Consider the following 144,179-nt stretch of genomic DNA (forward strand, 5'->3'; position numbering starts at 1 on the left):
GTGCACAGGAGCACATTTCTAGTTTATTGTTGCAAAGTTAATAACCATTCTCATGCCATGTACTGCGGGCATGATGGTTGTACTTTATAGTATGGATAGTGGAGGCACACCCAGCTTGGAAGCCTGTCTTGTGCCTCTATAGTGGCAGTTCAGTAGTTTGAACCTCTGGAAATTCCTTTTCCATTGGGCTGTATGGATTTTCCACAAACCGCTTTGCTTAATAAATAAGTCTGACTCTGTCACATACTTAGGCACTGGAGTACTATGGAGCTTCTCATGTCAGACCTGTAGGAGGAGAAGAGCGGAAACAGGTTGCAGTTTTCTGGTGAGTTAAATCAAATGAACTTGTGCTCCAGCACAGGACTTATACTAGTACAACGTCTCCTCTATATTTCAGATTACAAGCTTAATCACTGGGAAATCCCATTCCGTAGTCAGGCACGCAACAGATCTGTGAGTGCTATTTTGTGAATTTAAACGGACAACGTACCATGACTTCTAGCTCTTGGAAAAACTGAAGAATTTTAACCCATTGACACATCCCCCTCTGCTGATTCATTGATCTAAATTGCTTTAAATAGAGGGAGGGGTACAAGCTTTTCCTTAGTCTGTACAGCTGCAGAACACAGAAACAGCTCCAGCATCACTTGAGGATCATATTCAACTACTGGGGTAGGTGGCATCTGGATTTTTTATGATTTTTCTTGCCATGCATTGATATTTAAATCTTCATAGTTAATGATTTTCTCAGTACATAATTGTGTGGATCCTGAAATAGAATCAGATTCAAGTAAAGCAGAATTTGTGAATCAATTGCACACATTACTTAACTTTATTTAACTTATTTACTAGAAGTTTAAAGTAATGGATAACAGCTGTTGCAATCATAGATCAGAATGGTTAGTAACCCAAACATGTGCTTTGCTAAGACTTGTCAATAATAACAATACAATTACATTGTTAAAACGAAATCCCTAGTTATACAGTTTGTGTGTCACATTAATCTGTGTAATTCAGAAAATAGATTTTTCTTCCTACTAATTTCTATCATAATGATTATACCATTCACAGAAATATTACATTTAGAGGCATACGTTTTCCTTTGCCATTTTTTTTTTTTACTACATCTGATGTTCTCCAGAATTGTATTGAACACTAATTATAGTGCAACAAGTCCAAATGTGTATACACAGAAACCAGAACAATCTAATACCGCAAACTGCTGATTTGCAGAAATATCAGCCCTGAAAGAGCAGTGCTGGACTGTCTCCAGTCAAAATGACGTTATTTTTGGAAGGATGCAATGCATGTAAAATACAATATTGGGACCACATGAAATTATTTGTCAGGAAATCCTTCTACAACATGAAGACAATATTTTGGCTGCTTATTTAGCTGCCTCCAAGACAAAATGCAGCTTGTTCATGGCTAAAGTGCTACGTTAAAGAACAGTGACTTATTATAGAAAACTATTTACCATTTTTTTTCTACAAATTAAACTGACGTGCGTGTTTTTTTTTTTTTTTTTACAAAAGTAAAAATATACTGTAAAGTGCAGCACTGAATTGTGGCTCATAATTCAGATTGCGCAGCAGTGAACATTGTAGACAACTGCAAGTTGCTCAAAGTTGTACTCACTATTTGCTACTCCTCTTAGTAAATTATCCTGTGATAGTACAGGCTCCTTCAAATTCTTCGAACGCCAGGTATCTACCATTGCTACAATAATTGATTTTTTGGGGGTATTTATCCTAAAGTTGTGATAAGTAGGAGTAGAATTACTAAATTTGGTTTATAGTGATAATTTGTTTATAACTAATACATTTAACGTATGTTGTTAAAGGGCACTGGTAGGGTGTATATATAAAGCTCCTAGATATATAGGGCAGTAGGATGGACTATGGTCATGTTAGTCCAGCAGCATTTCAGCTTTGCATCCTCTGCTTCATAGCATAGGTATGCACAGTCTATTGTATTGGGGTATGCACCCCAAAGCTCAAACACCTGGTACCAATCACTGTGTTCATTCACAAAGGTAAGGGGCCGGTAAATGATATTACCACTTCCCCCACTGAAACATCATCTGTGTGTGCTCGCAGCAGCAGCCGGAGGCAGAGGAGGGAAGCTGGCAGCCCTGCAGTAAGGGTTTCTGGGGCCACATAGGGCGATTAGGGTGTGCCTGGGCACACCTGGCACACCCTGTGCGCATGCCTATGCTCTGCTTGGCTACTGGGCTAGTAACCTGGAATAGGCTGCCCAGACATCCCCAATTTCCAGAAACAATCACCGCTTTCACGAGGCTGTCCCCAGAATAAAGCGTTCCTGGATGTGTCCTCGTTTTTTAAAATGTAGTCACCAACTTTACTGCAGCATGATGGTAAAGTGGCAGTGACAATTGGATCCACCACACAGCGAACCAACATCACTAGTTGTAGGGATTCAGGTGGCCGGGCTGCACATCATCCAGTGTTTCCATGGCAGCAGCATTTTTATCCTCCCACTGACACAGCAGCATTTTTTCCTTCCACTGACACTAAGGCGTCGGCTTGTTTTCATTCCATTGACACAGATGCAGCAGGATTTTTTCCTTTCATTGACACCACCGACATATGGGCATTTTTTTCTATTCCCTGATGCCCCAACACCATTTCGTCCTTTGCCACTGTTAGCCTCATATTTTGCAACACTATTAAACTCTTCACCATGCTGCAGTCTACCACAATCATATTGCATGCAGCGACCAGTAAATCCATTTTTCTTCTTGATAGCTTCAAGGTGTCCCTACTAACTATGCATGCATTTCTTTGCGCCACTTAGTGAAATCTATTTATTTTGTCTTTATACTTTAAATGTCTGCCTCTTGTTCTAAAAGTCTGTGACTAACTGAGGGCATTTTTAAAGTGGTAGCTTGATTTTGTGGGTGTGGCTAAAAATGGGGGCATGGTTTTGTAAAGGGTGTGGTTACAAATGGGCATGGTCAGTAGTGTTTACCTAGATTTCATTTTAAATATGTGCTCACCTTAACTCGGCAAGACAAAAATCAACAAAGGAAAAGTAATATGTTTTTAAATGAAGTAATATGCAAATTATAGTAGCCAACAACAGGCCATCAACAAGTTCATTTCACAGTTTTGATAGCCCTAAGCTTGTTTATTTGTTCTATTTATTGTCAGCCATAAAAAAAATTTTCAGAGACATGTTTAGCAAATTCTTACTACCATTAACTTGTATCTTGGTCTCAACATATAATTCATTTATAGGCATTTATATAGCACTGAAGCGCTTTACATATTGTACATACACATTAGTCTCTGACCTTACAATCTAAAGTCAGATATACATGGATCGAAATTGGGCCAGTTCAACAGAAAACGGTGGAAATTCAATTCATGTATGGGCACTGTGGTTGTACAGAGATCTATCTACCGATCACCTTCTGTACAACTGCTCTGTTAGATTTTACTGCTCAATTCTCTGCCTACAGCGCTGATCACTGTATTCTGACGTCGGGGAAGCCTCCCCGCTGTCAGAAGACATTAGCTCAGTGGGGAGGATTCCCCCATCCACATTGAGTGTGTGAATTGGTAAACTGAGCTGGTTTAATGAAGAAAAACTGACTCATCTATGGGCTGGGTCTCTATCTTACATGCATACATATACAGTGTGCCTTGAAAAAATATTCATACCCTTTGAAATTTTTCAATGTATTTTATGGGGATTTTATATGATAGATAAACACAAAGTGGCACATAATTGTGAAGTGGAAGGAAAATGATAAATGGTTTTCAATTTTTTTTACATATGTATGGCAAGTATTTGTATTTAGCCTCCTTTACTCTGATACCCCGAACTAAAATCTAGTGGAACCAATTGCCTTCAGAAGTCACATAATTAGTAAATAGAGTCCAAGAGTGTAATTTAATCTCAGTATAAATACAGCTGTTCTGTAAAGCCCTCACAGGTTTGTTAGACAACCTTAGTGAACAAACAGCATTATAAAGGCCAAGGAACACACCAGACAGGTCAGGGATAAAGTTGTGGAGAAGTTTAAAGCAGGGTTAAGTTATAAAAAAAAATATGCCAAGCTTTGAACATCTCAAGGAGCACTGTTCAATCCATTATCTGAAAACTTTTATGGAAAGAGTATGGCACAACTGAAAACCCACCGAGACATGGTCATCCACCTAAACTGACAGGCCGAGCAAGGTGAGCTGTAATCAGAGAAGCAGCCAAGAAACCCATGGTAACTCTGGAGGAGCTGCAGAGATTCACAGATCAGATGGGAGAATCTGTCCACAGGACAACTAATAGTTGTGCACTCCACAAATCTGGCCTTTATAGAAGAGTGGCAAGAAGAAAGCCATTGTTGAAAGCCATAAGAAGTCCTATTTGAAGTTTGCGAGAAGCCATGTAGGGAACAACAAACATGTGGAAGAAGGTGCTCTGATCAGAGGAGACCAAAATTTAACTTTTTGGCCTAAAAGCAAAACGCTATGTGTGGGGGGAAAACCTACACTGCACTTCACCCTGAACACACCATCCCCACCGTGAGACATGGCAGTTGCAGCATCATGTTGTGGTGATGCTTTTCTTCCGCAGGGATAGGGAAGCTGGTCAGAGTTTATGGGAAGATGGATGGAACCAAATGCAGGACAATCTTAGAGTAGAGTCTGCAAAAGACTTGAGACTGGGATGGAGGTTCACCTTCCAGCAAGACAACGAACCCAAACATGCATACAGCCAAAGCTACAATGGAATGTGTTAGAATGGCCTAGTCAAAGTCCAGGCCTAAATCCAATTGAGAATCTGTGGCAAGACTTGAAAATTGCTGTTCACAGACGCTCTCCATCCAATCTGACAGAGCTTGAGCTATTTTGCAAAGAAGAATGGGCAAAAATGTCACTCTCTAGATGTGCAAAGCTGGTAGAGACATACCCAAAAAGACCTGCAGCTGTATTTGCAGAGAAAGGTTGTTCTACAAAATATTAACTCAGGAGGACTGAATACAAATGCAAGCCAGACTTTTCACATATTTATTTGTAAAAAAAAATAAAACCATTTATTTCCTTCCACTTCACAATTATGTGCCACTTTGTGTTGGTCTATCACATGAAATCCCAATAAAATACATTTACATTTTTGGTTGTAACGTGACAAAATATGGAAAATTTCAAGGGGAATGAATACTTTTTCAAGGTACTGTACATAGGAGGGCAAACTTAGACAGATATCACTTAACTTAGTACAAAACAGGCCAGTATCCACGCTACTTAATAATGTTAGAGATAGTTTATAGCTGCCAGCACAATTTGTTGATCAGCAAAACATAAGAATATAAAAAGTCCACATGCAGCACTAAATGAGAAGTAAATCCAAGAAGGGAGAGTTGATAAACCCGTCATCAGCTTCAGTGTGTATAAGAAAGCACACCGCACCATGTGGAAATCCAATGTGCTTACCAGACAGCTGAAAAAAGCAGGTATGTAATAGACAGACCAAAACCACAGCTGGTCTGGTCTGGAGGGCCTCTGATGAAATCCTGTTGGATGAAATATGTCAGGGGGGCTGACACTAGCACGCTGAGAACCACGGCCATTTGAACATCATGATGTACTTGTTACTGTGCTAAACTGTAAGTTACATCTACTTTACGGGCTTCACTATTGGCTGCATTATCTTTTCATTGGGTATCACTGGCCACCTGGGTGAATGTTATCACATCCCATATGAGAGCTCTAAGAAGTTTTTGCTGTATGAAAATGTCTGACGATTAGCCGCAATCCTGGTTTTGATCCCACTTAAAGTTTAAAAACTGAGCTCTGTGGTCTTGGTCTGTCTATTACATGCCTGCTTTTTTTCAGCTGTCTGGTAAGCAGATTGGATTTCCACGTGGTGCGGTGTGCTTTCTTATACACGTTGATGCTGGTGACGGGTTTATAAACTCTCTCTTCTTGGATTTACTTCTCATTTAGTGCCACATGTGGACATTTTTTACCAATTAACCTACACTTTTTGAAGTGTAGGAGGAAGCAGGAGTACCCAGAAGAAACCCACGCAAACACTAGGAAAGTTATATAGTGTACTGACCGGGATTCGCACTGGGGACCCCAAGATAAATACTTGTATCTATTGTTTACCTTTTTTTTATTTAGTAAAACACATCACTCACTAGTTTGGTGAAGTACTTGCAACCACAGACTATATAAAATCACTTAAGGGTTTAAGTATGCACTTCATTAAACATTCATAGTCAGGACTGGTGTGGGTTTCACTGGTGGCTTGATAGGGAGTGATGGCATCCCACCAATATGGAACAGTGGATGTATAACAAAATTTCATTAGAATAACCTTCCATTTTTTCAAATTTTTACATTGTTATAATATTTATGTGTACCTATAAACAAAAAATAAATAAACAAAATCTATATTTGTTATTATGTAGAGATATCCCAATCTTCAGTCTCCTTTATTAAATAGCAGGACTATTATACCATATAGGACTCTACATTTGCCTGGAGTTCTGCTTTAAAAACAAAACCTTTTCATTACTTATCTACTGACCACAGAACAATATCTATCCTTGACCAACACTTCCTATCAGCTTAGTTTGCTGGAAGCAGTAGCCAGTGCAGTGTTGATTAATGAAAGCTAAACCCATGGCCTTCCCATGTCCTCTTCTCTTCTGTTTTCTCAGCAGTATTGTGGGAATGTATGTGTTTTTATGTCTTTGTGCAAACAAACTCTGTACAGCTAATATGTAATTTCCCATGTACTCAGTAAATGTTCATACTAATAAACAGAGATCAGCAAACCATGATTTAGATGCATTGCACCACTTTACTTTATGTTATTTGAACTTTAGTGAGTTTTGCTTTGCTGCCCACCCATCATTTTACTATAGCCAGCTTGGCAGCATTCTATTAACATGAGACACAATTCTCTATATATACAATAAAAGCATTGCAGGAAGAAAGTAATCACCATTTCCCGGATACAGTAGATATTTCCTCAGTGGTACTGAGTGCCATGATCAGTCACTATATCTTGGGGGTTTCCATAATATCATCATCATCAAGGATAAAAACAGTGCACTTGCTGTCACAAATAGCTGTCAGCAGGTCTTACTTATATATAGCTCATTGTGTTGTCAACATGCATAACATTGCTGTTACATGACTTCACACACAGAGAAACAGCCAGGAGTTGAGTATTGTGAAGTTCAGAGTTTGTTAATGACTGAAGGTAAAACCGAAGAAGTAATTATGACAGTGTTTGTGGACTTACTCTCCCATACCTCCCAACATTTTGAGATGGGAATGAGGGACACCTACTAGCAAACGTATGTAGGCATAGGACACTGCCCCTGCCACAACCCCTTAAAGGAGAATTAACCATAACATTTTAATTAAATGCAAAAGTGCTTTTTTTTACCACTATTATTTTTTTATATTGGCTTTTCAAACTAGAAATGCAGCAATTTAGAATTTGGATAAAGGTTTAGCACTGGGAAACACTCTTTGATAAATAAACAGTGCAACTATAAAGATCAGACCAAAATGAGGGACAAATGGGGGGGCAAATTTCTATATTTAGGCTACAAACAAGTACAATAAGCAGTTAAAAAATGTCATTTAAGGCAAAAAAAAAAATTCTTATTTTATTTTTGATATAGTAAATAAGTAGGTAAGGGACAGGACTCAGGAGGGCAAGCAATTAGAATGGGCAGGCACACACACATTAAATTGACTCTCAGAGACACTGACAGTAGCACAGATGATGATCACACCTAACCGACACATCATGTCCCCTCCTGAGTCACAGTCTCTCTCCATGCCAGGTGGTCCCTTCAGTCCACTCCAGTCCAAACAGCACTGACAGTCCTGCTCCTGGCTTGCCTTGCTCCCGTCCCGCAGACCCGCACATCTTCCTCCGGCCGCCCCCCTTGGTTCAACACACTCAGGCACTGCCTCTGCCACATCCACCCCCGAACACACAGTAGCAGGCACTTGGATGATCATTGCCATCTTCAGACCAAAGCTGTGCATGCGCAGTTTCAAGCCAAGCATCACAGCCATATTTTTTACTGGCAATCTTTTCCTGTCACTGGCATTTACTGGCAGGAAGAAAGTGCCTGTTTTTTAATGGCTGCCAGAAACACTGATTTGTAGTAAAACTAAATTCTACATAAATATCACATATTTTTTTTGTACTGTTGAAATTATACAACAAATCTCGACCTTGCATTGTTCTCGTTCCACTGACTTAATATTAGCATTATCAGCCTGATTGATCCATTTATGGTTTGTGCCGGACAGCAGTGATGTATAGCTTCAAACTTACAGGTTTTAATGACGTATTAGTTGGGCAATAAATCTAAAGACGGACCATAGATGGAAATCGGCAAGTCCCACCTGACGTTTGATTCATGTATAGCCACCCTGGTTGTACAGAAGTCAATCTACCAAATGATGTCTGTACACCACCCTGTCGGATAAATGCTGCTCGACTAACGCCGTTGGTTAAAGCTCCCAGTGCTGATTAGTTCTGATGACGAGGAAGTCTCTCCACTGTCCAAATACGATAGCTCAGCGGAAGGATTTCCGCATCCATCTTGAATGTGTGGATGGGGAAATTGGTCAGTTTTTTTTTGTTCAACCCACTGGTTGAACAAAATAAAACTGACCCATAGGGCCTATCAAATAAAACTGACCCATAGGGCCAATAAAATAAACTTATGCTGGCCCTATGAGTCAGTTTTATCAGTCTTCTACATGTTTCTACGTGCTGTCAAGTAAATTTTGTTTGTGTGTGCACAGTTATTGGTTGACTGTGTTGTGTTTTTACTTGTGCACATCCAGGTATAATTCCTTATGAATTAGAAATTGCTTGATCAAATTGAAGCGCCTACTTGTGAGGGTCTGAACAAATTTATGAACATTTTCGTATCCTTCAAGAAAATAATACATAGTTGTGCCATGTTTGGGGAAAATAATAATGTTCTGGTGCATAACAAATCATAGCATAGACCAGCAGTTACATTAAATACAGCAATGTCAAAAAGAACGAAGACTCAAATTACAGCATGGTGTGTGGCCGCCATCACTTTCCTAGCATACCCTTTAAAGTTTATATACGCCTAACTTGCTTGCTTCCAGACATTCCTTGTTTATACTAATTCAATCCTATTGGTAAACACAGACTTCTTTTACAGTATGCATATATGTTTATATGCACATACAGGTTTACATCTATAACGTACAGTATACATGCGCAGCTTCATAAGATTGTTTCAAAAGTAATATGGTTGATTTACCTATATGATACAAATTTCTATATAAATGAATGTGCGTACTTCTTCCACAAACTCCCAGATTTAGTACTATCTCCTTTGACTAAAAAAAAGTCATCTATATCATGGTGCCCCCTGGCCAAATGAATAGTGGATATATACTGGTTTGAGGGGACATCATGCTTTCAAATCTAAATTGTTATTATTTATATTATTATACAGGATGTACAGTGCATCCGGAAAGTATTCACAGCACTTCACTTTTTCCACATTTTGTAATGTCACAGCCTTATTCCAAAATGGATTCAATTCAATATTTTCCTCAAAACTCTACAAACAATACACCATAATGACATCCTGAAATTTATTAAAAATTAAAAAGGAAAAAAAAAATCACATGTACACAGCCTTTGCTCAATACATTGTTGAAGAACCTTTTGCACTAATTACAGCCTCAAGACTTTTTGAATATGATGATAAACGTTTGGCACACCTATTTTTGGGCAGTTTCTCCCATTCTTCTTTGTAGGACTTCTCAAGCTCCATCAGGTTTTATGGGGAACGTCGGTCCAAAGACATTCCCTCAATCCTGACTAGTCTCCCAGTTTCTGTCACTGAAAAACATTCCACAGCATGATGCTCCCAACATCATGCTTCACTGTAGGGATGGTATTGGTCAGGTAATGAGCAGCGCCTGGTTTCCTCCAGATATGACGTTTGCCTTTCAGGCCAAAGAGTTCAATCTTTTTTTTATCAGACCAGATAATTTTGTTTCTCATGGTCAGAGTCCTTCAGGTGCCTTTTGGCAAACCCCAGATGGGCTGTCATGTGCCTTTTACTGAGGAATGGCTTCTGTCTAGCCGCTCTACCACATAGGCCTGATTTGTGGAGTGCTACAGAGATGGTTGTTCTTCTGGAAGGTTCTCCTCTCTCCACAGAGAACTGCTGGAGCTCTGGCTTGGTTTGTGCTCTGACATGCACTGTTAACTGTGGGACCTTATATAGGCAGGTGTGTGCCTTTCCAAATCATGTCCAATCAACTGAAGTTATTACATATAGACTCCAATCAAGTTGTAGAAACATCTCAAATATGATCAGTTGAAGCAGGATGCACTTGAGCTCAATTTTGAGTGTCATGGCAAAGGTTGTGAATACTTATGTACATGTGGTTTTTCTTTTTCCATTTTATTATTTTTTTATTTGTAATAAATTCGCAAAGATTTCAGACAAATTTCTTTCACATTGCCATTACAGGGTATTGTTTGTAGAATTTTGAGGAAAATAATTAATTAATTCCATTTTTAAATAAGGCTGTAACATAACAAAATGTGGAAAAAGTGAAGCGCTGTGAATACTTTCACTGATGCATTGGGCAAATGAAAGCCAGTGAGTCTGGCAGCAGCATCCATGATAGATGGAAGAGGAGGTATAGACTGTGTAGAGGTAGGCCAACTAGGAGGGAGCTGCAATAGTTGAGGCAAGAGGTAACAATTAATAATTTGGTGCTGTAGTTAATTAGGAAGGGGCAGATTCTGGAAATGCTACTGGGGGGAGGTTCCAACATCCTTTGTCATCTTGGTGATGTTGTTGTAAAAAATCTATCATCACCACCATATCTGGTGATTTTCAGTCTATAGCCCCACTCTGAGATGCCAAAACTTTTGTCTTAAATTGGCCATTTCATACTGTGTATGTGCACCATGGCCTTTAGGTGCACCTTAAAGTTTTTTTTAATAATAATAAAAAAAAATTGGTATACCTACCTACTCTGTGCAATGGTTTTGCACAGAGCAGCCCTGATCTTCCTTTTCTGGGGTCGCCGCCGGTGCTGGACAGCCACTTTCCATGAAGGTACTGTTGGCTCGATCCCAGGCTGCCCTGTCTGTCTATTAACACAGAATGGGAAACACTGCCCTCCAAAATCCCCCCGCCCCCCAGGTCCCTCGTCTCAGCATTTTATTGACATTTGCTATCAATCTGCCTAATGAGGAGGGAAACAGCAGCGAGAGCCACTGCTTTCGTGCATGTTGTTGGATCAGATCGGGCACAGGTAGGAATAAGGGGAGCTTGGGAAATCCCGGGCAGCTGCGGGTGTGCACTGTAAAGTAAACAGTACCAATGCTCAGATTACATTGCATTACAACATCTACCCTTTTAATATATTTTTTTTGAAATGTCATAATGACATTTTATTCACCATTCTGCACTGCGATATGTTGTAGTGCATTGCAACATACTGAAGTGAAAGTAGTACATGTCCTACTTTTTTCAATGTACACCACAGCAGCATGGTGGTGGTGTGCCTTTTCTAAGCAGTGGGCTGCATTGGGTAAGGATGCCCAGTGTAGAGAAATGGGCCTGTTCACATCAAATGCATAACACTGACACATGCTGTAAGCCACTCTGTTGCTAAAATAAAAATGCGCAAAAATGTCTCCCTGCAAAGAAGACACTTTAAGTAAAAATGAAATGGCAGTTACTAACTACTAACTAAGTTTTATAACCCCTGTCAGTTTTTTGTGCCATCTGTGTCCCATTGGGTAGAATTCCATTCACTTACTGTACCATAGCCAAAACAAGAAGTGATAGGAAATCCCTCCAAAGTTAGGGGTTCCCTGGCTGTCCCCATTGGAAGATTTCCATTCTACTCCTGTTTTGGTGACAACCCAAAATTTGAGATTTTCTTTGACTTTCGGTGATAACAAAAAATTTGACAATGAGAGAGAGTGAAATTCCCCAATGAGGGCACAGATGACAAAACCCTGAAAGATATTCTAATCCCTATCCACTCTACCCAAAACTAAAAAAGTTTTGCCTTTAGTTATACTTTAATAGTCACCCATACTGCTGCCTGTGCCACTAATCTCTTGACGAGAAACCTTTTGCTAATGTTGTGCGAAGAACAATGTATATGGCAGGTTTTATTACTTCACTGCATCTTATTTATATTAAGCACTGGGCCCCTTTATTTGGATTTCAGTAGTAGCGTAGTATTTGAGCAGAACATGTAGTATAAAGGATTTTAATTGTGGCTGATGAGGCTCAACGTAACTGTAATACTTCCCTGGAAAGTGCAGTATGTGTGTAATTAAAGCAAATCACATCTGAACAAATCCCAAAAGTTGTTGCAAAACTCCTCTTTGAGAGGGTTGAAGAGAATAGTTAGTTATAGCATGTCTTGCGTCACCTGCATGCCAGAAAAACTCAGAACTATATGTACTTGTTCATGTATAAGTGCTGCTCTATTCTGTGAAAAAGGAGTAACTATTAGAATCTTTCTCTTGCAAGCAGCTTCACGAAGCCTTATGAAACTGGACCGTTAGGATGTGAGGGCAGACGAGGATAAGAGGCTGCAGGCTGGATTCTTCTACTCAGCTGTACTTTTGATAAGCACTCATGTTTATAGCTTTGACCAAGAAAAGCACACTGCGGGATTATGAATATGACAGATCAGGGAAAGTGTAAACTGTGAACATTTGTCAGTTCAAAGGACAATTGCATATCAATGTCTACTCTGTGAGAAATGCATGCAAACATGCCTGCCTAAAATAATTAGAACTACATCTGACAAGGAAAAGTATATCCCAGTTAGAGCTTGGCCAATTTCTATCACACTTGGACTTTTGGTTCCTCAGCAGGTGGTGGTCTACATGTTTTTATTTCCTGTGGACTGTTAACAATAGCTACGACCAAAGAAAGTTTAGCTTTATTTCCTAGGACTGAACCACCAATTGTATTTCATCTGGCTGAGCACAGATTATTGCTCAAAAAAAATAAAGGCAGATATTGGGGGTTATTTACTAAAGGCAAATTCACTTTGCACTACAAGTGTACTTGAAATTGCACTGAAAGTGCACTTGGAAGTAAAGTCGCTGTAGATCCGAGGGGCATATGCAAGGAAACAAAAAAAAAAACAGCATTTTAGCTTGCATGTGATTGGATAATAAAATCAGCAGAGCTTCCACTCCTTTCAGATCTATCCCTCAGATTTACAGCGACTGCCCTTACAGTGCAATTTCAACTGCACTTTGCACTTTTAGTTTGCACTTGTAGTGCAAAGTGGATTTGCCTTTCGTAAATAACCCCCTCTGTTTTTACATTCTGTCACTAGCAAATAACGTAGAAAAGGTCTCCAATCTTTTCAGTATCAGGGCAACGTTATATATTTTGCAAATATTCAGGGGCTGAAAAAAACAACTGTTTTCTAAATGAATGATTACATTTTAATGGATGATAAACATGCTACAAGAAATAATAAAAACAAATATCCCTGTGCCAACTAAATTAATAAAGTGGGCCGGGTACTGCTGCGAACACTGAGGGAAATGTCAGAACCCGGGTAAGCAAAGAAAAAATAGAATAGTGCTGCGCTGTACAAATAAAGTGCAAGAGGCTTCTTATTGCCTCTTGTTAGTGTGGTTTAGTATCCTCTCCACGAAAGCACTCTTGCACTTTATTTGTACAGCGCAGCACTATTCTATTTTTTCTATGCTACAAGAAATACCTTCACATCAGTACCCCCTTTCCCATCCAAAGTCCCCCCATCACATCAGGAGCTTTCCCAACATATCAGAGCCCCCTTTTAAATCAGATGCCCCCCATTATATCAGGCGTCCCTCATTTTAAACCAGAAGTCCCTCACTTTTACATCAGAGGCCCCTTTCACATCAGAAGCCCCGCATTACATCAGAGCCCCCCTTCCGTCAGAGTCCCCCTTTCATATCAGATCTTCCTTTCAAACCAGAATCAACCCATCACATTAGAGTCAGCCCTTTTGAATAAAAAGTCCACCCTCACATCAGAGCCCCCATTTCACATGAAAGTCCCCTTTTTTTGTATCAGAAGTCCTGCATCACCTTAGTGCTTCCCTTTTATTAGAGTCACCATTTTACATCAGAGTTGCAGTGGGCTGGGTAAAATCTTGTAGTGGGCTGGATGAGGTCCTTGGGAGATGAGACCCATGACTTACAGACACCATACATGTATTTGCATAGTTTGAATAGATTATGGAATGATTAAAACCCTATCAAGTTATTTTAGTGTCTGTATTCCACTGGGGAGGGTTTCCTACACTTTCTGTCCCAGGGATGCAACAGGAAATGAGAGGAAATGTCCTTAAAGTGAAAGGAATTCCCTTATTAGCCAGCTGTTATCAAAACATTTGTCCCCATTGAATAATATACTATCACATCCTACTCTGATGTCAACTCTAAAATTTTGAATTTCTCCTCACATCCTGTCTTGGCAACAATGTGACCAGGACATATAGTGAGTTTCCCCAATAAGAATACAGACAGCCGTAACATCTCTGCAGAGGGTCTGACCTTTCCTTGCTCTATTCAAAGAAAAAATAATAATAAGATTTTGCCTTTAGATACACGTTAACCACTTCAGCCCCAGAAGATTCTATCCCCTTCCTGACCAGAGCACTTTTTGCGATTCGGCATGGCGTTGCTTTAACTGAAAATTGCGCAGTGGTGCAATGTTTCACCCAAACAAAATTGACGTCCTTCTTTTCCCACAAATAGAGCTTTCTTTTGGTGGTATTTGATCACCTCTGCAGCTTATATTTCTTGCACTATAAACAAAAGAAAAGAGCGACAATTTTGAAAAAAAAAACACATTATTTTTTACTTTTTGTTATAATAAATATCCCCAAAAATATATATAAAAAATATTTTTTTCCTCAGTTTAGGCCGATACTTATTCTTCTACATGTTTTTGGTAAAAAAAATCGCAATAAGCGTATATTAATTGTTTTGCACAAAAGTTATAGCGTCTACAAAACAGTGTGTATTTTTATTGCATTTTTATTATTATTATTTTTTTTTTACTAGTAATGGCAGCGATCTGAGATTTTTTTTTTTTATCGGGAATGTGACATTATGGGGGACACATTGGACAATTTTGACACCTTTTGGGACCATTGGCATTTACGCAGCGATCAGTGCTATAAAAATGCATTGATTACTGTAAAAATGTCACTGGCAGGGAAAGGGTTAACACTAGGGGGCGATAAAGGGGTTAATGTGTTCTAACTGAAGGGGGGAGTGGACTGTGTAGAGAAACAGATAGATCGCTGTTCATTCTCTGTATGAACAGACGATCTGTCACTTCTCCCCTCGGTTAACCGAAAACGAGCGATCGCAGGAGCCTGTCGGTGATCGCGATTGTCAGGCACTTGCATCAGCTCCGTAGGCGAGCAGGGGGCTCGTGCACCCCCCTAGTGGACAAAAAGCGTACCAACGTAACATGACGGCGGTGCGCGCTCCTGAGTCATGTTGCTGCAGTGGCTGGTCAGCAAGTGGTTAAAGTGAGCCTTCAAAAAACAGAAGTAGTTGACCTGCCATTGCTGACTTGTTCTTAAAAGTGCAGGATGTGTGGCTGTTACCCAGATCCTCAATTCACTATTTAATAAGTCAATCAGCTGGAACAAACATACAGCCAGTGCTGGAGTCTGAATTCCTATTCTGTATATCTGTTCCATGGTAGTGGTATACAAAGTATTGGGGTCTTGAAGCTTGCAAAAGCAATTGAGCAACAAAAGCTTCTTTATTTAATCCTCATAAGTATAGCACTACTCCCGCAATGGCTGCTGGTGACTGCCTCCCCTACTCCTGCACAGCCAGGCAACACCTATTCTCAGCTTTCATCCAGACACAAGAAGTCAGTCCCTTGGCTTTGTTTTTGATGTTTATTAGGGGTAACAACTTGGATGGGGTGAAGGGATTTATGGGATGCCCAACTTTTAAGCTTAGAACAACAAAAGGGGACAACTTTCCTCTTCTGTACAAAAAGATCCTGAACTGCTTCCTTTCTTTCCTCATACAGTCCTTAGTAGATTAATAGCAAAAGTCCATTACAGACTAGGAGCTCTCAGCCCCTCTTGGAAATGGCACAAAAAGATGAGGCAAACTACACGAAGGAGTGTATCCTCTCCTTGTGTAGAACTTCTCCCAGCTACACTTTCTTGCAGGCGCTACAAGCCCCCCTGGCTGCCCTGAAGATTTCCCAGGGCAAGGATTAAATGCTATCCTTTAGAAAGTTTGCTACATGTGACAGTCTCTCTCCTGGGTGTGCTGATGTACTCTGTTCTCTTTGCTCCCGCTGCTCTCAGGCAAGAATCCAAATCAAACCGCACAGCTGAATGGTTCCTCCTGAGCAAGACTGAGCCCAGCCTGGAGCTGGGGTCCCCCCTAGACCTAGGAGACCCCTCCTAGGCCACGACAGCCTCCTCAGCACTCCATCTTCCACCCGACTCCCCTGCTAGCACAGCTCATCCATATTTTAAGGGATGCCATGCCAGGACAGAACCCTAAGGATTGGCCAAGTTCCCGTAAGTATGCAGATCAACCCTGCTGGCCTCTGCCCACTAACTTCTATAAATTTCTCCAAACTTCCAGAACCAGGAGAAAGCACCAGAGAGCTGCCTGTATGAGCCATCCAGCCTGTCCTGCAATAAACCCTGACCCAGATTCCAGACTCACACTTACCATGAGTAAAATAAGTTTGCCTGTACTTCACTACTAGCACACTATAGGGTGCTACATAGGTTCCCAGGAATTTATGAATTGCTATTTGCTCTACAACAGGAGGTTACTAATTGAAATGTTAAAGCAGAAGTCCATCTATTTTTCTGCAGTTTCTGTATATACATATGGCACTATACTGTACATTTCTAAATGTCTACACTTTCAAATTGTGCAAAACCTGTGCTGAGTAATAGTTTATTATTAGTATTACTGCTTTTTTTTATAAGGTTGGTCTATAGTGGTAATAAAGTTAATACATTTCATAGAACTTGGCTGCTTATTGGACATTCACAAAATGGTCTCTCTCTCTCTCTCTATCTATCTCTATCTATATCTCTCTCTCTCATAAAACAGTTATTCATATTAAATATTGAAATATCACATTTTAACAACCCTTTTAAAAATTCAGATCACACTCTCGAATCCACCCCCCCTCTTCACCTCTCCCACCCCCCTTCACCTCTCCCATCCCCCCTTCACCTCTCCCATCACCCCTTCCCCACCCCAAATAGACTGATAATTCTAGGGGACTGTGGTGGGTCCAATTATACATTAGATTCTTATATTCTCATTCCCACATTCAATTTTAGCATAATATCTCCCAGCTGGAGTTCCTGGCTCTGCATCTTCTCACAATGCAGACAGTCCTCTTTTTTTTCATTGCTCCATATCAGAGAATAAGCACAAATTCCAAGCAATTTTCTTCCTCACTTTCCCCTCTCATCAAAAATCTACTCTTTATACCCTAAAAAAATCCAGCACCAATCTTCAAGCTAAGTCTCCAAACACAGATTCCTTTTGCAAGCAAAATTTCTCCCCAGATAAAAATGCAAAAATTCCCTTCTACTACCAGTACAAATCTTTACGCCTCAAATCCCCCCCCCCCCCCCCCAGAGCTTCCATCCTCTGTTGAAATCCCCCTCCCAGCACAATTTTTGTCCCCCCACACATCCTCCATGTTCCTTCCCAGCACAAACCTTCTGCCCTCCTCCCAGCACAAGTCCTCTCTCAATCCTACCAAATCCCCTCTTTCAGTACAAATCAGTCCCACCAACTCCCCCCACCCCGGCAAACCCCAATGAATTTGGGGCAAGCACCAACATTTGTTGTGTGGAGGTATGACAGAATTCTAAAAAAAATGTTTTAGACACACTGGGGTTGATTTACTAAAGGCAAATAGACTGTGCACTTTGCAAAGTTCGGTTGAACTCTGCATGAGCAGTTGCTCCAGAGCTCAGTGAATGAGCCGAAGCTCTGCTGACTTCCATCATCCAATCAAGCAAAAATGCATTTTTTTAAATAATTTTCCTTGTACGTGATTGGGTATTCTTTACAGAGTGCAACTGCACTTTACAAAGTGCACAGGCTATTTTCCTTTAGTAAATCAATCCATCTGTATGAATTCCCCAGAATGGATTTTTTTTCTTACTGATCTCTCCCTTTTATGCTTGCACAAATTTGTTTAAAATGTACTTGTCAAAAATGTTTATATTACTTACAGTCCACCCTGTTAATGGATGAGTGTCTTATTTAAAAGCACTGTAATAATGGAAAAGTAATAATTTTGCTGATATCAACTAGTCATATGTTTGTCAATTTTCTCTCTCCAGACACATGATGGAATTTGGTTGCTGTAAAGAAAAATATGCAGTTGTGTCAATAAACCAGAACGTTAGAGACTAGCTAGGAGACTAGGTTAAAGGAGAAGTCCAGTCTGAGCTTGTTTGGCTGGGCTTCTGTGGATCATAGGAGTGCAATTTGTTTTGCGCTCCTGTGACCCGTTTTCAGCAGAGAGTGGTCTGAAGTACGCTCTCCGCTGACGTCACAGGAATCAGTCCAGGCTCATCGTCATCACAACAAAAAAAAGTCTGGATCCGCCAAGTGCCTGGACTGATAGGCGTCTCAGCCTCTCAGCGAGCCGCTGAGATCCTGAGCCGGTCGCTCCCTGCCCCTCCACAGATCAGCACACCAGTGAGTGCGGGGGAGAGCAGAGAGGAGAGCTGCTGATTGACAGGCAGAAGCTCTCCACTTGGGGAGCTGTGAGAACAGAGTGATTTGTGGTGTTTGATCGCTCGTTTCTCAGTGTTAGAGTTGGCAGGAGACAGATGCAGCATTGAACCGATGCTGCCTCTACCTAGGTAAGTATGATTCTGCAAAAACACCAAACCCATGCTTCTCTTTTAAAGCAAAACTCCAGTCTCAAATTCTGTCTTTCACAGTTGTACGTTCCTATACTAAAAATGTTTACTTTGATTTCACTGCACATTGTATGCTTCTCACATTGTGTATTAGAAGCTTCAGCAAGTCAGGCAGAGCCCACCTTATTTGCTGGCTGGAGGACACCCAGCATTATACAATGTCTATCCTCCCCAGCCATACTGTTCCTGGCCTTACCCCCTTCATTCATTGGACTTCAGTTCTTTCAATCGTTAGCATGTTGCTGAAGGGGGAAAGGTGGGACCAAGGAGGGCAAAATATAATCAGATTAAACTTCAGCTTTAAATGAAACCAGAACACACCACTGAAATGCAGCCATTTTCCTCCTTCAGACAACCTAGCACATACTGTACCTTGGAATGCAGAGGTGAAGTTTCCAACCTTGGTCACAGACTGGGCAACATTTGCTCGCTATTGAATAGAGGAGCTGAATTTATGCCTAGGGCTTGGCAGTTAGAAACTCTTGAGTCTAACCACTGATCTGGCTAATTCAGAGACAGCTCATGAATGGAAATCTTACTCTGATGTGGAAACTCTCTCGTGGGTTCCTGTGCCAGTATATGTTTAAATGTTGGTTTAACTGTTTCATCATTTCTCTGGTAGGTAGACACAAACATTGTGTTGGCACTCCTTCTAGAAATTAATAACGTGCCCTTACTAGTTGGACAAATAAATGGTCTAAAATGAAATAGATATACACTCACAACTAGATATTTGAATTCACATCTCAGCCTCCTCCCAGAAGAAAAGATGACACTCTTCTGTAACTAATTATTACTCTGCAGTAGTAAAGTCAAAGTAACGTTTTGTGTTTATAAAATGCTGGTATGCCGATTTTTTTTTTATGATAGAAGAGCATAGGTGTGCGCAGGCTACTGAATTGGGGTGTGCATTCCAAAACGAAAACATACATGCATTAGCTAGCTTTATCATGTATGTATATATATATACAGCATCTCACAAAAGTGAGTACACCCCTCACATTTTTGTAAATTTTTGTAAATTATATTATATTATATTATTATTATATTTTATTATATCTTTTCACTTAGGAGTGTACTCACTTTTGTTGCCAGTGGTATACACATTAATGGCTGTGTGAGTTATTTTGAGGGGACAGCAAATTTACACTGCTGTACACATTTACAAGCTGTACTTTACATTGTAGCAAAGTGTCATATCTTCAGTGTTGTCACATGAAAAGATATAATAAAATATTTACAAAAATGTGAGGGGTGTACTCACTTTTGTGAGATGCTGTGTGTGTTTGTGTGTGTGTGTGTATATGTGTGTATATATATATATATATGTCTGTGTGTGTATATATATATATATATATACACACACACTGTAAACAAACATTTTAACATGTATTGAAACATGTAAACATGGATGGTCAGTAGGGCAGGGGGAATCTGCACCACACGGGGTGATTAGGGGGTGCCCAGGCACATCTGGCACACCCTGTGTGCACGCCGATGCTGAACAGATTGTGTAAGGGTGGCCAGAGACCGTTCATTTGTTTTTTTTTTGTTTGTTTTCTTTCATTGCAATTGGCCAATGGGCTGGTGGAAAATGGATTCCCCCGTCAACACAGGCAATCCTCCTCATTGTGCCATTGTATTGGCTGAAAGCCGCAAGATTTCCAACAGTCCTGCTCAACAGAAGTCAATCATTAGACCGACCTCTGTCGAGCAGGAATGGCCATAGATGGATGGAAAAAAATTTCAGTGGGCAGCTTTAGTTCCTTTGGCCCTAGAAGCTTCTAAAGCTTTGAGGTCAGCACTTTTTTTTTCTAAAAGTGTACACTGAGCTGTGCATGCGTAGCTGAGTGTACAGTCTTGGTATGATTGTGTGCCAAGATGAAGTAACTCCTGTGCGCATGCGAAAAAGTTACATCATCTGGACCAAGCCAATAAAAAGGATGAAGATTCTAAACCTGGAAAAAGACACGGAGAAAATGGAAGGATAACTTTGACATTACATTTAGTATTGCTTTCTTAGATGAGCCTGCCAACAGATGTGAATACTTTCACATTATGGCAACAACCTCCGAGGGGCCCAAAATTTAGCTGTTTACTCCCAATTTAAATGACACCATTATTAGCTTTATAATGACTACAATATTAGGGAAAACTGGGAATATTGCACCAATAAAGTCTCTAATATAAAAAGTCTACATATAGTTTAACGATGACAATCCCACTCTGCGCTTCACTTAAAATACTAAAACAAAATATAGTATATACATAAAACCTGATGCAAAAATAACAAAGATAAAATCCCCAGTGTGCAGTCATATTAACACCCCTCAATAATGTATACCAAAAGAGTCATCCAAAAAGAATGCACTCAATACAAGTATACAGTATACATCAGTAATAAAGTGACCAAAACATCTTCACAGATGCAGCGAAATCCAACAACACCCCCCCCCCCCCCCCCAAAAAAAAACTATATCTTAATCCAGACAGCATGGACCTGTTAAGAACAACCTTGTTTGAACCAACTGTTACAGCTGGATTAGCATCTGAGGTCATTTTTGATTCCAGCAATGCATAAAACCAAAACAATGCGTAAGTGCAGATTTGTATCAAGGATGTATACATGATGCTCCACATAACGAACGACTAATCCTCACATGTTACACAATGGCTGCTCTCTGGGCTATTTATATCATGAAAGAATAAGGATGCCTGTGTTCCATAAATCTGGAAGCTAACACTAGACAAGCATGTGTTTTGAATTAATGTAGTTTTCAACTTCTCCACCTACTTCTGGCTTGTCTGACATGATAGAGACAACATAACGGTCTCCCAGAGGAAGCCAAATGTATCGATGGCAGGAGATAAAGCCCAGATTGAAAAGATTTTTGTATGGAATTTTATCCCACAGACCATTTTAAATGTTCTCTATCTATTTTTATCTTTAATTTTTAATACCAAAAATATAAAATCCGTAAAATGATAGAAGATTTACGTCAGAGGAGTTTAATAGCTCAGGAGCTTAGGGTACGTGGCAATTAGCTCTTCTGTGCATGCATATGGACACCAGATCACCTCAACCATCAAGTACAGAAAAGTCTATTGGCAGGAGATATGATGCAGCTGGCTGCACATAAACCACCAGGGATCTGGAGTACAGCAGCAATGTATGACAAGCACAGGTGAATGGGATTGTGTGATGTATGCATGAGTGTAGGACCCTGGATGTTGGGGCAAAAAGGTTACTACAGTTGGAAAAAGTAATGTAAACCAATGATAAAGGCTGCTTACAGATGTAGCACCCCCTAGCTAGAGTGCTAGAGTTTTGTGTAGTGTAGGTACATTTCCAGGCTTGGCTGGCAGCCACGCATGTGTGTTTTTTTGGGTCAGAGTTTGAGTGACGCAGGTAGGCTGGATGACTCATCAGCAGTTTCTCTGGTGAACTCCTCCCTGCTAGATGGAACTTGTAAGAAAGTTCCAGAAGCATGAAGAGGAGTCAAGGAGGAGCTAGCTGGAGTGTTCTGAGGGACCTGACAATCCCCAACTTGCGTTGGCAGTGGGCAGGCCTCCTCAAATACTTGGGGTTAGCCCAGCTGGGGAGGAGTTGTTTGGGTGGAAGCTGGAGTGTCCTTTGAGGGAGCTCCCCAGTCTGGGAGAGTGGTAACCTTGGGCCTGAGCTCGTGTGCGGACGGGGCCTTCCTAAGACCACGTAGGTGTCCAGGCCAGGAGGCACTGGGAGCAAAGAGGACAGCGGGAGAACTCTACCAGGCAATTCTCCACGAGGAACAAGGTACATCCAAAAGGCTGGTGAGTGACTCCCAGTCAGGAGGACTGGGAGGCACGCCTGAGAATACTGGGATGGAACAGTCTGGGATGGGTGCAGAACCAGTAAGAAGGACTGTGGTTTCACAGGCAGAGGAAAGAGGCAGTCAGGAGGGCTAGCAGGGCCTGAAGAGGCAGTACTGGAATCAGTAGCCAGGTGGAACAGCTAGCACTACCATATTTTGCCACACCATAGGGGCCCATGGTCCCTACCTGCAAAGGACGTTGGACCTGGCTGGGCCAGTGTCATGCCTTTATTTCAGTGCTAGCTGGTCCTGGGAGTTGTAGTTCTACAAGCAAGTCTGTGCTGAAGGTAGACGAGGAGAAGTGTGTGTATATACCAGATGTATAGATGTAGTGTCCCTGAAGAATTCCTATTGATTAAGTGGGCATCCCATATGTACCCTATCCCCAACCAAGTTATATTCCCATCAATATAAACAACAAAAACAAGTACAAGGACTATTGGGCTGTGCAGGGTGAAAGACGGACTACAATCACCAGCAGCCCCTACGGGGGTACAACTACACAGATATAGAGGGATCATGGAGGGATAAAAAAGATAAGTAGAAAGCTAAAGAAAACACTATAAGCCCTGTCCAGAATGTTGTAAAAATAGGGAGAGGACCAGATCACCAACAAGAAAACCAGGGAAAAAGGAAGGTAGAGCAATTGAAGTGGGAGTGATGCTTTGATACAGAGAGGGATCCCAAGAAAGGAGAAAAGTATGGAGGAAAACCCTGAGCAACAGGCATAGAAGGATTCAATAAAAGCTGCAAGACGCTGAGGGCTTGAGAGAATTGCCATCAAAACATGAACCAAACTGTTACTAGGGAATCCCCTAGGGGGATGTGGATGTGTCAGAGAGATCAAGCCTGGTGGATGGGTTGTCCTTGACTAGTGTCATTCTTATGCCAAGTGGAATGGTATGACCTCTAAAGGCAATGTGATTTCTAAATAAAGATAGCTTTTTCCCATGAGATGTGTTTTGAATCAGTTGAATGCTGTGTGTTATAGTGTAAGCCCCTCCCAGTGTTACTTTTTTTGTGCAAAATGCCCAGCTTACCATACATCCCATATATTAAAAAAAAGAGCAGCTACCATGTTGCTGTGTAGGTCTCCCCTTGTTGGTTTCTTTGCCACCCTGTGGGCTACAGGGTGTGACATTGCTGTTTTGTTCTTTCAGATGTTATCCAACTACTGCTAAGTTAAAAATGATCAGTTGAAAGTAAAATGTGGTTAATTGGCCCTAGTTTGGGTATGTATGAATGTGAGTTAGGGACCTTAGATTGTAAGCTCCTTGTGGGCAGGGGCAGATGTGAATGTATAATAAAAAAAAAAAAATGTAAAGCACCGTGTACATTGACAGTGCTATATAATTATCTGTAATAAGAGATTATCTTTATATGTTTGGCACATGCTGCTCTACCTCCATCTGAATCCAAACCTTACTAAAGTTTTATACGGGGGCCTGCTTCTTCCCCACTTGTGAACTTTTGGCTTTTTTAGCGGTAATGTAACATATGGAAGCACTATTACAGGGAATATGGAAAGTTACGCTACAGTTACAAAATGTTATTAATGTACACTGCCTTTCTACCTGCAAATCATCTGATGGCAACCAGTGACAAAATATACAAATCAAAGAATAATTCTGTGATCACTTCTGTAACAGAGTATTCATGTGTAATGTGTCAAGAGATATTGTTTATTAGTTTGTATTCCGCTTTAAAGCCTATTATTTGTTTTACAATTTTTTTTTTCAAACTGAAAAAGTGAAATCAAAGTATTCTTAAAAATAGTAGTAATATGACTGTCGTAATGGCTATATAATGTCGTATTTCCACTATCCAAGCATGTAAACATAGTGGTGTCTATATAATCTGCTACATCAGCTTTATCCTGAAAGTAGAGCATTACTCTTACTGATGTGAAAATGTTAACATTTGTAAAAAGCCAACCTATAAGCCATTTCCATTTCTACCCTCTCCCACCCTGGCCACTGATGTATGCAAACAGCAATGACCTGTGACTGTCACAGAAGAGGCTCAGAGGTCTTTTGAAGGGAGGGCTGTGATTGACAGCCTAGCTTCAACTTCTGTGTTCTGCAAGAGTTAGGATGGTGGAGCTGAAGGAGAAAATAACTGGGTCCTGGGGATATACTAAAGCAGAAACTTTGTACCCTGGCTATGCACTGCTTTGTTCATAAGCTTAATAGATCATATATAAAAATGATCACTGATTGGTGGAGGGTGGCTTCATGTCTGTTTAAACCTTTTGGAGTTCCATCAAGGAGAGCTCTTAGCCCCATCCACTGACAAAAGTCATGAAACCTTTCATGGTGTTATAGGGAAATCTAATGCCTTGTTTCCACTGAGCGGATCGGTTTGGGTCGGTGCAGTTTGGAAGGGTTAGAATGGTCCGGTCTATTCAGGTGAACATTTCCACTGCAAGTTGGACCACCAGGGGCAATACGGGGTTTAGAAAAAAAGTCTAGTGTGGCATCACACTGATTGGCAGACGTTTTTCTGTCTGCCAATCAGTGGAACGTATCGTAGCTCCGCCCTAACCGTACCGTACCATTTTCTATGGCCCCATATCTGAAGCAGGATCCTGAATGGTGCGGTATGGTTTGGTTGTATGGGCCGCTTTCATAATGGAAACACTCAAAATAGCATACCGTACCGAACCGATCCACTCAGTGGAAACAAGGCATAAAATAACCTGTGTAATCATCCCATTGCTAGATACTCTAAAAAAATAGTCTTTACAATTAGTCTTTACAATGCTTTTTAAATTATCTTACAGAAGAGATCAGCTTATTGATCATATGGACACGTTCAGGTTTTGTAAAATATCGTCCTACGCATCATATGTAATTATGCATGTGCATGGGTGAGACAGTTTTGCTCATTGCAGGTTGTATCTTAGAAACTGGTTGTGCTTTATTGCACATTCCCATTAAGCAAATCTTCTAACTGACTCATTAAAGCAGTGTGGCTAAAATCTTATCTTAAGGGCTCATGCACACTGGATCTCAAAGATGCTACTCCTATAGGCTTTTAAACTTTTTTGAACTTTTTTCTGCCTGGAAACTCCCCTCCGCGTTAGCCAATGTATTGTCTATGTACTATGGCCTTTTCAGGAGTTTACAGGCATATGAGCTTACAGGCAGAAAAAAAAACCCTTCCAAACTCGCATTTTTGAGAGGAGTTTTCAAGCAGAAAAGATGCCTAAGCACCCAAAAATGTGTGGAAAGCTTGAAAAAAAATGAAAAATTAGCTGAGGGGAGGGTTTGTGAAAAAAAAAATATGCATGAGCCCTAAAGGTGTCACTCTTTCCTATTTCAGAATGTTGGGACATATGTGTATAATAACAGTTATTAAGAGAGAGGTAAAATCATTGCACTAATCCAGTGAGAGCTCCCTCCAGCTACTATTCAACAAATCATTACATACTGTATAACAAAAATAAGGAAGAGCACATGCAAAGGACATAAAGCCACACAAAAGCAGATTACTATTTTTTATCGACTAATGTTTTATGTTGATACAGAATGAGCAAATTAAAAAATAAACTTTATCCTTTTCCCTTTTTCCCCCCCAGATATCATGAGGTCGAATTGGCACATCAGTGGAATTTTGTTCTTTATTATCATCCATCTCACTTGTGGCCAATGTCCTAAAGAATGTAAATGTCTTAAAGCGGGACAAATAGATTGTTCAGGAAGTGATATTGTAGAGATACCACGCTCTATTCCTCAGAACATTAGGAGCCTTCAGATTATAAACACGGAAGTGACAGAACTACAAGATGGTGTTTTGGAAAATATGACAGCACTACTGGCCCTAAGAATTGAGAAAGGCGAACTGTCCACTATAGGTCCCAATGCATTGAACAACCTCATGTCCCTTCGATTTCTTAGCTTGTTTAACAATAAATTGCAAGATTTGCCAGCTGGGTTGTTTAAAGACCTGGGGAGGCTGGAAACCCTTATTCTCTCAAACAACATGTTAGCTCAGATTCACCCTTTACTATTTTTTCCACTAATGAATGTGAAAGAGCTGTCCCTTTTGGGAAACAATCTCCGTTCTATACCAAAAGGTGCTTTTGATCAAATGAGTGCTCTCACCAAACTGAATATTGCCAAAAACAATCTCACTCGTTTGCATCCCAGAGCTTTGGAAAAAGTCACTAAACTTCAGACTCTTCGACTTTACGAAAATCAGCTCAAGGAAATTCCAGAAGGACTTCTGAATTCAGTCAATAGTTTGCAAGAAATTGCAATGCAAAACAATCAGCTTAGTCAAATATCTACTGATTTATTCTTAAATAACCCCGATTTACAAAAAGTGTACCTATCCAATAACAAGATCACTTCATTGCCACAGGGTTTATTTACACACACACCACAGTTGTCTAAACTTACATTATTTGAAAATGCAATAAAACATATTGACATCGGAGTGTTTGGGCCAATGCCAAAACTAAAGGAGCTCTGGTTGTATGAGAACAAAATTGAAGAGTTAGTAGATGATATCTTCTTCAATCTCACCCAACTACAACTACTTATTGTATCAAAAAATCAGATTCACACCATCTCTTCTGCAGCTTTTAGAGGATTAGATGCGCTCCTGGAACTTTCGCTGCATACCAATGTACTTACAACTTTACATGAAGATGTCCTTCAGAATTTGCACAAGCTAGAGAACATATCTCTTCACACCAACAAGATTGAACATCTTCCTGCAGGTGTCTTTAGAAATATGGACACTCTGAAGACCATACAGCTACATAATAATTCATTGCAGAGGCTTCCAGAGGCAATTTTTGATACTGTTGTGCATTTAGATGAGGTAAAACTTCAAAATAATCCATGGAAATGTGACCTTCACATTCTTCCTTTGAAGACCTGGATAGCCCATAACCTAAAAAAACTTGGGAACTACAGCCGGGTTGTGTGTGCTAATCCACCCTTTACAGGCATGCCTGTAGCTGAACTAAGTGACCAGCAATTAATATCTTTGGTGTCTACAACTTCCCCAGACATGGACCATTCCACATCGGTGCTCGAAACCAGCACAGCTCATGAGCCTGCCAAATATACTGAACCACCAAATCAAGAAAGGACAACTCTGAGATTTGTAACAACACCACAGCCAGAATTCTCTGAAAGTAACCACACAATGGAAACACTAGATGAGGATTCAGACAATGGCTCTGGTTTTGTACCAACATACTCTCCACCTGACAGGGAATCTCGTGGGAACAGGCTGGTTGGTGTTGTGATTGCAATAATAGTTTTATGTTGCATAGCCATTGTTTGCACAGTTATTGCTTGTATATTATATAACAGAAAGAAGAAAAATCATGTGGTACTCATGAGAATGAAGCAACAAAATGAAGCATAATGGAACTCATATATAACTTAAAAATTACTGAAAAAAACCTTCACAAATGAAGGTGAGAACTAGAAGACGCACTGTTATATGACTGCTTCAGTCTCTGACTTAACCTGAATGTACTCTTATGCTAATGCCTGTCAACCAGTTTTGCAAATGTATCATTGATACTACACCAAACGTTAAATCCTAACTACTATGTATGTCTAGTAACAAATATCCTCATTCAGGGAAATTGTCTATGCCCTTCCTGCAGTAAAGTATTATATAGGTTAGAAACATACGAGAAAGTTTCATTATCATGGCATCATCTCTTCCAAAACCGATTTTAATGTATGATGACTGTCTGATAATGTCACAGGCATTGTCTCAGGTGCACAGTAAAAATGTCTTTGAGCTGTTTTTTAAAACCACCAAGGTAAATAATCCCTGTATACAGCTGAGTAAAATAGTGCATGTAGCAGAAAGTATACTGCATTTAACATGAACGTAACTAAAAAAACTGAGCCCAGATGAGAAGTACCGTAATATCATTATAGTCACTCTTATATCTCCTCTTTTGGCTATCTGAATTCTTCAACTAGAACAGAAACACTGGGCCTTATTTAACAATGGGAGGAGGAATAGAGAATATCACTACTTACTCTGGGTAACAGAAACTGAGTCTGTTCACTGAGATCTCCTACTATTTTAATTTCTTTGCTACAATAGGTAACTTCTTAAAGGTGAACCAGAGTTATGATCTTTGGCATATTGTAAGTGTGGATATCACATATCTGATGCACTGCAGAGGGAAGCTGACAATCACTCTAGTAGTTGGTGCTACTAATGTGAAAGTCGGTGTCTTCTAGGTCCCATGCAAATGGCTTCCTCTCTGCACACTAACCACAGGGAGTCACTTGCTTGGCAATGCTAACATTCATAAAAGGTCTTTCTTGTATTCTCCTGTTGGATGAGGTGGAGATCATGATGTCGCCACCCCTCTCTACTCCATCCAGTCAGAGAATTCTGTGTATTCAAAAATACAAAGCCTTCTATAAATCTTGGCAGTGCTAAGCAAGTGATCCCCAAAGGTTAGTATGCAGAAGAGAGGCCACTTGCACAGAACCTTGACAGGACCCAGAAGATTGTGCCATGACTGTAGTAGTGCCAACTACTTAAGTGATTGCCAGCTTCCCTCGTGGCCCATAAGTTCTGAGATATGCATATTTACATTGTGCCAAGCTAAGCCAAGAGTGGACTGAGTATGTAAAAAAGATCATGTCAGATTTTTTATTTTTTTGTTTTGTTTTTTTCTTATAAAACTGGGTAATCAGAATCTATCAGATTTTTGTTGCTAGAAGTAGAGATATATTTTGGTTCCATCACAAAGTAGGAAGATACCAGGAAGCTTGCTTTAGAGATTAGTGCACTGGTGCAGATACTAGTAAGAAGTGAGAAAAATCTAAATAAAGCCTAGCAATTGCTTAATTCCACACTAGAAAGGAGTACCTCATTGTCAAAGGGCAAGCAGATCAATCTTGATCATTGATGTGTTCATAGAGGTGTATAGACAATCTGTTTCAATTCCAGCATCCCCTTTGTAAAAGGTCTTTTCTATGGAACTGGCATTCCAGAGTCAGTCAAAAAATAAGTAATATAAAAGTCAGTTTGTATAAGTAACAGATTTGCACAAAGTATTTGGACCACAGATAATATCAACATGTTGCCTGCAGTCCTGCCTATAGATGGATGTTCTTTGTGATCTAAGTTTTTTCGCAAATCTGCTTAGTACACAAATGGACTTTTTATGTCGTTTTACTGTAACTTGGTTTTGCCTCAGGAACATTATTTTCATACAAAGAGTCTCGATGAAGGGGACATTGTAATTTACCCAAAATCTGTTGGCTATATACAGTGGTGTGAAAAAGTGTTTGCCCCCTTCTTCATTTCCTGTTCCTTTGCATGTTTGTCACACTTAAGTGTTTCGGAACATCAAACCAATTTAAACAATAGTCAAGGACAACACAAGTAAACACAAAATGCAATTTGTAAATGAAGGTGTTTATTATTAATGGTGAAAAAAAATCCAAACCATCATGGCCCTGTGTGAAAAAGTGATTGCCCCCTAAACCTAATAACTGGTTGGGCCACCCTTAGCAGCAACAACTGCAACCAAGCGTTTGCGATAACGTGCAATGAGGCTTTTACAGCGTCCTGGAGGAATTTTGGCCCACTCATCTTTGCAGAATTGTCTTAATTCAGTTACATTAGAGGGTTTTCGAGCATGAATGGCCTTTTTAAGGTCATACCACAACATCTCAATAGGATTCAGGTCAGGACTTTGGCTAGGCCACTCCAAAGTCTTCATTTTGTTTTTCTTCAGCCATTCGGTGGTGGACTTGCTGGTGTGTTTAGGATCATTGTCCTGCTGCAGAACCCAAGTTCGTTTCAGCTTGAGTACACGAACAGATGGTCGGACATTCTCCTTCAGGATCTCTTGGTAGACAGCAGAATTCATAGTTCCTTTTATCACGGCAAGTCTTCCAGGTCCTGAAGCAGCAAAACAGCCCCAGACCATCACACTACCACCACCATATTTTACTGTTGGTATAATGTTCTTTTTATGAAATGCAGTGTTCCTTCTACGCCAGATATACTTGGACACACACCTTCCAAAGAGTTCCACTTTTGTCTCATCGGTCCACAGAATGTTGTCCCAAAAGTCTTGGGGATCATCAAGATGTGTTGTGGAGAAATTGAGACGAGCTTTGATGTTCTTTTTGCTCAGCAGTGGTTTTCTCCTTGGAACTCTGCCATGCAGGCCATTTTTGCCCAGTCTTTTCCTGATGGTGGAGGCATGAACGCTGACCTTAACTGAGGCAAGTGAGGCCTGCAGTTCCTTGGACGTTGTTGTGGGGTCTTTTGTGACCTCTTGGATGAGTCGTCGCTGCGCTCTTGGGGTAATTTTGGGCGGCCGGCCACTCCTGGGAAGGTTCACCACTGTTCCATGTCTTCGCCATTTGTGAATAATGGCTCTCACTGTGGTTCGCTGGATTCCCAAAGCTTTGGAAATGGCTTTATAACCCTTTCCAGACTGATAGATCTCAATTACTTTCTTTCTCAATTGTTCCTGAATTTCTTTGGGTCTCGGCATGATGTGTAGCTTTTAAGGATCTTCTGGTGGACCTTACTGTGTCAAGCAGCTCCTATTTAAGTGATCTCTTGATTGTGAACAGGTGTGGCAATAATCAGGCCTGGGTGTGGCTAGAGAAATTAAACTCAGGTGTGGACAACCACAGTTATAGTATGTTTTAACAAGGGGGGCAATCACTTTTTCACACAGGGCCATGATGGTTTGGATTTTTTTTCACCTTTAATAATAAACACCTTCATTTACAAATTGCATTTTGTGTTTACTTGTGTTGTCCTTGACTATTGTTTAAATTGGTTTGATGTTCCGAAACACTTAAGTGTGACAAACATGCAAAGGAACAGGAAATGAGGAAGGGGGCAAACACTTTTTCACACCACTGTACCTCTACAAACAATAAACACATCCATGATCACAATTGGTCTACCTACCTATTGACATTCAGGTTCTTTCCTCTGGTGTGAAATTACATTTTTATTGTTATCATTGTCAACCATGTGGAATTTATAAGCTACTTCCTGTCCTGGGTGGCATTGGTAACTAGGATGGGAAGGATAATCTTCCCAGTGGGCTCACAGAAAGCAAAAAAAAACCTGAAAGATGTTCTACCACTTCTCCATCTAAACCAAACTAATACAAACTGTTTTTGGTTAGACTTCTACTTTAAAAGATCCCCTAGACTGGCAACATTATACATTTATCACATCCCTAGTTTACCTAATTTTATCCATAGCCACTGGGAAAAAATAAATGTAGGAGGTCTTAGTAACCCATCAATCTGGGATGGGCTTCTACTTTAAAAAACAGTTGTGATGAGGTTACATGTGCTTTTTAATCTTTTTCCAACACCCCTTCTATTGTGTACTATTGATTTCATGTCTGCTTTATTTTAAGAAATCTTGCATATTGTATGTATTTTATTTTATTTTTACCAAAAATGCCTTTTATATTATATATTTTTAGGATGTTTTCTTAGTTGATTGAATTTCATTGATTGAAACAGTCAGCTGACAAAACGAATTGCTGCAAGTGTTCAGCCATTTTGTATAGTATTTTAAAGTGAGCTCCAGGCCAAAAAAACACATTCTCCAGGTAAAAAGATGCCAAATGGACCCCTTCCTTTCAATTTTTACAGTTAGTTACTTAGCATGAGCCCCTTCTCCTTTCTCAGCTTCAGTGCTGGTATAATGTACAGCAGATATTTCCACCCATGTTAAAAATATATTAACATGTAATGACCAATATAAATATTAAAATGCATTTTTAATAATTAGGATACCCTTGTATTATTTAAAGCAGTATTAAACTAAAATCTCAAATATTGCAGATTATTCATTCTTAAACATGATGGCTCTGTTAGGTTTCTTTTTTTTAGGCTTTTTCCCCCCTCTGTTTTCACCTGGTCAGTAACAAACCTCTTGTATTAGAGTGCCCCTAGTCTGTATGAAGGAGCACAGGGGCACCTTTGGACATCAGCATTGTTAATCTGGGGGGTGGGGGGTGTTAGATGTACTAGTAGATTGAGATACACTAACAAATTGAAGCCAAGCTCCAGCTCACGCTACAGTTAGGCAGGCCATACATTATGCAATTTTGTTTCCTTCGACCACTTATTGATGGAAAGATAATTGCTTGATTCCTCCATTAACACAGTACATGATGAAGAGGGGAATCCCTTCTGCTGCGCTATTGTATTCTGGCAGTGGCAAGTGTTTTCTGCTATCAGAATACAATGATCACTGCTGGCAGCTATAGCCAAAAAAAGGTTTGGAATAAAAATAAAGCCCGAAAAAGAAAATGAATGCAGCCATCACATCTAAGAATTGGTAAGTTGCATAATAAATGTATGCTTTTGGGTTTAATAATGCTTTAATCGTTATCCTGGATCTTCATTTGCTGAACATAACAAAAAAAGTGCACTGTTACATTATCATAACTATTTTGTGCTTTTTCTATTTTTGGTACAGCTTATACATCTAAGATGCTAAAAACTGTCCGCTGCTTAAACAGGACTTCTACAGTAATTGTTCATTCCTGGAATATTGTATATCACACTTTCATAGTACAATTAGGATAATGTGGAAGACCTCTCCCCAGACCTACTGTGTTGCAGGCCCTTTCACACTGATCAGTTTTTGATCTGTTTTTCAATAAAAAAAAAAAAAAAGGATTCTGCGTTTTTGCAATGGAGCATTGTGAAAGCTGGAAAAACATAACTATGAAGAGTTCCATAGGATTTAAAGGGATGCATATTTTTTTTCACACTTTTTAAACTGAAAAACTGATCAAAAACTGATCAGTGTGAAAGGGTTATAGACACAGTTTTTGGGCCTAAGCAAGGATAACCCTAACAGGCTTGCACCTCTTTTTTTATAACTAGACTTTAGCATTTCAAAAATGAACCACACATTGTGAGTTTACCGAATGTTATAGATTATACTTTATAAAATAATAGCATTCATTTAAGATGAGTAAATCTAAGCAAATTAGTGCTACCCTGTTTCCCCGAAAATAAGACCTAGCGTGATTGTCGGTGATGGCTGCAATATAAGCCCTACCCCCCCAAATAAGCCCTACCCTGTTTCCCCGAAAATAAGCCCTACCCTGAAAATAAGACTAAGGCCCCTTTCACACATGCGAACAGTATGTCCATATTTCATCCATCCGTTTGCGGATGAAATACAGACATAAATGCATCCCTATGGGATAGCGGGTGTCTGCGTATGAACATCCGCAGACACCCGATATCGTCTGCCTCCGCAATTGTCCGATTCTGCAGACGGAGGAAAACCCTATTTTTCTATCCGTCTGCAGAGCGGATCGGATGAACACAGACAGACAGTCCATGCTCATCCAATACCCCATAGAGGAGAGCGGAGAGCTGACAGGGCGGTCCCGACACAGTGTGCCGGGACCGCCCTGTCTGCCGCCGGCTCAGCGGGGACAACGGAGCGATCCCCGCTGAGTGAGCTGCCCCCGTGTGAAAGGGGCCTTTACGAGGACTTTAACTAGGTCTTATTTGGGAGGGTAGGGCTTGTATTGCAGCCATCACTGACAATCACGCTAGGTCTTATTTTCGGCGAAACAGGGTAGCTTATGTCTTTTTGTACTTTTAGGGCCCATTCAACCTAATGAGTTTTTGTAACACCAGTTTGAATGCATATTACCTCAATACATATTAACACTTACAACTAAATGCAGTGCTATTCATTTTAAATAGTATCCCATCACACTCTGCCAGTTCTATTTGTGTTGTAGTGTGCTGTGATGGAAAAAAACTATGGGGGTAACATTTTTCATGCGTCAATGTGTGCTTTCAGCTCTTTCAAAATGAATAGGCCAGCTTAATGCAATGTATCTCAATGTATGAAAATGCATGCACAAAGCATACTGTCGTTTGGCACCTTAGTGTAGTGTGTAATTATCTGTGAATATGGGTGATATGAAGTAATAAACACTCTGCAGTAGTTATTGGTAGCCAAAAATGTATTAAACCATATTAGAGATGCAGAACATTTTATTATTAGCAAAATTTGGTATATTTTACAGAGAATTAATAGTTTGAAATGGTTGTGCTGATATATGCCTTACCAATTCTTGTGGAGTATGCAATTTAATTACAAGTCAACTTTAGGATGAAAGCCTGGTGACGGTGCACAGGCTGTATACAGGTCAGTGGAAATCAATTCCCCTGCTAGTAATTTGCTTTGAATCAAGTATCCCCCAGCAGGTAGGTGCTCTGTTGGCATTCTTCATGGACCTCATACTGAGTATGAGGGAATACTGATGGGACTCAGCTGCACTAATGAGACATATTTACATATAGATACAGAAATTTGCTTCACTAATGTTAACTTGGCACAACAGTCATGTTTCAGATGGAGTGCCACAGAATAAGATAAGGTCACTGTTTGGGTATTCAAACAGCCATAGGTGTCACAGCTACTCGAATACAATAGCCGGCAGTGAAGTTTCCTCCATCCACACTGTTTAGTCTGGATGTAGAAATCTATGTGTTTATGGCTAGCATTAGTTGCCAGGATTCTGTACCTAAAAGGTAGAACATTTATTTTGCTGGCAGATGCTGTCTACAAAATTTTTTGAAACATCACATTATATGTGTTGTATGATGAAAGCACAGTGGGGTTGGTTTACAAAAACTGGAGAGTGTGAAATCTAGTGCAGCTGTGCATGGTAGCCAATTAGATTCAGTCAAAACTTAAAGGGTGACTCCAATTTTGTGGGGGGGGGGGAATAGCAAATAAAGAAAAAATAATATAGCGCATACAATTGCGACACAAGTCATATTGTAATTGAATATTATTAAAATTAATTATTTAAATAGGCAGGATGAATTATTATTCTGGCCAAGAAATTGAATTAACATCCAGGTGCTTGACACACCTAAGCTCAATACAGAGTTTAGCTAGAGTTTACAGGAGGAAAGGAGTTTAGGAGAGTTAGTAAAACATCCTGTGTGCGTGAGGCCTAAAACAAATTCACAGTTGTAGTATATAAAAAGCTTTAAAGCATGTCTATGGTCAAAATGTTAACTCATAGACTCATTGTATTTTAATTCTTTCTAAACTACTCCTATTAATCTGAATGATCTTAAAGTTTGTAAACTTACTTTGTGACACGTATTCACTGCCATGTCACACATTTCTCAGAGCCTGCCTTCTCAACTACAGAGGTGCTGAAAGGAGGAGTTTCAGGAGGCAGAGTCAGTACAGGAATCACAGGTTGCAGGCAGCAAGGTACCATGGGATATGTAGTTTTGAAAGTAAATAGCAGAGGAGACGCTGCAAAGCATGCAGGGAATCCAGGAGATTGTGGCAAGAGATGGCCAACAGACAGGCAGAACTCAAAACATGAAAAGAGATTTTTCAAGTAAGTTTATATTGTATTGTCAAATCGAACTATTGTTTGTATTTATATTATAATGCTGTTGTTTTAAAAATGAAAGCATATGCAGTGACCAAAAATTTCCTTTGACTTTGATGTGCCGGCCTGGCATTAATAGCTTCCTAAAAATTCAAACTAATTTGATCAGATCAAAGTTCTATAAATATTTGTAAATACTGAAACTATGATGTCAAAGGGACTGTCAGGAAAGATGTGAAAGCTGGCCTGGAACATGTATATGCTTATTAGGCGATCCAACACATCACTGACTTTATACTTGTTCTAAGTCAGCATCAGCAAGCCACCAAATATTGAAGGAAGGAGAAGGGAGACAGTTTTGGAGCTTGAAACTAGAAAAGGTACGCTGATCAGGAGTTCTGATTTTCCTGTGTCTTCACTAGCTGCATTGTTGTTCCAGGTCACAGACTGGCACTGAGGACAGAGATAACCAAACAACTAGCATTTTCATTTTTGACAGTTTTCTATATTTTTTTTTTTTTTTTTAAAGAAATGAGTGAACATAAACGGGAATATAAACGGGTAGTGTTTCATGGCCCAGGAGGTCTAGCCCATTGTACTGCCCATTGCAAAGGTATTATGTACATAGGTCCTGAAATATAAAAATATTCTAAAATGGTTTTGGATTACAGCCTTTTAGATTTTCTTTTTTAATGTTGTATTTTAGAAGCTGCGTTTGCTAATTTGATGATTTATGTTACAACAATGCCTTATTATTTTTAAACATTTATACCGTACATTTTTTTTTAATAAAAGTTCTACTTTGTACAAGTGTGTTACTTTTTTTTTTATATATATATTTTATAATATTCTTTTAATAATCTGTGCTACAATTTCCCAACCCCTACAAGTCTGACCTATAAACCCAGGAAAGCTTGGTCCCTAATAGTTTTGGCTATACCAAGCTATTCTTCACCATATCGCCCTACACTGTATGATTGGTGCACTGTGCAGAGCTAAACATATGGGTTGAGCTGACCTACAGGAATAAGTATTTGTTCAGTGACCAAATGTAATCACAAATGAGGGCTGAGCAAGAGAAATTTTATAGTTTCCTTTACCTTATAAAGTAGTACCTGTGTCGTTATCAACAGAGCCAGTCATGATTTATTTCATAATCAGATGTGGAAAAAGCTTGTTCATGTATAAGCACCACTGTGCAACAGTCTGCTGATGTTCATGAAAACACTCCTTTTTCTGGGAAATGAGGGGCTTGTATGCTGTGCTTCTGTGGTTTATGGATGGAAGCCTAGAAATCCTTTATGTGCTCATTGAGGTTATTAGCATAAAGAGAAAACAGAAAAGAACAGGACTGAAGCTATACACGGTTCCAGCCAGAGAGCTGCTACTCAACCAGCAGCCTTGACCCACCAAAGATTATTTTGCAGGGTATGTTGGATAAAAAGTAATGACTCCTTCAACTGATTATAAAAAAAAAAGCAATGAAATCTGAAGGAAATATAGTTCTTGCCCACAGTGACCAGATCCCTTGTTTCATCTACAATGAATAGCCTCATTTTTAATCCATTTTTCAATAATCGGCCAGAGATTTTACAACACAAGCTATGAGAGCCTGCAACAGTTCAGTAATGCTGCTAGAATATTTGTCTTTATTAATACTGCCTGATGATTTTCAGACACATTTATTATTTAAGACCCTTGCACATGGGGCGTGCGTGCTAACCTAGTTTGGCATGGGGTGCTGCGTTGAGCTCCACTGCCTGCAGTCTGTCAAAGTCTATACCAGGCTGAAATATGCTGTATAAACAGTATGTAAAGTGTAGCGCTAAAAAATAGAAATAATAGTGCATAAATCTGTGCAATAATTTACATCTCCAACAATCAATACATGCTTGTGCACATTATTGTATATACATCAATGAATAAATAAACCTTGTGTATAACACAAAGAAAATTATGTGAAAAAAATAGAAAGTCCTTTATAAAAGTGAAGTCCCAAATGTGAGATTGGATATCAGATGAACCATCCGATTATATAGCTCAACCGCGCAGCCACCTGTGTGACGATACCACCACCTTAATAGATGTAAGCTTACTAAATGGTGTTGACCCAAACGAAAATATATTCTAAGGGTCATACATGCTCAATATAATGGTTGTGGAGACTGGACTTCCCAGGTCCTAGAATTATCGAATTCAATGTAGAAGATGTCTTCCCCCCAACGTATGGATATGAACAGATTTTCTCCAATTAACAGAAACGTCCAACATCAACCGAAATGCATAGAGGACAGAAGGATAGGGCCATATAGCGTAATTCCATTTAAAATTGTAATTATTTAAAAAAGTAACAGACTTACATTTATGCAGTTACTGAAGCGCTTATCAATATAAAATAGGCAGTAGTGGAAATATGCTGTAGCTGGATAGGCCTGAACACTGCACTGAGTGGTACGTGTATTTAGCCTGCATGCACACCAGAGAGTTGTGATTTTTGTATTTTTTCACACATTTTGTCATGCATTTGTGCATGTTTTGTTACAGTGTTTTTAGAGCTCAGACTTTTTTGTATTAGGCAATTTAAAACATCTGTGACATCACTTGTTGTGTGTATCTGTTTCCAGGGTTATTCTTAAAGCGGAGTTCCACCCATTTAAAACCCAACAGCTACAAAAAGTGTAGCTGCTGGCTTCAAATAATCAGACACTCACCAGTCCCATGGTCCAGCGATGCGGGCACATGGAGCCCCGCTCCTCTCCCCCTCCTCTCTGCGGTGCCGTCATTGTTACTGTGGGTGTCCGGCTGTGGCTTCACAGCCGGCCATGCACTGTGCATGAGCAGGCCACGCTGCGTGCTGTGATTGGCCGGGCATTTTTCTGGGACCTGTGACATGTCCCAGAAGATTGCAAGGAGGGAGGGGGGAGAAGTGATCTTCCTTCTGACGCTGCGGCGCCAGGGGAGAAAGTGGAAGCTGGGTGCCTGTAAAAAACAGGTTACCTGCTCATCCCCCCAAAAAATTACATGCCGAATGTGGCATGTCAGGGGATCACCTACACTTAAAGCGGAAGTTAAATTTTTGGGTGGAACTCCGCTTTAATAAAAAGCAAAAAGAATGCGCTGCTATCCAAGTGTATCTATTTAAAAACACACAAATAGAGAAAAAAGCTTGCACTCAGAAAAGTGAAAGAATACAGGCAGATCATCTGTCTCCTTATAACAGCCAGTGACATCTGGCTAAGGTCCAAGAAGGATGGATGAATGAAACGGTCATAGATCACCGCTATGCTAGGCAGGAACATGTGTGAGTGTCACCATTGGGGCTTCACTGGACAGACCAGTAGGCAGCAGAATGTCCACGATTCTCAGAGGAACATGGAGGAATGTACCTGGAGGTCATCATTGGGTAAGCTGACCGGTGGGGAGAGCTGCAGCCTGGAGCCATAACCCACGCGGGAACGCAAGCCGGCGGATCTGTGGCTGGAAAGATGTTGGGCCGCGATGACGCCCATTGTATGACGTTTTTTTGTTAGGGGAAAGGTTAGGTGGTTGGGGTTAGGGGGTTAGGGTTAGCATTAGGATCAGGGTTATGGTTAGGGTTTTGTCCTTTCCTTTTCCAACCATGATTTTTCACCTCAACCTTAACCCTAACCTTGACACCGACCTAGGTAAAAACCCTGATATATTTTTTCCTAAAGTATAACTAAAGGCAAAACCTGTTTTAGATGTGAATAAAGGGGAGAGAGATTAGAACACCTATTAGATTTTTATTGCTGTCTGTGCCCCCCCCCCCCTTTGTTAGGAGATTCACCCTCTCAACAGTATTTTTCCTGTGTACCATTTTCAAGTGACTGCCTGCTTTAGCTATAGGACAGGAAGTGAAGGTAAATGTCCCCAATGGGACACAGATGCCTTACAGGGGTTATAACCCTCTCTTACTCTGTCAAAATTGAAAAAAAAAAGTTTTGCCCATAGTTCTACTTTAATATTTCTATTTTTATCACACAATTTCAATTTTTTTCTCCTCTAGAAGAGATAAAAAGATACAGTGCTCCCAGCAAAAACACATGTACGCATACACTGTATTACCAAATGTATTGGGATATCTGCCTTTACACGCACGTGAACTTTAATGGCATCCCAGTCTTAGTCCATAGGGTTCAATATGGAGTTGGCCCACCCTTTGCAGCTAGATCAGCTCCAACTCTTCTGGGAAGGCTGTCTACAAGGTTTAGGAGTTTGTCTATGGGAATGTTTGACCCTTCTTCCAGAAGCACATTTTTGAGGTCAGGCACTCATGTTGGACGAGAAGGCCTGGCTCGCAGTCTGCGCTCTAATTCATCCCAAAGATGTTCTATCAGGTTGAGGTCAGGACTCATGGCCAGTCAAGTTTCTCCACCCCAAACTTGCTCATCCATGTCTTTATGGACCTTGCTTTGTGCACTGGTCCAAATCATTTGGTGGAGGGGGGATTATCGTGTGGGATTGTTTTTCAGGTGTTGGACTTGGACCCTTCGTTCCAGTGAAGAGAATTCTTAAGGCTTCAGCATATCAAGACATCTTGGACATTTTTCTCTTCTCCTTCCCCTCCAGCACCCGCCATCTCACTTCTGGGCCCACAGCTGGGCAAGCAGAGCCTAGAAAGCATGGCGGTGTGCAGTGTGAGAAATCGGGCAGCAGCACTGTACTAAAGTATGTGGATAGGAAAAAAACTACAAGGAAAGAATGGTCACAGATATCTGATGTTTTATGGTCATGTTGCAGATTCAATATTGTAGTTAGTCCTCAGCACTTAAACAGGGATTCCACCTGCAAAGAAAATATTAAAAGCCAGCAGCTGCTGACTTTTAATAAATAGACACTCACCTGTCCAAGGGTCCAGCGAAGTCGACAGCCGAGACCGATCGATCACTCGGGTCTCGGCTGCTGCCGCCGCCATTCTCAATGAGGGAATCAGGAAGTGAAGCACTGCGGCTTCCCTTCCCGGTTCCCTACTGCGCATGCACGAGTCACGCTAGGAGTGGTCCGCGCTGTCTCTGGGACCCATGTGTGTCCCAGCAGACAGCGCGGCGGGACAGGAAACGGCATAGACTCCCGTGGGAGTCTATGCCTGGAAGTGGGTGCAAGTGGGTGCAAATACCTGTCTTAGACAGGTATCTGCACCCCCTCCCCATGAAAGGTGCCAAATGTGACACCGGAGGGGGGGAGGGTTTCCGATGAGTGGAAGTTCCACTTTAGGGTGGAACCCCGCTTTAAATGTCAAAAAAGTCAATTGAATTAAAGAAAGTTCCTCGGCTGCTGGAAAAATACGCCTCCAAGCAAATAAAAACATACAAATAGGACCAGCGCTTCTATAATCCACTAGTAAGCTTCTGTTGCTCACCAACATGCAAGACTCCTGTAATAATTTTAGACTCTCAACGAACTATATGACCCAGCAGAGGTAAGGGTGAAATAAAACGTATATGTTCCATATCAAATGCGTGTGCCGTCTTCTATCGCCTCAGTGTTCCCAAAACAAAAAACAGCTATATAGAGTAATATGTCCACATACACCATAGAATTAATATCTCTTATGGTAATGTGCTCACATATATGTGCCAATATCCATTGTGCATCACCCAGTGTATATCACTTCCCAGATCCACATGCCTAAACACCCTTACCAAATTAGTACATTCTAGCATCTATCCATCTATCCTTCTATCCATTGATCTCTTTCTTCCCACCTTGATCCAGACATGGTCCTAATTGCTTCAGTTGTCGTGAGATATGAATTAAAAACAAAATAATCCTGTGTGCAATCCTGTTTCACAAATGAACAAGTATAAAAAATAAATACTGTATTTATTGGCGTATATACCACTCACCTTTTCACCATGAAAATCGGGTGCAAATAGCATGTGCATGTTATACGCCGATACTTCAATTTTAGCTGCCTCAGAGGGGACAGGGAGGGGGGATAAGTGCCATCAGATTACATACAGTTATAATCTTCTGTTTACTTGGTGGCCTCTGTAATAGGAAGTTCCGTCTCCTGGGCCACCATTGGACCAGTGTTCTGTCTATCATAGGAGATTCTCACTAAATGACTGCAGATGGACATCGATCAGGCTGCATTGATGGCAATGGTGAGGCTGCTGCATTGATGCCAATGGCGAGGCTGCTGCATTGATGGCAATGGTGAGCTTGCATTGATGTGGACTGATGAGGCTGCATTGATGGCACTTGTGAGGCTGCAGATGGGCAGTGATCAGGCTGCATTGATGGCAATGGTGAGGCTGCAGATGGGCACTGACCCCTATTTTGCTTCAAAGTTCCTCATTTAAAAATTAAGTTTTTTCCTGAAACTTCCCTCTTAAAATGAATGTGCGTGTTATACGCCGATAAATACGGTATGTCATGCAGTCCAGTGAGAGTCTAAAATTACTATAAGTCTTATGAGTCTTGCATGTTGGTGAACAACAGAAGCTTGCTTGTGGATTATAGAAGCACCGGTCCTATTAGAATGCAGCAATTTCCCAAATTAATAATTTTTTTACAAAATGTAATTCAATTTAAATATTTTTTTATAAAAAAAAATGTTTTACATGTATGTATACCCAGATTTGCATTATTTCCACAGACTGGCTTCAGAAAAAGAAAATGTGCCTTTTGGCGTGGCCCAGTTAGAGCCCAAACCTTAACCTCATGGGAGATGCTGTGGAACGACTTCAAGAGAGCCATTCATACCAGACATCCTGCAAATGTGCTGTAGCTGTTACAATTTTGTAGACAAATGGTCTAAAAATTCCTCCTAAATGTTGTACAGGTCTGATCAAGAGCTATCAAAAGTCCTTGCTTGAAGATGTTACTTGCCAAAGAAGGTTCAACCAGCTATTAACCCCAAGGGGTCACTTACTTTTTCCTCCAGAACTGTGAATGTAATTCTGCCTGTGTCCTGTGTAGCACTGCCCCCTAGATGGCTGCTGGTAATTGCATGTTGTTCTGTATAGCCTTGAACCTGTGAACTTACCAGCCCTCCTGACACTCATGGTTCAGACATATTGAGTATAGCTTTAAATAACACACAGACATCCCGGATGGCCCAGGAGCTCATGGACATCGCTGGAGAGAGATGGGGCTCAGGTAAGTATTAGGGGGCTGCTGCACATAGAAGACTTTTTATCTTAATGCATAGCATGTATTAAGATGAATATCCTTATGACTTTACAACTCCTTAAATCATTCCCATTGTTACCATGCTATAAATTTTATATATTTTAGTAATTGATAGATCCACTAAAAAATTATTTTATGAACCGCTCATCGCATACAAGATAATGTTTTTAATCTGGGGCTAAACTGGGACAAAAATGCAGCTCTGGTAGTAGATGTCCTCGGTCTTCAGGGCAGAAGGGCAGCCATCATTAAAGTGGATTTAAACCTAAAAAGACTTATGATAGAACAGACCATATTGATATATTTAGCTTACCTCGAAGAATGGTGCAACTTTCTGGGAACTCGAAAGCAGTTGCTCATTGCAAAGCTAACTGAAGTTGGTTCCAAGGAATCCGCCTTCCTCGTGTTTCCTTCCATATATTGCAGATAACATCTGTACGGGTACCTTTCCTTCTGCTTTTTACCCACCAACATTATGTTTTTTCCTTTCAAAATTGTCAACAGAAAACTCTGTTGCACAAGGATAGCTATGTTATTTATTTATTTCTGCTGCTGCTATAGAGAGCATGAGTCAGATTTAGTCAGTCTGCATATTTTTGGATTATTCCCATAGAAACATAGTATGCATATCACTTCATAAACTTTCCAAATGGCTAGTGGCTACAGATCAGTACTCTGTACTATAAGCTTATATTAAAAGCGGCTGTAAACCGCTGAAGAATAAAAAACAAACAAAAAAACCTGTAAGACAATGGCAAAATGTGCTAGTATCCAATCGCATACTAGCACATTATGAAATACTTGCCTTAGAATGAAGCCCTTCCAGCGGTGCCCACTCATCATTGAGAGGGCTGACATCATCCTTGGCAATTCTTCCGGGTTTGCGGGGGCTCCAGGCGCTGTGAGTGGCCGGAGCCGGGATGACATCACTCCCCACCCATGTGCGCGTGAGCCGCCGTTTCTGGCACATTCTCTGAAGGTCCGGCACATAAGCATGTGCCGGTGATGTGATTGGCTGCTTGCACTCTGAATATCTCCCAAACAAATGTAGGAGATATTCACAGTACCTACAGGTAAGCCTTATTATAGGCTTACCTGTAGGTACAAGTGGTGTACTTACAACCACTTTAAGGCTGACCATACGATACACTAGTTTAGATTTAAAGTGGAACTTCACAGTTTCAGTTAACATTGACTGTTTTTTTCCTTATAGATGAAAAATAGACAGGAAACTACAGCATATCATAGTTACGTGTTTTACCCTTTTTTTTTATTTTTATTTTTTATTGCTTTACATTTCTTCAGTTACTTCCTGGTTTCCAGGCCTAGGCAAATGATGTCATACATCCCAGGAGTCTTCAGGAAGGGAGGGGGGGCTTTCTCAGCTAAACACACCCTTCTGCCTGAGCTAAGGGAAGATGGATTCAAGGAAGTAAATGCTACATGAAACATCCACCCTTACTCAAGATGGCCACAGCAAGAAATGCTTGGGAGGGTTTTCTTAGCAAAATAAAGTATAGACGCTTGGATGGATGGGTGAGTTTTCAATATCAAAAATGAATTAAATAGCTTTTTTGGTTTGTGCTGCTCAAATGCAGTGTAATACCACTTTTTGAGTACTTTCGATTGACATTCTTTAAGTCATCAAATGTACCAGAAATTTTCATACTAATTTTCTACCATATTTATTATATTCTATAGGCAAGTACAGACAAGTACACATTATATGAGATTATGCTTTGTTCATTTTACATTTCAAAGTTTTATAACTACTTGAAGTTGTGGATTATATGGATGGAACTAGTAATTTATAAAAAAAAAAGCAACTTAATTTTACTCCACACAATCATCTATCAATGTGGATAGATACATTTATTACAGATAGGGGCTATCTTTACCTGAGTGTGAGCTGCATTTGTAGTCAGGGGCTTGCCTAAGGACAGAGAGTGAGAGAAACACTTGCTGCAAATTAACTCTGTAGCTGCTACGTGGTGTTGAACCGATTAGCAGCTATATCAGCAAGAAGGTGGAGTGCTGAGCAGGAAGAGTTCAATAGACTAAGTCAGGCAGCACTGCATTGTGGGAATTGTAGTCCAGAGGAGAGAGACTCTACTGCAGGGGTGATCAACCTTTTGAAGAGTGAGGGCCACTTTAGCGACTTAGTAATTGGTCATGGCCACAATGAGTGGAGCGAGCAGATGACAGGTCTGTGTCCGCTCTGCATATGCAGAGCAGACACGGACACAGACCGATCTACTCTATGTGCCCTCTGATCTGATCCACCCAGACAGAAGGGGACAGATCCCCTTCTGTTTTTTGAAAGCAGATAGGATTGGAGATAGGCAAGTGTAAATGAATGCAAGTCAGTTTGCATCTATAGAGGTGAATGGATAGTCCGTATCCTCCATGTGTGCAGGGTGTTCGTTGCGCGCGGGCCTCCAGGTCAGGGGGGCAAACTTTGTCCTGTCACACTCTGCACAATTGGAGTAGGGAAGAAAGAAAAAAATCTTGGTAATTTTTTAGGGTTCCAAGTGGGCGTACAGGCTAGGAGCCGTGGGACATCATAGGGTGTATGAATTATCAACTCAGCAGACGCACCCAGGACCCTGCTGTTGTCCAAAGCATTTGTTGGGAAATATTGCTCTGTAGCCTTAGGCCGCGTACACACGGGCGGACTGTCCGTCCAACTAAGTCCGTCAGACAATCCGACAGACAGTCCGTCCTACTTTTGAATGAACGGACTTGACCACACACGATGAACAGACAGTCCGCTGAAAGCTTGCGCGATGACGTGTACAGCACGTACGACGGGACTAGAAATACGACGTCCAATACACTGCAACCTTCGGCCGTGTAAATCCTTTCTGAGCATGCGCCATACTTAGTCCGTCCAACTTGCCTACTCACGAGCGGACTGTCCGCTGAAACCAAGTTTGGACGGACAATATTACGGAAATTCCGAAAGACTTAGTCCGCCAGACTGTCCGCTGAAAAAGTCCGCTGAAGCCCACACACGAGCGGACTGTCCGCTGAAACACGTTTCAGCGGACCAAGTCCGTCAGACAGTCCGCCCGTGTGTACGCGGCCTAATAAGCACTGAATAAACAGAATATGACATTAATCTTGCAAATGGCAACAAGAAATCATCTGTAGATAATGCATAGCTGTATAATCATGTTGGTGTGCTTTGCCCTGGACCAAGCATGCTGAAACTGTGGCCTGCGGAGACGTCTGATGTGTCCAGGACCTCAAACCTCTGGCAGCCCGCACAGCCTCCTCCAGTTGCATGCCGTTCTACTGAATAATTGTCAGTCCTCCAAAATCCTAACGGCTGTCATACACAAGTTGCTATCTGCTATGTGTCTGGCTCCCTGGTCTTCTTTTTCTTTTCTAACACACAGACATGGGGAGAAGAGCCGTTAGCTGAGTAGGTAACATCTAGTGGAATGCATACATGTGATCTAAAGGTGTATTCTCACAGTTGTGCGATGAGCTTGGTGTCATTCCACGAGCATGTGAGTGCATTATATGTAATTTTATCTTTGCTTAATACAGAAGTTTATTGCATTATTAGGGCATGCGCTTCCCTGGTCTTTTTGTTTTTTTGTTTAAATTGGCAATTCAAGGGCTGATTGGTGCTGACTGGTCTTCAGCTGTTCCCTGAGTCCTGTGTACTTCCAATGTGTTTCCTTGGTTGCTGACCTGGCTTACTCCTGACCTGATCTCAGATTCTGTTATCTTGCCCTTCCTCCTGACCCGGCTCATTCCTGACTCACCTCGTTGCCCACATGTTGATGACACTGGCTACCCTGCGACCACGCTCCTGCCTGCTGCCCCTGGCTTTCCAGCTCTTCCGAATGCCTGGCCAGCTGTCTGCAATTACAGTCCTGTGACCTTCTGTGAGTTCCCGCTGCAAGCCTGCTGGAAGCTTAACCATGCCATACGTCCCAGGTCTGCAGTACAAGCAGAATGCTTCCTTAACCTCATCTGAACTACGTTGCATGGCTACCGCTCCTGATCTGATGGTTCTTCTGTCTTCTCGGAATTGCATCTTCTGCTGCAAGTTCCTGGGCCTACACCTACAGGCACTTGTGTTCCTCCTGTCCTTTGGCTCCCTCTGTTTCACTCTCAGTGGGACCTGGTTTGGAGATACAAGAGTGGCTGACCTCGTCATTTCATTCTCCAGTGACAGCTTAAAGTGGGAGTCCGCCGGGAGTCCGCCGTTTTTTTTTTTTTTTTTAAAGCCAGCAGCTACAAATACCGCAGCTGCTGACTTTTAAAATAATGACACTTACTCGCCCAGCGCGCCCGCGATGTTGGCACCCAAAGCCGATCTCTCGATCGTCTCTCGGGTGCTGCCGCCGCCATCTTGGGTATGGGAATCAGGAAGTGGAGCCTTTCGGCTTCATTTCCCGGTTCCCTACTGCGCATGCGCGAGTCGCGCTACGCAATTAGGATGGTCCCCGCTGTCTCTGGGATCCGTGTGTTTCCCAGCAGGCAGCGGGGGGACCTTCGGAAAGGGGCGTAGATTCTGCGGAAAGGGGCGTACCTTCTGCAGAATCTACGCCGGAAGTGGGTGCAGATACCTGTACTGTACAGGTACCTGCACCCCCCTCCCCCCTGAAAGGTGGCAATTGTGGCGCCGGAGGGGGGGGGGGTTCCAATGAGCGGAAGGTCCACTTTAGGGTGGACCTCCGCTTTAAGAGCTTTTTTGGTCGGCCACACCTGATCGTGAGAGTGAGATTAATGGTGATCTGGTTAATAAAAAAAATCGATTTTTGTGATTAAACAGTGGGTAAACATCCAAAGGGGATTGGTCCCACAGAAAATAATGATCTTGATTGTTGTTTAAAATCTTCATTATGCTATACAAAATAAAACATTTTAAATTCTGAACTTTTAATTTCATTGTGGCCAGTGACTGGTTACCAAATCTCTTAAGTGGCCCACACTATTCAAAAGGTTAAGCACCACTACCTGAACCAACACTGTTGAAAATACCTGTGGTTCTTTTTTTTTGTGTCTTGTTACGTTATCCATGTTAACCACCACATTGTTTTTTTTTTTTTTGTATGTCCTGCTGTCTCGAGTATTTGAAAACATTGTCAAACATTGTCAGAAGTTTTGTTCAGTTACAAAATATATTCCATAGTCAAATTTTCTATCTTACATTCTAACTATGTCAAGCTGGCAGTTTCCATTTTGCAACAGGTTCCGAATTAATAAACAATTATAGGTCAAACTGCCCTATGAATCAGGAATTTCGGGAATTGTTTTGACGTTATGATAAGAAAGGAAAAAAAACATTGTTTCCCCGCCCTCTGAAAACTGCTTGTTCAGATCCTGGTAATATTTTTACTTACTGTTGTAAGATTTTAAATGAGTCAGTTCAGTGCCTGCGTGATCAATAAACTGGGTGGATGCTTCACAAATTGCAGTTAAAATGGTATGTCATTTTCAACCTTTTTCCATGTTTTACTATGTTTTGATTAGGCAGATGTTTTTTTAATTTTTTATTGTTAACAAATGAACAATTCTGTAATTGCTTTGAGTGCTGTTTGCTTTATTTTATTTATGTCTGTTTACCAGTGTCATTGGCTGTTAACATAATACTTGAATTACTAGCATTTGGTGTCAAACCTACTGCATCTATGAATCGATAAAACAATTCACCCTAAATTTAAGTAAGAAACATATTTGTCAAAAAATTTTTGAAACCTCAACAGCAGCCCAGCAGAATTTTTATTCAAATTTTCTCCAAAATAAATGGGGAAATCTGATAAGTTCTTAAGTTACAACTCCTCTTCAATGCATATTTTTAATTCTCATTTTTAATGTTATGTTGCTCAGTAAAAGTCCCTGAAGCAGAATCAGAACCCAGCAAGCTAATTTAAACTGGGAATCAATAAAAGATGAGTGATTACTGGTGCAACACTGAGCCTGGCAGGCAGAAGAGAAAGATGTTGGTGGCTGCAGGAGGCATCTGTGTATTTTCAGGTCAGCTCTGTGCTCACCAACAAGCTTTTCTCTTCCATCCCCCATACCAGCAGCTCAGACTTCACTGCAGTGTCACTCCGGCTTACACAGGCACTCAACAAAAACCTCCAGTTCACATATCACGTCAAGACGTCACTGTCTTGACTTCTGTTGGCTTCTGGAATAAGGGTAAAGCTGCAAGGCTCCTTCTAGCCAGTTGCAGCTGCTGCCCTGTACTTGTAGGGAAGCTGGAGCCTGGTGTGTATAACTTTGCCCAGGAAATCCAGAGCTGTCTATAAGGCCCTTTGCAGATTTACCCCCATTCCACAAGCTGGCAGGAGTGGAGGACAGTGCCCTCTTCTTGGGCTATGACTTCCTGCCTGCTCAGATAACCAGAGTCTAGCTATCAGAGGCAGCAGGAGAAAGCCCACAGCCTAGCACAAGTTCTCTCAACCACAAGTCCTTAATGACCTCATTCTCATACAGTCCCCATGAACAGTGCTTATTTTGGGATATGCATCAAAATACACTGATCAGCACTGCAGCCATTGGTTGGAAGCGCAGATTGAAAGATGGTTTTCTTGCATGCCCATTCGACGGAAGCTAGTCAGCCGACTTTTATTGAACAGACAGTGGTACAAACGTAGCGAAAGTCAGCCAATTCCTCTTCGCGTTTAGCAAGTGTGATGCCGCGTACACACGTAGCCAACTATCCGGCGGACTTAGTCTGCCGGACTTCCCGCCGGACTGTCCGCCGGACTTTCCGAACGGGCTACTTGCCCACACATGGCACTTTTTCAGCGGACTAATACAGCGTACTAAGTCCGCCGGACTATCCGCCATACCTTTGAAATGAACGGACTCGCCCACACACGCGGAGGAAAGTCCGCTCATTTTGAGAGCGTCTCCAGGTAGCCGGGGCCAGCGAAGGAGGCGTCGCTGGCCCCATCACCTGGTATGGACTTAAAGGGACCAAAAATTGGCGTGGTGGGTCCCCCCTAGGTCCACATTAGACCCTTATCCGAGCACGCTACCCGGCCGGCCAGGAAAGGGGGTGGGGACGAGCGAGCAGCCCCTCTCCTGAGCCATACCAGGTCGCGTGCCCTCAACATGGGGGGGTGCCTTGCGGAAGGGGGGGGCGCGCGGCCAAATCACCTTGTCCCCATGTTGATGAGGACAAGGGCCTCTTCCCGACAACCCTGGCCGTTGGTTGTCGGGGTCTGCGGGCAGGGGGCTCATCGGAATCCGGGAGCACCCTTTAATAAGGGGGCCCTCGGATACCGCCCCCCCACCCTATGTGAATGAGTATGGGGTACAATGTACCCCTACCCATTCACCTGTGAAAAAAAGTTTAAAAAAAACACAACACACAAGGGTTAAAATAGTTTATTGCACAGCTCCGGGGGTCTTCTGTCCATCTTTGGGGGTCTTCTCGCCGGACTCCTCTGCTATCTTCTGCTAGCTCTTTTGCTAGCGGAGGAGCCCGGCTTTCTTCTTCGCCGCCGCCCTCTTCTTCCGACTTCGGGGGTCTTGTCTCCCTCTCCGGGGGTCTTCTTGTCGGGCCACCGCGCCTTCTTCTAGCTCTTTTACAGGCGGTCTTCTGTCGCCGCCTTCTGTTCTTCTCTTCTTCTCTTCAGATGTTGCCTCGTCGCTCTCTCCACTCACAATGACGGGGACGCGGCGCGCAGCGACTTATATAGGGACATCGCCGGATGATGTCCCTGTCCATTACGATGTCACAGTCCCAGAGGATGCTGGGACTGTGACATCATAATGGGCGGGGACATCGCCCGGTGATGTCCCTATATAAGTCGCCGCGCGCCGCGTCCCTGCCATTGTGAGCGGAGGCAGCGACGAGGCAACATCTGAAGAGAAGAAGAATGGTTTGGTAGAAATAGAATGTGGATAAGGAGACCAAGATGGCATTTTGGTGCCAAGCTAGTAAGTGAGAGGCAGTATATGTTTGATCTGGTGATGCTGTTGGCAATATGTGGTAATGATGCATATGGTCTTATGTCCAGGATACCTCCCATTTACTTTGCATTCTTCAGGGCCTCCACGTCAATGGCAACACTATTCTGGTCGCCATCAACGTGGAGGCTTTATATAGTTCTATCCCTCACCAACTAGGCCTGACTACTATTCATCACATCTTATCAACCAGTCAGCTGTATTCTTCATTATTCATGCTCTTGAATTTATACTTACCCTTCATTTTTTCTCCTTCAGTGGTTCCCACTACCTCCAGGTACAGGGCGTTGCCATGGGCACTTGTTATGCCCTAACATACGCCAATCTGTACCTGGGCGGCAGATTGCTTTTGTCGCCATGTAGCGACTTGGTGTCGCTACATTGATGACATTTTGTTGCTTTGGACTGGCCCTGTAGATCTATTACATCAATTTTTACAATTTTTGAACTCCAACAATGCACTAAACCTACGTTTTACCATGTCTTACAATTTGTCTACTATATCCTTTTTGGATTTAACCATCATTAAGGATAATAAAGGTTGTCTTCAAAGTAAACTATTCAGAAAGCTGACTGTTGGCAACACTATTTTGTCAGCAACCCGCTTTCACCCCAACCCGCTACTCCAGTCCATCCCATTTGCTCAATATCTGAGAGCTCGACGGAGCTGTTCCACTGATGCTTTTTTTGATCAGGAAGCTGCTCTATTAAGAGACAGACTCCAAGCTCTGGGCTATTCCAAAAAAACATAAAAAATCGCATACAAAAAAGCAAAGGCTAGATCTAGACGTGACCTCCTTGCCAAAACACGGGTCACACAACACTCTCCCCTACACATCATTACCACATATTGCCAACAGCATCACCAGATCAAACATATACTGTCTAAATACTGGCAGATACTCACCACAGACCATTCCCTTGCACCTTTTGTACCTGCACAGCCACTTCTCACGTACAGGAGAGTTCCATCTATACGCAACAAACTTGTTAACAGTGAATACTCTACAAATACTTTTAACACCCCTAAATTTCGAGGCACCTTCCAGTGCAGGAATTGTGGATATTGTAAATATATGGATACTGCCAAAAAAGTAGTTTTGCCCAATGGGCATCCTTTTCATCCACATCGTTATGTCAATTGTCGCATGATTAGACCTAAGGGTTCAATGGCTACCTGACATCAAGAAGGTGTGCCGAGAGCTATCGTGCAAATCCGAAGATTGCAAGACATCCGAAAGATCCGACAGATCGGGATAATCTCCGGGATCTGGATATCTGGACGTCTATGTGACCTGTGATCGAATTCGCACAGTTTGACCTTCCCTAACAGGGGGGTCACTGGGGATCTGATAAGCCTCCATCTAATAGCAGTGTTTAGAGGTGACAGGTCCACCTGGTCAAATATAATTTGATTGAATAATTCCAGTTATTTCCACAGTTATTTTTATATACACACTGGACATTATATACATATTTCTTTTTTGTGTATTAATTTATGTATGGACATTTTATTATTTTTTATGGACACTTGAGTTTATTTTTTATTTTTTATTTTTCAATAGCATTTGAGTATTTGGCTTCACAGTTTCTTCTACATATATATTTTTTGCAACTTTTCTTTGGTCACTTTCATAATTATTGGCCAAGCGCTGCACTTTTTTCTCATATATTTTTTGTGCCTAGTATCTTGGTTATGGTGTTCAGCTGCTGATTTCTTTATTGTTTTTTACTAAGCGCAGATTTTTTCAATTTTTTCGCTTTTATTATGTTATACTGCCTCTCACTTACTAGCTTGGCACCAAAATGCCATCTTGGTCTCCTTATCCACATTCTATTTCTACCAGACCATTAATCGCTGACTTTTCATATTTATTTTAACACTATGTTATATAATGCAGCCAACACATCGGTTAATTTTCCACCACTTATTTGTTCTCATTATACTTTCATGCTATACATTCATGTATATGTTACATCCTTGTTAATTTTTTTAATGTACTGTTATATACTTGAGCTATAATTATTGTTCATATTGCTTTATATTGTGTGTTGCTACTTATCTACAATAATGTTTCATGTACCATGTCACCACCATTATCGTCAATGTCTGTCTGCTTTTTCATAGATGTATTGCACTCATGGCAAGTCTGCACCGCCCTTTGTTCACCACCAGGGTTTTTTTAGGGACTTTTCCTACATCTCTTCTCCTTACATCCACATTGTACCACCGTCCAGTCTCTGTTTGTGCCTGCCCGGGCGCGGGAGACTCCACAGGCCCTTTGCGATTGTCGCTCGTGGACTGTGGTTCGTTTGCCCGACTAGCGCAGGCTTCCCCTGCGTTCTTCCTGTTTGCGCTCCATCCTGGAGCGCAGGCAGATGGGCGTCCCACACATCAGTCACGTCAGACAGGCACACAGAGGAAAGTTTGTTGGCTAACATGGAGTGTAATGCAAATAGCTTGCATCATAAATGTTTTGGGGATATTCACCTTTTAATAGAGGAAAGATTTTTCACCTCAAAATTTCCTAATTTTTATTGAATTTTATTGAAGCATGTTTTTAATATAAATGATTGTATATGACCTGTCCTAAATTATAGTTTCATTTTTTTAGTGCTTCATTAAAGAAGTACTGTTGTGCAAGTTTGTAAAGCTAGTGTATAATTTATGTGCAATAAATTAACCCAAATATTTATTCTGTGCATCTATTTTAGGTAGAAAGCATGCTGCCGAGAGTCCTCTTTCTATGTGGATTGCTTGTCGCCTTTTCACAGTTTGCATTGGGTTGTCCATCTAAGTGTAACTGCTTTAATGAAGTTAAAGTTTTCTGCTCTGGTGATGCAATTATGCAGATCCCTATCGATATTCCCACCAATGTCACTGAACTTGTGTTTTTGGAAACATCCGTAGATACATTGACAAGTGCAGGCTTTGCAAGATATAGAAGTTTAAGAAAGATCATTTTTATCAGCAACTTTATTAATAATATTAACCCAAATGCATTTAAGGGGTTGCTTAAGTTAACCAACTTAGAAATTTCAGCTAATCCTCTCTCAGAACTAAAACCTGGGATGCTAAATGAACTCAAAGAACTTCGAAAACTTACCATCACACACAATGCTATCCAAACTGTCCCTTGTGGATTCTTTGAAAAGACCAGACAACTGGAAATACTTGCATTACAAGGTAACAATATAACACAGCTTTGTTCTTTACTGTTCAATCAGCTGGTGAACCTACAAGAACTTAATCTTGGTTCTAATGAAATTGGAAAATTGTCTACTGATCTTTTTAAGCCCCTTGTAAACTTGCGTATTCTCCATCTGAACAACAACCGCATAACTGAAATCAGTTACGGTACCTTTGATATGTTGACAAAACTTACTGAGATAACGTTAAATGGAAATCATTTAAACACGATTTACCATTCTGTTTTTGTAAAATTGACATCCTTAAAGAAGTTAACCCTTAGTTCCAACTCAATAAAACATCTCAATTTTAATCCATTTTCCACATTGCACAACCTAACATGGTTAACTGTTGAGAGAAACCACATTGAAGTTCTCTCTCCCGGAGTTTTTGATGTTTTGGAAAACCTAATACATCTATCACTAGGTGGGAACCAACTGAAGGCCATTCCTGGACGTATTTTTTCAAGCCTAAACAAACTGCAAACTTTAGTTCTGTCTAAAAATCGAATTGAAAAGTTACAGAACACAGCTTTTTTTGGTCTTGAGTATCTCACCCACCTTTATCTTGACCACAACCATCTACGCATTATTGAGAAAAACACATTCAAAAATTTAACTAGTCTAGCTGTCATCAGTCTACAGAACAACAGACTGACCATGCTTCAAGGAGATATATTTGATGGATTATACAACTTAATATCTCTGAACCTTCAAAACAATCTCTGGTGGTGTAACTGTTTACTGACTAATTTTAGAAACTGGATAATTGAAAATCAGGATTTAATTCAACTTTCAGATATGGTTTGCGAGGGGCCACCACATCTCCAGGGAAAACTAGTGAAGCTTGTGAAAATAAGAGAACTTAATTGTACTTTATCTAGAAATGTTCCCCAGAACCTATCTTTTAAGAGTATAGAGACAGTAGGCACAAAGGTCTCTGTTGCTGAGGAACCTGTCATAGACTGCAAAGGTCGTTACTCATATGATGGTAGTATAAATATTTTTTGTGAAGTATTGACATGTAAAGATATTAATGTTAAAGTGTCTATATGGAATATGACCACACCAATCAAACACAGTCATTTCAACACAAAGGGAGAAGATTTCTGTCCTGCCAACTTAACCTTCACCATTACTACTGTATAATATTTAAGGTCTGCCAGGTTCCAGACCCTAAAATCATATTTATGTATAAACTTCTATGTGTCTATAAATAAAGAATTTTAAAAAATTATATTAGGCCCCTTATACATGGGACGGGCTCCATTGCAATCCATCTGCTCAGCGGGGAATCTGTCCACTGATCTCTGCTGAGCAGGTGGATGGCTGGTCTGTGTCCATTCTGCTTATGCAGAGCAGACACAACCTACTCTCCTCTGTAGGTGGTTAGATGTAAACAGACCACCTGCATGTTTACACCCAACTGCCAATCCAATCCTCTCAGCCAGACAGATGGGGAACAGATCTCCATCTGCCTGTTTTTAGCGAATAGGAGCGGGTGTCAACGGACACATGTCTGTTGACATCCGTCACGTCATAGAGGAGACTGAAGGGGCTGATCGGGTCCGCCTGAAAAAATGACAGGAGGACCGATCGGTCCACCTGTGTGAAAGGTCCCTTAAATCCAAAGCAAACATTTATTATATTGCAGCTTACCAATTCTTTGACGTGATGGCTACATTTGTTTCTGTTTTTAGGCTTTCTTTTCTGTATCTGGCCAGTAAATCTGTTGATTTTCAACAGAACAAGCTCTTCTGCAGATATAGAGGTTAGAGGGTTGAGACACGCCATTTACCACTGACAGGTACTTACAATGATCAGCTTTTATTTAGTCATGTAAAACCTTTATCCCAAAAGGAAAAAAAATGTTTGTTGTAACAGCTTAGCGTTAGCTGGAGTTCACTTAAAATTTGTTAGTTCATCTAAATCTGCCAGAGCATCTAAAACTCCCCACCCCAGATTAACAAAGCTGCTGTCCAAATGTGCCCCCTTCGCTCCTTCATATAGAGTGGGGGCACTCTAATACAGAAGGTGCGGTACTGGCCAGATCACCAGGAGAAAACAAAGGCGGAAAAAACCTAATAAAAAAGAAAACGAATGCAGCCACCACATCTAATGACTGGTAAGCTGCAATATATTACATTTTTGGTTTTGGGTTTAGAACTGCTTTAAAGGCAAAGCTACAACCCGGAAGTTAGGGAGCAAATTCATTTTCCTAAGTCAATGGACTGTTTTTTTTGTAAATTTGTGAAATATTAAAGTGTATGCAAAGCCATTTTCGTTTTAGATAGGATACAATAGTGTTAAAATCACATTGTTTTTATTGTTTTTGTCCCTCCACCCAAGAAATTTGCCTGCTATATCTATCCTGGTGATCATTGTCTTCAGTATAAAAGTAGGAAATCCACACAGGAACAGGCAATGGATAGAAATCTTTCAATGAGATGACTGTGTGAGAGGGGATTTCTACTTGCATTGGAGAGTTTTCCTTTTAGTTCCTGTTGCATCTCTGGAACTAAAAATTGCAGGGAAAATACTGTGATGGGACACACACAACAAAAACACAAACCTGATGGGGTCTTTAAACATTTCTTACACTTTCCAAAAGACACGCACAAAAAAAGTCTTGGCTCTCCATACATTTTATTATTGTATTTGACTCAAATTACCCTAGGTTCAAATATGTTAGTACTGACCTTCTGGATGTCATAGAATTCTATTTTCTTTCTTTTTTTTTTTTTAGATCAGTTTATGCATACCGCAGTTGAAATATACAAACACATGTAGTAATCTCATCAAAAAGACATTAGCTATTTAGCAAGTTTTATAACAGCAACTCACACAGAAGTCTATATACCACGCAAGATGTAATGTTTTCTAATTATTAAATCAATTACTATTGTAGCTATATGAATGGACTGATCAATAAATACTTTTCTACTCCCACACTTCAAGAAGATTCAGCTTCCTTTCTTCCTTCCTTCCTTTGTTAGATTTAATTCATGATTGTGCAAAACTGTCTTGAACTTGAAGTCCTGACTTGGAGTTGTACTATATTATGAATAATAGATTAGGAACTAAGTAACAGTATTATTGAACAAACTAGAAATTATATGAATGGGTTTTCATTTTGCATCACTGTAGATAAATGCATATTTGAGTCAACCTTCCTTGGAAAATAGTGAAAATATTCTACTATGATTTGGATCGTAAGAGGAACCAAAGAGTTGTATAAAAGCTATATTTAATACTGAGCAACAGTGCTGTGACATTGCTTTACTTAGGTTGACATTATACATTTACTTTAAAACATATCAGGTGATTCTTCTGGAGCTAAATATGTACAGGAATAAAGACAAAGGGGATGTGAGCTCTCTAGATCTCTCTATTAAAAAGCTGCTAACATCTCTGTTAAACCACCAATACAAAATTGTAACTCAATATAGTGAAGCACTTTTTCAAATAAAGCTACTGATCTTAATACTACCCCAAAATTACCATACTCTATGCAAACATGATAATAGAGCACACAATTCCAAATACCCAAAAAACAATATATATATATATATATATATATATATATATATATATATATATATATATATATATATATACACACACACATAGCGGGTAAAATAAGTATTGAACACGTCACCAAGTAAAAGTACACTCTACTACCAAGAGTATTGGGACGTCTGCCATTACACGCACATGAACTTTAATTGCATCCCAGTCTTAGTTCATAAGATTCAATATTGAGTTGGCCCACCCTTTGCAGGTATAACAGCTTCAACTCTTCCGGAAAGGCTGTCCACAAGGTTTAGAAGTGTGTCAATGGGAATGTTTGATCAATCTTCCTGAAGCCCATTTGTGAGGTTAGGCACTGATGTGGACAAGAAGGCCTGTCTTGCAGTCTCCGCTCTAATTCGTCCCAAAGGTGTTCTTTCGGGTTGAGGTCAGGACTCCTTGAGGTCAAGTTCCTCCACCCCAAACTTACTCATCCATTTCTTTATGGACCTTGCTTGTTCATGTTGGTACAAGAAAGGGCCACCCCACAAAGTTGGGAACATGAAATTGTCCAAAATGTCTTCGTTTGTTGACGCCTTAAGATTTCCCACTGACCACTTGGACTTCAGTACCAGTGCCACATGTATATTTGTCAACTCAATAGAACACCTTTGGGATGAATTAGAGTGGAGACTGCGAGCCAGGCCTTTAAGTCCACATCAGAGTCTCAATTCCAAGGTATCACACAAGAAACAGCTCATGATGGGTAAAAGCAAAGAGCTCTCTCAAGACCTTCACAGCCTTATTGTTGCAAAACATACTGATGGCATTGGTTACAGAAGGATTTCTAAACTTCTTAATGTTCCAGTGAGCACTGTTGGAGCCATAATCCGGAAATAGAAAGAACATAATTTTACCATAAACCGGCCACGACCAGGTGGTCTTTGCAAGATTTCTGACAAGAGTGAAAAGCATTATCAGAAGAGTTGTCTAAGAGCCAAGGACCACTTGTGGAGAGCTTCAGAAAGACCTGGAATTAGCTGGTACAATTGTTTCAAAGAAAAAAATAAGTAATGCACTCAACCGCTATGGCATGTGTATGCATGTTCACCATTTTAGTTATTTGAAATTATGTGCACTATTATCATATTTGCATAGAGTATGTTAATTGTTTGCTAGTATTAGATCAGTAAATTTATTTAACCACTTGCCGACCGCCGCACGACGATATACGTCGGCAGAATGGCACGGGCAGGCATATGGGCGTATATATAAGTCCCTGCCTGCCCGCGGGTGGGGGGCCCGATCGGGCCCCCCCCCGGTGCCTGCGGCGGTCGGCATTCCTTCGAGAGCGATCCGGGATGAGGGGGCGGCCATTCATTCATGGCCACCCCCTCGCGATCGCTCTCGGCGAATGGAAATCCTTCGTGACATCACTTCCTCTCCTGTAATGTAAACACAGGAGAGGAAGTGATGTATTCTCTCCTCCGTGTCGGTATTTTTCGTTCCGGCACCGAGGAGAGAGGTTCGGTGAGTTGCACCAACACACCACACATACAGTAGAACATGCCAGGCACACTCACACCCCCCCTTTACCCCCCGATCACCCCCCCAATTACCCCTGCCCCCCCAGTCACAGTGACACCAATTGCTTTTTTTTTTTTTTTTGCATTGGTGTCATTTGTGACTGTAATAACTGTTAGGGCAGTTAGGGTTAGCCCCCTTTAGTTCTAAGGTACCCCCCTAACCCCCCCAATAAAGGTTTAACCCAGTGATCACCCCCCGTCGCCAGTGTCACTAAGGCTGGGTTCACATTGCAGCGGTTTGAGAACGGATGTGATTCGCACCGCACTGCAGTGCAAATCACATCCGATCTCTGTGCGATTCGAGTTCAGCCATACAGATAGTATGGCTGAATTCGTGTCGCACCCGCCGCACCCGCCGCAAACTCGCACGGGACCCTTTTTTTGGTCCGCAGCAGAATCGGATCGCATGGGTGTTCACACCATGCGATCCGAGTTTGCAGATCGCACTGCGATATGCGAACTGATCTGGGGGTGTCATTAACATTTCACTGACACTCCCAGCAGTTCGCATAGGGCAGTGTGAACTGCCGCCGGGAGGCATGCGATGCGGGAACCCGCCGCGGATTCGTGGCGTTCCCGCATCGCTCCAGTGTGAACCCAGCCTAATAAGCGATCATTTTTCTGATCGCTGTATTAGTATCACAGGTGACGCTAGTTAGGCAGGTAGGTATTTAGGTTCGCCGCAACTTTTTATAGCGCCAGGGACCCCCATATACTACCGCATAAAGCCCCCTGATTGCCCCCTAGTTAACCCTTTCACCAGTGATCACCATATAACTGTTACAGGTGACGCTGGTTGGTTAGTTATTTTTTTATAGTTTCAGGGCACCCGCCATTTATTACCTAGTCTCACTAGTGTACCCCTAAATTTAGGGGTGTCTACTTTCCAAAATGGGGTCATTTGGGGGGGTTTGTGCCATCTTGGCATTTTATGGCCTTCAAAACTGTAACGCCCTTAGAAAGCCTGAAGGCGGTGCTTGGTTTTTGGGGCCCCGTACGCGGCTAGGCTCCCAAAAAGTCCCACATATGTGGTATCCCCGTACTCAGGAGAAGCAGCAGAATTTATTTTGGGGTGTCATTTCACATATGCCCATGGCATGCGTGAGCAATATATCATTTAGTGACAACTTTGTGAAAAAAAAAAAAAAAGTTTGTAATTTTCCCGCAACTTGTGGCAAAATATAAAATATTCCATGGACTCAGCATGCCTCTCAGCAAATAGCTTGGGGTGTCTACTTTCTAAAATGGGGTCATTTGTGGGGGTTTTGTGCCATCTTGGCATTTTATGGCCTTCAAAACTGTAATAGGTAGTGAGGAGTGAAGTCAAATATTTACGCCCTTAGAAAACCTGAAGGCGGTTCTTGGCTTTCGGGGCCCCGTACGCGGCTAGGCTCCCAAAAAATCCCACACATGTGGTATCTCCGTACTCAGGAGAAGCAGCAGAATTTATTTTGGGGTGTCATTTCACATATGCCCATGGCATGTGTGAGCAATATATCATTTAGTGACAACTTTGTGAAAAAAAAAAAAAAAATTTAAGTTTGTAATTTTCCGGCAACTTGTGGCAAAATATAAAATATTCCATGGACTCAACATGCCTCTCAGCAAATAGCTTGGGGTGTCTACTTTCTAAAATGGGGTCATTTGTGGGGGTTTTGTGCCATCTTGGCATTTTATGGCCTTCAAAACTGTAATAGGTAGTGAGGAGTGAAGTCAAATATTTACGCCCTTAGAAAACCTGAAGGCGGTTCTTGGCTTTCGGGGCCCCGTACACGGCTAGGCTCCCAAAAAATCCCACACGTGTGGTATCCCCGTACTCAGGAGAAGCAGCAGAATTTATTTTGGGGTGTCATTTCACATATGCCCATAGCATGTGTGAGCAATATATCATTTAGTGACAACTTTGTGTAAAAAAAAAAAAAAATTATTTTTTTGTCATTATTCAATCGCTTGAGGCAAAAAAATAAAATATTCGATGGGCTCAACATGCCACTTATCAATTTCCGTAGGGGGTCTACTTTCCAAAATGGGGTCATTTGGGGGGGTTTTGTACTGCCCTGCCATTTTAGCACCTCAAGAACTGAGATAGGCAGTCGTAAACTAAAAGCTGCGTAAATTCCAGAAAACGTACCTTAGTTTGTAGATGTGACAACTTTTGCGCAAACCAATAAATATACAGTTATTGACTTTTTTTTTACCAAAGACATGTGGCTGAATACATTTTGGCCTAAATGTATGACTAAAATTGAATTTATTGGATTTTTCTAATAACAAAAATTTGAAAATATCATTTTTTTTCAAAATTTGCGGTCTTTTTCCATTTATATCGCAAAAAATAAAAATCGCAGAGGCAATCAAATACCATCAAAAGAAAGCTCTATTTGTGGGAAGAAAAGGACGCAAATTTTGTTTGGGTACAACATTGCATGACCGCGCAATTACCAGTTAAAGCAGCGCAGTGCCAAATTGTAAAAAGACCTCTGGTCATTTACCAGCAAAATGGTCCGGTCTGAAAGTGGTTAAAAAAAGAAATTCACTATATTGACTTATTACATTAGGAGCGTGAATAAGGTTCAGGAGAGCAGTATTTTCAATATAAAGCCAAGACGGATTACATGCTTCTTGCTCTTCCACTGAGTATCAAGAAAACTGCCCAATCTCACTGGCTTGCAGCAGGCATATTGCTTATTCTATGGCAAGTCACCTGAATGAGTGAGAAAAGCATAAATAAGAAAGTATACTGATAGGAAGGAGAGAGACATTATGGGAGATGCTGCAAGAAGAGGAGAAAAGTAATAGAAGAGTGATGCTGTAGGTAGAGGACATGAGTAGTACAGGTGGAGGCTATTGATGGATCACTAGGGAAGTAGTCCAGAAGGGCACAGGAGATGGGTAAGAGGACCAGTACTGGTAAGTATTGGAGACAGAAGAGAGGGGCAGTACAGAAGGGAGCTAGAGATGAAAGAGCGGAGCTGCATGCAAGTGCCCTGGAGGTGGTTGGAAAAAACAGAACAGTGGGGAATGATAACAGGAGTAGAGTTCTCTCCCCGGGTGCTTTGTTCTACCCAATGAAATCACCAGGACTTGACTGTCAGAGTCCTAAAATCAGTTGTCACAAAATAATTAATGCCTTCTATAAAAAAAGACCCTTCATGTCACTGGATTCAGCCATTAATGAAGCCCCAAACTGTAAATCAAAAGAGCTCCAGTCATAGGAGGGTGCAGTGCTGTGATAAAATGATAGATGGCACCACCAAAGCTTGAAGTGGTTCCAAAGGCATAAGGTTTTTTAACCTTAAGGCATTCTATGCAATAAGGTAAAAAACCCTCTAGTATCAGCTTCCCCTGCACCCCTCCCCCCAAATACCTACCTGGCTCCTCTTTCGATCCAGCACTGTGCCAGGGAGCAGCAGCACCGCTCTCTCTCCTCATACAGGCACATTGGTTCCTGCTGCTGTCAATCAAATCCTGTGAGGAGGGAGCATGACCATGCCTATGGACACACACCGCCTGGCTTGGGCACAAGCCCACATGCCTGCCCCCCATAACAGGAGCTTGCTATGGGGGAAAACACAGAAGAGGAGGAGCCGATTCTGCCGTTGAGGGAACACCAGAAGTGATGCTCTGTGCAATACCATTGCACAGAATACGGAAGTATAACATGTTTATTGTTTTAATAAAAAAAGCTGAACCTTTACAACCACTTTACAACTTTGGGCAGCACAGTAGTGTAGTGGTTAGCATTTTTGCCTAGCAGCATAAGGGCATGACCTGCCTGGAGTTTACATGTTCTCCCTGTGGATGCATGGGTTTCCTCCGTATACTCTAGTTTCCTGCCACACTCCAATAACATGCTGGAAGGTTAAAGTGGTTGTAAACCCATTACAACCACTTTAACCTACAGGTAAGCCTAGATTAAGGTTTACCTGTAGGTGAAAGAAATATCTCCCAAACCTAAAAGGTTTAGGAGCTATTTGCAGGAATAGCAGCACTGATGTCTACGGTAACGGTGCCGTAGCACATCGGGCGCAAGCGCACTGAGCGTGCCGTTTCTAACGGCGATCATGCCGTTAGTGGCGGCACCAGCGCGCATGCGCGGGAGTGACGTCATCGCGGCTTCGGCCAGTCACAGCACCGGTGCCACGATACCTGGAAGTCACTCCAGGATAGATGTCCAGGATAGATGTCGGAGGAGGCGAGCGAGGGTCGATGCCGGGGCTTCGATCTCAGGTAAGTAATTCAGTAAGTAAGTATGCTATGCATACTAGCTCATTATGCCTTTGCCTTGAAGGTTGTTTTTTTTTTTTAAGAGTATTTACTTCCCCTTTAACTGGCTCTTATCTAAATTGGCCCTTGTATGCATCAATGTGAGTTAGGGACCTTAGATTGTAAGCTGTTTGAGGGCAGGGACTGATGTGAATGTTCAATATTTACACTGAGCAAAATTATAAATGCAACACTTTTGTGTTTGCCCCTATTTATAATGAGCTGAACTCAAAGATGTGCAACTTTTTCTATATACACAAAAGGCCTATTTCTCTCAAATATTGTTCACAAATCTGTCCAAATCTGTGTTAGTGAGCACTTCTCCTTTGCCGAGATAATCCATCCACCTCACAGGTGTGGCATATCAAGATGCTGATTAGGTTGGCCACAATAAAAGGCCACTCTAAAATGTGCAGTTTTATCACAAGTTTTGAGGTAGTGTGCAATTGGAATGCTGACTGCAGGAATGTCCACAAGAGCTGTTGCCCTTGGATCCAAAGGCGTTTCAGAGAATTTGGCAGTACATCCAACCAGCCTCACAACAGCAGACCACGTGTAACCATAACAGCCCAGGACCTCCACATCCAGCATCTTCACCTCCAAGATCGTCTGAGACCAGCCACCCGGACAGCTACTGCAACAATCGGTTTGTATAACCAAAGAATTTCTGCACAAACTGTCAGAAACCATCTCAGGGAAGTTCATCTGCATGCTTGTTGTCCTCATCGGGGTGTCGATCTGACTGCAGCTCGTTGTCATAACCGACTTGAGTGGGCAAATGCTCACATTCTATGGTGTCTGGCACTTTGGAGAGGTTTTCTCTTCATGGATGAATCCGGTTTTCACTGAACAGGGCAGATGGCAGACAAGGTGTATGGTGTTGTGTGGGTGAGCGGTTAGCTGATGTCAAGGTTGTGGATTGGGTGGCCCATGTTGGTAGTGGGGTTATGGTATGGGCAGGTGTATGCTATGGACAACGAACACAGGTGCATTTTATTGATGACATTTTGAATGCACAGAGATACCGTGACGAGATCCTGAGGCCCATTGTTGTGCCATTCATCCAAGACCATCACCTCATGTTGCAGCATGATAATGCACAGCCCCATGTTGCAAGGATCTGTACATAATTTCTGGAAACTGAAAACATCCCAGTTCTTGCATGGCTAGCATACTCACCGGACATGTCACCCATTGAGCATGTTTTGGATGCTCCGGATCGACGTATACAACATCATGTTCCAGTTCCTGGCAATATCCAGCAACTTCACACAGCCATTGAAGAGGAATGGACCAACATTCCACAGGCTACAATCAACAACCTGATCAACTCTATGCGAAGGAGATGTGCCGCACTGTGTGAGGCAAATGCTGGTCACACCAGATATTGATTGGTTTTCGGACCCCCCAATACAGTAAAACTGCACATTTTAATGTGGCCTTTTATTGTTGCCACCCTAAGGCACACCTGTGCAATAATCATGCTGTCTAATCAGCACCTTGATATGCCACACCTGTGAGGTGGATGGATTATCTCAGCAAAGAAGAAGTGCTCACTAATACAGATTTAGACAGATTTGAGAGAAATAGAACTTTGAGTTCAGCTCATGATAAATAGGGGCAAACACAAATAATAAATATATATAAAATAAATATAACAAATATAATTTTGCTCAGTGTATATATACTGTATATGTAAAGTGCTACTTAACCACTTCAGCTCTGGAAGGATTTGCCCCCTTCCTGACAAAGCCATTTTTTGCGATACGGCACTGCGTCGCATTAACTGACAATTGCACGGTCGTGTGGCGTGGTACCCAAACAAAATATATGTCCTTTTTTCCCCACAAACAGAACTTTCACTTGGGGGTATTTGGTCACCTGCAGTTTTTATTTTTTGCACTATAAACAAAAAAAGATCGGCAATTTTGAAAAAAACACAATATTTTGTACTTTTTGCTATAAGAAATATCCTCCAAAAAAAAAAAAGTTTCTTCATCAGTTTAGCCAATATGTATTTCTATTTTTTGAAGAAAAAAAAAAACTAGTAATGGCGGTCTGTGATTTTTATCGGGACTACGAGATTGCGGCTGACAGATCGGACACTTTTGACACTTTTTTGGGACCATTGACATTTATTCAGCGATCAATGCTAAAAATAGTCATGGATTACTGTATAAATGTCACTGGCAGGGAAGGGGTTAACACTAGGGGCAATCAAGGGGTTTACTGTGTTCCCTAGGTGTGTTCTAACTGTAGGGGGGATGGGAATGACTAGGGGAGGAGACCGATCAGTGTTCATACTTAGTTTAAATACACGATCGGTCTCCTCTCCCCTGAGAACCGGGATGTGTGTGTGTTTACACACACACACACATCCCCGTTCTCGGTCTGTAACGAGCAATCGCCGGTGCCCCGCGGAGATCACGCCTGCTATAGCATCTTAAAGAGCGGACGTATACCTACGGCGATTTGCGTAGCCGTGCCAACCTGCCGCAGGTATACGCATAAGCCCAATTTAAATATCACCAGCACACCATATTTGTTGAACAAACAGGCCACTATAATGTCACCAACAGAAGGGAGTGATGTTTCAAGACCACAAAGGGCTTTTTTTCAGGCAGCAGTGACAGTGATATCAAATATAACGAAACCCATTGGGTACAGCACAGTAAAGTAGAATGAATGTGTAGCAATCCTGGAAAAACAGGGAGATACTTTAACATCAGACTGATCAATTAAATGAAGATTTAACATCTAATAACACTGGTCACTTTCCCTTCTGACTACCGTCCATAAGTATTTTTACAGATGAACCAAACTTTCATAAATGATTTAAATAATGTATGCATACAGTTAGTATTACATCAGTCAAGCTAAACCTCTCAAGGCCTGCGGATTTGGTCTAGAGGAAGACAACTATGCAACTGTTGCCAATTTTGCCTTACAGGAAGAAAAAAAATCCTTCATGAACCTTTAAGCTCAGTTGGCTCAATTTCCTGGATCAGATTTTCCTAGAGCATCCAGAGAAGACAGAAGAACTATGAGTAGCTGCAGAAAAACATTATAGGATTAGTTCACCTTTACAATAAACATTCTGTGCATCATATGAGCCCAAGTAGATAAGAAATCAGTGTGCTGTTGAGAAACTGTTCAGCATCTCCTGTCTGTAGGTCAGCTGCACCTTCTGCGATGCCTGGTCCTCAAAGTTGGAGTCAGTGTAATTGCCACGATCCTGAAATAAATTTAGGATTGATGGAACATTGAGGAGGTAAAGCAAATTATGTAATCTAGTCAAATGTTCAAGCCTCGACCACCCTCCTATCTGGGCATACAGTTGGACAGATTAAACTGAGGTACATGTTTTTTGACCACTGGGCAATGAACTACAGTGCCGGGTGCTGTGCACAAAGCTGGAAATACAGTTCTGGAGGAGAAGTGTTTGAAAAGAGGCCTGAAAACACAGTATACCGGAACAGAGGGGTAAGGACATTTTTCAAGTTTTCAAATTCTAATTTGCATCTATTGTAGGTGTAATCACTTCATAGAATAAGATTAGGCCTTGTTTACACTGGCGCCGAGGCCTGCATATTGTAAAAGTTTGTTCTTCAGCAGCATCCCTAGCCAGCAGCCCATTCAAGTCTATTAGGGTATAGCGAACGGACACAGCTGCTTGTTCTACTGTGCCAGATGTGTAGTGCAGAGGGCACATACAGCATAAAGAGGTGTGTGCTTTTGTGGCAGGGAGGCATCTCGGAGTAACAGGTGTTTGCATACAGCTGCCTGCATAAATCAGTGACAGACTGTGGTTGTACATGTGTTGCTGCATATCCGGCCATTTGCGTGAATACTGGGACAGATACGCGGCCCTGGATGCAAACTGTCTATGTCCAGGCACAAGCAAAGCTGCTACGGGTGAGTGATTAGCCATCCATCTACTAGCCACCAATAATGAAGGTGCTAGCACAGCTCTTCTGCAAAGCTACAGAAAAGAAAAGGATCTGGAATCCACTGCACTTCTATAACCTTTATTGCATGTTCCATAAAATCCTCACAGACAGTGTGGGGTACAGCTGAAAGTTAAAGCGTTTCTGTGTAATATATATATATATATATATATATATATATATATATATATAAAATGTGTGTATACACTATATTACCAAAAGTATTGAGACACCTCTCCAAATCGTTGGATTACGATGTTCCAATCACCTCCATGGTCACAGGTGTATAAACGCAAGCACCTAGGCATGCAGACTGCTTCTAAAAACATTTGTGAAAGAATGACTCACTTTCAGGAGCTCAGTGAACTCAAGCGTGGTACCGTGATAGGTTGCCACCTGTGCAATAAATCCATCCGGGAAATTTCCTTGCTACTAAATATTCCATGGTCAATTGTTAGTGGTATTATAACAAAGTGGAAGCAACTGGGAACAACAGCAACTCAGCCATGAAGTGGTAGGCCATGTAAAATGATAGAGCGGGGTCAGTGCATGCTAAAGCGCACAGTGCACAGAAGTCGCCAACTGTCTCAAGAGTCAATAGCTACAGACCTTCAAACTTGGCCTTCGGATTAGCACAACAACAGTGTGTAAAGAGTTTCATGGAATGGGTTTCCATGGCTGAGCAGCTGCATCCAAGCCTTGCATCACCATGTGTAATGCAAAGCGTTGGATGCAGTGGTGTAAAGAATGCCACCACTGGACTCTAGAGCAGTGAAGACGTGTTCTCTGGAGTGACAAATCATGCTTCTCTGTCTGGCAATCCAATGGATGTGTCTGGGTTTGGCAGTTGCCAGAAGAACGGTACTTGCCTGACTGCTTTGTGCCAAGTGTAAAGTTTGGTGAAGGGGGAATTATTGGTGTGGGGTCGTTTTTCACGTTCACATTGAAGAGAACACTTAAGGTGTCAGCATACCAAGACATTTTGGACAATTTCATGCTCCCAATTTTGTGGGAACAGTTTGAGGATGGCCTCTTCCTGTTCCAACATGACTGTGCATCAATGCACAAAGCAAGGTCCATAAAGACATGGATGAGCAAGTTTGAGGTGGAGGAACTTGACTGGCCTGCAAAGAGTCCTGACCTCAACCCGATAGAACACCTTTGGGATGAATTAGAGCTGAGACTGCGAGCGAGGCTTTCTCATGCAACATCAGTGCTTGACCTCACAAATGCGCTTCAGGAAGAATGGTCAAACATTCCCATAGACACCCTCCTAAACCTTGTGGACAGCCTTCCCAGAAGAGTTGAAGCTGCTATAGCTGCAACGGGTGGGCCAACGCAATATTGAACCCTACAGACTAAGACTGGGATGCCTTTAAAGTTCATGTGCGTTTAAAGGCAGGCGTCACAATACTTTTGGCAATATGTATGTATGTATGTATGTATGTATGTATGTATGTATATATGTATATATGTATATATATATATATATATATATATATATATATATATATATATATATATATATATATATATATATATATAGGTATACATACCCTGGGAGAAATTGTGAAATTTTGACATTTATATTGAAAATATGACTAATCATACCAAAATAAATGTCTTTTATTCAAGGATAGTGATCACATGAAGCCATTTATTATCAAATATATATTATTTTTTTGGGCTCCTTTTAAAATCATAATGATAACAGAAATCACCCAAATGTCCCTGATCAAAAGTTTACATACCCTGGAATGTTTAGCCTTGGTACAGACACAGAAGGTGGCACACATAGGTTAAAATGGCTATTCATGTTAATTTGCCACATTTGTGCCTTTTTAAATCGCAATTAGTGTCTGTGTATAAATAGTCAATGAGCTTGTTAGCTCTCACATGGATGCATCCTCTGGGACTGTGACATCATAATTGGCGGGGACATCATCCAGTGATGCCCCTATATAAGTCGCTGCATGCCGCGTGTCCTGTCATAGTGACCGGAGACAGCGCGAGGCAACATCTCCAGAAGAGAAGAACAGAAGACGGCAACAGCGGCGACAGAAGACCGGGCCACCGCTTGTAAAAGAGCTAGAAGAAGGAGCGGTGGCCCAGCAAGAAGAACCGAAGAGGGGGACAAGACCCCCGAAGAGGAGGACAAGACCCCCGAAGTCGGAAGAAGAGGGCAGCGGTGAAGAAGAAAGCCGGGCTCCTCCGCTAATAAAAGAGCTAGCAGAAGATAGTGGAGGAGGCCGGCTGGAAGACCCCCAAAGATGGAAGAAGACCCCCGGAGCTGTGCAATAAACTATTTTAACCCTTGTGTGTTGTGTTTTTTTTTTTTTTCACAGGTGAATGGGTAGGGGTACATTGTACCCCATACTCATTCACATAGGGTGGGGGGCCGGTATCCGGGGGCCCCCTTATTAAAGGGGGTTCACGGATTCCGAAATGCCCCCCGCCCGCAGACCCGACAACCAACGGCCAGGGTTGAGGCCCTTGTCCTCATCAACATGGGGACAAGGTGCTTTGGGGTGGGGGGGGCTTGCGCAGCCCCCCCTTCCCCAAGGCACCCCCCATGTTGAGGGCACGCGGCCTGGTACGGCTCCAGGGAAGGGTGCTCGCTCATCCCCACCCCCTTTCCTGGCTGGCCGGGTAGCGTGCTCGGATAAGGGTCTGATATGGACCTAGGGGGGGACCCCCACGCCGTTTTTTCAGCGTAGGGATTCCCCTTTAAGTCCATGCCAGGTGACGGGGCCAGCAACGCTTCCTTCGCTGGTCCCGGCTACCTGGAGCCGCGCTCAAAATGAGCGGACTTTTCTCCGGGCGGGAAAAGTCTGTTCATTTCAAAAGTACGGCGGACTGGCACACACAAGGCCGTACTGTCTGCCGAAATGCGAGTCCGGCGGACGGATTGATGTGCAAAACTCCAATCTTAGTCCGCTGGACTTTTGGGTAAAAAAAGTCCGCCGGAGCCTACACACGGGCGGATTGTCCAGCTGACTTGAGCCTGCCGGACTTTTCCACCGGATTGTTTGATCGTGTGTATGTGGCATAACAGTGTAAATTTGCTGTCCCCTCAAAATAACTCAACACACAGCCATTAATGTCTAAACCGCTGGCAACAAAAGTGAGTACACCCCTAAGTGAAAATGTCCAGATTGGGCCCAAAGTGTCAATATTCTCTGTGGCCACCATTATTTTCCAGCACTGCCTTAACCCTCCTGAGCATGGAGTTCACCAGAGCTTCACAGGTTGTCACTGGAGTCCTCTTCAACTCCTCCATGAGGATATCATGGCTGGTGGATGTTAGAGAGCTTGCGCTCCTCCATCTTCCATTTGAGCATGCCCCACAGATGCTCAATAGGGTTTAGATCTGGAGACATGCTTGGCCAGTCCATCACCTTTGAAAAGAGAAACGAAGGGGTAAAGGTGCGCTATGGACCCTAGATATATAAGTAAAAATACACTTATAAGTGAACACCCAAAACACAGTGAAGTAAAGAATAATTAAAGTGAGATAAAATGAAATGAAAATGAAATAAAATAAATTAAAAATAAAAATATAAAAAATATAAATGCAAAATACCAAACAGATACCCTAGTGGTGAAAAACAAGGGCTGCCACTACCTTTTTAAATCACCCAAAAGGTGAATAGCGTAATTGTATGTCAAAGGTGGTAGTCACGGCGCACACCTGCTGCTACTTATACTAATTACAAGTATTCGCTAATCAATTTGTTATATGTGTACCCAATTTTGTGTGAATATGTGAAAAAATATGTGAAAAAATATGTGAAAAAATAACACATATAACAAATTGATTAGCGAATACTTGTAATTGGTTATCAGAATATTTTCATATTGTTAGTGACTTTATTGGTTATCAGAATATTTTCATATTTCCACATTTTTCGCGCAAGATCTCATCACGTATATATCTTTATGTCACATTTTTTATTTTTTCACATATTCACACAAAATTGGGTACACATATAACAAATTGATTAGCGAATACTTGTAATTACCGTATATACTCGAGTATAAGCCGAGATTTTCAGCCTCTTTTTTGAGGCTGAAAGTGCCCCCCTCGGCTTATACTCGAGTCATCGCCGTCTGCCTGCTCGATCAGCGTGTCGAGCAGACAGACGGCGGCCATTCTACTATTCAAAAGCCGCGCCTCCGTCTGTGATAGGCGGAACACTCAATTTCCCAGCAGTCAGTGGTCCGCCTATCACGGACATCCGCTCATCCTCATACTACGGACGAGGATGAGAGGATGTCCGTGATAGGCGGAACACAGACTGCTGGGAAATTGAGTGTTCCGCCTATCACAGACGGAGGCGGGGCTTTTTGAACAGTGGAATGGCCACCGAGGCGCCGACGAAGAGCGGCGATCCTGGCATGGCAGGAGGACGGAGGCTCGGGACGGGACGGAACGGAGGCTCGGCTCGGGACGGGACGGAAGCTCGGGACGGGACGGAGGCTCGGGACACAGGTAGGCTGGACACACAAGGCTGCACGGACACACAAGGCTGCACGGACACACAAGGCTGCACGGACACACAAGGCTGCACGGACACACACGGCTGCACGGACACACACGGCTGCACGGACACACACGGCTACACGGACACACACACAGGCATGGATGGACACACACACACAGGCATGGATGGACACACACACACAGGCATGGATGGACACACACACACAGGCATGGATGGACACACACACAGGCATGGATGGACACACACACAGGCATGGATGGACACACACACAGGGATGGATGGACACACACACAGGGATGGATGGACACACACACAGGGATGGACGGACACACACACACAGGGATGGACGGACACACACACAGGGATGGACGGACACACACACACACAGGGATGGACGGACACACACACACAGGGATGGACGGACACACACACAGGGATGGACGGACACACAGGGATGGACGGACACACAGGGATGGACAGGCATGTCTCACCCTCGGCTTATACACGAGTCAATAAGTTTCCCAGTTTTTTGGGGGTAAATTGGGGGCCTCGACTTATATTCGGGTCGGCCTATACTCGAGTATATACGGTAGTATAAGTAGCAGCAGGTGTGCGCCGTGGCTACCACCTTTGACATACAGTCCATCACCTTTACCCTCAGCTTCTTTAGTAAGGCAGTGGTCGTCTTGGAGGTGTGTTTGGGGTCATTAACATCCTGGAATACTGCCCTGTGGCCCAGTCTCTAAAAGGAGGGGATCATGCTCTGCTTTAGTATGTCACAGTACATGTTGGCAATCATGGTTCCCTCAATGAACTGTAGTTCTCCAGTGCCGGCAGCACTCATGCAGCCCCAGACCATGACACTCCCACCACCGTGCTTTACTATAGGCAAGACACATTAGTCTTTGTACTCCTCACCTGGTTGCCACCACAAACGCTTGACACCATCTGAACCAAATACATTTATCTTGGTCTCATCAGACAGGCATGGTTCCAGTAATCCATGTGCTTAGTCTGCTTGACATCAGCAAACTGTTTGTGGGCTTTCTTGTGCATCATCTTTAGATGACAGCCATGCAGACCAATTTGATGCAGTATGCGGCGTATGGTCTGAGCACTGACAGGCTGACCCCACCCCCCCAAACTCTGCAGCAATGCTGGCAGCACTCATATGTCTATTTCCCAAAGACAACCTCTGGATATGACGCTGAGCACGTGCGCTCAACTTCTTTGGTTGACCATGGCAAGGCCTGTTCTGAGTGGAACCTGTCCTGTTAAACCTCTGTATGGTCTTGGCCACCGTGCTGCAGCTTAGTTTCATGGTCTTGGCAATATTCTAATAGCCTAGGCCATCTTTATGTAGAGCAAAAATAATTTTTTTCAGATCCTGGCAGAGAGTTCTTTGCCATGAACATGTTGAACTTCCAGTGACCAGTATGGGAGAGTGAGAGCGATAACACCGAATTTAACACACCTGCTCCCCATTCACACCTGAGACCTTGTAACACTAACGAGTCACATGAAACCAGGGAGGGAAAATGGCTAATTGGGCCCAATTTGGACATTTTCACTTAGGAGTGTACTCACTTTTGTTGTCAACGGTTTAAAGTGAGTAAAGTGTCATTTCTTCAGTGTTGTCACATGAAAAGATATAGTGAAATATTTACAAAAATTGGAGGGGTGTACTCACATTTGTGATATACTGTATGTAATACCTTATAGCATAACAATCTTTAAATACACATAAACACATGCATAGTACCCCAACTCAGTCACAAAAAAAAAAATGATGAAACCCCAGAAATAAAGACACCCAAACTGTGGACAAGTCCTATAGTAAAAAAAAATAAAAATCTCCAAAAAAAAGTCCCTCGTTGTAAATCCATCATCAATCATGATACCCATCGCCACTGACTCCACCACACATGCCTGACTGTAACACTAGCCGAATATCAGCTCCTCAAGCTGTTTTCGGTTGTATAAACTAACTGATACAGATAGTGGTGACGTTATTGGCTCCCATGGCCATATTTGGTATTTGGGCATGTTTAGCAAATAATGTAAATTTCCCTTCCCTGCCCATTTGCTTAGATGGCCAGGGATTCTTGGGAATTAAAATGAATGAGCTGGGCGACCCTAGTGGTTGGCCACTATTGACAACTGAGATAGTGGTGACATCATTGTCCAAATACGGGTGTGTGGTCATATTTAGGCAATACTGTAACTCGCTACATTTCCTGCCCATTTGAATGGACCGGATGAGGTCAGTGGTTGGTAAGGATGGGCATCCGCTGCTTCCAAAGTGTCCAAATAGCTAATGTCTAGTCTGATTTAATGTTCTGACACAACACTAAAGTCATCTCTAATGGCCAGCTTTAAAGGAGAAGTATGGGACAAAAAAAAATAACAATCATCTATACTTACTTCCATGCTGCAGCATCTGTGTGATACCCCATCATTCAGATATTAAGTTCTTTTGTCGCTACATAGACCACCTGCTTTTTATTATTTCTTGTAAGGTGGGTGGCTTAGGATTGGCTCACATATATAAATGATAATAATTTCAATCTATACTTTACAGGACATATGGATTTCAAATTTATTGAATTACTAGATGTTACTTTAACAGGTGAAGAGGAGAGAGTATTATCTAAGTTATAAAGGACATTTATTATTAAGGGCTCGTTCGGGCCATCCTAGACACACCATAAAAAGCACACCTGTGGGGCAATTTTTAAGGCTCAAACAGATTTGTAGCAATGATGCTTTCAATGATTTTAAAATAGAAACAGAGGGCATGAGGCAACGCTTTGAGGATAGGGGTTTTTCTAGGTCCATTCTCAGCAGAACTATTAATATTGCTACTGTAGTAATACTTCACAGGGTAATTTGTTACAAGATAGGAAAAGGACTTTCCAAAGTACAAATATCCCTGTGTCCTCCACTTCCTTTAGTGCTGAATTTGGGAAATTTAAGAATACCATTCAAAAATATTTACTGTTTTTATATAATAACCCTATCTATGCACAGATTTTTATCAAAGGGAGTAAAAACAGTTTCCCGTATAGCCCCCTACTTTATGTAGAACTCTCTTCGTTTGTATACCAGCAAAAAAAAAAACCCTTCTCATTGGTTACAATTCAAGGGATCTTTTTGGTGTGGCATGAATGGATGTACTTGTTGCCCTCATTTAAGAAGAGGGGATACAATCCATTCTGCCCCAACCAATAAGCAGTTTAAATGTCCTCATTTATTAATTGTAATACCAGATATTTAATATACATAATTACCTGCAAGTTATGTTCGATTCAATATGTGGGTGGACCGACTCGCAGATTGAGGGACCGACTTCATGACCATCTATATGACATTGAAAAAAATCATTCAATCAATGTGGCAAAACATTGGAATGAGTATAATGCTAAAGATGTGTCTGGCCTATTTATATAGTGTATGAAGTTTTGCTACCAAAAAGAAGTAGGGACAAATTCAGGATACTATGTAAGAAGGACGTTTTTTGGATCTTTAGTTGAAATACCAGAAACAGTGAAAGAATGGGACATTACCCATTATTATGAATGATGAGAGCGTCTTTTTCTGATCCCTGATTTTAATAACATATGATGTTGCTATAGGCTAAGCAGTCAAGGATGTGATATTTGTAGTATGTGTTATTATCATCTCTTTACATATGCTGTGTCTCTTCTTGTGCTCGTTTTTAGTGGTATGTGTACCAGAGAATTTGTTTAGACATTTGTGTTTTTTAAGGGGAAGAAACATGATCTTTGTATATGAATAGATATAGGTATGTAGGCTGTTTGTACCACATGTATGCATGTTTAATACACACATTTGTAAGGCTAGATACGTTTGCTCTGATACATATGCTACTATAATGAATACATATTTGTTTTTTGTTTTTTATCTCTTGTTTTTAGATTGTTTAGGTTTTAAATTAGGTTCAAGGCCTTTTCACAATAAGAGAATAAATGGATGGTCCTGTTCTTTGAACGGGATTAATTACCTTCATTTGTGTTCTATTAGCTATACATGGGTTCTTTTGAGCTAAATGCATCTGAGTCAATTAAATATGTTTAAGTATACATACCTGTGTTTTATCTTACTATTTTAGCTTTGACTAAGAAGCAGGGAAGGTGTGAAATGTGTTAGCTGTGCTATATATTTTGCCATCTATTTGCTGTATGGACTGTCATTTTATATGGATTAATAAAGGTGACTACATTTGAGTGCAGCCATTCGGACTTTCTTTACTACATCACTGTTGCATATTGGTGTCCTGAGTGGTATCTGGAGTGCTAAGTTCAGGGGTACTGGCAGTCAGAGTCACCTGCTGATCCTCTTGCTCGATCTGCCATGAGTCATTCACCTCATAGTCAAGATGCTCAAGTTTCTATTAGGAATGGGACCACATTTGTGTAAGTATTGAAAACGAGTGCACTGGACAAGTGGTAACAGAACTTTTCTTGTTCCAGCCCTGTTCACTCAAAGAGGTCCAGAAAATCCTCTAGGCATTGTGACAACCCCTGTGATTACAGCCCAGAACATAGGGCATATTCTATACGGCACAGATGTTCTGAGAGGTCACAAAGATTTTACAATTCTCCCCCTCCTCCTGCTCATTCAGCAAGAAAGAGATGCTGGGCATGCGGTTCTACTCCACTTCCTGCAAATTGGTTTGTAAGGACTGCTTCAGAGATTATGCGGCAGACCGCAAACTCGAAAGTCAACAGGTTGTGAACTTACTTAGGAAAACCATGAAGGATTCTTTTACTGAATTAGCAGCAATGCTTCCCACTCAGCCCCCAGCGCAGACGTCTCAGGTCCCAGAAATGGATCCAGGACCTTCAACAGCCAGCACTCCTCTTCCTCCTTTAGACTGTACAGCCAGAGATTCACCACAGGAGGATGCTTCTGATGATTTCTGAGGACTCAGAACCTTCCGGATTTTGTTTTTCCCTTGTACAGCCTTTTATTCAGGCAGATAAAAATGCTATTGCATGGGAAGATCCGGAGGAACCGCCCAAGAACTCAAGATGATACTTTTCTGTTCTCAAAAGCAGGTGGTTTTTCCCTTAATGAGCGAGATTAAAGAGGTAATTGAAGATGAATGGAAGAAGACAGACAAAAAGTTCTCATTAGGTCAATTTAGCAAGCTGTATCCATTTACTGAACTGGATACACATTCTTTAGACTCAATGGCAGTTGTAGATGTGGCGGTTGTTTGCCTAGCTAAGAACATAACGCTTCCTATGGAGGATTCTGTTTTCTTCAGAAAACAATCAAGATCTAGAGACTTCAGGCATTCTCGTCAGAGCAGAGATACCAGGAAAACCGGGAAGGGCATCCAGCCATCTTTCTTAGACTCTAGGAAAAATAAGGCTCTGCCTGCCCACCGAAAAGAAGGAACAATGCCCTTTTGATGCAAGGTTGGCACAGACACTCCCAATGGGAGCCAGATTTGAGCATTTTGTGCCAGTCTTGGAAATGCGATGTTGGGACCCTTGGGTCCTATCCACAATCCAATATGGGCATTTCTGGACTTTCTCTCATCAGCCTCCTCAAAGGTCCTTTAAGAAAACTGAAATTCCAACATTCCCCACAAAAAAGCATGGGCATTGATGCAATTTGTAACATCACTCCAGTTCCCTTCTTGGAACGATACGCAGGTTTTTATTCCACCTGTTCCTGGTGCAAAAGAAAACCTGCGAGGGAGAGCTGTGATAGATAAAAAAGCTCAATCAATACATTACATAGTTACATAGTTAGTCAGGTTGAAAAAACACACAAGTTCATCTAGTTCAACCAAAAAAAAAAAAATTGCATAGAGAGCTTCAAGATGTAATCTCCTGAGAGAGAAAGGGCTGAGAGTATACCACTATTTAGATGACATCCTTCTCTTGGCAAGCAACCTGAACCAGCTCATCTCTCACAGAGGGATACTATTCTAATCTGTAACAGAAGTGCAATGGCTTATAACCTAAGATAAAAGCCAACTAACTTCAACACAATACACGATTTACTTGGTGGTGATGTTCAACCCTCTACAGGGTACAGTATCATTACCACCCTCGAAAGCAAAAGTCATTCAGAGGATGCACAGGATCATGTGGAGTTCACATTTGACAGCCTCACAATGCTTGAGCCTCATAGGCATGATGTCCTCATGCATACCGCTAGTTACATGGCTGCTCTGGCATCTGAGATACTTCTAGATGTGTTTCTTGGCACAGTAGAAGAAATAACATCTCTCACAGAAAATCCTGCTGACAACGATCATGCGATCAAGTTTTCGCTGGTGGACAAACCTAGTAAACCTCTCCAAGTCTCGCCAATTGGGTCCCATCTTTCTTGCACCATAATTATGTCCGACTCCAGCAGACAGGTTGGGGAGCCCTCTGAGGAGAAGTTAGGCCACTGGAGGGCTAGTATCAAACATGCTGGAAATGAGAGGAGCATTTCTAGCCCTGACCTATTTGATGTCTCAAGTCAGAGGTCAGAGTGTACTCTTGTGCTTGGACAACAGATCGGCAGTCTGATATTTGCAAAAACAAGGAGGCGCCAGCAGCAGAACACTCTTAGCAGAAGTGTAACTGATAATGCTCTGGGCAGAGAGAAACCTTTTAGACCTCAAGGTGATGTATATTTCAGGCAGACTAAACAGGAAAGAGGATATCCTGTCACTTCCTGGACAACAATGAATGGGCTCTTCACTCATACATATTCCAGCAGATTATCAATTTCTGGGAACGCCCTCAGGTGGATCTATTTGCATCTCCAGAGAATGCCAAGCTCCCCAAGCAGAGGCATTGGATGCTCTGTAATGTCAATGGAATTTTGCCATGCCATATGCCTTACCCCCTCGTCAACTCATATCAAGGTTTCTCTTGAGACTCCTGATGGAGTCAGCACATGTGCTGACAATCTTATCATATTGGCCCAAGAGGCCTTGGTTTCCTCTAGCTATGCGCCTCAGCGTGAGCCCTCCGATGAGAATCCCTCTCTTCCCCCAACTTCTGACACAGGGCAAATTCACTCATCCAAACCCACAAAAGCTGGAACTTCGAGTATGGAGATTGAGAGGTGAAAGTTTGAATCTCTAGGATGTTCCCCAGAAGTCATATCAAATCTGTAACAAATTCCTATCTTATGCTACCGGTAGAGATTTCAACCCAGTCTCTACTTCTGCCTCCAACGTGTTGGGTGTTCCTTCAGACCAGGCTTGATCTAGGTCTCGGTCTGAGTTCCCTAAAGGTCCAGGTAGCAGCAATAGCCGCAGCACCTAATACGAGATGGGTGGCGTTGTTACAATCCTCAAACATGTGTTGAAAACCTGTTCACTTCTTAGGCGTTTTTTTCCAAAATGGGATCTCGCTTTAATCCTAGAGGTTCTAACTGTTCATCCTTTTGCACCTGTGGAGCAGGCTTCCATCTAAAATTTGACTTTAAAGACTGCATTCCTTTTGGCCATTACATCTGGCAGAAGGATTTCTGAGCTTAATGCCTTGGGGATAGGTGATAATCACACCTTCCTGGACAGAGTAAAGCTTCATCCTCTTCAAGGGTTCACTTCTAAAGTTACTACACCAAGTCATCTGAAGGAAACTGAATCTGATTCCCATTCCAATTCCTGTTACGACCTGGACATATCAAGAATACTTAGCGTTATGACCCTTCCTTACTCCATCCAAAACGGAAAAAAAAATGTTGCTTATAGTTCTACTTTAAGAGGCAGGAAGAGACAGGTGGGCTTCAGCGCTATCAGGAATCACAATGGCCATGACAGGAAGGTTGGGGAGGCAGCTGCAGGTATGTGCACTTGTTACCTACAACAGTTTGTTATTATTTTGTCCATTACAGTTTATGTAAGCTAAAAAGAGAAGCAATTCACTCCTCACATTTTTCCCCCGCCTGCATTGATGAAAATGCCACTGTCTGAATGCCTTACAAATGATAATAATCCCCCAGTTTTAAGCACTTCCAGCAGTTGATTTAATCACTTACTGAGTATGCAGTTTCTGTATATTTTAATCCTTGCCTATGTTCCTATTTAAGCTGGTGCCATAACTGCTGCCCCAGGTTTACTTTTTCAGGGTGGCTTCTTTCTCTTGCAGCAGCCTATGGAGCCATCCTTGCATTCAGGTACTAGAGTTGCATCATTAGAAACACACAGCACTGTAGTCTAGAATGGCAAGGCACTCTCCTGGTCTTCCCTATCTCTCACTTCTCCAAGCTAATAGACTTATGCTGCGTACACATGAATGGACTTTTCAACAGCAAAGGTTCGATCGTATGTGGGCTCCATCTGACGGACTTTAGAAATAGAACATATTTCAAATTTTTCGGCTGGAACTACGCCGTACCCAGTTCCTATGAAGAAATCCGTTGTGCGTATGCTAGTCTGACGGACAAAAAACAACGCTAGGGCAGCAATTGGCTACTGGCTATGAACTTCCTTATTCTGGTCCGGTTGTACGTCATCACGTTCAAATCCGTCGGACTTTGGTGTGATTGTGTGTGGCCAAGTCTGTTCATTTGTAAAGTCAGTCGGAACTCCGCCAAAAGTCAGTCGGGAAGTCTGTCGGACCTAGTCCATCGAAAAGTCCGGTCTTGTGTACGCGGCATAAGTGCGGACTGCAATGTCCACTGTCAACTCTTATTTGTGAAGACTGTAAGTTCCGGGAAGGAATTGTACACTGCAAGTGCTGGAGTAAGAATTTTATTATACAGTTGACTGGAATTATCTTTATTCTGCTCAATGTGCTAAACAAAAAAAACCTTGTGGGTTTAATACTTCTTTAACTTCAATTTAATTTCATTAAATTATGTCACAATGTGTACTCTAAGGCCACTAGGTTGCATAAGATAACTACATACACATTCCCGGTGACAGCATTTCCCTAGCATCAAATTCATACAAAAAGTCTCACTAGAGTTAAAGAACATTTTAATTTTATAACAATTAATATGTACTGCCTTTAAAAAGATAACTACAAATCATTTTTTTTTTTCAAAACAAGTTGTACATTAAATATTAGCTAAAACACACACTTTAAAATATAAACTTCTCAGGGTTTAGGATGTTCAAAATTCTATACTTTTTGTAAGCGTCAAAAAGTGCTATGTCATTTCACAGTATGCTGACGCATATAGGTCCATTGAAAGTAAGCATGGCTGTAATGCTGCAACGTAAAGCTCTTATCAATATAGGACACATGCCAAGAAACACATCAGGTAGTTTGCTAAGACGTGTACATTTTTCTAGCGCGTATTTGTGTGTTTAAACTTTAGAACAATAAAAATCTACCGCGTCAAGGGGAAGGCTAACTGTTCTCAAATTAAATCAGCATGTTATCCCATTAACTCAACCTAATGTTGCTAGGCATTCAATGCAAGGACCCTGATGATATAACTATGGACTTGGCTTATTTTAGTAGGGTCTAATACATTTAGTGGTTATTTTGGAAACAACATTGTCTTAAAGCGGAGTTCCACCCACATTTTTCACTCCTCACCATGCAGTACTAATGTGCATCCTTAAAATGAATTGTTAATTTATTTTTATTTTTTGTTCACTTACCTGATTTATGCCTATATCTAATTTCACTTCCTCCTTTAGTCTCTGCGGCACCGTACATCATTTCTGGTTTTGCATTGGCTTCTGGAAGATCTTGGTCAGCTTTGTATGGCACTGCTCCCGTAACATTTAACTTTGGGGTCTATAGAAATTCTTTGTCAGCTTGGCATGGCACAGCTCCAGTAACATTTAACATTGTCATCTATGAAAAATATTGGTCAGCTTGGCATAGCACTGCTTCTATAACATTTAACATTGACATCTATGGAAAATCTTGGTCGGCATGGCAAGATGACCAAGATTGCACTGCACTGCACATGCACGAGATCGGCAGGTGCATGCTAAGATGCCAGCATGCACGGAATCCAGGAAGAAGGACACTGTGGCTTCAGATGCCCACACTGGAGATGGCCGCACTGTGCAGGAACTTCCCAAAGTAAGAAAACTATGCTGCACAAAAAGAAAACTGGGCATAGTTTACAGCATACCTTTGTTACATTGCACGAGGCATGAGTATTCTAGGGGTATTTTTATCTTAAAAGTCATATTTCGGCTAGAACTCCGCTTTAATTAGATGCTGTCAGGCCAACCTATGAGTGTGTGTGGCACAGGAGGGAATCTGTAATTGAGGCATTTGTGGAGTGCAACAGAATTGTGCAGCTGATATAGAGTTAGGAGATTCAGTGTTAACTAGCCATTTAGTCTGCCAAAGTATTTGTGTTTTGTCCAACCATTGTTGGGATTCATACAACTCTGCAAGATGGAGGGGTGGCACCATATTGTCTTTTGAGGTTAGCACCTTCTGGCCTGCAGTTTTCTAATTGGACAATGAAGGAGCAGCAACACCAATAAGTCAACAATTTGCTTGCTCTTTACCCCTGTCTGTTTTTTGCTCTTCAGCATGTGTAACTGCAATAGAGCCAGATTTATTTTTCTGTTCCTTTCTTCCCAGAATAAGTGGTTTTGCTAGTGCATAGGGACTGATTTGCATACAGATTTAGCTACATTTACCTTTAAAGTTGTACAAAACTTATTTTATATCTGCTTCAAGTTCAGCTTTAACCACTTTAGCTTCGGAACATTTTCCCCCCTTCATGACTAGGCCATTTTTGCTATTTAGCACAGTGCTACTTTAACTGGTAATTGCACGGTCATGCAATGCTGTACCCAAATAAAGGGGTTAAATGTGTGCCTAACTATGTGTAAGGTATGCTGCTTTTACTACTAGATCTCTCAGTTTCACCATCACTGACAGATCGCCCCTCTGTACAGAGCTCTGTGTTGTTTATCATCACAGAGCTCTGAGCTGTGAATGTACACAGCCAATCAGCAAGTCCCGGCCGTGAATCATTGGTCAGGACTTGCTGACAGGCTCCCGGGGTGTATACTCACAGTGGGTGCTGGGCACATTGCGCACATGCTTGGGCTATAAACCTTGAAGTAGACTGTGACATACGGGTACATAGCTTTGCCTACACCTGCTGCTCACCTGCAGTACATTGCGGGAGGGCAGTAGGGAAGTGGTTAAGAGTAGAAATTCTATTAAATAAGGTTGATAACTATATGAACGGAGCGATCCAAGAAGTATTATCAGGAAGGCCTGTGGGAGGTAAGTGTAATGTGTTAAAGTCTTTGCTATCTAAATTTAAACCAGCGCCCACCCACATTTTAACTTCTGTACTAACTACCCTGTTGAAGTAATAGAAAGTGGGGGTGCAATTAATTTGCCTCATCCAGCTATGGGCGCATAACACACAATAAACACGACCTGAGAAGAGGAGGATCTGGACTGCTCTGTGCAAAACCACTGCACAGAGCAGGTAAGTATGACATGTTTGTTATTTTCATAGAAAACAAAATTCGATTTTACAATCACTTTAAGTAGCACTTTGGACTAAGTAGTTTTATAAGTAATAAGTCTGCCATGGGGTATGATTTGTCACCAGCAGGGGGACAGAACTCTCTCTAAGGTTCATCCCCCAGTGTGTTGTTTGTGTAGCCAGGACCTGTATATACATATATATATATTCCTCCAATCAGAAGACACTGTATGGCTTTGTTGCAGGGGGAACCATTTCCCTCTAGTGCTGAGTTGACACTGACCTGTTGAAAAGGCAGAGCAAAGCATTTTGGGACATGTAGTCCAAATGGATAATATTATATTTTTATATTATGCCCTCTTGCTGAATCATTAGGAACTACAACTACCAGATACCTGATGGGGAAGAACAGACTGCTAGAAGGGACTATAAGAGGAACGGATTGAGGGCTGGCATGCTCTTTTGGGACCCGGCTTGGATCTGCGTGCAGGGATTTTGTGACTGTGTGAGCTGCAGCTGAGTCGCGGCCTGCACCAGTGGATATTTGAAGGGACAACTACGGGCAGCATTCCTTAGCTGTTCGGCGGCAATACTGTCTAGTGTGTTCCTGTTAAAGACTGCCTCGGCTGACATTCCTTCTGGCTCCAGATTCTGCTTGCTGTTCTACTACGCTCATCTCTGGCTCCCTGACATTTTGGCTTGTCTGACTATCCATTTCGGTTCCTGAACTCTGGCTATGTTTTGACTATGTTTACTCTGTTTACCTTTTTTTATTATTTTTAAACAAGTGTGATTTAACTGTATTTTTGTCTCAGAACGCTGTCTTGGGACCTGGCCTGGATCTGAGTGCAGGAATTCTGTCACTGTGTGAGCTGCAGCCTGCACCAGCCAAATCATTCAGTGGATATTGAGAGGGACAATTGCAGGCAGCATCCCTTAGCTCTAGGGGCTGCTCCTATTCCATCTATCCAGCATTGACATCAGATTTGGGTGAGCCGTGGCACACTGTGGTAGAGGCTGCATGTCATTCCCTGAGCCACATTCTCAAGAGACAGCCACCATTATCACCACCATCATCATCATCATCTTCACATGGGATCATATTTAAGTCAGTGATCACTGTGAGTCCAGTTGCAGTTTGTTTCACACAGAAAGATTGCTTCTTTATTTATTCACAATCAATTGATTCAGGTTAATTTGCTTTGCCATTCAAAAATTATTTGCATGCAATTATTATCAAGGGCTAGTTGAAGATCAACTGGACTGCTGCACAGTAACACAGGACTACTTTTCACCTTCTTCCCCACTTCAGGGATTTGTTTTTTTCTGAGCTCACAGAGCTACAATTCACAGAGCACTCTCTGAAAAAGCAGGCCGAATTTCAATACAGTTTCTTTATGCCAAAGGTTATAACATTGTATGTACTTTTCTGCATCTATGTGTTGAGGAACAGAAGAGAGGTGTCTGACACCAAAAAAAGCCATTCCTCTGCTCTCCTGTAACTTGTTCACATGGGCATTGTATGTGCCTTGCTGTGTACAGAGATTATAGTCCTCACTGTTGAATTTTTAAACCTGATATGTGATTGCCATTTAGTTATTGATAACATTCCTATAAGAAATACTATTTCAAATTGTAAACTTGAGTTGATTTTCCAATCATTTTCAGTAAACAAATTAATTGGTTTAAAGGGGTTGCAAAGGTTCCTTTCTTTTATTAATTTTTTTATGACAAACCTCTGCTGTACAGCTGGTTATGCAGTGGCCCTGATCCTCATCTTCTGGGGTCCCTCAGTAGTGCTGGTAGCTCCTCCTCTTCTCGAGTGGCCAGTTGGAGAAGCGCTCTCCTTCGGGACACCCGTGCGGGTGCGCTCCCATGTCCTGCTTCTGCATCTGTTGACACAGACAGCAGGACTCAGCTCCTTCCCCTGGCGCCCGTGTCATTGGATTTTATTGACAGCAGCAGGAGCCAATGGCCGCGCTGCTATCAATCAATCACAAAACACTGGCCGGTGCTGGTGTGCTCGCTCCCATCGCGGGAACTACAGGGCTCAGGTAAGTATAAGGGGGGCTCAGGGGCGCTGCTGCACTAAAGAAGTTTTTTCAACGCTGAGGGTTTACAACCCCTTTAACTACTTCAATACCAGGCACTTACACCCCCTTCCTGTCCAAGCCAATTTTCAGCTTTCAGCGCTGTCACTGTTTAAATGACAATTGCGCGGTCATGCTACACTGTACCCAAACGTGCAGAGGAGAGCCTCTCTTGCCGCACCGGCTTGTGGGCCCATGAGGTTGAGTAGTAGCCACAGAAGCACGGTGGCGCAGGAGTGACTGGGTTCAGTCCAGTATTGGTATGGCTGGATGCTCGTGGCTGAAGATGCAGCAGGCAGACCGGTAGAGCTGGGTAGACCAAGACCATGGTGGACTGTAAAGCAGCAGGAACAGGAACTGGTGCAATTCACAGGGCAGGAATGCAGCAGGCTGGAGGAGTAGATGCAGAGCCAGTCAGGCTGGGTCAGTAACGTTCTGGTGGATCAGGCAGAGCAGCAGGCAGAAGGGAAGTCCAATAAGCAAGCTGAGGTTGGGGTATCAAGCAGACAAGGTTAGTAGGAGCAAGCCGGGTCAGAGAACAGAAGTCAGCCCAGATAACGGACTTCAGGACACACAGAATCTGCAGACCGAACAGCAAGAAGTCCTGGGTGTAATCACCTTAAATAGCCCCATTCCTGCCAACGTTGGTGACAGGCGCACGTGTGCGCTCTGGCGCACATGTGCGCTGACGCGATCGTTAATGTACGCTTCTGCTGTGCAATTTCTGCTGCACGGCCACGCCTTTCCTGACAGGTGCCCTTGATCAAGGTCATCTGCTAAGAGGCTAAATGCACGGCCGTGGGCTCCAGGGACAGCCCTGCTGGGAGGGCCCAAAAAGGCTGGGAGAGCAGTGCGGACTTCAGGAACAGCCCAGGATTCAGTGACCCCTGGCAAATCATCATTCGACCGACAGGTTGAGAACCACTGAGATAAAGGCTAATTACATTGACCTCACTTTAAAGGATAAAGTTCACCTGTTAAAAAAAATGTGCATTTACTATTTTTTTATTTTTTTAGGAGGCTGGAAAGCATTGCACCAACAATTAGCAGATCACTGACGCCATGCATGTCTCTTGCAGAGTATTAGTGTAAGATGTCTGCCCATACATCGTATGGCCAAGCAGTTTCACACTGACAGGAAAAATCAATCAAGTACCAAAACGCTCAACAGCGCCGTAGTAGTTCATTGGGATCTGCAAGCCAACAGCCACAAAGGATGTCGGTACTTGTAGTTTATTCATTCCCATATCTCTGTGATTTAATAGCTTGACCGTTTGGGCAGTGGAGTAGCGTGGGGGGTGCGAGGAGGCCGTAGCCCTGGATGCAACGTTTGAGGGGGGAAATCCCACACCAGTGTGTGTCCCCTCCTGGCTTAATCCTCCTAATTTTGATCTCATGCGTCTCTGCGCTTCTGCCACCATGTTCCGTCGCAGGATGGCCCCCGGCACCCTGTGATTGGGCAAATGGAGTCATGTGCAGTGGCTGGGGCTGGCCTGTCCTCAATCGGTGAGCGGGGCTGGCCTGTCCTCAATTGCTGGTGAGCGGGGCTGGCCTCCGCTTAGTTGTGAGCCGTTGCTGTCTTCCCCCTCCTCCTCTCCTTCAGAGTCTGGACCGGATCCCAGATTGTTGTGGCAGGCAGTTTGGCAGTGTGACAGACAGTAGAGGCATAGCAGAGCAGATGGAAGAAAATCAGGTGAGTAAGAGACTCCCTCATGAGTTGAGTTGCTGGCCTGAGGGGAGTGGACATGGTCTGGGGAGAGGGAGCAGCCAGTAAGTCAGTTGAGTGTGTAGTGTAGTGAGCAGTGTAGTGTGTAGTGGGCAGTTTTGTGTGTAGTGTAGTGGTTAGTGTAGGAATCAGGCTGGTCAGTACTATTGTAGGAAGGGAAGGGACTCAGGAAGTGCTAAAAGTCCGCAGGTTAGGGGGGCGCAAATTACTTGCCTTGCCCGGGTGCTGACAACCCATGCTACGCCACTGCTAGTGGGCAGAGGAAACCACAGGACATCGCATGTGACTTGAACAGGAATCGTACCGCCTTCCTGTGCATATCACATGCGATACCTGTGTGGTATTGCTCAAATCACATCGCATCTGCACCAAAATAGTGCAGGACCCTTTTTTTTCGCACCTGAATTCCATCGCATGTGTGTTCACACCCATGTGATGTGATTCTAGCAGTCACACTGCGATTTGTGATCTGTTTAGGGTGTCATTAATCTAACATTGACACCAGCAGCAGATCACATAGATGCAGTGTAATTGCTATGCAGTGCGATGTGGGGGAAACTTGTGCAGTATGACTATACCAAAATGAAGGCACTGTCTAGCAGATGGCAGTGGATGTTCAGCCATGGGCTGATCATTACAGAGTGACTGCTGACAAGTCATTTACTATGTATAAATTTTAGCTAGAGCTACCGAGGTCACGTTTTTTAATACAGAGATGCAAACAGAGAGCATGTACAATGTGAAAGGTGCCACCTGCTGGCCAAAAACAGAATGCAAATTATTAATAAGCAAAAGTTTCAATTTTTTTCTTTTCATTTATTTTGGTGGAAATAATTTATAAAACCACTATACATTTCCTTTAAATATTTGTTCCACAAGTAATCTGATAAATTGATAAACAGCAACATTTATTATAATGACTTGTCAAAGTCTTTCTTGCAGGCGTTTGGGTTACCAGCTGTGATCTCCTTTCATTCTGCCAAATATTCTGTCCTTTTTATGTGCTTGTAAATGTACTACAATGTGGAAAGAAAGAGGAAGATGACTATAGGGGAAAAAGTGCCTTTGATAATTGGGTATTGTGGCAGGATGACAAGATGGTAGTGGCTAGGTAACAGAACAGCAATACATAATGATGATTTTTCTGGTGAAAGCAGTAGCTATGGACAATGGAGTCTTTTTCTAAGGCAGCAGTTGCTGATGGTGTTGGGTAGTGGCAGCAGGTGACTAGGCATGAGCTTCAAGTTCGAGTCGAACTCATGTTCGACTCAAACATTGCCTGCTCGCCTGTTCAGCGAACAGTGAACAGTTTGGGCTGTTCGCGGCAAATTTGAAAAGCCGGAACACCCTGTACAAGTCTATGGGAGAAATCTAAAGTGCTAATTTTAAAGGCTAATATGCAAGTTACTGTCCTAAAAAGTGTTTGGGGACCTGGGTCCTGCCCCAGGGGACATGGATCAATGCAAAAAAAAGTTTCCTCAGTGGAGACAGAAGACGGATGGATGGATGGACTGCACTGGACTGAAAATCACCCTTTGCTGGATCAGATCAGCCATCGCTGATCCCCGGAGATATGATCATCCATCGCTGGATAGCAAGAGTGGATTAGCACCGCAGGAATCTTTTTTTTTTTTTTTTTTTTCTTTTTTAATAAAGGAATTTTTCAAAAGTGTGTTTTTCTTATTTAACTATTTTTACACTTTCTTTGTGAAATGGTAGGGGTACTTTTCTACCCCCTTACCATTTCAAACGGGGGGGCGGGATCTGGGGGTCCCCTTGTTAAAGGGGGCTTCCAGATTCTGATAAGCCCCCCACCCGCAGACACCCACAACCACCGGCCAGGGCTGTGGGGATAAGGCCCTTGTCCCCATCAACATGGTCACAGACCCCCAAAGCATCCTCCCAATGTGGAGGGCATGTGGCCTGGAATGGTTCAGGAGGGGGGGGGCGCTCTCTCATCCCCCCCTCTTTTCCTGCGGCCTGCCAGGTTGCATGCTCGGATAAAGGGTCTGGTATGGATTTTTAGGGGGACCCCCATGTCAATTTTTTTTTTAATTTGACACGGGGTTCCTCTTAATATCCATACCAGACCTGAAGGGCCTGGTAATTGAATTTAGGGGAACCCCATGCTTTTTTTTATTTTTTATCAATGAATGAATTGTCGGCTCCGTAATACAGAGAACACGCATTGAGTGTTCTCTGTATTACGGGAGCCGACAATTCAAAGTGATTTTAAAAGACATTTTTCCTTGCGAAATGACACTGTGCAGGGACAGTTCTAAGCACGGGAAACATGTGCCCCTTCACAGGCATACTATAGACACCCCCCAGGTACGAAATTTAAAGGAATATTACACTTTTATTGTTTCACTTTAATCATTATTAAAATCACTGCTCCTGAAGAAACGGCCATTTTTAAAACTTTTTTTTGCATTGATCCATGTCCCCTGGGGCAGGACCCGGGTCCCCAAACACTTTTGTAACTTGCATATTAGCCTTTAAAATTAGCACTTTAGATTGTGAACGTTCGAGTCCCATAGACTTTAATAGGGTTCTAAAGTTCACACGAAGTTTAGGTCTGTTCGCAGGTTCTGGTGCGAACCGAACAGGGGGGTGTTCGACTCATCCTTACAGGTGACAATAATGACAATGGTGTATTTATTCTGTGTCCTCAATACCACTAATCGTGGTAATTTTTTGTCTAGGAAATGCAGGAGGGAAAGCAGAAGAGCACTTGTATTACAAAATGTACTGTTTAAAAACGTATAGACTCTTCCAGATCTGTCCATTATCATCACCACCGCCACAAACAAGCAAAGCTACAGTACATCATCAGATGCAAGATCTGTAGCATCTGCTGCTCCTTCCTATACTTGTGTTCAGATGTTTAAGTTAGCCTGGTGGTGTCCCCTACCTGAAACCAGCGTATTGTTCTGAAGACCTGACTCCGCTCTAACTTACTTGGATTGCTTTTTCTAGGCCTAAATGTTAAAACTAAAGATAGCCAAGCAACTAGCATTCTCAGACATAGATCAGCAATAGCAGCCTCTATCATTCTCAATTCATACACAGAGGGGTTGATTTACTAAAACTGGGGTGTGCAATCCGGTTGTTTTTTTGTTTTGTTTTTAAAGCTTATTTGAACAAATTAAAACAATTTACTTAAGCGCTGATACAGATAGGATGAGAACCAAATTGATAAATGTGAATAAATAGTTCAGCTGCAGCTATTTAAATGTGCTCTGATACCACATACATATGTATATAAAAATATAATAATAGTGCGCTTAAACCCAACTTGATAATAATAATGCACAGTGCATATTACTGCAAACATGTGATGGGGCTGGGTTGCAAATGCAACCCCTATACTTAGGCCCCTGTCTGTAGGGTTGATTTACTAAAATTGGAGTATGCAAAATCTGGTGTAGTCCTGCATGTTAGCCAATCAATTGCTAACTGTAGCTTGTTCAAATAAGCATATACAAGTAGTGCAACTTAAATAATAAAAAAAAATAGTGTTATGCCTTCTTCGGTAAGTAGAGGTAAAAAAAGATGTGTACACAAACAGTGACAAAATTAATTAAATATATGGAAAAAAAAATCCAAAGAAAAAGTCACCACCACCTTTATGTGAAGTTCCTGCTCACCTTCAAAAAATGAAAAACCTCTAGGTCAGCTAACGTTTTTCAGAAAAACCTCTAGGTCAGCTAACGTTTTCCTGTTTTTTGATGGTGATTCAGATATTTAACTGTGTTTTCTCCAAAGATGATTGGTTCTTTCAAATAAAACAAAGATAAAAAGATATCACTGTGCAAGATTGCTGCATATTCAATTATTCTTACTAGAATATTCACTAACATTTTGTTTGGTAAAAAACGCAGATTGAATGATCAGTATTGCAAGCATCTCTCCTCCTCACAGCACGTCTGATATAACGATACACCGAAAGTGATGTCACTGGCTCACTTCCGGTGTTTCGTTATACCTGAGACAGTGGCTTAAGTACAGGGGTTGCAATTGCGACCCGGCCCCATCTTTCAGGGGGCGAGTGTGGCTCCCCTGTATAGCTGCATAAGAGGGGCAGCGAAGGCGGCATATAGAGGAACTGATCCCCTTCACGTTTCTCCTACAGCTGCTAAAAGCCTGCTTCTCCATCTCTCCCTCCGGCAGACATTCAGCGGCTGCAGAAGGAAAATGGAAGTGATCGGTTCCTCTGTATGCCTCCTCACTGCCCCTCCTATTCATCTTCTTTTTGCTGGTCTAGGGCCCCTGCCCCTTCAACTACCCCCCCCCCCCGGTACAGAGCTTGCCATTTATTCACAAACTGAAAAATAGTGTAGCACCCTCTAGTGTGCTACTAGAATAGTGCAGGCAAATTTATTGACTCATGGTAAACTGAGTCTGAATCTGGGTCAGGGTTCACTGCAAGTCAGGCTGGATGACTCACAGAGGCAGGTCTCTGGTGCCTCCCCCTGGATCTGGAAGTTTGGAGAAACTTCTAGAAGTTAGTGGGCGGACGCCATGAGGGTTAATATGCATACTTGAGGGAACCTGGCCAATCTCCAGGTGTACTGACCTGACAGGGTGGCTAGGTCAGCCCTTAAATATGGATGAGTAATGCTAGCAGGGGAGTCAGGTGGAAGATGGAGTGCTTAGGAGGCTGTCCATGGCCTAGCAGGGATCCCCTACGTCTGGGGGGGGGGGTCTCTATCTCCAAGCTGAGCTTGGGCTGGCTTAGGAAGATCCTTACAGCATCACAGCTTGTCTAGTCTGAGAGCAGTGAGAGAAGCCAGGAGGACTGGTAGTGCCTGCAAGCACTGGAGCTGGGGAGCAGCTCCAGCAGCTGCAGAGGATACACTCCTGCATGCAGTTTGCCTCATTTTTGTGCTAAGAGGGGCTGAGAGCTCCTGGTTTATAATGGGCTTTGGCTACTGATCCACCAAGATATCTAATAATATTTGCCTTGGTTGGTTCAATGAATGTCTATATTGTAATGATATTAAACCCTCCGTTTTTTAAGCACTCTCAGCAACCGAAAATAAAATGTAAAATATATAAGTATGAGATCAATAAAACAAACCTACATACTCCCCTAGATGGTTGCATCACGATCCGAGCTGCAGATGTCCCCCACTGCCTTTAAGCCCAGGAACTGAGCAATCAAAGACCGCTGATCGCTCAGTTCTAGGGTCTGCTCTGCTCAGCAGAGAGCCAGTGATGGTCAGTCACCACTCTGTGCTTTGCCCCTCCAGCGCTCTCGGGTGCGCCAGGTTGTGGGGGGGGGGGGCAGGAGTGGCTGGCTCAAGCTTTTAGCGATTATTGTCGGGATACCTGCAGAGTCTGAACCAACCCTGTGACACCGGCCGACAGCAGGTTTTAGCCTGCTGACAACTGAATACGGGTCACAGGGGTGCAGAACGAAGTGCACTTCTGTGACCCACAGGAAAAGTAGGGCCAAAAGAGCTTTGTCCCTACTTCTCTTTTAATCACCTACTGAGTATGCAGCTTCTTTATATTTTAATCCTTGTCCATGTTCTATTTAAGCTGGTGCCATGACCACTGTTCTAGGTCTCCCCATTCAGGTTGGCCCCTTTGTCTTGCAGCATCCTATGGAGCCATCTTGCATACAGGTAGTAGAGCTGTGTCCCCGTATACTGTTTACACAATAAAAACACACAGCATCATGGCCAAGGATGGTAAAGCACTTCCCTGCTCCCCGCCCATTCTTTCTCCAAGCTAACAGAATGACTGGAAACTGCACTGTTCCCGGCATAAAAATGTTGGGAACGAGGCTTAAAAGACTCATGTTATATGTGTTTATATCACTGTCCCGTTAGCTCTTTCCTATAGGGACTGGAAGTTTAGGCAAGCAGAATTGAGAAAGCAGTAGTCAACAGCATTGATTGAGCTGCATGTGCTTGGGTAAGAATTTTAACAAATAGTTTACTGGGGAACATTTATTTTGTTGTTCTCAATGTGTTAAGCTACAGTATGCTTAGGGTTTAATACTACTTTAACCACTTAAGAACGGGAAGGATTTGCCCCCTTAATGACCAGACCATTTTTTTCGATACGACACTGTGTCGCTTTAACTGACAATTGCGCGGTCATGCGATGTTGTACACAAACAAAATTTATGTCATTTTTTTTTCACACAAGTTTTTTTTGGTGCCATTTGATCCCCTCTGCTATAATAAATATCCAATAAAAATGTATTCATAATTTTAAGCCAATATGTATTCTACATATTTTTTAATTTCAATAAGCATATATTGATTGGTTTGCGCAAAAGTTATAGCACCTACAAAATAAGGGATAGATTTATGACATTTTTATTCTAAAAATGGCCACTGATCACTGTATAAATGTCACTGACAGGGAAGGGGTTAACACTAGGGGGCGATCAGGGGATTAAGTGTTCTCTAGGGAGGTGTTTCTAACTGTGGGGGGAGTGTAGTGAATGGAGGAGGAGAGAGATCGATGTTCCTGATCACTAGGAATAGGAGATCTCTCTCTACTCCCCTGTCAGAATGCGGATCTGTCTGTTTACATTGACAGATCCCCGTTCTGGCTCTCCGAGGAGTGATCGCGGGTCTCCGGCAGACATTGTGCCACTGGCCACGTGCATAGCCCCCCCCCCCCCCCCCCTTTAGAGCTCTTAAAGCGGCGGCTGGTCGGCTAGCAGTTAAATGCAACAGACTGTACAGATTGCCTGTGGTTCATTTGAGGAATACATCCTATTTGTCTCATGCAGAATCTGAGGTTTTATTCTCCAACAAATGCCTTCCAACCAGGTTAACTGGATGCCGATAACATGCATAAAGCCTGAAGCTGAAAAAGAACGCCATATGTCATTATCAGCAATCATAAATACGCAAGAGAAGATTATCAGGCAGGCCAGCATGTTATCTTTGCGGTGCATATGTTTTGGTTATTACAGTGTAAGATATAACTGCAAAGCCTGTGTAAGCAGAATGTCAGGAAGAACTGCAGAGGACTAACAACCCTGCTCAAGAAAATGTGTGTTGTTTTTTTGCAGCACCTGAAAAAACTCAAGCCTGTGGTCGCTACAAAAAAGGTAAGACCCTCTTATTGGTTTTAATATCTGATTATTATCAGCAGTTTAAAACTGTGGAGCTACATTCAGAACACTGATCCTCTAACTTTAATTCTTTCTGTGTAACTGGCTAAAAGTAGTATGAGGCAAGTGAAGTCAGGACTTCTGATCCATATACATGCTCCAGGCCAAGACACAGCATGTATTAAAAGCTCTGGATGAGCTTAACAGCCAGGCAACTAGCATTTTTAGAAGGAGAGGTCATTGATAACATCCTGTGTATTTCTCTCAGCATGCTTCCTCTGATGTTCTTTTGAGAGGGTTCTAACTTCATTATAAACTACAGTAACATTCTAAACCTGGCAGGTGTAAAAAAGGAGTCCTGATCTTTAATACTGCATTATGCACATGCGTTTTTTGTTATCTGATAGATCACATTGCAAACTCAAATACCTGGTACCCAATTGTTTTCTTTTGCAGCTTACGTGTTAAACATGTTTCCCCATTTTTCCTGAGGTCTTTGCAGAGACCAAATGCATAGCTCCCAACCGTCCCGATTTCGAGGCACTGTCCCTGATTTCTGTCCCTCATTCCTCCTCATTTGTCCCTCATTTTGGTCTGATCCATATAGTTGTATGTAAAATGTGCTTTTTATCTTAAAAAAAGTGTTTTCCAGTGCTAAACCTTTCATCCAATTTCTAAATTGCTGCATTTGTACATTTTAAAAGCTAATATAAAGGAATAGTAGTGGTAAAAAAAAGTCCTTGTGGAAATAATTATTAATTATTATGGAATCATTTTTGGTTAATTCTCCTTTAAGGGGGTGTGGCAAAGGGGCGTGTCCTATGCCTACATACGTTTGGTAGTAGGTGTCCCTCATTCCCATCTCAAAATATTGGGAGGTATGCAAATGAACAATTTTGATTAGTGCTGTTGGAAATTCTGGGTGCTGTAGTGTTAGGCATCAATGCTTCCACATGTAGTCCTACTGTATATGTACTCAATAGAGTTGCTTGTACCTGGAATACTACACATTATAGATACAGCTGCTGGGACTTTTAGTCCAACAAGCCCTAGACAGAAGCTCTGAAAATATTAATACTGCAGTTCAGGCCCAGACTGGGACAAAATATAGGCCCGGGCATTTTAGACTGAGCAGCCAACTTTTCCAGGGACCGGGGGGGGGGGGGGTCATTAGACATTCGTAGGGGTGGCTGGTGATATAAAGTGAACTGCACTATAACGGGGCACTGCAATGATTACAGTGCAGTCCCCTTTATATTACAGTGTCCAAGTCCTATTGTGGCCATATATACGTCTGTCTCCTATTGTGCCAACACGGCCCAGTGACACTGACCTGCTCTCTTTCTGGTGGTGCGGGTACAGCGTGGCTCTCTCTGGTGGTGCGGGTACAGCGTGGCTCTCTCTCTGGTGGTGTGGGTACAGCATGGCTCTCTCTGGTGGTGCAGGTACAGCATGACTCTCTCTCTGGTGGTGCGGGTACAGTGTGGCTCTCTGGTGGTGCGGGTACAGTGTGGCTTTCTCTCTGGTGGTGCGGGTACAGCGTGGCTCTCTCTCTGGTGGTGCGGGTACAGCGTGGCTTTCTCTCTGGTGGTGCGGGTACAGCATGGCTCTCTCTCTGGTGGTGCGGGTACAGTGTGGCTTTCTCTCTGGTGGTGCGGGTACAGCGTGGCTCTCTCTCTGGTGGTGCGGGTACAGTGTGGCTTTCTCTCTGGTGGTGTGGGTACAGTGTGGCTTTCTCTCTGGTGGTACAGTACAGTGTGACTCTCTGGTGGTGTGGGTACAGCGTGGCTTTCTTTCTGGTGGTGCGGGTACAGCGTGGCTTTCTCTCTGGTGGTGCGGGTACAGCGTGGCTTTCTCTCTGGTGGTACGGTACAGTGTGACTCTCTGGTGGTGTGGGTACAGCGTGGCTTTCTCTCTGGTGGTGCGGGTACAGCGTGGCTTTCTCTCTGGTGGTGCGGGTACAGCATGGCTCTCTCTGGTGGTACGGTACAGTGTGACTCTTTGGTGGTGTGGGTACAGCTTTGCTCTCTCTCTGGTGGTGCAGTACAGTGTGACTCTCTGGTGGTGCGGTACAATGTGACTCTCTCTGGTGGTGCTGGGAATATTAGTTCCCCAGCACAGTCCTCTCTTTCATTTTCCATGTCTCCTTTAGTAGCTGCTACAAGCACTCCTCAGCTTGTTTCCTGGTTTTCTTTTCCCCCCATCAGAGTGCTTGCTGGGGACTGTAGTCTGCTCCCTGCTGATAACAATTGGGCCACCTATCTCTGGGACTACATTTCCCATGATGCACCTTTAGCTGCTTTTGATTGGCCCTCTTTTGTAGCCAATAGGGAGAGAAAAACGGACAGACAAGAAAGCCTTCTCTTCCCCTGCTGCTGACATGAGAAGGGGAGGGGGAGCGAAGGGGGGATATCCTGACAGCAGCCTGCAGCTCTCCCCACCGTGCGGACGCCCACAGCTGGAGGAGGAGAGCGGAACTGTCAGCGCGGCTCTGAGGCTGAGCTGTGTGTGAGAAAGACACACAGCAGAGCCCATGCAGCCGCCAGAGATGACACAGGCACGGCCGTTTAGCGGCAGGCGAGCGGCGGCCACGGCCTGTGTTGCCCATGTTCAGGCTGCGATCGCCGCTTACCTCCCGCTGTGCGGTCTGATCAACAGGCCAAGGACAGCCCCGGCCCACCGGGCAAATGCCCGGTCTGCCCTATGGCCAGTCCGGGCCTGCTGCAGTTGCTAGATTGGGATTGTAATCCAACAATCACCAGCATGCCGCACTGGTGCATGCACATGCTACAGGTGCTGGGAGTTGTAGTTTAACCTCCCTGGCGGTATGATTATTTCAGATTTTTGGTGCTGAAAGCGGTACAATTATTTTGCATGGAAATTTGTCGTTTTATATTGTAGGCCTGTAATTCTTAGGAATAACTCACTTTAATCTGTACAAATCTGTCTAGTAGACATCCCGGGTATGATAAAGTTTGAAAAATTAATCATAAATTATAATATAATAAATAACTATAAATAATTATAACAAATAATAATATAATAATAATAAAAATTATTCAATAATGTAATCAAATTAAAAACACTGAAATTTGCTCAGTTGCAGAATTGTCACTGTCATTACTTGCAGTATTTGATGACGGATCTCCCCACAAATCATTATCGCTCAATTCTGCGAGTGATTCTAATTTATTATCGCTGTTTTATAGCTGGTCTAAAACCTCTTTTCATGTAAAGGGACACTTTTTGGTTGCTATGGACAATCTCCAGTTTCCAGGCAGAAAGAACAGTTTTTATAATATAAAACTGCATGCAGGGCACAGGGCAGACCACTAGGGACAAAGGGGATGTGAAATAATGTGATACAGTAATGTAATATGCAAGATTACAGTGTACTGTATGTACTGGATTCCCTTCAGGTCTGGTATGGATTTTAAGGGGAACCCCGCGCAAAAAAAAAAAAAGTGTGAGGGCCCCCCTCAAAATCCATACCAGACCCTTATCTGAGCACGCAACCTGGCAGGCCGCAGAAAAAGAGGGGGGACGAGAGAGCGCCCCCCTCCTGAACTGTACCAGGCCACATGCCCTCAACATTGGGAGGGTGCTTTGGGGTACCCCCCCAAAGCACCTTGTCCCCATGTTGATGAGAACAAGGGCCTCATCCCCACAACCCTGGCTGGTGGTTGTGGTGGTCTGCGGGCGGGGGGCTTATCGGAATCTGGAAGCGCCCTTTAATAAGAGGACCTCCAGATCCCAGCCTCCTCCCGTGTGAAATGGTAAAGTGTTACAATGCGTGTTAAAAATGACAAGAGCCAGTTTTTGACAAGTCCTTTATTAAAGTCTTCTTTCCATCTTCTTCGGGTCCCATGCCCCCCACGCCATTTATTTTTTTGGCACGGGGTTCCCCTTAAAATCCATACCAGACCTGAAGGGCCTAGTATGCTCTTGGAGGGGAACCCATGCCAATTTCTTTTTTTTAATTAAAGTCGCCTGGCCTGGGGGCGACTTAAAGTCACGTTGTAAGTCGCCCCAAGTCGTGTTGTAAGTCGTCCCAAGTCGTGTTGTAAGTCGCCCCAAGTCACGCTGGAAGTCATGTTGCCCCTGTGTGAATGGACTGTTAATGATACGGTGTGCGCTATTATTAATGGCATATTATTATTGCGTGCGCTGGCATATTATCTGTTGCGCTTATGAGTGCGCTGGTTCAAACGCTCAATTAATAATTTATCTGGCACACAAATTAAGGTATCAACCGGTGCAGCGCATTCATCTTAGTAAATTACCCCCACTGGGTTAATTTACAAAAGGCAAATAAGCTTTTCACTTTGCAAGGAAATTTTCCCTTAGCTTAGTAAATGTGGTAAGCTAATGGAAAATTCCTTTGCAGAGTTAAAATTCACTTTCAAAGTGAACAGCCTATTTGCCTTTACCAAATCAACCTCCCTGGGTGCAAGGACTTCTTGGGACATTTTCTCTGAATTAGTGTAATGTTTAGTGGCACAGACAGCAGGAGATATCCAGTATCTTTTTACAAGGACCTATGTGTTTGCACAGTTCCTTTATAAGTTTAAAATTAGTACAGGTTCAGCTTAATGATTACTAGATAAGTTAAGTCATCTTTAAAGGAACCTTTATCATTTCTGTCAAGAAGAAAAAAAACAAAACAATACCAGCCAATAGTGCTGTATGATTCTTATACTGTCTAAATTAACTTTTTTTTAGATGGCAAAGTTAACCATTCAAGGACCGAGCCTCTTTTTGAGATGAGTTGTTTACAAGTTAAAAACAGTTTTTTTTTTTTGCTAGAAAATCACTTAGAAACCCCAAACATTATACATTTTTTTTCTGACACCCTAGAGAATAAAATGGCGGTCGTTGCAATACTTTCTGTCACACCGTATTTGAGCAGCGGCCTTACAAGAGCACTTTTTTTGGAAAAAATACACTTTTTGGAATTAAAAAATAAGACAAAAGTAAAGTTAGCCCATTTTGTTTTGTTTTTTTCAATTAACAGTTTTTATTAGTAAGCTCAAAAAAGGTTAACAATACACAATCTTGCAGAGATCAACAGTATCTGAAAATGAAGTGGTAGGCTATGCATGTGAACTTTGTCACTTAATTACTGTGTCTTAAAGTGGAGTCTTAAGGAGCAATGTCCACAACTGTGTCACACAAAACCTTACATTAATAGTCTGCGGGGTACACAGAGAATTAAATAATAAAAAAACAAAAATAAAAGTGGAAAGGAGAAGTGAGAAGAGACAGAGAGGGGGATAAAGGGGGGGGGGAGAAGAGGGGGAGGAAAGATTAAGGGTTAGAAGGGGTGGTAGACTTCCATCTCAGCTCCCATGCCAGCTCATCACGTGTCCTCCCGAAGATGCCAACGCTCCCATGTCGCATTGTGTTCATCCAGCTTGTCTCTTATTCTGGCCGTCATTTTTTCCATCAGTTCAACGGAGTAGAAGGTATATTGACGGTCGGTCCGGCGGAGAGCCCTCCTGTCGTCAAAGAGACCATGTCTCCTTGTGTGCTGGTGGAACAACTTAAGAGTCTCTGAAAGCTCATGTTTGTGGTGCCTGTGGGCTCGCCACCAGGTGATTGTGGATGGTGGAGTGGGAAAGATTAAAGTCTCCTCCTATTACAAGGAAGTCTTGAGGTGTTCGGGATAGGCGAGTTAAGACTAACTAGAAAGCGATGTTGGCATATGTTTGGGGCGTATAGAGCACACAGGGTTATGGCCTGTGTCTGCCAGGTGCTGTGGAGGATGATAAAGTGACCTAGTGGGTCTAGATGGACATTAGGGCAAGTAAAAGGGGCCCCTTTTTAATGACAATGGCAACGCCTGCCCTTTTGCGTGGGTTGAAGGCTTGGTAAACCTGTGGGTAGTGTCTGGAAGCGAATGTAAGGCTGGGTTCACACCACAGCGATGCGGGAAAGCCACAAATCCGCAGCGTTTTCCCGCATCGCACACCTCCCGCCGGCAGTTCACACTGCCCTATGCGGACGGCTGGGAGTGTCAATGATATGTTAATGACACCCCCAGATCCGTCCGCATATCGCAGTGCGATCTGCCGACTCGCACAGGAATCGGATCGCATGGTGTGAACACCCATGCGATCCGATTCTGTTGCGGACCAAAAAAAGGGTCCCGTGCGAGTTTGCTGCGGGAGCGATGCGAATTCAGCCATACTATCTGTATGGCTGAACTCGCATCGCTATGGAGATCGGATGTGATTTGCACTGCAGTGCGGTGCGAATCACATCCGGATCTCCCCCCGCAGCAGTGTGAACCCGGCCTAAAGGAGTCTCCCTTGTTAAAGTGCATCTCTTGTACCATAATAATATCTGCCTGAACTCCCGGGGCGCCAGATGTCTTTTCTTGTTAGAGTTAAGTGACAGTACCTTAGCCATTGTCATATGTGAAGTGGGTCATAGATATACTTAGCTGGGTCCAGTGGTAGCAGGTCTCGTTCCAGGGGAGGAGGGCGGGCGGCAGGCAAGGTCCTTGCTGGTAGACAGTCTGTAGAAAGGAGATCTGGAATAAAGAAAAAAAAGTTAAAGTACAAACACATTTAGGCAGTGTTTTAACCATTTACAATCAGGCCCGCAGGAAACTAGGGGTCCTGTGGTCTGTAAAGTTCAGATTGGGCTCCTCGCCTGGGGTCCCAAGCCTCAAAAAAGTGGGCAGAGGGGCTCCAGGTAGGGAGATATGGAGAGACAAAAGTCCAGGGAGGAACTATCAGGTGGTAAACCACAGGTGGGGGGATTGGTGACTCGAGAACCGGTCTGTCCAAGTTAACATCCAAGGCCAGCCCATTGTGTGTCAAAACAGGGGTAGGTAATTTGTAGGCAAACGGGGGGGGGGGGGGGGTGTCAATGTGATAGAGCATTTGGGTGCTTATGGTGGCGAGTTCGTTGCTAGTGTTGTCCAGCCGGGGGGTGTAGAAAAAGTCAAGCCGTGTTCGTTATGAAACTTTTACTCTTAAAAATCTGCATAGATGACGTTTAGAAAATTCTACAGGTTGCATGTTTTAAGTTACAGAGGAGGTCTAGAATTATTGCTCTCGTTCTACTGATCATGGCAATACCTCACATGTGTGGTTTGAATACCGTTTTCATATGGGGCGCTACTCACGTTTGCGTTCACTTCTGCGCGTGATCTCGGCGGGATGGGGCGCATTTAAAAAATAATATTTTTTTCTTATTATTTATTTTACCTTTTAGTTTTTATTTTTACACTGTTTTTAAAAAAAAAAGAAAATTGTGTCACTTTTAATCCTATTACAAGGAATGTAAACATCCCTTGTAATAGAAAAAAAGCATGACAAGACCTCTCATATATGAGATCTGGGGTCAAAAAGACCTTAGATCTCATATTTACACTAAAATGCAATAAAAATAAATAAAAATTGTTATTTAAAAAAAAAATATGTCCCTTTAGGAGCTATGGATGGAAGTGACGTTTTCATGTCGCTTCTGCCCTGCAATTTTATGGAGATGGGTGGGGGCCATCTTCCCCTCACTCATCTCCATGCCCAGCAAGGGTGAAGATGCAATCGCTCTGCCGATGCCAACAGCTCCGGTAAGCAGCGGAGGGCACCAGAGCGCGGTGGGAGGGGGGCCTCTCCTGCTGCCGATAAAATTGATCTTGCGGTGAATCTGCCTCAGAGACCACTACCATCGGAAACCGGACCGCCAGCCAAACAAGAGGAGCTAGCTCCTGCCATAACAATGATATTCCTCTTCAAAGTAAGAACGTATATCGGAGTGTGGCGGTCGGAAAGTGGTTAATTGCACTTCTTATGATTAGCAGCTCAATAACTCGCCTTTCTCTCTCACCTCTTCAGACTGACATACTCCCATTTGCATGTGGGGAAGAGATAGCTTAATTTACCTTCTTCCCAGCTCCCTGTTTCTTCGGTTTCTCAATTTCCCGCATTTGCTTTCCTGATAGAAACTTTAACATCAATATTCTACAGACCAGGGTAGAGGAAAGCAATTCTGAAAATGCAGGGGAAATAAAGATAGTTTTTGAGAACTGAAGGCTGTGCCATTGAACACCTACTGAACCCTTCACAATCACCTAGGTCGTTTTCTGGGTACAACCAGTCTATATGAGAAAAACACTTTAAGCTCAATCCTAGTACACACACCACTCATTTTTTTTCTTTCATTTAACCGTGCTGGTTGAATGGAAAAAAACTGACAGCTCCAGTTGGTGCCGCTGAATTAACAATCTGATGTTAGTACAGTGATCTCCCCTGCTGTTCTATTGTGTTCTGATGGGGGGACTGAACACTCTGGTCACTGCTAATTGGCTGATAACATTGATTAGGAGCCAGTAAGCTGCTGGTTTTCCCAGCTGCCATACACATGGGCCGAATGTCAGCTGGTTTTTATTGAACCTGTCGATGTCACCAGGAACACATTCCACACACAAGACTTTAGTTGTGAGTTAACCCTGGTGTTTGGAATGTGTTTGAAACTTGGACATTTCAAACTGCGTATGTGGTAGACAACATGCACAAGCAGAAATTTCCTTCAGTGAAAACCAAAGTGATTATTAGTGAAAAAATGAGTGAAGTAAAGTGTGGCGCTACCTCGTAAAATGAATAGACAAATAATTAGATGTGATAAAGTACTGAAAAAATAATAATAAAGGATCTAATGGATCTAACGGTGTGTATCCTCAATTCAATAAATCATATAACAGTGAAAGCAATCTTATTAAATATAAGTATATACAAAGTCCAATTACCGTGATAGCAATAAAAATAAATGAATAGTCCTCGATTTTGACAAAAGTGATGATCCACCTCAAACCATGCGTGACAAGTTCACACTCGCCAACGCTTAAACACTGGAAACCCCTGGAGGGATGAAGGGTTCGCTGTTACCAGCAGAGAGAGGATGATGGTTCCTTGTTCTTTGATAACGTTTAAGCAATCATACTTGACCTTTCGGAATCCAGCTACGCTATGAAATACAGAGCAAGCAGGGATTCCTATACTGACTCGACCTCCTGAAACAGGCTCTGTGAATTCTGTGACACAGCAGTGCCTACTCACAGGGCATAGTGAATATGTGTCACAGAATTCAAGTGTAGCACTGACCCCCGAAGGAGTGGCTGATTAAATTTAGGCTTACCGTTACCTTCTTGACCTCGTATGCGTCTAGGGGTTTCCTGAGGTAGATGGCCCAAAGAACTGTAGAGTCTGACACTGGATCCACTTTAGGAATTTTTATTTGCAAAATGGTAGACAAAACACAGTCTCTCAATAAAGGGTAGTGGGTATAGGTAGGAAGTTCAGGTACTCTTGGAACTGCATAAATCTCTCACCTTAGCATCCAGTGAATAGCCATTCGCAACTGGATATTACAGCTATCGGATAAATCTCCTCTCAGCAGATTTAGCAACCGATAGATGGTTCAGATAGAGAAAAGTCTCTGCCACAGACTTGGTTGCAGAACTTGTAACTGAAAAGTCTCTGCCACAGACTTGGTTGTAACGGAAGGATATTTGAAGTTAGAGAACCCTTGTACGGTACCAGTATCTTGCAGCCGATCCAGCAATACCATGCGAGTGTGGATTCACCTGGTGTCTGTCAAGTTAGCTTTCAGGCTCTTACCGAGCAGCCAGCCTCCTGCATGGCCCTCTTCTGAAGAGTCCTCCCATGTTTGTGTTCTCAGTTGCTGGGCCTCTCCAAAGACGAGACGGCACCGGACCACCTTGGAATCCTTCCAGTTACTGCGCCTCAGGCTAGCCAGCCCTGAGACTCGGAAATGGATCCATCCGCACCCCAGGCCATGAGGGCCCCTGAGGGCTGGTCAGGAGGACCAGGACCAAGAAGACGGAATAATCCTCTGGACCGGAACCCAGTATAACGTGAGCTCAGCACCTTAAATACCCCCTCCCAGAATGCCCAGCAAGATGACACACTCACTGGTTGGTTCCGAGAGAGATTGGCACCCAATGCTTCCAACCAGACAGCGTTCTTATGCTTGCCAGAGGTGACACCGACATCTATGGCCAATCAGAACACAGTGCAGTCCAGCCAAACTGGTACTGAGACCATAATTTAGAACAATTAACCCCAAAACCCAACTGTGGTTTTAGGAACATTTAAATTTACAAAACAAATAGAGCATACTCATTTGGAGCCCGGCGCTACACAAGTAAATGTGTGAGAAGATTTACTTCAGTTTCGAAGTAGCTAGAAGTAATTAAAGTATAACTAAAGGCACCTTTTTTTTCATTTTGGATAGCGTAAGGGAGGGTATAACCCTGGTTTGTTTGTTTTTTGTCACCTGTGTCCCATTGAGGAGATATCCCTTCACTTCCTGTCCCACAGCCAAAGTGAGAGGAAATCCCTCCAAAGTGAGGGAATCTAGGTGTGTCACCAGGGTCACTAGAACTAGTGTTCCCATTGGAAGAATTCCCCCTCTATTACTGTTCTGTTGTCAATTATTATTATTATTATTTTTTTTTATATTTACTTTTAAAGATAACAGTAAACAGGACAAATAGAGAGAGTGAATCCCCTGGGGGCACAGGCAGCGATATAAACTGATAGGTGTTCTAATCTCTCCACTCTATCCAAAGTTTAAAAAAAGGGTTTACCTTTAGTTACACTTTAAAATACAATGTGGGAATAAATATATAATTTTATATCTTTACCTTAGATACTCTTCAAACCAGGGACTGGTGACCCATCTTAATCCATTTTAAGGTATTGGAAAAATGGTTTGATAATTGCCCACTACTTGTGTATAAAAAAAATGTTGCTAGAAATTACAAGTGCATAATAGAAATATTTGCCTACTTTATCTTATTTCCCAATGGGTTAAGTTTATCTTTTTTGGTGAACAGGTATCCATAAGCCTAATAAATACGTATTTATTTTTTGTATTAACAGAAACAGAATGAAGTCCTTACTCGTTCTTTTGATTTTATTTGAGGCTGCTGAACCCGGCCCTGCTAAAGTATGTGAAAAAGAGTATGACTGCCCCAAAGATTACCAAGAAGTCTTTGCGAGCCCCATTGCTGATATTCCTAAATCTATAAAACCAAAAACCACAGAGATCTTCTTTGTGCAAACAGAAATATCAACAATAAGAAAAGACGCTTTTAAATACATGAGTCAACTGCAAAAAATAGCTTTCATTAATAATAAAATTACATCAGTTGAGGATGGTGCATTTGACAGTTTGTCCAATCTCACTGAACTAGAGATATCTGGAAATGCTGATTTGAAGCAGCTGAAGAGTGGAGTATTTAAGAACCTTGGGAGTCTGAAAAAGCTCATATTGAAAAATAATAAGATCAGTATGATTGAACAAGGTATATTTGACAGCTTGGACAATTTAGAAGAACTATATTTAAATGTTAATGAACTGCCGGCATTGCCTCAAGATCCATTTAACAATCTTGTTAACCTTACAATGTTACATCTAGCAAAAAATAATTTGACGACTTTACCTGAAGACATATTTTCCAAACTGACCAACCTAAAAGTCCTTCGGCTCTATGAAAATGATCTCACTGAACTTCCATTAGGTTTGGTGGACAGTAACCACGAACTGGTTGAATTCAGTGTCTCAAAGAACAAGATAGAGCAATGGCCCAAAAACTTTTTGGCCAAATCAAAAAATCTTGAAAAACTTTACTTGGATGGCAACCTAATAGAAGAACTTCCAGATAATACATTTGTTGGTCTTAATAAGATTAAGCAGTTCAAAATAAACTCAAATAAACTTCAGAAGCTTCCACATCAAATAACTGATGGCATGCCCATAAATGAACTTGATTTGAGCAAAAACAACTTGAGAATTATTCCACATGAAGCATTTAGCAACTTTAAATCTCTAAGAAAATTAATTATTTCTTCCAATCAAATAAATGCTTTAACAAAGCAAATGTTTAAAGGTCAAGACAAGTTAACGGAGCTTAATTTACAAAAGAATTTACTTAGTAGCTTACAAGATGATGTGTTCTCTCTCCTTCCAATGTTAAAGACACTGAGACTTAATGAAAACCAATTTACCAACTTTCCAGTGCCTTCTATTGACTCAATTCCCAAACTGACTGGTGTGTACTTGGGTGGTAATCCTTGGGCTTGTGATTGTGATATGGAAAGTTTTCGAAACTGGATAATGAATTATCAAGCAAAAGTTAAAGATGCTGATAACGTACTTTGTGTGTCACCTGCTAATCATATTGGAACCAAAATAACTATTTTGAAGCCAGATGAATTAATATGCCCAACAACTGTAATAACAACAACAAAAATTACCACAGTAGGAGCCATTGTCACAACTCACCCAACTACCAAGCAACTGACAACAACTCACCAGGTTACTACACAACCCATTGTAACAACTCACACCCCTACAACACTGAAAACAACGGCTCCTTTCACAACACCTCTTCCAACTACAAAAGAAGAAATTACAACTACCACCATAACAACAATGAAGCCTACAACAACATCTGTAACAACACTACCACCAACCACAACTAAAGAAGTTACAACAGTACAAACTACAACAACAATGGCAACCACAGACATGCCATCTACAAAGCCTACAACTATACAAATCACAACACCACAAGAAACAACTCTTGCTCAGACTACTGCTAAAGAGCCTACTACTGTACAAATCACAACACCAGAGGCAACAACTCTTCTTCAGACTACTACTGAAGAGTCTACCACTATACAAATTACAACACCACAGGAAACAACTCTCGCTCAGACTACTACTGAAGAGTCCACCACTATACAAATTACAACACCACAAGAAACAACTCTCGCTCCAACTACTACTGAAGAGTCCACCACTATACAAATTACGACACCACAGGAAACAACTCTCGCTCAGACTACTACTGAAGAGTCCACCACTATACAAATTACAACACCACAGGAAACAACTCTCTCTCAGACTACTACTGAAGAGTCCACCACTATACAAATTACAACACCACAGGAAACAACTCTCGCTCAGACTACTACTGAAGAGCCAACGACCGTACACCAGACAACTACAGCCCTAAAAACAACACATTCAGAAGCTACAACAGCTAGCATGACAACATTTAGAGAATCCACAACAGCTTTGAGAACTACTTTACATACCACAATACAATCTAGAGAGAAGCCTTTAACTACAATGCATACTTCAGAGCCCAGCACAGCTTTCACCACATTAACTGTGGGCGGTACAACAGAGATGTCCTCTACAGAAGCATCGACTACATGTACATCAACAGCTGTAATGACCAGCAAATTAACTACAACAGAACTATCAACAGTGATATCAACAACGCACTTGACAACATCACCTGCAACAACTGAATTTTTTCCTACATCATCTACTACATTCCTGCCATCAACAACAGTGGCGGACAATGCCACCATGCCTTCAACCATAAAATTACATTCTAAAGACAGTGATTTTCTTCTTGGAAGTAAAATACACCACTGCAAGTTTTTATTTATTTCCTATCTAACCCTTTTATGTATTGAATTTTTTTCTACAATGTTTTTAATAACATTTGCTTACAGGTTGCACAAGGCTATACGCAGTGTAAAGATACCAGTACGTCCTGTTAGGTTGGTTAACATGTATAAAAAAAAGGACAAAACATAAGTGCAGATTTACTTTCCTAGTTAAAATCTTGTTACAATTAACGATTGTTAAGTTTCAAGAAACATTTACAGTATAACTTAAATCTGTTGATAATTCAGTGCCAGTTGGAATGGCAGGTGAGGTACTGAGATCCACTATGCACATGTAGGATGCACAAAGAAGATAAGGTAATTTAGCAAAAGTCTCACCAGAATCAGTGGCATCAACGTAAGGTATAGCTGCATAATGGATTCCTGCTATGTATGTTGTTGACGGGTGTAGTTAGAATATATTTATTCCCTTTTTGCTCTAGTAGAGTACCAGGGTGCTGAATCCTGGCTGCATTTATCCACTGAAGACAACAATCTCCTGGTAGGCCCTGCTGAAGTTGATGGCTTAGTGGGGCCTATACACTGAATGCAAAGTTTGTGTCAGTGAAGCCCACACTTTTTCAAAGCTCTTCACGCTCCAACCCCTCCCATAAAATCTAGTAATATATTCCTGGCCTTGATGGTGCATAGCAGCCAATTTTTTGATGATTGCTAATCTTCCTCCTCCAGGGTGCAGAGCAGCTCCTTCTTTTTATTGTGCTGCTCATATGTATACCTTTCCTCCTCCTCCTTAGCCCTTGTACACATGGTCGGACATTCCAATGGACAATGTCCGATAGGACCGTGTTGTCGGATAATCCGACAGTGTGTGTGCTCCATCGGACTGTTTCCGTCGGAGTATCCGACGGACCAAGTTTTCCAGCTGGGCTATAAAATTTTCCGACAACATGATCCGATCAGACTTTGTCAGGTCGTGTGTAGAGAATTCCGATCAGACAAAGTGCCACACATGCTCAGATTAAATTCCTAGACCAAAGCTATTGGCTACTAGCCTGAACGTAGTCCTGCCCTAACGAAATAATGTCATCACGTTAAGTACGATCGGATTTTCTGACAACTTTGTCCGACTGTGTGTATGCAACAGTTTCTGACAAAATCCGAAGGATTTGGTTGTCGGAATGTCCGACCGTGTGTACAAGGGCTTAAAGGCACAGAGCAGCCACATAATTTTATTGTGCTACTAATGCACATTTTCCTCCTCCTCCTCATGGAAGCACAGCAGTCGTTATTCTGCTGTGCAGTGATGTGATTATTTTGAATAAAAAACTTCTGGACATTACTTGAAGACCCATGGTGTGCTGGTAACTATATAGATTGATCCATGATGATACCAGTTTTCATTTAGCTGTTGCTGCAGCACCTGCTTATTTATCAGCCCCTTCCAGGAATTTGTGCAATGGGAATATTGATGACTTTTCCAAAATGCAAGGGGAGGGCAGACAGCAGCAAATGGAGGGACGGACTCCTACAGCCAGGTTGAAGGACAGGCAGTAGCAAAAATGAAATGTACAATTCTATGGCCATAGGCTACCCACTCTTTCCCAAATAAGGTTTGCTGTATTTTGGGAATATCTTTTCTTTTCCTGTTGCCCATTTTGGGGCTATGGCAGCGTACCATTGTTGGTGTCCTTTGTATGCAGCACATTACCACATACTTGTGCACTAAAGCTGCCATTATATTGAGCGATTTAGAGAATTCCATGCAATACCTAACTACTCTTAAAAATGCTCCCTCCCCGCTCCTAACATCTATTCCGTCTAACCTGTGCAAGAAAGATCTATATACTTAAAGTGGTTCTGAAGGCAGAAGGTTTTTTATCCTAATACATTCTATGCCTTCAGATAAAAAACCCTCTGCATGCAGCTCTCCTCTTAGCCCCCTAATACTTACCTGAGCCCCATCTCTACCCAGCAATGTTGCACAAGAGCCACAATGTCCGAGGACTCTCCCTCCTCATTGGCTGAGACAGCAGCAGATGCCATTGACTCCCACTGCTGTCAATTAAAGTCAGTGAGCCAATGAGGAGAGAGAAAGGGTGGGGCCGAGCCACGGCTCCATGTTTGAATGGACACACAGAGCAGCAGCTCGGCTTGGGTGCCCCCATATCAAGCTGCTTGCTGTGGGGGGCACTCGGCAGGGGAGGAGGGGCCTGGAGCATTGGCAAGTGATTAGAGAAGAGGAGGATCTGGTCTGCTCTGTGCAAAACCACTGCACAGAGCAGGTATGTATAACATGTTTGTTATTTTTAAACAAAAGAAAGACTTTAATATCACTTTAACTAATTTCGGGCCACTCTGGACCCATAACATGATCCGCCTCCCCTCTGTGAGCCAGCGGCAGCTGCAGGAGAGAGGAAGGAACACAATCAAAGGATGAGCCATAGGAGCCTATGGATGACATCACCACTCCGAGGCTGTATCAGCCGATGTCAAGCTCTCTCTTCTCCCCCCTGCAGCTGATGCTGGATCACCCAGAGGAGATCATGTGACCAGACCTGAGCAACCTGAAAATAGGTAAGTATACAGATATTTATACAGGATAGTCAGAACCTGTTTTGTCCAGAATTCTACTATAATAAACACAAATGTAGGCAGATCTAACTTGGGAGGCAGAGATTCTGTACACAGAGATAGTTTTTTTTAACCACTTAAGGACTGAACCTCTTTTTGAGATGTGTTGTTTACAAGTTAAAAATAGTTTTTTTTGCTAGAAAATGACTTAGAACCCCCAAACATTATACTTTTTTTTTCTAACACCCTAGAGTATAAAATGGCAGTCATTGCAATACTTTCTGTCACGCTGTATTTGCACAGCAGTCTTACAAGCGCACTTTTTGGGGAAAAAATACACTTTTTTGAATTAAAAAATAAGACACCAGTAAAGTTAGCCCAGTAAAGTTAGCCCACATGTGTGGTTTGAACACCGTTTTCATATGCGGGCGCTACTCAAGTATGCGTTCGCTTCTGCACACGAGCTTGGCGAGATGGGGCGCATTTAAAAAAAAATATATTTTTTATTATTTATTTTACCTTTTATTTTTTTATTTTTACACTGTTAAAAAAAAAAAGAAAAAAGAGTCACTTTTATTCCTATTACAAGGAATGTAAACATCCCTTGTAATAGAAAAAAAGCATGACAGGACCTCTTAAATATGAGATCTGGGGTCAAAAAGACCTCAGATCTCATATTTGCACTAAAATGCAATAATAAAAAAAAAAATTTGTCATAAAAAAAAAAAAATGACCCTTTAAGAGCTATATTGTTATGGAGATGGGTGTCTTGGGTGAGGGGATGTCCATCTTCCCCTCACTTATCTCCATACCCAGCCAGGGTGAAGATCCGATTGCCTCCACCACTGCCGACGGTTCCGGTAAGCGGCGGAGGGCACCAGAGCACGACGGGAGGGGGGCCCTCTCCTGCCACTGATAAAAGTGATCTTGCGGTGAATCCACCATAGAGACCACTCTTATCAGAAACCGGACTGCTGAACGAACACAAGGATACCAGGGTTATGGCAGCTAGCTGCTGCCATAATAACGATAACCCCCTGTCAAAGTTAGGATGTATATCGGCGTGCGGTGGTCCGGAAGAAGTTAAACAGTATGTACAGATTTACATTTTATTTATTCTTTTATTTATTTTTCTTCAAGGAAAAAATCCTAGGCCATTCCTGCCATGGTCATGCAAACAATAAAATCTATGAACTACAGGGTATTAAGGATGTACCAATGGCTTGGGGTTGCCCACTATCAGTGTTAATTTTAGTCTTAGGACTAAAATGGCAGTTTAGTTTTAGTCCCATTTTAGTCTTCCGCAATTGTTTTAGTTTTAGTCGTATTTAGTCGACTAAATCTTCAGTACATTTTAGTCGCCTAAAATGTCCTACATTTTAGTCGACTAAAATATCCTATGTTTTAGTTGACTAAAATCTCCAGTACATTTCAGTAATTGCAATTTAGTTGTAGTCATAGTTTTTTTGACTAAAATGGCCTTTTAGTTTTAGTCTCATTTTAGTCTTTTGACTAAAATGGCTTTTAGTTTTAGTCGTATTTTGGTCGACTAAAATAGTATTCATTTAGTTGACTAAAATGTTGTAGTCCTTTTAGTCGACTAAATTAACACTGCCCACTAGGTGCTTGAGGTTGTCTAGTGTTTTGGGCGCAGAATGGATGCAATGAGGTGCTGAAAAAAAGGCAGCTCTTGAACGGACCATAAGCAACAACTGCCTACTATTCTCAGCAAGCTAAAAGTTAGATTCTAAAAGAAAAACAATGTGTGAAGTCAGTATCTACCTCATTATGCTGTCAGTTGACAGTACCTGATCCCATACCTGGAGTTTTGTGGAAGATTGGTATTGTTTTAGCCAATGCTGCTATATAAGGAATTTATTTGAATGTATTTGAAATAAGGGTCCATTGTGTACTAATTGAATATTAGTTTTATTAAATACTGTTTTTATATTTCTAAAATAAAAATGGTAAAATTAAAAAAATGGAAAAAAAAATTGTTTTGCGTTTTATGTCATGTCATTTTGGGACATATGTTCATCTGTTGATTGCTACTTATGGTTATGGTTAAGGCTCCATTCACATTTCTGTGACTTGTCATGCAACTTAACAAGTCATTACCCATGTTTTCCAATGATACCCATTCATATATGCGCAAACTTAAAGTTAAATCAACTTTAAACTAGCTCATGCACTACTTTGGGACAGCTTTCATGCAACCTGAGGGCCATAGACTTCAATGTTAACCCACATAAGTTTGATGAAAGTCCTACCTGAATGTTATACAATGCAACTTGTGTGCAACAGTTGTCCATTGTCACTGATCAAAGCCAAAGTCATATCCAAGTTGCACCATCCAACGTTTGGAGTCTTAGGCCCTGTACACACGGTCGGACATTCCGAAGACCAAATCCGTTTTTCCGATGGATTTTGGCCCAAACTTGTCTTGCATACACACGGTCATACAAAGTTGTCGGAAAATCAGATCGTTCTGAACGTGGTGACGTAGAACACATACGACGGGACTATAAAAAGTAGCCAATAGCTTTCGTCATTTATTCTGAGCATGCGTGGCACAAACTGGCGGCCTTCCAGCTGTTGCTAAACTACAAGTCCCATGATGCATTGCAAGGCTGACAGTTACAAGCATGGCTCCCACAGGCAGAGGCATGATGGGACTTGTAGTTTTGCAACAGCTGGAGGGCCGCCAGTTTGAGACCCCTGGTATAGGGACATCTGGTTAAATGTGCTGACATCACTGATCAGTGGAATATATTATGCTCCATTCACACCCAAGCGATCAGAAATCGCAGGCAGAATCACCACGATTCTGCCAGCAATTCAAAATTCTGGCAAATCACGGGACGCTTGAGCATTGCCATTATTTCTTAATGGCACCCCAATCAGTGCTACAATCACAGCAAATCGCAATGCATGATGCTGTCACTCAAAAGAAGCTCCTGATTTCAGCGCAATTTATCGCAATTTATCGCTGTAAAATCGCTCCGCGATTGGGGTGCCATTAAGAAGTACAGGCATACCCCACTTCTAAGTAAACAATGGGGTTTATTTACTAAAGCTGAAAAGTGCAAAATCAGGCTCCCTTCTGCATAGAAACCAATGAGCTTCTAACCCCAACTTGTTCAATTAAGCTTTGGTAATAAAACCTGGCAGCTCATTGGTTTCTATGCAGAAGTGAGCCTGATTTTGCACTTTCCAGCTCTAGTAAATAAACACTGTGTACATAAAAGTGGGGTATGCCTGTAATGTATCACACCAGCGTCCTGCGATTTGCTGCGATTCCGCCCTTTATTCAGATTGCTCAGAATATGATTTGGTATTTTGTTTCTTTTGTAAACATTTGATGAGCTTTGATGTACTTTTGACACACTGGGATTTATTTACTAAAGGCAAATCCACTTTGCACTACAAGTGTACTTAAAAGAGCACTTGGAAGTGCAGTAGCTTTACATCTGAGGGGAAGCTCTGCTGATTTTATAATCTAATCATGTACAAGCAAAAATGCTGTTTTTTATTTTCCCCCTCAGATTTACAAAGACTGCACTTCCAAGTGCTTCACATATTTTTTTTGGTTTAGTTAAAGCGGAGGTTCACCCAAAAACGGAACCTCCGCTTTTTGTAACCCTCCCCCCCTCCGGTGTCACATTTGGCACCTTTCAGGGTGGAGGTGGGTGCAGATACCTGTCTGAGACAGGTATTTGCACCCACTTCCGGGCACAGACTCCCACGGGAGTCTATGCCTCTTCCCATCCCGCCTCGCTGTCTGCTGGGACACACACGGGTCCCAGAGACAGCACAGACCATTCCGATTGTGCTGCGCAACTGCACAGTAGGGAAGCGGGAAGTGAAGCCGCAAGGCTTCATTTCCTGATTCCCTTACCGAAGATGACGGTGGCAGCACCCCAGGACTGAGGGACGGTTCGGCCTCGGGTGCCGACGTCGCTGGACCCTGGGTCAGGTGAGTGTCCTTATTTTAAAAGTCAGCAGCTGTAGTATTTGTAGCTGATGACTTTTAAAAAAAAAGTTTTTGCGGGACTCCAGCTTTAAGAGCCACCTATTTTTAAATTTAGTGATCTGTGTATGCTCTCATGTGAAACATTTTTAAATGTAAAACAAAGATTGTACACAGTACTGTATAGGAATAAACAGAATTGAAACTTTAGAATAAAATGTATCAAGTAAAATAAAATAGTAAAAAAAAAAAAAACATTCCAGACTCCAATTCCTCAATGTCTGAACTCACATATTCATTTTAATAGTTTTCCTTGGAAACTACAGCTGTAGATTGTACAGAAAGTGCATATATATTACTAAAGGAATTAATGATCTTCATCATTGTAGCTGTTTTCACTTTATATACCCATTCACAGATTCACAGAGGTCTATGCCCTCGTTCACACTGGACACAGCTTTGAAATAGTGCGGGTTCATCTGAACGTGCATGAATTCAAAGCTACATTTTAGTCTGACTTGAGGGTCACTTGAAAGACATCTGTGGGGGGTTCATGCTCATATGTCTATTGAAATCGCCCCAGAAGTCGCCAAAAGTGCAGGAACTACTTTTGGAAATCGGTGCAGCGATGAAAAACCGGCGTCGCACCGATTTGGATGCTTCTATAGTCGCCAATAGGCTCTGATTTGACATGCAATTTGACCTGTCAGATCGCATGTCAAATCACGCCAATGTGAATGGGAGCTAAAATACATAGGACATTTCTTTTTACATAATTGTATAAGTGAATCTCTATTGAATTAATAATTAATTGAGTAAAGATTCTCAACTCCTTTAGTCAGGGCTGCTGTTAGAAGTCATGGGGCCTCCTACAACCTACCTAACGGGGCCCCCTTCCACCCCGCCATCGACCCCCACCTATGACCCCACATCTAAACAAAATTCAGCTTTGTCTTCAAGTGCATGCAGTAGAAGGGGACAGAGGTTGAGGGCTGTAAAATTGCACAGCCGAGCTGCACTCCCCTCCGCCCCCCCCCCCCAAAAAACAAGTGTAAAAGAGGCCTAAGGCTACATTCACATCAGTGATCATAAGGGAAAATAGTTTGATTCCGCGCAGTGAAAAATGTATTAAGTACCAGCAGGAAATATAATTTAGATAAATGTTTGAAAATTGAATTACATATATAAAAAACTGCTGCCCCTACTGATTACTCCCACCTAAGAAAAAAATGGAGGTAGATGTGGTGCTGTTCGTTTAAATATCTTAAATAATTAGTGATATAGTGATGTGCCTAGTACAATTAAATAATGCAGCTTGTGAAAAATAGAAAAACTCATATATACAATAATATATATGTAGAAAAATGCAGAAAAATGCATAGTATACGATGTGATACTACACAAAAAATACACAAAATGAATCCTTAGAAAATAGTGAATAAATATAAAAAATGTCCATGATTACATGCAAAAATGCAAAGTTAATTATATATCTCCAACGTGATTAAATATTTTCAATGTGAATATGCTATTCCAATTTTAATATAAAACAAAGATTAAAGTTCATAGTCCCAAAAAGATTGAGTAGATGAAAGTGCTTTGTGCTGGTGAAGGAAAAAATAATGCTCGAGAAGACGCCAGCACTTTAACTGACAATTGCACGGTCATGCGATGTGGCTCCCAAATAAAATTGACATCCTTTTTTCCCACAAATAGAGCTTTCTTTTTGTGGTATTTGATCACCTCGGCAGTTCTTATTTTTTGCGCTATAAACAAAAAAAGAGCGACAAATTTGAAAAAACGCATTATACACATCGTACATGTTTTACATATTTTTGAGACCACTGTCATTTATACAGCAATCAGTGCTATACAAATGCACTGATTCCTGTGTAAATGACAGTGTGACACGTCACTGATCTCTGCTCCCACTCACAGGGAGAAGAGATCAGTGACACTGTCACTAGGCAGAATGGGGAGATGCTTGTTTATATCAGCATCTCCCCGTGAGATCGTGAGTATCCCCACGACGATCGAGTCCACGGGACCCAGGACCCAACTCACAGAGCTTCATCATAGGCACAGCAATGGCGAACTTACAGTCTTATATCTGGGACAAAGACTTACTTTGGTCTCACCCCCCCCCCCCCCCGAAGAGGACAGTGTAAGTAGGGCAGAGGTTGGTGTCAGTAGGGTGGTGAACAGTGTCAGTGTGGGGGAACAAGGGGGGCAGTGGTGCTCGATGAGGAAAAGAAGGGTAGTTGTGCTCCATGGGGGACAAGGGGGGCAGTGGTGCTCAGTGAGGGGAGATGAGGTACTGATGCTCGGTGGGGGAAAAAAGGGGGCACTGGTGATAAGTGAGGGGACAAAAGAGGGAACTGATGATCAGTGGGAGGTGGGGAGATGGGGATACTAGTGCTTAATAGGGGGGACAAAAAAGGGGCACTGGTGATCATTGGGGGGGGGGTGGGGGGGTACTGGATCTCAGTGGGGAAACAAAAAGTGGCATTAGTGATCAGTGGGAGGAGGTGATGGGAACTGGTGCTCAGTGAGGGACAAGGGGGGAACTGGTGCTCAGTCGGGGGAGATATGGGGTCCTGGTGCTTAGTGGGTGGAGTTGAGGGGCAGTGGTGCTTAATGAGGGGAGATGAGGGGTCCTGGTACTTATTGGGATCAGATTGGGGTGCTGCCAATCAGTGGGAAATGGGGGCATTTGTGCTCAATACCTGGCTACTTGATATCATCTAAAATCATGTGAAAGAAGAATTAGCCCTCTCTCACATTTCGTGTCTACTGATCTTTCTCCAGACAGATGCAGTGACAGCTCAGATGATCACTGCTACCAGGGACAAGCCAGGCCTAGGCTCCTCTGAAGGGATGCTGAGGATGCTGTTGACTGCTCAGATCATCACTGCTGCCAGGGACAAGCCAGGCCTGTGCTCCTCTGAAGGGATGCTGAGGATGCTGTTGACTGCTCAGATCATCACTGCTGCCAGGGACAAGCCAGGCCTGTGCTCCTCTGAAGGGATGCTGGGGATGCCAATGACAGCTCAGATCATCAGTGCCGCAGAGGCGGCTCTCCAATTAGGCAAATTAGGCGATTGCCTTAGGCCTCGCGATCACAGGGGCCCCGCAATCGCCAAATTTGCCTGATATGTGTAAGCGGGTGTTGCGGATCTCCATTCCGCTTGCTCTACCCGCCGGCCGCCGCTGGCAAATTACAGGAGTGGGTCAGAGAAGGAGACCTGCTTCATCCCCCCTGCTCAAGCCACCGCTAAAAGACTGGATGTCTCTCTCTCTCTATGCTCCCTGCCCATTCCCCTCCTTCCTCCTGTCAGAGGAGAGAGCAGAGCAGTAGAAGATCGGAGTGACCTTGTCTGTGTGGAGAGAGAGAGAAGCTGCTGCGGGCTCTTCTCCCCCCTCTCCTCCTCTCATCACTGTACTCATTTTTTCTTCCCCCCTCCTTCTTATTGGACAGGGAAAAAAATACTAAAATGAAGCAGAGAGGAGGATTGTGGGAAATGTAGTCCCGAGGGCTGGACATGCAATACTAAGGGGATAAACTGCACCCCCTAGCATGCCCCGCTGAAGAGGAGGGAGAGAGAGAAAGGAGCCCAGGAGAGCTTTTGGGGAAGTGCACCCAGGACTCCATCAGAGAGAGATAATCCCACTGCACTGCACCACCAGAGAGAAAGCCACACAGCCAGCACCATCCCTTCTGAAGAAATCTGTGAAGTTATTTCCAGAATACAGATCTGGGCACTATCCAGCGGAGTTGCCACGGGCAACCCAGAATGAGCTCATTTCTGATCGGAGGAACCATTGTTGCTGTATCCCCGGGTCTGGTAAGAGGGCCGGTCGGCCATAATCTACTGCTATCCATAGAAACTGCCCACCCTGTTATTTTTTGGCCCTAATACTGCCCGCAGGCCCTATTCACAGCTGCAATGTGCACCAGCAATTAGAGATGAAGTTTTAGGACTTAGTGCTGGTTCACACTGCAGCAATTTTCAACATCAGATGTGATTTGTACCACACTGCAGTTAAACTCACATGCAATCTCTGTGCGATGCGATTTCAGCCATACAGATAGTATGGCTGAATTCACATTGCATTCGGACCAAACTCGCACAGGACCATTTTTTGGTCTGCAGCAGAATAGGAACGTGTGGGTGTTCACACCCATGCGATCTGATTCATGTCCGAATTTGCAGTTTGCACTGTGATATGCAAACTGATTTGGGGGTGTCATTAACTTTTAACTGACACTCCCAGCAGTTATCATAGGGCAGTGTGAACTGCCACCGGGAGACATGCAATGCGGGAACCCGCAGTGGATTCGCTGGGTTCCCACATCACTGCAGTGTGAACCAGCACTTAGGCTTGGTTCACATTGGTGTAATGCGAGAACCCTGCAAATCCACTGCGGGTTCCCACATCGCACCTGACTCGCAGGCGGTTCACACTGCCTTATACGAAAAGCTGGGAGTGTCAATACAAAGTTAATGACACCCTCAGGTCGGTTCACATACTGCTGTGCAAACTGTCAATTCAGACATGAATCGGATCACACGGGTGTGAACACCCATGCAATCTGATTCTGGTGCTGACCAAAAAAGGGTCCTGCATGACCTGGGTCCAAATGCGATGCAAATTCAGCCATACTATCTGTATGGCAGAAATCGCATAGCACAGACTTCACATGTGATTTGCACTGCAGTGTGGTGCGAATCACATGTGAGGTTGCACAGCACACTGGTGTGAACCAAGCCTAAAGACTGCACTATAACTATAATGGCCCCAGGGCTATGGCCGGCACTACCATATGGCAACTTAAGCAGCCACCTCAGGGTGCCAGGATATGGGGGCAGTAAAATCCTAATCCTCAGCCACTTGCTGGGGATTCTGATTTTTACAATGCTGAATGTGTTTTTTTTTTACAGACTCCTAGCCCCTATAGCAGCTGGGAGTGTGCGTACTTTAGTAAAGCTGACTGTCACCTTTCATGTGGAAGTGTTACAAGTGGCTGTGAAGCCGACTATCACTTTCACCATTGCCATGATGTGCAACCCTCTTCACCGTGTTTACCAGGCACCACTGTCCCACCTGCGGGCTCGGTGCTGTCGTGGTGGGTGGCACTAAGAAGGGCGGCGGTAGCTCAGCAGACCTTCGTCCACTCAGCCACCCTCCTGTACACAGACTGGGAAGTGTCATGTATGATGTCAGGGGCGGACTGGAATGGGAGGCAGAGTTACAATTGCCCCCTAGGCCACTCTAACCTATGTTAAAAACAGCTGGCAGCCACTGTCCACTGCCTTTTTTTTCTTCTGTAGGAAGTTGGGCCGGCAGCCCAGCCAGCCGCTGTTTTATTCCAGGAGTTGTAGTCCGCGCTCAAGCTCCTGAGCAGGGCAGAGGAAACTACCACTCTGGTGAGCCTGCATTTATGGACACTGGTGAGGCTGCATTGATGGGCACTGATGAGGCTGCACTGGTGAGGCTGCATTTAAAAACCAGGTGAGCATGGATGAGCAGATTCAGTGGTTCAATGGGCCACTTGATTGGACAGGCTGCCAGCCCTCCCCTGTATGATATCACTTCTTGGACCAGGGATAAGTAAACAAAAATCCTTGCACCGGCCCTGCGCAGTTTGTTGTTGCCATTTAAAGGGGGGCACCACCTTCTCTCATTTTTTTGAGTGCACTCGAAAACCACTAGGAAACTGCTATTCCTTTAGACACGTTTAGGTTACAGTTGTGTTGCTAAATATTGATTTACCTATTCTCGTATTGATTTTTCTGCTATTGATTAGGGATGAGCTTCGTGTTCGAGTCGAACATACGTTCGACTCGAACATCGGCTGTTCGCCCGTTCAGCGAATTCCGAACGTTATGGGCCGTTCGCGCCAAATTCGTGTGGCGCTCACGGCCCACAATGCACTGCGTCATCGCAGTGCATTGCTGGCTCATGATTGGCCAAGCATGCACTGTGACCCCGCATCCTTGGCCAATCACAGCGCCAGCAGCGAGGAGAGCCATGATTGGCCACAGGCAGGATGCCTGTGGCCAATCATAGCTCAGGCTGTGTAGTACACGCCCCACACTATATAAGGCCGCCAGCGCGGCGGCCTAGTGTAGTGTGTTGGTGTCTGAAGCAGTTAGTGGGTGTTCTGTGTACCTTCAACACAGTACACACCGATTGTTTTTGGCCGATTTTCGATCTTGCTGTTGTGTAGTGGTTGTTGTCTGTGTGCCTTGACCGCAGTATACACCGCTATATTCACCTCACCTATATAGCTAGTGATCTATCTTTTATAATAGAGCTTGCAGTCAGTAGTGTTAGGAGCTTGTGTGTGCTGTCTGCGTGCTCTGTACCCAGTACACACCGCTATATCCACCTACATAGCTCTTCTCTATTTGAGCCCACTTGCCATCTGCAGGAGTTATTGGAAGTTGTGTGTGCCTCCAGCACAGCACAGTATACATCTGTATATACCCCTTTATCTCTGGTGTTCTATAAAAAAAGGCATCTGCAGGAGTTAGTGGGTTTTTTGTGCCTCCAGCACAATATACACCTGTATCTACCCTTTATTGCTGTTCTCTAATAGAGCCATCTGCAGGGCTTAGTGGGTGTTGTGTGACTCAATTACAGTATACCCCTTTATCTCTGGTGTTCTATAATAAAGGCATCTGCAGGAGTTAGTGGGTGTTGTGTGACTCCAGCACAATATACACCTGTATCTACCGTTTATTGCTGTTCTCTAATAGAGCCATCTGCAGGGATTAGTGGGTGTTGTGTAACTCCATTACACTGCTGTTTTACCCAACTCCCTTCAGGCCATTACCATGTCTGGAAGGCCAGCAAGGAGAGGCAGACAGGCGCGAGCCGTTAAAAGAGGGCAAGCAGGCTCTGTGTCTAGAGACAACAGTGCTGGTCGTGGACGCGGTGCATTGTCATCAGCACGTGGCCATGGGACACGCTTGTCCTTCTTTTCGGCAGCTGGACATGTTGAACCGCAACATGCCAACGACTTGGTAGAGTGGATGACCAAGCCTTCTTCATCCTCCTCATCCTCTCTCACCCAGTCTCAGGGTACTAGCAAAGCAGCTGCCAACGCATCGTCTTCCCTCCTCTCAATGTCATCATCAGTGACTCCTTCCCTAGACCCACCACGTCCTCCTGAAGAGTCTCCTGAACTCTTTGAGCACAGTGTTGGGTACATGCTCCAGGAGGATGCCCAGTGTTTTGTGGGCTCTGATGATGACACTCAGCTAGAGGAAGGCAGTAGCGTGAGCGCAGAGAGAGGGGATGCTCAAGAAGGACAGCAATCTGGCAGTCATGTTCCACAAGCTGCAGCATACTGCCAGGTTTGCTACAGCGATGAAGAGGGAGGGGATGATGAGGGCACTGACTCCACGTGGGTGCCTGGAAGGAGAGAGGAGGAGGAGGAGGCACATGTCCAACGAGGCAGGATGCCCTCCAGGGGCCAGCTTAGGGGCAGCACACCGACTGAATCACACCGCAGAGCTCCGCCTGTGCAGGGCGCTGCCTCTGCGCGTTATTCTAAAAGTTCTTTGGTGTGGGCCTTTTTTGAGACGAGTGCATCAGATCGCACCGCTGCTATTTGCAACATATGTCTCAAGCGTATCTCGCGTGGCCAAAACATCAGCCGCTTGGGCACCACATGCTTGACCAGACATATGTTGACCTGCCATGCAGCTCGTTGGCAAGCGTACCTCAAAGACCCACACCAAAGAACAAAGCGGACCTCTCCTTGCTCCTCATCAGCTGGCATCTCCAACCCCACTAGACCTTCAGTCCTCTCTGAAACCTGCTCTGAGAGGAATGAAGGTGTAGAATTAGGTGTGTCACAGCCAAGTGCTTCCGGGAACTCTGCTAGCGGTACACTCACGTCCGATTATAGCAGGCAAATGTCCCTGCCCCAGCTGCTGGACCGGCGAAAGAAGTTCACTCCCAGCCATCCACATGCCCAGCGGTTGAATGCTAGCTTGGCTAAATTGCTAGCAATTCAACTGCTGCCTTTTCAGTTGGTAGACTCGGCCCCCTTCCTTGAGTTTGTACAATGTGCGGTTCCTCAGTGGCAGGTCCCCAAACGCCACTTTTTCTCACGGAAGGCGATTCCGGCTCTCTACCGGCATGTGGAAGGCAATGTCCTTGCCTCGCTGGACAGGGCGGTCAGTGGTAAGGTGCATATTACCGCTGACTCATGGTCCAGCAGGCATGGACAGGGACGTTACCTGTCTTTCACGGCCCATTGGGTCACTCTTCTGGCAGCTGGGAAAGATGCAGGACAAGGTGCAGTAGTGTTGGAGGTTGTTCCGCCACCACGCCTCCAAAATGCTACTATTGGTTGTGACACACCTCTCTCCTCCACCCCCTTCTCTTCTTCTTCCTCCATGGCCTCTTCCAGTGCTCTGTCCTCAGAACCAGCGGTGCTTCGTAGGCGTTCCAGGGGCTACGCAAGTACGCAGGCAAAACAATGCCATGCCGTGCTTGCGCTGGTTTGTTTGGGGGACAGGAGCCACACTGGGGCGGATGTTTTGTCAGCTCTGCAGGGGCAGGCCGAGAGGTGGTTGACGCCACGCCAGCTTAAGCCAGGAATGGTGGTTTGTGACAATGGCACCAACCTCCTCTCCGCCCTCCGACAGGGACAACTGACCCATGTGCCCTGTGTAGCTCACGTCCTTAACCTGGTGGTGCAGCGGTTCTTGGGCAGGTACCCCGGCTTACAGGATGTCCTGAAGCAGGCCAGGAAAGTCTGTGTGCATTTCTGCCGATCATTTAATGCCTGTGCTCGGCTGGCTGAGCTCCAAAAGGAGTTGAACCTGCCCAAGAACCGCCTTATATGTGACATGCCCACCAGATGGAACTCAACGTTGGCCATGCTGCAGCGGCTGCACACGCAGCAGAGGGCCATCAATGAGTACCTGTGCGACTACGGCACCAGGACAGGGTCAGGGGAGCTCGGTTTTTTCTCACCACGCCAGTGGGGCATGATCAGGGATGCATGCACTGTGCTGTCACCGTTTGAGGAGGCCACAAGGATGGTGAGCAGTGACAGTGCATGCATCAGTGACACTGTACCTCTTGTCCACCTCTTGGAGCATACGCTGTGTGGAATAATGGACAGGGCACTTGAGGCAGAACAGAGGAAGGAAGACTTCCTTGCCTCTCAAGGCCCCCTTTATCCAGACAGTGTTCCTGCTGTGCCACCCATCACACAGGAAGAGGATGAGGAGGAGGAAGAGGAGGAGGAGGATGATGATTGTGTCAGCATGGAGGTGGAGGCTGGCACTCAGCATCAGCAGCAGCAGTCTTGTAGGGATGATTTACAGTCCCAAGAAACACGTGGACTTGTACGTGGCTGGGAGGAGGTAGCTGCGGATCATGTTGTCCTTAGTGACCCAGAGGACTCTGGACCGAATGCCTCAGCTAACCTACGCTGCATGGCCTCCCTGATCCTGCAAAGCCTGCGGAAGGATCCTCGTATTCTTCGGATCAAGGAGAGGGACCATTACTGGCTGGCCACTCTCCTTGATCCACGGTACAAGGGTAAGGTTGCCGACCTTATCTTGCCATCGCAGAGGGAGCAGAGGATGAGACATCTCCGGGAGGCCTTGCAGAAAGGTCTGTGCAACGCGTTCCCAGAGACTGGGAGGTTACAAACTCCTGGTGCTGGACAACGTGTTGCTGAGGCATCGGTCAGAAGGAGCGGTGGAGAAGGTGGCCGTCTGACTGATGCTTTCAGACAATTTTTTAGTCCGCAGCCCCAAGGTATGATCGGTTCCAGCACCCATCGCCAGCATCTGATTTACATGGTGCAGGAATACCTAGGGGCAAGGTCAGACTTGGACACCTTTCCCACCGAAAATCCTCTGGCTTACTGGGTCTTGAGGATGGATCACTGGCCAGAGCTTGCACAGTATGCAATTGAGCTACTGGCCTGTCCTGCATCCAGCGTTCTTTCGGAACGCACCTTCAGTGCTGCTGGTGGCTTTGTTACCGATCACAGGGTGCGCCTGTCCACCGAATCAGTTGATTGACTGACCTTCATCAAGATGAATCAGTCTTGGATCACCCACAGCTACCAAGCACCTGAAGCTGATGTAACAGAATAATTTTTTTTTAAATATCACATCCCTTCAAGACTGCCTATGCTGATGCTGAGTGACTGTCCTGTTATGTTGATTGTCTATCCTCTTCCTCCTCCGCTGATATGTTGGAAGAACATTTCTGGCTCTGGGTGATGCCATCAGCCCAATTTTTCTGCCCCTGTTTAACAGGGGTGTTTAAGTACAATTTTTGATGCAATGCTTTGCAGCAGGGCTAATTCCTGCAATCAAACAAGAGTATATGGGAGAGGTTGCAGTGTCGTGGCACCAGCACCAGTGCCTAAGGCCCATTTTTTCTGCCCCTGTTTAACAGGGGCGTTTAATTACAATTTTTGATGCAATGCTTTGCAGCAGGGCTAATTCCTGCAATAAAACTAGAGTATATGGAAGAGGTTGCAGTGTGGTGGCACCAGCACCAGTGCCTAAGGCCCAATTTTTCTGCCCCTGTTTAATAGGGGCGTTTAATTACAATTTTTGATGCAATGCTTTGCAGCAGGGCTAATTCCAGCAATAAAACTAGAGTATATGGGAGAGGTTGCAGTGTGGTGGCACCAGCACCAGTGCCTAAGGCCCAATTTTTCTGCCCCTGTTTAACAGCCACATGTAATTACAATTCTTGATATAATATTTCACAGGAGGGCCCCTTCCTGTGCCCACCCAGAGTAACGGTGAGGACTTATAGTGTTGTGGCACCAGCACCACAACCACCAAAGGTCAATTTTTCTACCACTGTTCAACAATGGCATGTAATTACAATTCTTGATATAATCGTTCACAGCAGGGCGCTCCAGCGCCCACCAAGAGTCACTTTCAGGGCTTACAATGTTGTGGCAAAACCAACACCTTGTTCCGCCATTTCTGCAGAGCATATAGGGCAGGCCCCTACTTTCAAACATCCAACTTACAAACATCTCCTACTTGCAAACGGAAGGAGACAACAGCAAGTGAGATGAAAAAAGATGGACGACAAAACAAATTATACAGGGGTGATAACCCTTCCCTATTTTTTCCAAAAAGCTTAAAAATAGTTTTTTTGACTGGAGCTACACTTTAAAAATGTACCAGTTGAAAATTACAAACAGATTCAACTTAACACAACAAACCTACACAGTCCCTGTCTTGTTTGCACCACCTGTATACTATTGTTCTGAGTATATAGGGCCTGGGGGGCCACACGTATTTCCTTTTTTTAATATGGGTACAGGGTTCCCCTTAATATGCGTACAAGACCCAAATAGGCTGGTAATGGGCAGGGAGGGCTACCCATGCCATTTTTCTCAATGATTTTCAACCATATTGCAGGAACCACATATAACATTAAAACCGCAAGCAGTTTTAAATGGTGTTATTTCCGTTTAATGTCATTTTGTGCAGGGACTGTTCTAAACACGGGAAACACGTGGCACTTCACAGGCATACTACAGACACCCCCCAGGCACTATATTTAAAGGAATATTTCACATTTTTTTCACTTTAATCATCAATAAAATCAGTGCTCCCGCCAAAACGGACATTTTTAAAAACATTTTAGGCATTGACCCATGTCCCCTGGGGCAGGAGCCAGGTCCCCAAACCCTTTTTAGGACAGTATCTTGCATATTATCCGTTAAAATTAGCACTTTTAATTTCGAACGTTCGAGTCCCATAGACTTCAATGGGGTTCTAACGTTCATACGAATTTGGGGTCCGTTCGAAAGTTCTGGTGCGAACCGAACCGGGGGGTGTTCGGCTCATCCCTACTATTGATATAGAGCTGCTTTTATAGATATATTTGTTTACATTTATTACCTGAGGGCGGTTCTACTCTGCTTTGTGAACTGAGCTTTTTGTCATTTATGCAAGTTCCTAATTCTAGACAAATAATGTCTACCACTAAGCACGTGTGTAATTGTTTATTGCCTATATGCTACAGTAAGGTGAAAGGTACTATATGCTATGTGTGTTTATAGTGATTGAATCAACCAGGTGTGTCAGAGGGGCTGAGGGTGTTCTTGGAGTTGAGGCGCAGAACAGGGAACCCAAAATTACCAAGCTGCTCCTTCAGGGGTAATGCGACACACATTACCCTAGTTTTGATTGACAGGGGACCTTAACACTGCTCAGAGCCCTGTCTCACTTAAAGTGGTTGTAAACCCTTACAACCAACTTTGACCTACAGGTAAGCCTAGATTAAGGCTTACCTGTAGGTCCAAGAAATATCTCCTAAACCTACACGGTTTAGGAGATATTTGCCGAAAGACAGGCACCACTGTCTACGGCGCATGCCCGCGGTCAACGGCGATATGCCGCGAGTGGTGGCTCCCGTGCGCATGCGCGGGAGTGACATCATAGCGGCTTCGCCGAATGACAGCGGCGTAGCAGCGAGACCCACCGAGGAGATGGATGCTCCGGACTACAGGGGACAGCGGTGACTTCGCTGGCTCCTGTGTCAGGTAAGTGACACATAATGGACTACTATGCGATGCATAATAGTCCATTATGCTTTACCTTTGCAGAGAATGAAAGAGGAAGTAAACTCATCAGGGTTTACTTTCTCTTTAAGTGCGCCGAACATCTGATCTGCAGCACTTTATTTTAGAGGTGACAGGGCATATTAATGCCACTGTGTGAAGGCAACGTTAAGAGCCCTGTTACGCTCACCTCTCTTGTAACCTAAGACTCCTGATGTTCTGCCTGCCAGCCAATGAGGAGTGATGTTGCATCCGCACACGTCACTTTTCCTATCCACCACACAAGCATCTCAATCTGGGAAGGCCTGCAGCATAGTTCAAGGGCATCAGTGGGGCCTCATGTCTAAGTTTTGCCTAAGGCCTCACAAAGCCTAGAGCCGCCTCTGCCGCCAGGGACAAGCCAGGCATGGGCTTCTCTGGAGGGGTGCTAGGGATGCCAATGACAGCTCAGATCATCAGTGCTGCCAGGGACAAGCCAGGCATGGGCTTCTCTGGAGGGGTTCTAGGGATGCCAATGACAGCTCAGGTCATCACTGCTGCCAGGGACAAGCCAGGCATGGGCTTCTCTGGAGGGATGCTAGGGATGCCAATGACAGCTCAGATCATCACTGCTGCCAGGGACAAGCACAGTGCAAGTTAGTTGTGATCACGTGCACTGCTCTGTGCACACTACAAATCCCATAGTCCATCTCAGGAGCAGCAAGAGAGGGTGACTACATTTCTACATACAGTAAGACTATAGAGAATGGATGTAGATACCCTTTAGGAGGAAGTTGGATCACAGCAGCAAAAAAAGAAGGAAACATACTAAAGACGCTAGATACTATGTAATATCTCATTTCAGATAAGTGCACACCAGATGTATTTTTCAGGCACCCATGATGCTTTTCTACAAATATCTTACAAATTAGAATTCCCTTTATCAGAAAATAAAATATCCGTTAAAAGATTTTGCCTAATGCATTAACTCCCCTGTTTGATGCTAAAGAACATCAGAAATAATAATCCCAAACTGTGTAATGTGCTGTATGATTAATTCCACATTCAACTTAAAGAGGACCTGTGCTGGCACTGAGAATCATAAACTGTCAGCTGGACATTTCCTCTTAAAAAAAAAAGTGTCACTCTACTAATCAAAAACTATCCATTGGGAAATTGTTTCTTTGATCTGCCCTCTCCTATCACCTGTATCCCACTCTTGATCAGTGTGGCCATTCATCACATTGAGCTTCTGAGAAAGGGCACTAAAAAGTCCAGCTAAAAGGTTATGATGCCCATTCCTAGTTTGCATTCACTTTAAAATAAAAGAAATGAATCATACACAAATTTACAGAATATTAGAGTATTATTTATGCAAATAATCTTTAACATCCAATACAAAACTCTGTGCCCTCCTCTTGTTCAGACCAGAGGATAAAGTGCTTGAAAATAGCTGGAACAACTACTTGTGCTTTTTCAAGCTACCACAAGAGGGTGGTGTTGTATGTGATTTAACAACGTTTTAATGCAGGAGCACAATGATCACTCCTGATCTTGAAACTCTTGGAAGGCTTATCATACAAGTCACCTTAATACTTAGCAGGGTTGCCAACCTCTTGCAATTTTTTTTTACTTACAGAATGTGGGAAATTTACTGACAGAGCACATTTTTTACAGACAACCTGAATAAAATGTCAGAACTCCTTTAAGGCCTGGTTCACACCTATGCAGGTTGCAGTTTACATATTCCAGGTGCATTTTGTGTTTTTCAGTGCACGTTTGTGATCCATTGAAGTCTATGGAACCAAAAATAAGTCCCTGGCTCTTTCCATAAAATGCACAGATGTGAACTACATCCATAGGAAACCATGTTAAATGGACTGTAGTGTGTTTGTGCAAAACTGAAAATGCACTATAAAAAGCATAGGTGTGAACCAGGCCTTAGAAACTAAAGCAATCCATATTTAAACAGTATAAATCCAATCTGTAAACGCTGAAAATACCCATAACAGGTAATTGGTCTGGTTTACATTTATAAAGTCAATATAGATTATTGTGGGATGAATTGTCATATTAGGTATAGCTCCACATCCCTTGATAATTTGAAAGGGTGAAGAGAGAAATTGGTGTGACTTTTCAGGTAGAAAATCAAAGTTCCAAAACTTCTTTAAAACTTAAATATTTATTAATGAATATGTTAAAATAATATATCCGTATAAAAAAAAATATATATAGACATAACCCATTACAAATGGTCCTTGAATTCAAAGCGGTATTAAGGTGGTAAATCCTGACATATTTCGCCCACAAAGCTTTTTTCAGGGGGTGTATTGTTCGCTAAGGGGTCATGGCACTACATCAAATGAAAACAATACTTAATATTGTTAAATGGATAAAATATTTTAACTATTGTAAGTTTTTCATCAATAAATATTGAAGTTTTAATGAAGTTTTGTGACTTTGATATTGCACCTGAAATGTCCCACCAATTTACAAAGTCAACAGAACAAGACAAATTATCAGCCATCCTGCTGGGATATAGTTGTAAAAATTGCCAAAGTGAGTAATGGGCATGACCAGATTTCATCTAATAGTGGGAGTGGCCTAAAAGAGGATAATTAAACAGAACTGCTTTTGACCATCTACCTCTAAATGAACATACCAGCCTTGATGCTTAGCTTCATAGTGCGGCAATGTTAACTCAACATGTCAAGTTTGACAGACGGCATCGCCTGTCAAACTTGCCCATTTGGGCTCAATGCTTGGCTTGCAGTTGTGACACAGTATTTCAATGCAAAATTCCTATTCGCCTGAAAAAAAAACACATTCAGGACACAGCAGTATTACCTTCTGCATTAACGGTGGGAGGTTCTTAAAAGGGGCATTAAATACCAGGGGTGTGCATTAAGTACAGCATGCAGGGCTCAGGCGTGCACTACATACAAGGGTACAGGGTTCAAATGTGCACTATATAGAGAGTGGAGAGTTCAAACGTGCACTACATACAGAGTGCAGGGTTCAGGGGTGCGCTACATAAAGAGTGCAGGGTTCAGGTGTGTGCTGTGTACAGACTGCAGGGTTCAGGCGGTGCACTGCGTACAGAGTGCAAAGTACGGGGGGCCCCCTTTTGTTGCTAAATTGCCCCTCCCCCAGTACGGTACTTTACTCCAACCCCAAATCCCCCTCTTTGACAGTACCTGATAGAGAACTGCAGCTGCAGAAGAGCAGAATAGTTTATTTAGGAGGAGAGTGTAGTGTAGCTTCAGGGCATGTGGGGCCGTGGGCACAGGCTTCAGTAGCTGTTGCCACTAGACAAGCACCGGGTTTCAAGTACCTATGCAGGTAAGTGTCAGGTAAAGCACTGCTGAGATCATACTGCAGCCAGAACTAGAAGAGCAGGATCTATTTAAAAATAATCCAAACTGGCTCCAAAATCTGTTTTTTTTTTTACGTGGTTTTTCAGCTCTTTAGTGCCACCCCTAGGGCTCCTTCTGCTAATTTGGTGTTAGTAGAAGTTTGGTGAGTGTTGATTCGGACTTTTCATTTTGCGCTTTTCATTTCAGGCTTTTCAGTTTGCGCTTTTCAGTTCGTTTCTGAATGGCCATTCGTCAACCAGCCATGTTGCAGAATCGCGGGGGTAATGTGTTATTTATTATTGGCCTTGGAGTTATTTCTTTGACCCAAGTCCAGTCCAGGAACAGGAGGATTTCTTGGACCAAAAATTGGTTGCTTTATTAACCATGACCAATTATGTCATATGCCTTTGCTGCGGGAGATCCAGGGGAATAATCCAGATGATTTACGGAATTAACTCCGGATGACGGACCCCTGCTTTCACCATATCTTGGCATTGTTGACTCCCTATAGTAAGAAGCAGGACACATGCATGAGGCTTTTATTTTATTTTTTGGTTGAATAATAATGATTTCATTTGTTATATTTTCTATATTTTTGGATGCACGGAATGCGCTTTTTGATTAAGTTCTATTGGCATTTTTAATGCACAATAAAAAAATTGTGGAGAATAATACTTGGATATGTGTTTTACTTCAAATTCAGTTTGGGAGTAGGCAGTTACATTTTAAAAAATACAATGTAAAATTGACAAGGGACACCAACTATGGGATAATACTGTTGTGGTAACCTGCACCCAAAAAAAAAAAAAAAAATAGAAGAAGAGAATGTGCGCTGCAATTCGAGATTTTATAATTTGCCAAATCAAGAATGTTAATTCTCCATTACGAACGCTAATTTACAAGACCGACCGCTTCTGGCTCATCCTTGCTTCCGAGCATGCGTGTTTGTACTTTGGACTTTTGTCCGACGGACTTGTGTACACATGCTCAGCAAATCCGACAACAGACATTTGTCTGCGGAAAATTTATTAGCCTGCCATCCATTTGTCCATGGAAAATCCGATAACAATTGTCCAATGGAGCATACAAACGGTTAGACTTTCTGCCAACAGCCTGTCATCACACAATTCCCATCGGAAAATCCGACAGTGTGTACGAGGCTTTAGACTTTTTTTTTTTTAAACTGATTAACAAATGGAAACACAACATTTATTTACTGTGAATATCAGTGCATTTTCCATGCGCCAAATCAACAATGCTGTTATACAAATTCTATGTGTTGTTTTGCCAGCTGTGCCAGAGTCCTGACCTCAACCTGATAGACCACCTTTGGGATGAATTAGAGTGGCGACTGAGAGCCAGGCCTTCTCGTCCACATCAGTGCCTGACCTCACAAATGCGCTTCTGGAAGAATGGGCGAACATTACCAAAGAACCACTTCTAAACCTTGTGGACAGCCTTCCCAGAAGAGTTGAAGCTGTTATAGCTGCAAAGGGTGGGCCAAGTCAATACTGAACCCTACGGACTAAGACTGGGATGCCATTTAGTTCATGTACGTCCTGTAAAGGCAGGCATCCCAATATTTGAGTGATATAGTGTATATGTAATTCTGAAAGGGCTTTATGTTTATGCAAATTGGTTTTATCACTTGTGTATTCTTAAGGAAAAGGAAACATTTTAATTGCTCTTAAATCAATAAGTACCAGATGTTGCCCATGAAGAAGGCAGACACAGGGCTCCAGGATGTATGCAAACAGGGAGGTGATGGCTGGGGACAGCACATGGATAGCAGGGCACAGAGGATACTGGGAAGTTACAAGCACCATATTTGTGGAACCAACCTCTAAATTATATGAAGAAGCTTCTTATTTACACCACAGGGGCCAACGAATTCCTATATTATAGCCGAGTGTTTAAACAAGTCATAAAATGTATTATGAGCAAGTAGGAAAGGAAAAAAAAACCTGTAAATGTGGTTTGATCTTGTTTACTTCCTGACCTCCTCCTCTCCTTGCAGCCCTTGAGCGTTGAGAGCAGGATTCCCCTCTGTGCATACATCCTGGAGGAATTGTATGGTTCATCTGCTGCTATACACGTGTACTCTCAAGGGTGTCTGGCCCTTCTGCGGCTAGAGGAACGAGATCATGTAATAAGTACTTAGTCACTTCCATGCTTGGAGAACAGTTTTTTCCCCCAGTTAGAGTTAATATTAAATCGAAGAAATCTGTAACAGCGATACCTTAATCCCTACAGGCACAGGAAGAGGAGACCATACACCTGGCTGTATAGGACCAATTGAAATGTAATACATTATAAGTATTGCAAGCTATCTATGATGAGATGACAACTCAGGCTCTATACTTGAATCACCCAGTGGCATATTTTATCCATTGGACTCCATCAATAAACACCCACTGATGTTCAAGAGCTACAAAATGTTCTTTGGCTTTAGCTATTGGATAAAACGATCCTTGGGAAAAACCAAGAATGACCTCACTACAGAGTATACAAAATCACCTCCACCTAAAACTGTTGTACTTACCCTTTAAAACCTGCCTTCTCACAAAAATAAATGCTTCTATTCGATGGAGCATAAAGAAACCGTCAACGATAATTATTTGTTACATTCCAATTACTGGGTTGCCAAGCACCCTGACTTTATGTTTTGTCTTTGTTTTTTTTTTACCTAGATACTGCATATGTTAGACTTATTTTCTAACTGCATTATAATATAAAAAATAAAAAAAATAACTGTTCAGATAGAAATATGGGTCTGCCATTGATAGGGGGTGCCATTTCTCCTATTGTAACTACAATAATTTATCCTGAACAATCATATAGCTTTGGAACGGTCATCTACTACAGCAGTATTAGCAGTACTGGAACATACCTGCTCCAGGTCTGTGCCTCAGGGCCAGATTAAGAACATCATGGGCCTGGTGCTGAGGATTTTGGTGGGGCCTTTTATAAACAATAAGTAAATAAAAATGCAAACATTTTTTTGTTATAACAAATTAAATTAAAGAGAGAGAGGGAGGATGAGAGAGAGAGAAAGGGGATGAAAGAGGTGTGAGGGGTAAGGGATCGTGGATGAGAGAGAAAGGGGGAGGGGTGAGAGAAAGATGATGCACATGAGCATGTGTGGGAATGACATCAATGCAGCCTGGCCAAGGCAAGTGACCGAAGGCACAGAACCCAGAAGGAAGACCGGGTGAAGATGTTAGTGCCCAGGCCCCACCGGATTGATCACAGCACAGCACTGGAGGGCTCAGTCTGACAATTTAAGTGTACCCTAATGTGCTAATATGCTGGGCATACTTGTACATTATGGCATAACCTACCCCAGGGTCTCTAAAAAGTAGTAATGTTCGAAAAGTTTACTACTGCTTTAATATCACGAGCCTCTCATGGGGCCCCCTACTGACCCTGTGGCCCTTGGGCAGTACCTAAGTGCATAGTTGTCAACATTTCAAAAATATTTTCAGGAACGCTTTTTTACAATTGCTATATTTAGAGTAGCTGACATCCCCTATGTTCCTCTATACATCACAATAGTAATTACAAAATTAAATAAATACTAATAATGGGGCAGAACAAATATGAGGACTGTGAGATTTCCTTTAGTTGAACTGACAAAAGTGTGCCCATTCTAGAGCTGGTAACATTGAGGATATTCAGTATAATTTTAAAGAACAGTTTTTGTGGGTAAGAGGCATAGGGGAGGAGTATGGATGGTATAAAAGTGGGAAGTATGTGCAGGTGAGGGAGAGGAATGTGGAGGGTCTAACAGTGGGCACTATGTACATGAGGAGTGCAGAGGGTATGGCAGAAGGCACTATGTACAGGAGAGGAGTGTGAAGGGTATGACAGTGGGCAGTATGCACAGCAGAGGAGTGTAGAGGGTATGACATTGGGCACTATGTATAAGAGAACAGTGTGGAGGGTATAACAGTGAGCAATATGTACAGGAGTGTGGAGTATGACAGTGGGCACTATGTACAGGAGAGAAGTGTGGAGAGTAGGACAGTAAGCAGTAATTACAGGAGAGGGGTGTGGAGGGAGGGTATGACGCTGGGCACTATGTATAGGAGAGGAGTATGGAGGGAATGACAGTGAGTAGTATGTAAAGGAGAGGAGTGTGGAGGGTGTGACAGTGGGCACTATGTATAGGAGAGAAGTGTGGAGGGTATGACAGTGGGCACTATGTATAGGAGAGGAGTATGGAGGGTATGACAGTGAGTAGTATGTACAGGAGAGGAGTGTGGAGGGTATGACAGTGGGCACTATGTATAGGAGAGAAGTGTGGAGAGTATGACAGTGGGCACTATGTATGGGAGAGGAGGATGAAGTAATCTGGGAAGGAAAAATGTAAAGGTTTGTGGAAGGATGTTTAGGGACTGCGTAGTGGTTAATCGGGCCATACATGGATTGAAATTACACCAATTAACCACTTAAGGACCAGGCCTCTTTTTCAGACTTGGTGTTTTCATGTTTAAAACTGTTTTTTTGCTAGAAAATTACTTAGAACTCCCAAACATTTTATATTGTTTTTTTTCTAACACCCTAGAGAATAAAATGGCGGTCATTGAAATACTTTTTTTTACACCGTATTTGCGCAGCGGTCTTACAAGCGCACTTTTTTTTAAAAAAATGCACTTTTTTGAATAAAAAAATAAGACAACAGTAAAATTAGCCCAATTTTTTTATATTGTGAAAGATAATGGTATGCCAAGTAAATTGATACCCAACATGTCACGCTTCAAAATTGCACCCGCTCGTGGAATGGCGTCAAACTTTTAGCCTCAAAAATCTCCATAAGCGACATTTAAAAAATTCTACAGGTTGCATTTTTTGCGTTACAGAGGAGTTCTAGGGCTAGAATTATTGCTCTCGCTCTACCGATCGCGGCGATACCTCACATGTGTGGTTTGACCACCGTTTTCATATGCGGGCGCTACTCACGTATGCGCCCGCTTCTGTGCGCAAGCTCGTCGTGACGGGGTGTTTTAAAAAAAAAAAAAAAAAATTTCTTATTTATTTTAATTGAAAATCTGACATTTAAAAAAATATATACCTTTAAGAGGTATGGGCAGAAGTGACGTTTTGACGTCGCTTCCGCCCTCCTATGGTATAGAGACGAGTGGGGGCCATCTTAGCCTCACTTGTCTCTATGCCCAGCTAGGAAGAGGACCCGATCGCCTCCGCCGCTACCGACGGCTCCGGTAAGCGGCGGAAGGTGCGGGAGGGCGGCGGGAGGGGGGGTGGCACCTCTCCCGCCGCCAATAGCGGTGATCTCGCGGCGAATCCGCCGCGGAGACCACCGTTATCGTACAGCCGACCGCCGCCTGAAGAGATGGATATCTCGGTTGTGGCAGCAGCTGCTGCCGTTACCGAGATATCCCTCTTCAAAAAAAGGACATACATCCCCGTGAGGTGGTCCACAAGTGGTTAAGCAGAGACCAGCCATAGTCGATCTATGTATGGGCTAGCTGGTTTTACACAAGTCAACCTATTAACCGACTTGCGTACAACCAGCCTGTCAGGTTTTCCCCAAAACAATCAGTGCTGCCAGCTATAGTTAGCAACACTAATCATTGTATTCACTGGCAGAACACAATAACACTGCGGGAGTGATTGCTCCATTCACAGGTCAGCAGGTGAGAGGGTGTGTGGGGACAAGCTGGGGAGAGATACTAGTCAGTCCCTGGGTAGGCACTGGTTAGTATCAGAGCCAGATACACACAGGTTACATACGCCACGATCGTTAGAGCGAGAGCAATAATTCTAGCACTAGACCTCCTCTGTAACTCTAAACGTGTAACCTGTAAAAAAATGTAAAGCATCGCTTAGTACACAACAAAAAATTGTGCTAACTTTAGTGGGTTTTTTAAATGAATGAAACTGTTTCTTTCCAAAAAAGAAGTTTGAAAAATTGCTGCGCAAATGTCATGTAACATAAAAAGTTGCAAAGACCACCATTTTATTCCATGGAGTGTCTGCTAAAACAATATATAATGCTTGAGGGTTCTGAGTAATTTTCTAGCATAAAAAAATGATGATTTTTACATATAGGAGAGAAGTCTCAGAATGGGCCTGGGTGGCAAGGGGTTAATTATCATAAGTAATATACAAATAATTATTATGAGCTCTGTGAGTTCATCCTCTCAGTCTGCTGCAGAGTGTTCCAGATTGTGTTTAAACTGGCCGCTCTGTATGTAGCTTCTGATAGGCTGCGCAAGGAGCCCTGTATCTCGGGAACCATAGATGATAGCAGCCCCATATTTTAACCAGTGCTGGAGTGGGTCTTTAGCTACAATCCTCGAAGTCAATCTTTTTTTTTTTTTTTTTTTTTTTGGGGCAAATGGGCCTATCTTGAGAAAGGGGCCTGGAGTTGCGGCTCCAATAGCCCCTATGTTAATCCGGCCCTGCTGTGCCTAAGAAAGCACTTAAGCTTTTAAATGAGCTTGACAGCCAGGTAAATAGCATTGTCTGAAATTAAAGCAGATCGCTCCTGATTACCAAAGGCACTCTAGATAAGAAATCCTGTACCACTCTTCCATAATGCCCCCATAATCTTCATTTTTCAATTTAGCAGGTGCACCTATGAAACAATTTTCAGAGCTGTCTGAAAAAAAAAATGGAGGATTCAGTGCTCTAAATCATTCAATTGTGTGTAAATTCTAGCTTGATCTATTGGGTGCTGTAAACAACTGGTTTCTTTCTGCATAACAGACATGGTTAGCCTGGAAAACAGGAAATATAATCCTGCGCTCCACCTGCTGGCTAAAAATGAAAATGCAAAATATTCATATGAAATATTTTTTTTTATTTGCACACAAAATAAACAAAATATACACAAAACTCCCATATATTTCTACAAAGTTTATAAACAATATACCTGCTCTGATTTTCTAGAGGTCTTCTGTTAATCTTAATTTTACAAACTGTTGTGTACACCTGGCATCACAGAGTTAAAACTGTTATCTGCAGACAAGCTGACACAGGACTAGTGATGTTGGTTGGAATTTATTTCATACGCGTGGTTGGTTTAGAGTTAACCAAGCTGCAGATTGCAAGCAGTGGTTATTACATCTGAGATAGATGTCCCCTAATAATGGATGAAAGATGAAAGAAGGAGTAGTTGCCAGTGTGTTTTCACAACACCTGCATCCTGCCTGCTTCAGACCTGCTGGTGCAAGCTCTAAGCACCCAAACCACATTGTGAGTTGCACACCTTCTATTGTGGTCAATGACAGCAAGAGGAACACCTGCATATAGGTAGACAGAGGCACACAGGCTAATAACTGGCATAAATACAAAACAAAGCGTATCCTGGCAAAGACCCCATTATGTGCTACTGAAAAGTGTACCCCATCTAGTCAGTGAGAAAGTTTTAACATTGCACTGTTGAAGACCCTTCCAATGGCCTTCCAGCTTTTAAAAATAGTAAGGTTTTCCTTCAAAGGGTCGTTATTCTAATTTCCAATTACTGAGCTAGGGAGAGATGCACACAAGCTTGCAGTTGTACACAACTTTTTGAAGCAAAGCAAGTCAACAATGAAATTCATTTACCAAAACAGCAGTGATAGTAAAGCTGGCAATAGATGGATCGAAATTCAGCCGGTTCAGCAGAGACTGGCCAAATTTCGATCCATCTATGGCTCGTCCTGTTTGAAAGCAGTCAGTCTACTGATTGACTGCTCACAAACATGCTTGCTGGAAAACCTTAGTTCAGAGTATTCTGACAGTGGTGGAGTCCAGCTGACTCCTCCGCTATCAGAATATAATATCACAGCAGGGAGAATTTCCCCATCCACCTTGTTTGTGTGGGAATTAGGTCAGTTTTTTTTTGGTTTCAAGTAAAAGAAAAGTGAGCCATGGATAGTCAGCTTTAGATGGGTAAGACTGAATGTAGACAATTACTGTATCTACAATTAATTTCAAGTTCACAGGCTAACATAGGAAGACATAGTTTAAGGTTGCTCAGCACCTCAAGACTCCATCATCCTTCTCATTAAAGTTGTTTTTCTTAGCCACTTGCCTACAGGGCACTTTCACCCCCTTCCTGCCCAGGCCAATTTCCAGCTTTCCGCGAGGTCACACTTTGAATGAAAATTGTGTGGTCATGCAACAATGTACCCAAATGACATTTTTGTGAGACAGATAGAGCTTTCTTTTGGTGGTATTTAATCACTGATAGGCTGCATTGATGGGCAATGATGAGGCAGCACTGATGAGGATAAACTGATATGTGGCACTGATAGGCGGCACTGATGGGCACTAATAGGCATCACTGATGGGCACTAACAGGCAGCACCTCTGAGATGCAGATATAGGAGGTGTTGCATTGCTCTCTGGTGTTTTTTCAGCTATTGTATTCAGAGTCTACGCTACCGCTAAGCAAACTAGGCAGCCGCCTATGGTGCACGATGCCTAGGGCGCAGCCACATCTGCTGGCTTCCCCACTCTCCACTGGCTTACTAACACTCTGCTGGCTTCCCCACACAGGCCATTTGGGTCAGGTATGGATTTTGAGGGGAAACCCTATGCCAAAATCTTTAAAAATATGGCATGCAGTCCCACCCAAAATTCATACCAGACCCTCAGCATGCCAGGAAAGGAGGGGGGAGGGTGAGCGAGTGCAAGGGCCCCCCAAAGCACCTTATCTCCAAGGGCCTTTTCCAATCAGCCCTGGCCGGTGGTTGTAGGGGCCTTCGGACAGAGGGCTTATTGGAATTTAGAAGCCTACTTTCACAAGGGGGGCCCCAGATCCTAGCCCCCCCATATGCATGAGTATGAGGTACATAGTACCCTTACTCATTCACCAAAAAATCTGTAAAAATGAACAAAAACATAAGGTTTCTTGAAAAGTCCTTTATTACAAAAAAATGTAAATAAATAGTCCCCAGTGTAGATCCAATGTCACTCATGATGAACGCTGGCAGCCAACCCAAAAAATAAGAAAAATCACCGGGTGGCCCCGTCCCTTAATTTATTTAGCGGTGGGAGGCAGTGGAGCTGTCATATGGAGAGAGCCTTTGGCAGTAGCTGAGCTTTTTTTTTTTGAGTCGACAGGCGGCGTTCATCCTGATTGACGTTAGATCTACAACCAGAGGACAGTTTTTTACAACATTTTTAATAATGGACTTGCAAAAACTGTTGTTGCGTTTTTACTATTTTTTACCCCTTTTTTGGTGAATGAGTGGTGGTACTATGTACCCCATACTCATTTATATGGGGGGGCTGGGATTCGGTGGTCCCCTTGTTAAAGGGGCCCTCCAGATTACTATAAGCCCCCCATCCGCAGACCCCCACAACCACCGGTCAGGGTTGTGGGGAGGAGGCCCTTGTCCCCAAGCCCCCTGCCTCAAAGCACCCCCCATGTTTGCATGGTTTGGAAGGGAAGGGGGCACTCACTTAGCCCCCTCCCTTTACTGGCCTGTCGGGCTGCATGTTTGGATAAGGGTATTGTATGGATTTTGTGGGGGAAGCCCACGTCGGTTTTTTTTGTGCCAGCAATTCTTTTGTTTACATTCAGCTGTCAGCGGGGAAGCCCACTGACAGCTGATTACTCATCAATTGCTGAGAGTGTGGTGGCCACCCGCTCCTTAACAACCATGTTGTTTTACTTTAAAAATGTTGAAATTTTATTTTATTTTTTGGGGGTGCAAGTAGTTGGTTCTGCCTACGGTGCAAAATAGTCTAGCACCAGCCCAGGTTGTATCCCGGGTGTGGGGAGACAGCACCAATGTGAGTAGATATCTTTTATGATTTTATTGCTTTTAAAAAACTTTATATGCTGCACAATGGTGTTTGCATCATCTCTTTTATGGTGATTGATCAAGTTATACAGGGGGGGGGGGGGAGCATTTGTAAACCTGACAGCTGTTTTGGAGAGTTCCAGTGTCATTGGATGTTTCATTCAGCATGTTATATTTGATAACCTTATTTACGGTCAATATAGGTGATTGTGCCTTTACAAGGTGGGTGACTGAATTTTAGCAGATACCATCAAGCACATGGTATAGCATGGATCAATGAGTCCATGAATCTATTTGATATGCTGTATGGATTCGATCCATTGGAAGGAATGGGAATTAGGTACTATAGTATAGCATTAGGAATACGGTTGTACCGTGTATGCAAATTATAGGATAGTTTCTTATCATCCCATATATTGGGGATAACTGTATATTGTGGATAACATCCATGCACTATTTACAATATGAACCAATTTGCTGTTTTACTATGGGATTGTGAGCCAAATAGTTGCCTCCCTATGTTTACAATTATAACAGTACATGATTCTATATATCAATTGGTTTATATGTAACGGAATTTGGAATATAATTAGTTGTCATAGAGATCTGCCCTGAATGAATTTGTTGTTTACAGCATTTACAGTATGAATTGATCATGTTGTTAATTACATCTTTTACAATATTAGAGATCTTTGTCTGATGAATTTGGGTTTTTATAATATGAACTATGATAATATTCTTGTCATTAATTTTTTTTTACAATTAAACCTTCTAGTGCCAATTGATGTCATGTGATGTTTATATGCAGCGTTTTTGTTTTTTTATATTACTTTAGGTACCTGTCATATTTACTCTCACTGTGTTATCTCCAGGGTGCATGCCTCATATAAAGTCCCACTTGTCTTTGTCTTTTCTGTCTGATCCATACACTAGTCAAGTGGCATTACAAAAAGCCTGCCTATACTGTATGTGGTGTTGTGGTTGGGTATTATCACTGTTTCAGCCAGTGGCTCTTTTTTTTCTATTAAATTTGGGTAAATTTAATAGGTTTTAAAAAAATTTTCATATTTATATAGTTTGGTATTAGCTGTGTGTTAAATTCCTACCATCTTTTTTACCATCTTTTTGTTCCCTCTTAAGCAGTATTTTTTACTTTTACTTTAATCTCTTTTAAAATACGGGACTTTTTTTTCTTTAGTATGTATATGCTAACCCTACAGGTAATTTATTGAACAGTACTATATATAGAAGTCTGCACTTTGAGGTTAGCTCTACTTTTGCTGCTAGCAAGGTACTGGAGATGCTATAGTTATTATGAAGCGGTCACTGACAAGTCTAAACTTGACAATAAACTATAGACAATAAACTATAGAATCTAATCGTACATTTTCTGCACAAGCTCCTTTATGCCTGATTCACACCTATGCATTTTTTGTGCTTTTTGCATTTTGCAGATTTGCACTACAGTACCTTTAATATGGTTTCCTATGGAACACTTTCTGTAGTGCAAATTTGCAAAATGCAAAAAGCACTAAAAATGCATAGGTCTGAATCAGGCCTTAGACCCCTTTCACACTGAGGCACTTTGCAGGCGCTATAGCGCTAAAAATAGCGCCTGCAAAGTGCCTGTAAAGAGCCTCTCCTTTTACTCTAATGTGAAAGCCTTTCACAAAGGCTTTCACACTGGATTGGTGTGCTGGCAGGACGGTCAAAAAAGTTCTGCATGCAGCATCTTTGAGGCTTGAAATCAATGGGCAGCGCCACTTCAGCAGCCTTTTTAATCCTTTTTTGGGTGTTAGCGGGGGTTAAAAGCACCCCGCTAGCGGCCGTAAAGCACCACAAAAATTACATTAAATCGCCAATGCCCAGCGCTGCTCAATGTGAAAGTGCCCTAATCGGAATTCCGGCCAGAAAAAGGCCGATGAGAACTCTTCATCGGAAAATGCGACCATGTGTAGGCTCCATCGGAATTTAGCTGTCCGAAATTCCACCAGCCAAAAATTGATAGCATGTTCTCAATTTTCCCGAAGGAAAAACTTTCTATCGGAAATTCCGATCGTATGTAAGCAATTCCGACATGCCAAAAATCACGCAACTAAGAGACAGAAGCTATTGGCTACTGTCTATTGAACTTCCTTTTTCTAGTCCCGTCGTACGTGTTGTACGTCACCACGTTATAAACGATCGGAATTTGGTGTGACTGTGTGTAGGCAAGACAGCTTGAGCTGAATTCCGTCAGAATTCCGTCGGGAAAACCATCAGAGCTTTTTCTGACGAGAATTCCGATCATGTGTACGCGGCATAAAAGTTACTGAAATTATGTTATAAGAGGACAAACCTAAATAACTGATTCAATTAGTACCAAATCAGACAGGCCCTTTCACTACATAGTTGACTGACTGTACAATCTTCTTTGGATTTACAATCAGACTGTATAGTGTATGGTCAACCTTAGAAAAGAGTAAGAACACATTCCACGTTTGCAGGAAAACTGTATTTCTAGTTTATTTCTCAGCAATGCCCGCCTTCTCAAACTACTGCCTTGTTCTTGCAATTCACTCTATTTTCAGTAGAGGGAGACAGAATACACATATTTAAGTTTGCTTTTTTTTCTTTTTTTTGTATAATATTACAATATTACTGCTGCTCCAAACATCAGCCAAGATACTTTACCCAGTTTTTTTTTTTTTTTTACAAAGATCCCTACTTTACTAGACTAATACCATAGAAGAGGAAGGACTACAAAACACAGTGGGGTTGATTTATTAAAACTAGAGAGCGCAAAATCTGGTGCAGCTGTGCATGGTAGCCAATCAGCTTCTAATTTCAGCTTGCTCAATTAAACTTTGACAAAATAGAAAAAAAATAGAAGCTTATTGATTTCTAAGCAGAGCTGCATCAGATTTTGCACTCTCTGGTTTTAGTAAATAATCCCAAGCACACAAGCCAAATTTTAAGGCTATTATAGCTCGCTTCTCTACATCTCCAGGTACTCAAAAAAGATTTTTTTAAACTAGGAGTTTATCTGCAACTGGGTTGCTCACCTAATGTTGAACTGATGAAGGACATCTTACCACCCCTTACCTTACAAAACTGAACACAAAATAACTTACAAAAAAGACACACACACACACCCACCAACCATAAAAAAGTTCTATAGCTAACCAAACACAGTTAGAATTTAATTCTAAAAAGGTGGTTTTCTAAATGTTCATTCAATTTGCTAATGTATAATTGGGACAATTCAATGACTGTTTAGGAAATTGAAGATGTAGCACACTCCTAGGTAGGTGCTAGAAGAGAGTATAGTTTTTGGTTTTTCTGCTTACCAGGAAGATGGTCAGGTTAAACTTAGAGGGTTTCCACCTACCAGGGAGCAGGATCTATTGGTTAGGTCTGATCATTGTACTCTGGTGCAGGTCAGCTTGTTCTGACTATCTCCCACTGATCCAATAGGGAGGCATATTGGGCAGTGGGAGAGGACCTGACAAGCGAGTGCACAGGCTTTGTTACAGCCCTGGCAATTGGGAGAGAGAAAGTGCTGCATTACATGTTGGGATACTGTATAAAAAAATTAAGAAAAAAGGAGGGTTTGGGACTATGAGGGCAAAGGACTGTACCTCCATCCCCGATAATTGAGATATATAGGAGCAAGGTTTGGGGCTTTCTATGAAACATGTAGCCAGGGAGGCAACACAACACATTGATGTCTAGTAGGTAAACCATAATAATAACCACCATTTATCTTGCATAGTAAAAAAACATACAACATAATAAAATACAGAAACATTTTATTCCATATCCATAACCTAG

The 144,179-nt window shown here is 42.6% G+C and overlaps 2 protein-coding genes across 2 annotated transcripts; both read left to right on the plus strand.

Annotated features, from left to right (window-relative positions):
* Positions 1 to 259: 259 nt before the first annotated feature.
* On the plus strand, positions 260 to 28,659 carry LOC143988145 (uncharacterized). The gene is made up of 2 exons (XM_077487472.1): positions 260 to 672; positions 26,451 to 28,659. The coding sequence occupies exon 2, from the start codon at positions 26,456 to 26,458 to the stop codon at positions 28,253 to 28,255; it is 1,800 nt and encodes a 599-aa protein (XP_077343598.1). The 5' UTR covers positions 260 to 672; positions 26,451 to 26,455; the 3' UTR covers positions 28,256 to 28,659.
* Positions 28,660 to 48,783: 20,124 nt separating this feature from the next.
* Positions 48,784 to 109,041, plus strand: LOC143986714 (uncharacterized). Its single transcript, XM_077485117.1, has 5 exons — positions 48,784 to 48,867; positions 54,084 to 55,703; positions 77,453 to 77,699; positions 78,440 to 79,472; positions 105,603 to 109,041. The coding sequence occupies exons 1-5, from the start codon at positions 48,865 to 48,867 to the stop codon at positions 108,337 to 108,339; spliced, it is 5,640 nt and encodes a 1,879-aa protein (XP_077341243.1). The 5' UTR covers positions 48,784 to 48,864; the 3' UTR covers positions 108,340 to 109,041.
* Positions 109,042 to 144,179: the final 35,138 nt, after the last annotated feature.

The sequence above is a fragment of the Lithobates pipiens genome, unplaced genomic scaffold (assembly GCF_037356315.1).
Source record: "Lithobates pipiens isolate NorthernLeopardFrog02 unplaced genomic scaffold, aLitPip1_a1.2 Scaffold_18, whole genome shotgun sequence".
NCBI lineage: Eukaryota > Metazoa > Chordata > Amphibia > Anura > Ranidae > Lithobates > Lithobates pipiens.

Coding starts and splice junctions, on each gene's coding strand:
- LOC143988145 (XM_077487472.1), top strand. CDS start 26,456: ATGAGGTCGAATTGGCACATCAGTGGAATTTTGTTCTTTATTATCATC.
- LOC143986714 (XM_077485117.1), top strand. Junction 55,704..77,452: donor CCTTCACCATTACTACTGTA/TAATATTTAAGG, acceptor TCTCAAAAGCAG/GTGGTTTTTCCCTTAATGAG. Junction 77,700..78,439: donor TAGAGACTTCAGGCATTCTC/GTCAGAGCAGAG, acceptor AACCCTCTACAG/GGTACAGTATCATTACCACC.